The sequence below is a fragment of the Ursus arctos genome, unplaced genomic scaffold, assembly GCF_023065955.2.
Source record: "Ursus arctos isolate Adak ecotype North America unplaced genomic scaffold, UrsArc2.0 scaffold_26, whole genome shotgun sequence".
Lineage (NCBI taxonomy): Eukaryota > Metazoa > Chordata > Mammalia > Carnivora > Ursidae > Ursus > Ursus arctos.
Window position 1 is genome coordinate 37,117,649 of NW_026622941.1, and position 144,179 is coordinate 37,261,827.

General features: G+C 41.4%; 1 protein-coding gene across 8 annotated transcripts; it reads right to left on the minus strand.

Moving 5' to 3' along the window:
• Positions 1-46,792: 46,792 nt before the first annotated feature.
• Positions 46,793-113,508, minus strand: SLC38A1 (solute carrier family 38 member 1). Of its 8 annotated transcripts, none has more exons than XM_048216924.2 (18): positions 112,686-113,508; positions 98,915-99,159; positions 98,666-98,798; positions 95,080-95,214; positions 85,525-85,600; positions 85,131-85,246; positions 65,915-65,988; positions 64,192-64,284; positions 63,799-63,880; positions 62,721-62,803; positions 61,228-61,286; positions 60,989-61,105; positions 59,531-59,610; positions 57,833-57,933; positions 55,328-55,446; positions 54,664-54,805; positions 54,467-54,564; positions 46,793-52,722 (listed from the first exon to the last, which is right to left on the minus strand). In XM_048216924.2, the coding sequence occupies exons 4-18, from the start codon at positions 95,199-95,201 to the stop codon at positions 52,621-52,623; spliced, it is 1,464 nt and encodes a 487-aa protein (XP_048072881.1). In that variant the 5' UTR covers positions 95,202-95,214; positions 98,666-98,798; positions 98,915-99,159; positions 112,686-113,508; the 3' UTR covers positions 46,793-52,620. The 8 variants fall into 8 exon arrangements, 7 of the variants coding, with proteins under 7 accessions (XP_048072881.1, XP_048072878.1, XP_048072880.1 ...); XM_048216921.2 differs by having other exon boundaries at positions 95,080-95,293; positions 112,686-113,506; XR_008961589.1 differs by lacking the exon at positions 98,915-99,159 and adding an exon at positions 53,812-53,958 and having other exon boundaries at positions 52,633-52,722; positions 95,080-95,293; positions 113,021-113,507.
• Between the last annotated feature and the right edge of the window lie 30,671 nt (positions 113,509-144,179).

The window sequence follows — 144,179 nt, forward strand, 5'->3', positions numbered from 1 at the left end:
TCATTTGGTGGGTCACTTCTCTTCCTTTGGGCGGGGATAATGAGAGGAATGGAAGAGAGGGAGGAAGCTCCTACCGTATGATCCAAGGTAGGAACTTGAGTTGTGGAAGAGAATGGTTTGTCCTACAATATATTTTATTTAAATCCCCTTTCTTATCACTTAGTAAAATCAGGCATTGATCATACAGCAGACATTTTGCTCTGTAATGCTGTTGAATTGAATAACGGAAGTGAAAGGGTGGGGAAGTTTTCAAATCTTTTTGTGGAAAGTGGTGGTTATGGTAGTGCATTTTACCTACAGAGGCACCTAAAAATATATGCTAGGCAGTTTTGATTTCTCTTTATCCTTTTTAAAAAATTGTGAGCAAAAGAAAGCCTGGCTAGCTTGGTTGGTGGAGTATGCAACTCCTGATCTCCAGGTTGTGAGTTCGAGGCCCACGTTGGGTGTAGAAATTACTTAAAAATAAAATCTTTTAGGGGCGCCTGGGTGGCTCAGTCGTTAAGCGTCTGCCTTCGGCTCAGGGCGTGATCCCAGCGTTCTGGGATCGAGCCCCCGCATCAGGCTCCTCAGCTGGGAGCCTGCTTCTTCCTCTCCCACTCCCCCTGCTTGTGTTCCCTCTCTCACTGGCTGTCTCTCTCTCTGTGTCAAATAAATAAATAAAATCTTTAAAAAAATTTAAAAAAATAAAACAAAATAAAATCTTTTAAAAAAAGTTTTTAACAAAGATTCTCACTTATGTCTACCGAAGCTAGAATATCAGACCCCTTTGAGCATTTTCATCAAGCAACCAGTTAATTCATTGAAAAAGAGATAATCAGATGAAGCATTTATTTAAATGACTTATTGTTTAGCTGAATTGCCTAGCTGCTTAAAAGAATTGACATCAGTTATTTCGGGATTGTTAATCCAGTGGCCCTGTGTATACAGACAGCCTCTTTTTCTCCTTCAAATCACAACATAATAAAGTTTTGTCTACATTTCCAGTTTTGTGTGGAAATGTTTAAAAGAACGTACAATCCAATTTTTTTAAAATTTTAAGTATGATACATTATCCTTTGTGCTGAGCATTGTATTTTCTTTTGGGAACCAAAGATAATTTCAGGCTTTTGTGTGTCTCCTGGCTTTTTCTTATGGTCCAATGAGGTCAAATTACCAAACGGATGGTCTTTATATTAGACTTGTCTAACAAACATGTCCTTCAAAGGACAGTTGTTTAATATAAGAAGAATGTACTATTTGAAATGCTGATTTGGGGGATCTCTAGATTATGTTAAAATCCAACGTAGGTTGGTGATGACTTGACTGTGGACATCTGCAGACTATTTTCTCATCCACGGAAATGAGGTGGTCCTGTCTCAGCGCCGCAGGGCCTCAGAGCTGGTACCAAGTGGCACCATTGTTGGCAGGCCCAGAGGAGGCCAGGGACAGGGTAGTCATCACTGGGCTCCATCTCTGCGCCCGGGTGAGGAAACACTGGTACACCATTGTAAGGAGGCTTGTTATCCTGTGCATGTGGCCCCCAAGTGAACAGTACCAGGGCACCTCAGCTCTGGCGTGAACTGCCTGCCCTGTTCACAAACTCAAGCCCACACATCAATTAGGAGAATCAATGCATTTTGTCTTTCATTTGTTTGATAGACTTCATTTTCGGGAATGTCTCATTTCCCAAGTCCCACTGTAAAAGTACCATATCGATTAGAATTTTGGCAGAGATTATTATTAATAAAGTTATTTTGCTGTAATAATCCTATTATAGAAAGTACGTTTTTAGGATGTTTATTGGAAATAAGAGACTCTGATTTGAATGTAACTTGCATTAAATTTATATGTCATGCCTATAGTCAAAAATTATAGATGCCTCTTTACATCCTAATGCTCCTTCCCATCCAGAGACCTTGAGCACCGTTTCTCTTAAACTTAATCCTACTCAGGCTCTCTGTCTTCTTTACTTCAAAGGAAAGGACACCTGCCATGTGCCCAGGATCACACTAAGTATCAGGAATATAAAAAGGTATTTATGGCCCAACAGACTTGGCTTTATCTTCTCCCTTATGGTAGCTCACAGTCTAGATGTGAAGATAAGTAAAGGAGTTCCAATACCAAATTGTAAGGGTAATAACAGGAGCAGAATAGCCATCCTAGCTGGGTTGAAATTGAGGCTTGGCTACATTTAAAGTATGAAACAAACCAAAATTTCTTTCCTTAAGAATCTACTAGAGCCACACAAAAGAGTGGAGAAGAACTTGGAAATGTGTTTAAAATTGAATGTAGGTATATTCCAATATATTTGGTATAGGGGTGTGTGTGTTTGTGTGTGTGTGTGTTTGCGTGCACTACATTTGAAGTGTGTTAGGCGACATGATAAAAATCACATTGCAGGAAGGTTGGCTCTGGTATGATGATCCAAATTTAGCAAAAGGACTGACTAAGGGATGGAGGGAAGTTTCTATTTCATATATGGTGTGGCAATGGGCTTTGCACTCATTCAACCTTTTCCAGCATCCCTGGATCTCTGTGTGTGAATTAAAATTCCTCCTGTTTTGAAGTTCAAGCAACTCTCCACAGTGGGACCCTCCAGATAATCCACAACAGAGAGTAAAGTGCATCTCCTTCACTTTGTGAGAAACAGCAGAGATGTTGGAGCATGGTGAAGATGTCTAGTGTCATAGTCAAGGCAATAAACAGGATTCTGAATCTCAGTAGGGACTGTGCAGAGCATGGAGGGACTGAGGCCAGTGGCACTGAATGGCTTGGATTGCCAGAGTTAGCAGAGACAGCCATATACCATAACATACCTTCTCCATGGTATCTCTCTATCTGGTTTCACACCTTTAGACATTGTCTAAGATCCCTCACAATTATTGCATGAAATGTATCATAGAGATCAATGCAAATGGTGGCCCAAACTAATTCTTAAGCATATTGCAAGACCCTCCTTGGGAACTCTCATAGTCTCCCAGAGGACCTCCCCACAGAGTTCCCTTATGAACTGGTGGAGGCTTAGCACAGTCAAGCTTCAGTATGAGTATTAATGAATCCTCTATTCACAAACTGGGAAGAACTCTTAATTTAAACCTAAGTCAAATTCCTGTTTTTGTTACCTTTCCTTCCCAGTCCCATTCCAATTCTGCCAAGATGCCCATTATACTGGATCCACTAGTTGCCTAATTTTCTCAATTCCCTTTCAAACTGGAATCCTATACAGATAAAGCCAGGACTCCTTGTCTTGATACACACATATCATTGCCGGTAAAAAGCAGGGGAGGGATAATGTCAGCGGCATTCTTAAAGAGGGCCATCCTCAGCCCCACCTCTGATACAAAGACACAATTCCTCTTTGGTGGGTAAAATAAGTACCTCTCTCTGGTAGGTCGCTTAACTCGTACAACATCTGACATTGTCAATCATGAAAGCAATTCCCCAGTCCAGAAACAGTACTTTGGAATTCGTTCCAGTGGTAAACAGAAAAAATAAATCACTTAACAGAGAATAGGTACAAAAGAGGAAAGGACTAAGATTTCATATTTAAAAATATTTTCTTCACAATTTTATGATACATATCTTCATTTTCAGGGTGATAAAAGGGCACCAAGAAGAAAGAAAATACCAATACGCACACAGAAAAACACAGCTTGTGTTTGCCAAATATAAAGAAAATTTGAGCTGTGCAATATTAATTCAGTTGTGTTATTACATAATCACTCCTTAGTTGAAAAATAGGGCAAATTATTTTTAAATTGTCAGGGGTACTTAAAGGAACATGCTACTGTATATTTAGATGTATATGCATCTTTTAAAATGAAAAAGAGATCCAAGGTCAAGTTTTCCTTTAACACTTTTTACCAGCAATTGGCATATGAAGTAATAGGTACTGGGAGAGATTAAAAATCCTCTGCCTCATTAGTGTAACTGCCCTTTTCCCTACAATCAAACATTTATAGAGGCCCCTTTGTTTAGGAGCCATAATACATAGAATGAGCAAGGTTTTACACTTTGGTATATGTGCCTCTACCCTCCCATGGATTCCATCCCTTTGGTAGTTTTAAAAACAGGGCCTCAAATTCTTTGATCCAACCTTCCATTAAGAGATGGCATCTATGTTCTGTTCCCCGAATCTGAGGAGATTTGTGACTCCTCAATCATTAGATGTCAGTGTGTAAAAATGGTGCTGTGACTTCTGAGGCTAAGTCACAGGAGACCGTGCAGCCTTGCCCCTGGGAGACATATGGCACCATGTAAGAAGTCTTGCTACCTGTGCCCACCACACTGGAGAGGTAACATGTAGGTGCTCTGGTGGGTGGTCCCAGCTGAGCCCAGCCTTCCAGACATCCCTGCCAAGGCACCAGACATGCAAATGAGCCATCTTGGTTCCTCCAAACGTTCTCTCTGCCCGCTGACTACTGCGTGGCCTCCTTCAACACCATGAGAAACAGACAAATCACCAAAATCACTCAAAAATATTGCCTTTGCATCACAGTTTTTATGGCTCATATCATTTAAAAATCCCATTTCGATTAAAAGTTTTCAAGTAGGAACTATATAAGTGGAGAAATTTCTCCTTCAAATCTGTTCAAACCCACAAAATCATGATATAACTAGTTATTGTTTTGAGCCACCATGTTTTAAGGTGGTTTGTGCGCCAGTGATAGATAAGTGGAACAATCTCCCTAGGAGCTGCATTTAGGGAAGCCTGTTCTGCCCCGAAATTATGTGTTCTTATTTTTGAAATTGCACTTTGTACCATATTGAACGTATGGCGTTAACTGATGTCACAACAACCTTGTCAGTATTCTGTCTCAGTTACTTATGGCTTAAATTGGTTTTTATTGGCTGGTTTGGGGACCTTATCACCAATTAGGAATCACATGTGGCTTCTGAGTACCCAATACCTAACTAATGAATGAATTTCTGGAGTTTTAACTGTTTGCAGATTGGGAACTGTTTCCACTGAAAGCAGCTAATGCTCTGGGAAGAAAGGCAGCTGCACAGGTCGATGGTGTCTGCAAACCAAGTGAGCATAGCTGCAGAAGGGCATCAGGGCAAGCTCCAGCGACACTCTCCTCCTTGCTCTGCTCCACGGTGCCTGGCAGGCTCACCTGACAACCATTGTGTGCTCAGTAACATTTTGTTGGTATCTCTTCCATGGCGCATGCCACACCCTGCCTTGAATTTCACTTATACCTACATGTTTGTTTTCCTCTCCTCTACTGAGTTGTAAGCTCCTGAGAATGGGTGTGATGATGCTTTAATTTTCTATCCTTAGATATTTCCATGCTGCCTTATAAGACAGATAAACCTTTGTTGACTGAATGGGTGTTTCTCTCCTAAAGTGACTGCAGTGGCCAATGAATAATGTTCTAGCTTTAAACGGCCAGCGTGTGGAACTTTTCCTTTCCTTTTTCTTCATGATTTAGCATCACAGAATATCAGAGCTGGCTGGGAATTTAGAGAACAGAGACAGCTGGAGGAACTGAGAACAGGGCCTGCTGAGTGAGTGTGAGAGCTGGGACTCAGCCCAGGTCTCCTGATGCAGTGCCAGAGCTGCTTCCATCAGACTAAGCAGCCTCTTCATCTCGTTGATTTACCTGCTCTCTCCAGCCCAGCAGTGGTGACAATATACCATCAATTAGCTGCTCAACATTCTCTAGCCAGTTCTGCATCTCTGACCATTGTCCGAAGTCCCTCGACTTTGCTTTTCCATCTCATCTCAGTTATTGTGGTTACATTTTAACAGCTCATTTTGAAGTAGGAACTTGATGGGGGAGGGTCTCCTTCAAATGAGTTGTTTTCCTAATGCTCTCAGACCCATATCATATGCATTCATTGATTCAGTGGATATTCATCACATATTTATCATTAGTATTGCAACAGATGGCTCTATGAGGTTTCTTCTATTTATCATGTTATTCATTTTTAAAATTTACTCAACAGTATCATTTGCTTTCATTTCTTTCTCAAAATATTTACTGTTGTGTCAGATGTGCTTTTCATTAATTCATTCATTTATTCATTCATTCAGCAAATACTTGAGGGGGCCTCTGTGCACACCATCCTAGGACCTGGGGACAGAGTGCTGAATGGGACAGGTGTGGTCCTTGTCTTCACAGAGATTACAGTGTAGATTTGTCCTGGCTATCTTGGTTCTGCCCTTCTCTTCACCCTGAAATTCCCTGAGGGAAGGAGAAAGAAAGCACATTTTCCATCCCATCACATTCTTTCTTCCATTCCAGGACTCAGCCCTGAGTTCTGCTCAAAGTCAGTCTTTTCTCTTCTCCACCCATTCCCAGCCCCTAGGGCTGTGCTGTTCATATGCAGTGCTTATTCATATCTCTGTGTCTCCATGCAAGGCTCTTCCCAAACTCTGAAATGTCCTTACCACCCTCCTCTGTCAGAAAGACACCATTTCATCCTTCAAGGTCTAGACCACATGTTCCTTCCTCACAAAGCTTTCTAGGCCTCAGCCACAGCAACCTCTTTTCAAGTGTGCACCCAGATTCTTATTTAAGGGCACAAAACCATCTAGAACATATATGAATGCAACTCATATTAAAATACCAAGATTAGAATACTAATATAAAAAAACTCAGAAGAGATTTTTATTTTTTAAAGTAATATATGCACATGTTAAAAATTCAGTCATGTGAAGTCCCAACTTACTCCCTTCCATAGAGGAAACTATGGTTATAAGCCTGTTGTAATGTTTTTCAAATGCATAGTCTATGCATGTATGAATAGGAATCCTGAAAATTTTGTGGGGGAACTGGACAGAATGATTTTAAATTCAGTTGGAAAAATAAAAACCAATGAAGACGCAGGAAAACTATGTGTAAGAATAGTGAAAGATGGGGGGCGCCTGGGTGGCACAGCGGTTAAGCGCCTGCCTTCGGCTCAGGGCGTGATCCCGGCGTTATGGGATCGAGCCCCACATCAGGCTCCTCCGCTATGAGCCTGCTTCTTCCTCTCCCACCCCCCTGCTTGTGTTCCCTCTCTCGCTGGCTGTCTCTATCTCTGTCGAATAAATAAATAAAAAATCTTTAAAAAAAAAAAGAAAAGAATAGTGAAAGATGATGCAGGGGAAGAAAAAATTTTCCTCAACCCTCTTAGGGTCCTTGGCTGAGCCTGGAGATTAAACTGGCAAAGACAGATTTACAGGAGAAAAGCATGCAAATTTATTTAATGTCAGTTTCGTGTGACACAAGAGCCTTCGTAAGTAAATGAAGACTGGAAGAAACAGACCTGAGTATTTTTATGCTAGTAGGTTTGCTAGATTGGACAGGTGTGAAGAAATATGATAGGTCAAAGAGTATGAGATAAGTGTGGTAAACTGGGGGAAACAGCAATGCCTGTTTGTCAGGATTCTTCTCAGGATCCCTTTGTCTTCAGAGATAAGGATGCTCCTTTCCTTTGAATGTAGGGAGGGCACCTCTCACTTAAGAGTTTTATGACCTGTTTCAGGGGAAAAGGGCACAGGAAACTTCAGAGTGATCTTGCTTCTGCTGTTTTCTCAAACTCCTTCAGCTCAAAATATTTAATATGCCAAGGTGCCAGTTTTGGGGGTGGCATGTCCTGGGCCCCATCAATGATATGCCTTACCAGTTATAATAATCATAGCTAAATCTTACCACTTACACTGCACCAGGCACTGTTCTGAACACTTGACATACATTGGTCATTTAATCCTCACAACAACTCCATGAGTTAGATACTATTAATATCCCCCTTTTATGGAGGAAGATATTGAAGTAACTTGCCCAAGATCACAAAGTTGGTGGAGTCTGATCTCAGTCTATGCCTTTGGTTTCAGGAGTCCACATCCTTAACCACAATGCCACCCTGTTCAAGATTATTAAGCTAGTCATAAAAAGTACGACAATAAAAAGTATATTGACATAGGAATAGATAAATAGATCACTGGATTAGAACAGAGAGTCCAGAAAGAGATTCGTGGTAAAGATGATGTTCCAATTTAGTGGGAAGGGGTGGAATATTTAATAAATGATGCCAGCATAGTGTGCTATGCTTTTAGATATACCTTTAAATCTATTAAGATTTAAAGTCCACAGAATCTTTGACTTGGCAAATACATATTCAGAAATCCATCCCTTACAAATAAATACACATAAAAGTTAGGACACACAAAAGGGTGGTGTTCATAAGAGCATTGTTTGTATTGGGAGGGGAAAAAAAGAGACTGAAATGAAGCTGAATGTCGAACAAACAAGGAAATGACTGAATAAATTCCACATTATGCAATAGTATGCAGGCATTATAAAAACATGTCAGATTTATATTCATTGACCAGGAGAGATATCCTTGGATAGATTGTTAGATAATTTTTTTTTAAGTTGAACAATATGGGGCACCTGGCTGGCTCAGTTGGTAGAGCGTGTGACTCTTGATGTCGGGGTTGTGAGTTCAAGCCCCACATTGGGCATGAAGCCTACTTAAAAAAAATAAAGTTGAACAATAATGTTGTAGCCTGATTCCGTATTTACCAAAGTAAAGCAAACCAAAAGCAAGCATGTGGCTTGTGTTTAGTGGAGAAAGTGTGGAAGGAATCACTCAAGTTGTTAACTCTATTACCTCAGGAAGTGAGAATGGAGAAATGGGGATAGGAAGGTAATGAATGCTTTGGACTTTTTATTTAAATGCTTTTGATTGTTTAATTTGTTATAAGGACATACCACTTTTGTAAGCTAAAACAACCTGTTGTTTAAGCACTCCAATCCTGGTGTATTTTTCACCTTTCTTTCATTATACCTTGGAGTGCTACTAATATTCTGTCAATATTTCCTCTTCCCCACTGAAGACAAATATTTTCATCTCTACAGCCCCAGCTCAAGAATTACCCCATTTTGAAGCTTTTATCACTTGTTCCCAAGAAGACTTTCTTTGCACCCCTATGTTTGTTACTGTTACTTTAGCAACTGGCAGAGTTAACTATTTGTTTCCTTGTCTGTTTGGCCTTTGCTAGAAAGTAAACCTTTTAAGAGTAGAGACTGTGTTTTATTTACTTAGTATCTGTGCCTGGCACACAGTCAGGGCTTTATAAATGTTTGTTTAGTGAAGAGGCTAAGTCTTTGAAGGAAAGACCTTGTCTGGTGTAGTTCATGAGCCTATTTATGGTGCTGTTTAAAAATATCATTGTTCCAGTCAGCAACCTTTTAAAAACTTGATGATTAAGGAAATTATAAACCCTCTTCTGCTGAACTTTAGTGAAAAAAAAAAATCCCTAGGATGGTTATATTTAAGTTAGCCTTCAGAGGTTAAGCCCTCATATCAAATATTTACGTTTGTAATAAAAATAGATTTTCCCCCTAGTTCTGCATTCACTCTTCTGCCTACCGAATGCGTGCAAACATCATGGAGAGACCTAAAATGCAGCGATAGGGAAGGTGGTATGTTATACTCACCTTTCAAGGTTTACTTCTGTTTTTATTTTCCCCAATGAAAAATATTGTTTTAAAAATCGCTATGAATGAGGGGCGCCTGGGTGGCACAGCGGTTAAGCCGTCTGCCTTTGGCTCAGGGCGTGGTCCCAGCATTATGGGATTGAGCCCCACATCAGGCTCCTCTGCTAGGAGCCTGCTTCTTCCTCTCCCACTCCCCCTGCTTGTGTTCCCTCTCTCGCTGGCTGTCTCTATCTCTGTCAAATAAATAAATAAAATTTTTAAAAAATAAAATAAAAATTGCTATGAATGTAATACCTCACCATTGTTAAAAAGAATATATACAAAAGAATATATATAAAAAGAATATGTACATTGTTAAAAAGAGCCTGAGTGGATCAGTTGGTTAAGCATCGGCTCTTGATCTCAGTTCAGGTCTTGATGTCGGGGTCGTGAGTTCAGGCTCCACATTGGACTCTGCATTGGGCTCCATGTTGGGCTCCATGCTGGGTGTGGAACCTACTTTAAAAAAAATGAATACATACAATACAGACTTTTATTGTTTTTATTAATTTTTATTATGTTATGTTAGTAACCATACAGTACATCCTTAGTTTTTGATGTAGTGTTCCATGATTCATTACTTGCGTAAAACACCCAGTGCTCCATGCAATGTGTGCCCTCCTTAATACCCATCACCGGCCTATCCCAATCCCCCAGCCCCCTCCCCTCTGAAGCCCTCAGTTTGTTTCCAAGAGTCCATAGTCTCTCGTGGTTCATTCCCCTTCTGTTTACCCCCCCTTCGTTCTTCCCTTCCTTCTCCTACTGATCTCCCTGCTATTTCTTATGTTCCATAAATGAGTGAAACCATATGATAATTGTCTTTCTCTGCTTGACTTATTTCACTTAGCATAATCTCCTCCACTCCCGTCCATGTTGCTGCAAATATTGGGTAATCGTTCTTTCTGATGGCTGAATGATATTCCATTGTATATATGGACCACATTTTCTTAATCCATTCATCTATTGAAGGGCATCTCAGCTCCTTCCACAATTTAGCTATTGTGAACAATGCTGCTATGAACACTGGGGTGCATATGGCCCTTCTCTTCACTATGTCTATATCTTTACAGACACATGAAAAAATGTTCAAAATCATTAGCCATCAGGGAAATTCAAATCAAAACCACATTGAGATATCACCTTATGCCAGTTAGAACGGCAAACATGGACAAGGCAGGAAACAACAAATGTTGGAAAGGTTGTGGAGAAAGGGGATCCCTCTTACACTGTTGGTGGGAATGCAAGTTGGTACAGCCACTTTGGAAAACAGCGTGGAGGTCCCTCAAAAAGTTAAAAATAGAGCTGCTCTATGATCCAGCAATTGCACTACTGGGTATTTACCCCAATACAGGCATTTATAAAGAAGAGAGTGAAACAACTGGAATTTTACTATGTAGCAATTAATATAGTAAGCATTTTTGAAAAGATTTTATTTATTTATCTGAGAGAGAGAGTGCGTCAGCAGGGGGGAGGGGGAGGAGGAGGGGCAGAGGGAGAAGCAGACTCCCAGCTGAGCAGGGAGCCCCATCCCAGGACCCTGGGATCATGACCTGAACTAAAGGCAGACAGTTAACTGATGAGCCACCCAGGCACCCAATGTGGTAAGGATTTTTAACAATATGTATTATTTCAGGCTGTGTGTGTATGTGTGCGCGTGTGCACCCATACCTACAAATATTTTCACAATACACAATTGTATTTCTTTAAAGATTTTTTTATTTTTATTTTTCTAAGTAATCTCTATGCCCAATGTGGGGGTCTGAACTCACAACCCCAAGATTAAGAGTTATATGCTCTACCGACTGAGCCAGCCAGGCACCCCAAAAAAGGATTTTATTAATCATATGAGTTTGCAACCTGATTTTTTTCACTTAAAATAAATCTGGTCATTTTCCAAATTAATAAATATAGATCTGAGTCATCTCTTTTAGTATGATTTCTTATCTGGGTGTGTCATAAATTATTGAACTGATTTCCTTATTAATGGACATTTTAAGTTGTTTCTGCTTCTTCACTGATATAGAAACATGTCTTGAGATTGCTATCTTGAATTCTTCACTTGTCTGAATATTTTCCTAGGATAAATTCCTAATCATGGAATTGCTAGGCCAAAAGGCACATACATTTTAAAGTTTTGGAAACAATGACAAATTTTTCTCCAGAAAATTTTAGTTTCTACTATGGTCAACACTGTAGACAAGTGCCAATTTTGCTACATTTACCTGCAGCATTGAGTTTTGTCATTCTTGTTAATTTGCATTTCTTTGATACTAGAGAGGTCAAATATTTTCTCATTGTTTTTCTTTGAACTTCCATTATGGCAGTGTGTGTGTGTGTGTGTGTGTGTGTGTGTGTGTGTGTGTGTTAAAGAAGCTTTTTGTTTTTATGTGTTCAATCTATCATCTTTTTGAAGGTATTGGCTTTTGAGATCATATTTAGAAAGGTGTCTTTCACGACTATAATGAATTAATGCACCTATGTTTTCTTTTTTTTAAGATTTATTTATTTGTCAGACACAGAGAGAGAGAGAACAAGTGAGGGGCTGGCAGGCAGAGGGAGAGGGAGAAGCAGGCTCCCTGCTGAGCTAGGAGCCCGATGCTGGACTCAATCCCAGGACCCTGGGATCATGACCTGAGCCAGAAGGCAGATGTTTAACAGACTGAGCCACCCAGGCATCACCTATGTTTTCTATTACACTTTAATCATTTGGCTTTTTAATATTTAAATCTTTGATCCACCTGCCAATTTTTTTGGTGCAAGGTATAAAATAGAGTTCTAACTTAATTTCATTTTGTTTGGTTATCATACTCCCTTTAAACCCTTTCCCTGTTCAATTAAACTATTAAAGCAAATACTTAAACTGTGATTTGTGTGCCACACACTGTTCTGCGTGCTTTATGTATATGAACTCATTTAAACCTTGCCACCACATGATGAAATAGGTACTGTCAAAAGCTAGGGATGTACTGTATGGTGACTAACATAACATAATAAAAAAATTATTATAAAAAAAGAAAAAAGAAATAGGTACTATTATTATCCTCAATTTATTAACAAGTAAACTGAGGATAGAGAAGCTAAGTAACTTGCCTAAGATCACATGGCAAATCATTGCTGAAGTCAGAATTGGAATCCAGGGAGCTCAGGTCCAGAATACATTCACCCAAGCCCTGTGCTGCCTCAGTGAAACCCTTCAAGATCCAGTTCTAACACTGCTTCCCCCTATACCTTCTCTGCTCACCCTAGTGAGATATGCTTTCCCTCCTTTTACTTGAAATCTTCCTACTCACAGCACTTAAATCCCTGCTTGGCAGTAAGACCGCATATGCACATGGCTCCTCTTCCATAACAAATGGCGATTTCCTTGGTGGCAGGGACAAGAATTAACTATATTTGCTCCAAATGCAGTGCTTTGCTCATAGAAGCATAAATTATTCCTTTCCGTATCATTAGTCTCTATTCCTATGACCTCCCTCCAAAGGCATTTACTAGACTTTTTTCTATTTAAATATAGGTATATGTGTATGTTCTTTTGTTTTACGTAAACGGGAATATTCTAAGTATCTCTTCTACACCTTTTCTTCAATTCATATATCTTGAACCTAGTTCCATATGAATGCACAAAGCTCTGGCTCATTCTTTTTAATGACGTTATGTTATCCCATTACACGGATGGGTCATAATTTATTTAACCAGTTCCTGATGGGTGGGCATTTAGATTTCTTCTAACCTTTTGCTTTTACAATAATAAAATGAACATTCTTGGGGCACCTGGGTGGCTCAGCCATTAAGTGTCTGCCTTTGGCTCAGGTCATGATCCCAGGATCCTGGGATCGAGCCCCGAATTGGGCTCCCTGCTCAGAGGGAAGCCTGCTTCTCCCTCTCACACTCCCCTTGCTTGTGTTCCCTCTCTCACTGTCTCTCTCTGTCAAATAAATACATAAAATCTTCTAAAAAAAATGAAAATTCTTGTACATTTGTCTTTAAGGACATATGGGAGATTATACATATATGTTTAAATTACAGCAGAATTGCTACTTCAAAGTAGATGTGCATCATAAATTTTGATAGATAATGCCAAACTGAACCATAGATTTTTTAAAGTTAGATAATATTTTAGAAATTACATAGTTGGCTTTCAATAGTTATGGGATACTGAAAGACTTTTGAAGAAAGAGCAATTTAAACATGTGGACAAAAGCAAATACTATGTATGGAAAAAAAGGCTTACAAATTGATTTGATATTTACTGCAAAATAATATAAGCTTGGATTAAAATTGATAAAATGTAAAATGGTTGCCAAAATCAAGACCACTGATGACCCTGCCGTCATACACTGGTTGAGAAGCAGCATAAGCGCGGTTTAAATTAGGGCATCAGACTTGAGACTTCCTGTGTTGAAATCCATGGTGTGCCTCTTCTCAGTTGTGTGACCTTGGGCAAATTTGCTTAACTTCTCTGGGCCGCAGCTTCTTCATCTTCAAATGCGGGGGAAATAAGAGTGCCCACTTCATAAGATTGTAATGAGAATGGAGGAATACATATGAAACACTTAGAGCAGGGTTGAAGCACTGTAAGTGTTCCGTAGCTCTCAGCCACTACGTTAAGCATCCTTCGAATGTTAGCGGTAAAGGAGAAAAGATGATCAAATGAGCTAATTGGCAACATATTCATATATTCACTAGAGAACTGAGATGCAAGAGTGAGGTTAGGAATAGATAGAGAAGCATGTTTATCCATAGTGTTCATCTGACATAGCTGGAGAATCTTCGCCTTTGTTTTTCAGGAAACAGTTGTTTCAGTTGTTCTTGGCTCCACTTTAGAGGATGCACATGGCTCCGTGCAGGATGAGACTGATTTTGGCAACTGAATGGAACACTGGAGTGTTCAGTTTTAAGGCTGATTTATGAAAAACAATGTCAGTAAAGCCATTGATTAAAACATCCTAATCTGACAATACAAGAAAATGATTGTTTAGAATGTTGGATGTGATTTTTGACTCTTGAATGAATTGCTTTGTTCCATTCACGAGAATAGTAGGGATTTTAACAAATATTATATAGTGTTTTCCATTTTTGAAGAACTTAAAGTTTGCATAGTTTTAGATACTGTTTAGTAAAACTATTATAGAGAGCTATATTTGATCCATATATATATACTTACATATGCCACACCATTAATGGTCCCTTTATATAATAATGATAGCAATCATTCTGTATACTTATATAGTGCTTAAAATTCTTTTACAATTTTTTTAATGTTTGAGAACTAGTTCAATTGTTTGTCGTCATGTGCACAGATTAATCTCTACTCTTGAAAAAAATAGAACATCAGATTTATTTAACATGAGGTTAAGGAAAAAATGTATTTTTCTAACATGAAGAAAATGCAGTCGGATGGGCAGGGAGGGGGGGGGAAATGCAGTCAGGAGGACATATAAAATTAATCCCTGTTGAAATGTTAATTTTATAATAACATTAGCTATGAAAGAAATCATGTGAGAGTCTGATACCATTCAAATCAGTTGATTTCTGTAGGACACAAACTACATGAATCCCTTGTGGTGTGGGGGGAGGGGAGAACACAGTTATTTCTTACTTGATAACAAAATGCCATTTCTGCATCATTTTTATCTGTAAAATCTCTCAGGAAGAGACAAATTACTTTTCCACCAGCTAAAACAACAAAAAACCTTGTAATTTAATTCTTTCATTGCACAAACTGTAAGATTCCAGATGGTGGTGCTGTTTTCATGAAGGAATGTATTCTATAAATTTTTTTAAAGAGGTAAATTATTATAATTGCTCTTTTATTTGCAAATTAAACTGTTAAAACAACAATACAATATAGATACAATTTCTATTAACCTTTTAAAAATTACTGTTTTCAATATGGGTTTATTTTAATCTATAGTGATTAATCAGCAATGTACTTAGCAAATACAGTGGTATATTTATTTATAGTGAGTAGTAATGTAAAACTGTGCATCACCATCCTTTGTATTTGAAAAGCAAAATGTCCAAAAAATGCCCTTATCTTTGCAAAACACAGTGCTGCATTTATGAAGATATAAAAACCTGTAGAAAAGGTGCAAAATTCAAGACAAAAGCATTACTAAGGTGGTTAAAATGGCAGCCCTATTCAAATTCAAACAAGGAAGCAGACTGTTAAAGCCAAGCAATATAGAACTGCCAATAGTGCTGCTTTCACCTTAGATAACGTTTTATTGTTATTGTTTGTTTGTTTGTTTTCTGTTTGGCCTCCTCGGTGTGAAAGTCATAAAGAGAGAAAAGCAAATGCTTGCATGTCTTTGTTTTCAAAAGTCACTTCCCAAGAGGTGAAAATTTCTTTCTATAAAATTTCCTATATGAAATAATGCCCGAATATCTGGATGTGGCTCTGTCAATACATGTGGATGCTTAAGAGAAAAATATCACCAAATATTTACTTAAATTAGATAAAAGCCAAATGTTTCTTGGGAAAGATCTCTGTGAATCTGGGCAGGGGCTGGTCTCTGCGGTGGAAATCGATACCCAGGCAGAAGCCCATATAAAAATGATGGACCAAAGCTCTCACTGTAGGAAAATCAGCCACTCCCTATCAGGCCATTAGATACCCCATGCCCCGTCCCTCAGTCAAAATGTCCTGAAAGTTTTGGAACTATTTTCTGTTTTTAGGGGAGTAGATAGCACAGTGGATTCAGAAAGGAATTCAAAGACTTGGATTCCAGAATCTCATCGATACTAACTTTTGGCCTTGGGCAAGGTGCCTCACTTGTCTAAGCTGTTCTTATAAATAAATAAAAGGATTGGACTAGAATATAGATGACCTCCGTGGCCACTTCCAAATCTACATCTATACTTCTAGGTCAAAAACATTAATAGAGATGTAAATATATATTATATTAATTATATGTTAATTAATATGAATTTATGTACTTACACGTATTAAACATATATACTTAAACAATAACCAAAATCTATTATCTCACATAACAGGTAAGGGGATAGGGTGATTACAGGGTTGCTTAATTTAGCAATCAGTGACATTATCAAGAACATAGATTTTAACTATGTTAATTCTTCCGATCCATGAGCATGGAATATCTTTCCATCTTTTTATGTCTTCCTCAATGTCTTTTAAGAGTGATTTATAGTTTCTAGAATAAAGGTCCTTTACGTCTCTGGTTAAGTTAATTCCAAGGTAACGTATGGTTTTTGGTGCTATTGTAAATGGGATGGATTCCCTAATTTCTCTTTCTTCGTTCTCGTTATTCGTGTACAGAAATGCAACTGATTTCTGAGCATTGATTTTGTATCCCGCCACGTTACTGAATTGCTCTATAACTTCTAATAGTTTGGGAGTGGCTTCTTTTGGGTTTTCCAAATAGAGTATCATGTCATCTGCGGAGAGAGACATTTTGACTTCTTCTTTGCCGATTTGAATACCTTTGATCCCTTTTTTGTTGTCTGATTGCTGTTGCAAGGACTTCTAGTACTATGTTGAATAATAGTGGCGAGAGTGGGCATCCTTGTCGTGTTCCTGATCTTAAGGGAAAGGCTTCCAGCTTTTCCCCATTGAGAATAATATTTGCAGTAGGCTTTTCATAGATGGCTTTTATGAGATTGAGAAATGTACCTTCTATTCCTACACTCTGAAGCGTTTTAATCAGGAAAGGATGCTGTATTTTGTCAAATGCTTTTTCGGCATCGATTGAGAGGATCATATGGTTCCTGAGCCTTTTCTTGTTGATATGATGTATCACGCTGATTGATTTGCGAATATTGAACCACGCTTGCATCCCAGGTATGAATCCCACTTGATCGTGGTGGATAATCCTTTTAATGAACTGTTGGATTCTATTAGCAAGTATCTTGTTGAGGATTTTGGCGTCCATATTCATTAGGGAAATCGGTCTGTAATTCTCCTTTTTGAGGGGGTCTTTGCCTGGTTTGGGGATCAAGGTAATATTGGCCTCATAGAATGAGTTTGGTAGCTTTCCTTCTGTTTCTATTTTTTGAAATAGCTTTAGGAGAATAGGTATTATTTCTTCTTTGAATGTTTGGTAGAATTCCCCAGGAAAACCATCCGGGCCTGGAGTTTTGTTATTTGGAAGGTTGTTTATCACTGACTCAATTTCTTCATAATTAATTGGCCTGTTTAAGAAATCAATTTCTTCCTGTTTCAATCTTGGTAGTTTATAGGTTTCCAGGAAGGATTCCATCTCTTCCAGATTGCTTAGTTTATTGGCATATAGCTGTTGATAAAAATTTCTAATAATCCTTCCAATTTCAATGCTACCCAGAGCAATCTACACTTTCAATGCTATCCCAATCAAAATACTGAGAACGTTTTTCAAAGAACTGGAACAAATAGTCCTTAAATTTGTATGGAACCAGAAAAGACCCCAAATCTCCAAGGAACTGTTGAAAAGGAAAAACAAAGCTGGGGGCATCACAATGCCAGATTTCGAGCTGTACTACAAAGCTGTGATCACAAAGACAGCATGGTACTGGCACAAAAACAGACACATAGACCAATGGAACAGAATAGAGAGCCCAGAAATGGACCCTCAGCTCTTTGGGCAACTAATATTTGATAAAGCAGGAAAAAACATCCGGTGGGAAAAAGACAGTCTCTTCAATAAATGGTGCTGGGAAAATTGGACAGCTACATGCAAAAGAATGAAACTTGACCACTATCTCACACCATACACAAAAATAAACTCCAAATGGATGAAAGACCTCGATGTGAGACAGGAATCCATCAAAATTCTAGAGGAGAACATAGGCAGCAACCTCTACGACATCGGCCAAAGCAACCTTTTTCATGACACATCCCCAAAGGCAAGAGAAACAAAAGATAAAATGAATTTATGGGACTTCATCAAGATTAAAAGTTTCTGCACAGCCAAGGAAACAGTCAGAAAAACTAAGAGGCAGCCCACGGAATGGGAGAATATATTTGCAAATGACACTACAGATAAAGGACTGGTATCCAAGATCTACAAAGAACTTCTCAAACTCAATACACGAGAAACAAATAAATCAAAAAATGGGCAGAAGATATGAACAGACACTTTTCCAATGAAGACATACAAATGGCTAACAGACACATGAAAAAATGTTCAAAATCATTAGCCATCAAGGAAATTCAAATCAAAACCACACTGAGATACCACCTTACGCCAGTTAGAATGGCAAAAATAGACAAGGCAAGAAACAACAATTGCTGGAGAGGATGTGGAGAAAGGGGATCCCTCCTACATTGTTGGTGGGAATGCAAGTTGGTACAGCCACTCTGGAAAACAGTGTGGAGGTCCCTTAAAAAGTTAAAAATTGAGCTACCCTATGATCCAGCCATTGCACTACTGGGTGTTTACCCCAAAGATACAGACGTAGTGAAGAGAAGGGCCATATGCACACCAATATTCATAGCAGCAATGTCCACAATAGCTAAATCATGGAAGGAGCCTAGATGCCCTTCAACAGATGACTGGATTAAGAAGTTGTGGTCCATATATACAATGGAATATTACTCAGCAATCAGAAAGAACGAGTTCTCAACATTTGCTACAACATGGACAGCACTGGAGGAGATAATGCTAAGTGAAATAAGTCAAGCAGAGAAAGACAACTATCATATGATTTCTCTCATCTATGGAACATAAGAACTACAATGATCAGTAGGGGAAGAAAGGGATAAAGAAAGGGGGGGTAATCAGAAGGGGGGATGAAACATGAGAGACTATGGACTATGAGAAACAAACTGAGGGCTACAGAGGGGAGGGGGGTGGAGGAATGGGATAGGCCAGTGATGGGTAGTAAGGAGGGCACATATTGCATGGTGCACTGGGTGTTATACACAACTAATGAATCATCGAGCCTTACATCGAAAACCGGGGATGTACTGTATGGTGACTAACATAATATAATAAAAAATCATTATAAAAAAAAAAAAAAGAACTGGAAAAAAAAAAGAACATAGATTTTTTCTCTATCTTTCTGCTCTGTCATCTTCACTATCTTGTCTTTCCTCCTTAGGCTTGTTCTTCACGTGGTTGCAAAATGACTGTTATAGTTCTAGGTGTTACATGTAGGCACGACCCCATCAAACGGAAGAGGAGCCATTTCATTCTGTGACCTCTTGCTATTAAGAAGGAAAGTCTTTCCTTAAAGCATCCCTGCTATCACCCCGGCAGAACTGCTTTCATGTATCTTTAACCAAAATTGTGTATCACATGCCCATGCCTAAACCATGACTATCTTAGACGAATAAAAATTCACTTTCTGAGGGAAGAAAGGACTAGATGCCCATATCTCAATGAAATTAGGCTTCTATTAACAAGAAAGAATTGAAGGAAGGAATGACAGGTAGACAACCAACAGGGCCAGCCACACTGCTAATTAGGGATTGTTTGATGTCACCATGCCCATAGGCTAGATCAGAAATATATTGCATGGTTAGAAACACTCTGTACCATTAATAGATTTCATTGATCAATAATAGTACAACTGTTTAATGAGTCACATATTCAACATCAGATGTTAATTGGAGGAGGGGAGCAAGAATAATAACTCCTGCCCACCATTTGGCCTTAAATTGCCAAAATGATGCCCCATTACTCATATATAATTTAGAGTATAATTCCTACAAGCATGGATATTCTCCTGTGTAATTATAATACATCCATCAAAATCAGGAAATTAACACTGATACATTACTATTACCTAATTCTCAGAAATTGTTAAGTCAAATAGCATTGAAATTTAGACTAGAGCATGATGAAAAACAGTTGGTGAGCATCAAACCAAAAGAAACAGGAATAGAAAAATTGCTGCGGCAGAGACCAAGAAATTACTGGCCAGATGGAAGGAATAGATAATGTTTTCCTACTGCAGATTACAAAACCAAAACTAAAGCATGATATTACAGATATGAGGAAGAGAATAGGATACACTTTTTCAGCTTCTCTTGCTAACCGGCTTTGTTTCTTGGGAGGCTCCAAAGACCGTCCTGGCCTGAATTCTGACCAGCAGAAAGGGGCGTAAGGCCTAAGGGAATGCGACAGGAACCTTGTAAGAAAGAAGGTGCATCATCTCAAAGTTCTGATTATCAACTAAGGGGCTGTTCCACATGGTTGGGATGCACATGAGGCTTGGAATGCACATGAGGAAAACAGATTTCAAAAGTTTTGAGGAAAAAATTTCACTGTCTGAGACATGTCAAAAATAAGGTAGAACTCTGACAAAGTGAAATGTGCTCTAGGAGTGTTCAATCTTGTGTTTTATAGAAGAGTGTCAAACTGGTCTTATTTAGGAACGTCGAGTCCAAGTGACTGGGTGAGTTATGAGAGAGAGAGCATAAGTGAAATTATGGAATCTAGTAGAAGAGCCTACAAAGGGGCAGGTTCCTGGTTAGCAACACAGTTCTCTAGGGAAAGACGAGGATACATATCATACTCACCTATCAGAGTTCAAGTAAAGTTCTGCTTCGAAATACAGAATGATTTACTCATAGAATGAGATGTATATACAGAAGGAAAATTAATTTTTGTTGAAGAGCAATACATTACAGAAGAAATTTTAATCAGAAAACCAACTGGTCATGAGCAAAGAATCAGTAAAACGTGGGTTATGGAGTTATAATGGAGCTTGTTCCCCAGATCCTAAGGTGCTCTGACTTTTGTAGTGAGACCCAGTATTAAAGAATCATGACAACATGGTTTATTCCATGGGTTACTATGGAACTTTCTTTCATAGCTTTCTAACCTTTTCAACCAGAGCTAGAAGAAAGCAAAGGGACCACAGCTGAACGGCGTGGTATTAACCCCACCCAAACCCAACAGGTCCCTTTCCCAACTCCTAGGCTGTTGGGTGACAACACTTAGAATACAAACTCTAGTGAGCCAGAAATCTAAATATAAAAGCTAAAGCTATAAAACCCTTAGGGGAAAACAAGAGTGAATCTTCATGTCTTTGGGTTAGGCGATGACTTCTCAGATACAACACCAAAAGCATGAGTCTTAGAAGATTGGTAAATTGGACTTCATAAAAATTAAAAATGTTCATGCTTCAAAGAACACTATCAAAAGTGAAGGACAACCACAATGGGAGAAAATATTTGAAAGTCATATATCTAATGAGACCCTTGTATCTAGAATATATAAAGAATCCTTACAACTCAAAAAAATAAATAAACAACCCAATTTAAAGATGGGCAAAGGACTCGAATAGACATTTCTCCAAAGAATATATACGAATGGCTAATAAGCATATGAAAAGATCTTATCATTAGTCACAAGGAGAATACAATTTATCCAGCCCTACATCAGGCTCCCTGCTCCGCTGGGAGCCTGCTTCTTCCTCTCCCGCTCCCCCTGCTTGTGTTCCCTCTCTCGCTGGCTGTCTCTGTCTGTCAAATAAATAAATAAAAATCTTTAAAAAAAAAAAAAAAGAAATGTCCACTATAATTGGGAGTTTTTGACAGCTCTTTGCATGCCCACCAGTCTTTCCCTTATTTACTAATGCTGTAATGTTAGAGACAGAATGGATTTATGATTGGTCTACCCTCTTAGTGAATTGTTCTTTCTATAAATATGAAATATTCCTTGTTCTTCCTGGTACATTGCGTCTTAAATTCTATTTTGCTTGATATGAGTGTTGCTATACTTGCTTTCTATTTCTTAGCATTTCCCCGGAAAATGCCTTTATTTTCCCTTTTTGTTTCAGCTGTGTCTCTTACAAAAAACATATAGTTGAGGTCTCTTTCTTTATTTTATTTTGCTTTGTTTTAGACCAGTCTGAGAATCTCTGCTTTTTAATAAAGGAATTCAATCCATTCATATTGTCATGAATATTGGTTATTGTACTTGTTTCTGCCATATTATTTTATTACTTCCTTTTTATAATAGTCTCATACATACAGAATACTTGTAAGAATAGTCCAAAGGACGCCAATATACTTTTCACCCAGATTCACCATCTGTTAATATTTTGCCACATTCTTGATCATTCGCTCTCCTGAAAATATACACATACCTGTGTCATATGTATGTATTATATATTACATAGTTATATATACATAGTTATTTTTCATTTCTGAACCATTTGAGAGTATATTGGAAAGATCATATCCCTTTATATATCCCTGTATAGTTCAGTATGAGTATTCTAAGAAAAAAAATTATCCTACAGACCACAGTACCATCATTAAAATAAGAATATGTAACATTGTTATGTTATCCAATCTAGAATCCATCTTCAGATTTTTCCCAGTAATATGTCTTATGGCAATTCTTTCTCCACCCCTCCTTCCAATCCAGGATTGTGCATTGCATTTAGTTGTCATGTTTCTTTAGTATCCTTTAATCTGGAACATTTCTGTAGTCTTTCTTTTATTTTCATGATTTTGACATTTTAAGGAATATAGGTCAGTTCTTTCCTAGAATGTGCCTCCATATGGGTTTCCTGTCATCTTGTTTTGTGGGTTTTGTATTTTTCATTGCTTATTTTCTCTTCCTGGTCTTTTATTCAATTGTTGAAATTTTTTGTTCATCTGTTTTGGTTTGGTTTGGTTTTAGTTGCATTTAGTTTCCTTAGTTGCTTGGAAGTTACACAATTTATTTCTACTTTATTTTTTTTTAAGATTTTTTATTTATTTATTTGACAGAGAGAGACAGCCAGCGAGAGAGGGAACACAAGCAGGGGGAGTGAGAGAGGAAGAAGCAGGCTCATAGTGGAGGAGCCTGACGTGGGGCTCGATCCCATAATGCCAGGATCACGCCCTGAGCCGAAGGCAGACGCCTAACCACTGTGCCACCCAGGCGCCCCTATCCAATGTCTTTTACTTGGGTTTATTTTTCATTATTTGCAAGTATATTCTTTACAATGATTTATGATTGATAAATATTTTGAGACTTTACGTTTACAAAAATGTCTTTGTTTTCATACTTGGGCTGGGTCAAAATTTTGGGGTCAGTTTTTTTTCCTCAGAATTTTAAAGATGTTCTAATTTCTTCTTGATTTCAGTATTATTGATGAGGTCTGATATTAATATTATCTTTGTTCTTATGTAGGTTATCTGTTTTTACTCTCTGAAGCCTTTATTTATTTTACTTATTTTATTTTTTTTAAGTAAGCTCTATGCCCAGCGTGGGGCTTAAACTCATGATCCTGAGATCAAGAGTTGCATGCTCTACTGGCTAAGCCAGCTCAGCACCCCAACTCTCTAGAGCCTTTAGAATTCCTTCTTTATTCTTTTGTTCTGAAATTTCACAAGAATGGATCTAGATGTAAGTTCTTTTTTTTTCCCATTTATTCTGCTTAGAACCTATTAGACACGAATATGAATATTTTTTTTCTCAGAGAAACTTTATTTTACTAATTCCTCAATTATTTCCTCTCTCATATTTTCTCTGTTCTCTCCTTCTGGAACCCCTATTAAATGGCTATGGGAATATGTGAGTCAATCCTTATGTCTGTTAACTTTTCTTTCATATTCTCTTTCTCTTTTCTCAATTGTTTTGAGACAATTCCTCAACTTAGAATTTCAAAATGTTGCTTCTATGTGTCCATTCTACTATTAACTCCCAAATTGATCTTTTTATTTTAATGATCAAATTTTTGATTTCTACAAGATTCAGGTAATGTTTTAGCTACAGTATCCTACACCTTTCCAGAGATATATCTACACTTACTCTGAAGCCTTGTGGGCTCTTTTAAATCTTATTCTTCAAAATTCTTTATTTGTTGAATTTTGGCTTTTCTTCCAAGGTGTTACTTTTCCTCAAATGTTTGCATAGTCTTGGTTGTTTGTTCATCTTTTGAGAATCAGTAAATTTTTCTGTTCTGTTCTAACACTGTCTATGCTGGACAAGCAAGATGTGCTAGGGATTCAGGTTGGTGCTGGTAGTCTGTCTTCTCCTGGTGTCACTTCTCCGACCCTTAGAGGGCACCCTTGGTTTCTTGCCCTGTTCTCCAGCTCCAGACACAGCTTTCTGATTTAGCCTGTGGGTTAATACTACTCCTGCTTTTGTCCTGCCTTTGTATATTTCCCTGTATCTTTCAGGGCCTTACTTGGCTTGCCCACTGCCCCTTTCCTGCCATTGGCTGAAATTTCCTGAGAGAAGAGGAGAATTCGATGATGAGGTCTTGGCTACTCTTGGATTTATTATTGTTGTTGCTTTACCATGTCTTAGGAACTCAGAGAGTTACAAATTTATACAGATTTGAAGAAAAAAAGGAAGTATGTTTGACCAACAAAGTTGGGATCCCTACTCAGACCAGATAGTGCTGACTTCTTTAGCCTTACATGCTACTTAAAACTTGGGATATGAAATTAGGAAAACTGATAGGAGTTCCACTTCTGCCACTTTTTCTAGGAGTTGTGACCCATCTCTGAACCTCAATTTCTTCATCAAGATGCTGAGGATAGTACGATTATCTGCTGCGTGTCTTCTGTGATGATGAAATATGGCAGAAAAGTGAACATACTTGGTGAGTGTCAAAGAGCTACTCAAAAACCATTATTCATTACACTATATAATGCCTCCTCAGACCTTGCAGTGGGGAGGAGTAGGAAGTACTACATGAAGGAAGGAGAAGAACATGAGAGAGTAGGAGAACATGAGAAAAGATTGAAATGACCAAGATGGGGGAAGAGGAGATTGCCATAAGCTCTTGCCCCAGACTTCTGTTGTATAATCAATGCTCTCAATTCCTTAGACTCTTTGAAACCAAGATTTTCTGTGTGTCAGACCCAGAAACCCTGCCTTCCTTATGGTATAAAATCTAGCCAAAAGAATCACTGTGAAGATTCGTATTTAACCAGAGCAGATAATTGGTTATGGGGGAGAGGGAGGAAGGGATGGCTACTGAAACTCAGTAGATAGGATTATAAAATCATATTAACTTTTCCCTAGGACTTTTTCGAAGTAACAATTTTATATGTATCTGTTCTCTGTGTTAGAGAACTTGGAGTTATCTAAAATCTGAATCTGAAAATATCTTCTATCAAGTGAGGACTTTATAGTGGGCTTTTCCCCCTCAATGATGAAAAACTGGATAGAACCATAAACACTGCGAACAATCTGAAATCCACGTGGGCTGGACTCATAACCAGAGTCCCCACTAGGATCCCGTTCCTCAGAGGATTCTCATGTTCTTCCTTTCTTTAGGCAATGCAATTTCTCAGCCAATTCAGCCCAAGAGGTGCTGCAGTTACATTACTCACTTCACAGCTTAATGTTGAGAGGGCCAATGAGCATCAGTAATACTACAATGCAATGGATAGAGAGATTTCCTTCCCATGTGCTTTCATGTGGGTTATAACAGATGGCCTTAGCTAAGATTGGAATTTTGTGTTTTACTTCTTGGTTAAAATAATTCTTTGCCAAAATGTTTTCTTCACGAGTGTGAAAATGTCTGAATCAAAATGGTGCTGCCTGAATACAGATTTCTTATGTTGGGTGATCATCATTTTTTTTTTAGGGAGGAAAGAATATTTGAATATTTGTTTCCCTCCATTTTCATTCAGGGATTATTTTGTTATATAGGATCCAGCATGGTTTATCCAGCACTCACTCACTCTTCTTGGAATCAAATGGAGGAAGAGTTTGGTCCAAGGTTTCCTATATTTTAAAATGAAGGCACCTAGTGATGGTCAGGGCTCCAGGAGGAAGTGGATTTAAGAGACCAGGAGAAGAGCAAGAGACTGGACACCATCTGGGGATATTTTCAGCTAGATCAGCCAGATTGTTATTGACCTAAAGCTGGCAGCTTTTCTGTGGCCGACACAATATGAATATAGTGAGCTCAGCCAATTTGCAACTGACAGGCTCTCATATTTCTAGACATTCCAGCAGTGGTTCCCAGAATGTAGCTTTCATGGATAAGTACAATTAAAAATAAAAGAAGTATGGAGATAAATAGAAGACCAAAAATCTTGGGAAAAAGTACTTTAAATAGAGTAATTTCAAATACATAAAAAAGTTTCACTGTAATGTCCTTCATTTTCTCATTTGTTTTCTTGACCAATGAAAAACAGATCTTGGGTCAGCCCTGGGACACACAAATAGATGTTTGAAAACCACTGTCCCTAGTCCATGGAGTAGCTTGTGACTGTTCTTTTCTTTTTAAAGATTTTATTTATTTATTTGAGAGAGAGAGAGAGTGAGAGAGAAAGAACGCACATCAGAGTGGGGAGGGTCAGAGAGGGGAGGGTCAGAGGGAGAAGCAGACTCCGCACTGAGCAGGGAGCCTGATGCGGGGCTTGATCCTAGGACTCCGGGATCATGACCTGAGCGGAAGGCAGTGGCTTAACTGACTGAGCCACCCAGGCGCCCAGCTTGTGACTTTTCAATCTGCAAATCTACTTCAGAAACTTAGATAGCACCTACTATGTGGGAATATAAAAGTGAACGAAAGCTTTCCATTGTAAATACACTTGTGCAACCAGTTAATCAGAACATTTCACCAATAATGTCTTGAGTTCACTATTCTTTCAAAAATATTTATGCAATTATAATCACTCAAATAGCTGGTTTTGGCTATTATTTCAATCACAAATCTGAATGACCCTGAGGTGAGTAAAAGGCTAATGTTCAAAAATTAAGAGTGTTTTTGTATTTGAGCTTATGATTTTAAATCCCTACTTGCTGAAAAAGCAAGGAAGGGGAAGTATGAAGAAGTATGAAGTTGAGTATGTACATCCCAGCGAGCTCATTTCTTTGGGAGTGTGTGTGTATACCTAAGAAGCTAGAATTCAGATAAATAAATTGAAATTTTAATGGCATGCTCCTAGAAAACCAAAACTGCATTTCTCTTTTGTCAGGAATGGAAATGTGCATTGCTGTCCAATTAAGGAAAGGTTGACCGAAGGTGAGGGAGGTTTCACTGGTCTGCCCTTATTGCTCAACAAGCTTGTTTAACAGGCTAAATGGGAGGGAAGGGTACTGCTTCACTCCAAGTATCATTGGGCAGTTGCCAAAGACGGTTTAAAAAATAAACTAAAATAAAACTGCTCAAGCATCTAACGCCGTGGAGTACAAGATTGACGTGTTGGGGCTCGCAGTTTTCGTTACAGCAAACTAATGACCACACACGTAATTTCTCGTTATGGATAAGGGGCCCTTTGCGCAGCATCTAGTACTTTTCCTATTATCTCACCCTGGAATCTTGCAAATTAATAGAGGTGTTATATTATTATGGGGAAAGATTGAATCTGACAATGATCTCAGGCACTGAAGGAACGGGCTGTCCCGCAGCACATGTGAATTCCTCACGCTTCTTGGAGACTGGTGTTCTTAAACTTCCACTGGCATTAATTTTTACTAGTAAGCTTTTGCCCTTCTGGCCCTGTTTATACGGCTCAGCAGACCACAAATCTGATGTCACAGTGTAATGCTCTCGGTCCTTTGCCAGGAGTCTCTGCTGTGTGCACAGGTTCCTGATGAGAATCTACCCAGCTTTGACTGTTAACTGCATCAGTCTCTGCCAATTACCCTTGTGAAAAGAACGCCTTTAAAGCATGGGTGTGTTCGGCTTTTATACAATGGTCTAGTCACAAACTCTGTGACAGCTCTACCTTGAGTAGCCCATTTGGGAATTCAGAAGAGCTAGGGTTGCATTAGGCTCTCTTTAACCACAACATTCTTTTGGCTTTTACACTGGCTTCAAACGTGGTATAAACAGTGATTTTGTTCTTGCCGAGTAGAGTTTTCTCACCGGTTTCTGCCAAAACGTGCGGAACATGGCTCCACAGATAAGAGCATCACAATGATAATAGGTAACCTGTACTGCAGGCTTACTTACGTGATAGGTACTGTGCTGAGCAATTGACAATGTGCTGTCCCTTTTATTTCTCACAACCACTCTGTGGAGTGGCTGTGATTATTCCCATTTTATGATTGAGGAAGTCGAGCCTGAGAAAGACAAGGGAAACCTGCCTAAAGTCACGTAGGTTGTATGTGGTAGAGGCCGGATTCCAGCTAAGGTCAGTCTGAGTTCAATGCCATGCTCCTACCTCCTTACATTTTCTCCTAACCAAGCCATTTGTCCTTGGGCTGGGTGGGGAATCCTGGAAGAGAAGATCAGGCATTACACACACACAGGCACACACACACACACGCACACACAGGAGTCTAGTTTTACTCCCAATCAAACATGGAATTAGTACTTGTAGAGCTGACTGAGGGAGAGTCTCTACTTGGCTTAGGACACCCTCCAAAAAACAGTCCTTTCTTGAAGCGTCTGCTGGTGGTGGGTGGCCCTGATTTACCATTTTGTTCAGGCCAGTTCTCTACCCCAAGAATGAAACTTTTCCCCTTCCCCACTACCTAAGGATCACTTTCCAAATGGGAGGCCCAAGCCAGTTCCCTAAAAAGCAGGGTATGATGGATGCCTCTTTGACAAGATGGAAGACATGTTTCCTGTGTTATTCTCATTTTATGTGGAGGTTTGATCTACGGCTTCACTTGGAGGCAGTGCTCTAGTACTGGTGGATAGGTGACCCTGCCTTATGAGGACAACCTCCTTTGTCAGTTAACACTTCCTTTAACCAACTGGCCATGTAAGGTGTACCCTGCTTACCAAATTCCTCTCTGTCGTAAATACTGTTATGCAATTCTAGCCTGGATTTAATACATTTACAAAGTACTTGACCACCTCCTCCAAAGATAGGAAAATTGGAAAAGTAACCATTTTTATAGTTCTCAAAACTAAAAAAATAATACAGAATAGGGATGCCTGCCTGGCTCAGTCAGTAAAGCATGTGACTCTTAATCTTGGGGTTGTGAGTTTGAGCCCCACATTGGGTGTAGAGTCTACTTTAAGAAATAAAAAAATAATAATACTGACTAAATAGGAATTCCAAAATGACAAACATTTCCAGCATACCCCTCTAAAATGGTGATAAATATAACTCTCTTCTTTCTCAAGGCAACAAGGTTCTGAAGGAACAAGTTATATTGAAAATTTCCTATTCCCTGAAAGGGTTTTGGAATTCTGCTTGATTGCCAGAAGTAGTTGGGGGTAATATTTAGAGAGTGAGATAACATCAAAATGAGTCTGTTTGGAATTATCCCAGTGTCTGCTAAATTCCCTTAAGCCTCAAGGATAAGAGATGAACTGGGCAATGAAAGCTTCCTTTGAAGCCCCCTTTGATGAAAGCTGACTTATTTTATTTTAGTGACAAGCTGGAATGATAGGAATTTTATTACCTAAATTTCTTCTATTGAACTTCTCTTTAAGAAATATTCTGGACGATTTTAAGATTATCCAATTATTTGCTAAAATAAAATTGAATGATAACTTTTGGAGGAACTTTCTTAGATATGACCTTATATCTGTGTGCTGCTCAATGGGTTGGCCTGGAAGGGAAACATAGCCAAGGACTGCAGCTTGTGAATACATTGTTCTAAATAATGGATGATGTACAGATGGTAGTTTACCTAGCACAATTTTGTCTTGAGTTAACTGATACTTGGAGTCATATTTTAGCTTTTTTCTTCTGTGTTCTTATGTTTGGTATGAAACTGTCCATTTTTTCCAAGAGGCAGTCCTTAAATTTGAAGGAATTATTAGTCTGGACTTGGGGGCAAGGCAATTTAAAAGTTCACCACAGGTCCAACCATAAGAAAAGAACAATTCGTATGCCTGGTTAGTATATGGACTGGTGCTTCTTGTCCTTTACCTAATAGTAAGTGGAGCAGAATAAAATGGGTCACAGGAATTATTGAATCAAGCCAATTTCATCTGTAACTTCTTAACTAATCCCCAAAATGGGTTATTTTCAGAATAAAGGCTTCTTTTTATGTCTTTAAAAGTGAAGCAAAAAGGATGAGACACAGAATTTTAAAAAACAGTATAGACACATTAATCTAGGGTAATACAATCCCCTCCATTTATAGCAGTGGGTCTCAAACTTTAGTATGAATCAAAATTGTCTACGGAGTTTATTGAGAATGCATGTTCCTGGCCCTACCACATGATTTAATAGGTTTGGGAAGGACTCAGGAATTTACATTTTTAAGAAACATCCAACTATTCTGATTCAGGTAACCCACAGATCATATTTTGAAGGATGTCGAAACCATCCGAGAAGAGATTAATGTCTGTAGATGCTAATACAGCATTTCCTCAGGGAGTGAAACTTCAGGTAGAGAAGCTTGAACAGAGAATCTTGGGAACCCATCTTTGATCTGGGGCTTGCATATAGTTTCATTTCCTTTGGATTAGATAAATGACATCCAGGAAAATGTGGGAGCAACAACACCAACACACCTGTGTGCATGCACACACACACATCTATAATTTCTCGACTCGTTAATATTTTTTACAAATATATTCTGAGATGCTTATTTAATCATTAGCAAAGACTTTCTTTACATTGAATAAACCTTTGACCTCTCTTATTTCTTCATCTCTGGACCATGTAGAACTCTCCAAACTCCAACCAGCACTGACAAGGGACCTCTCAGCTAAAACTTACACTGCTCCAAGGTTGAGGGGAGCCTCTGGACTTTATTTTTTCTTTCCCTGCAGCTACCTCTGCATTGACTAGACTCTCCTGTCCAGATCCACCAAGATAGACTTCATGTATAAGCTCTGACCTGGCCCAGTTCCTGATCCTATTTCGCCTGAGATAAGCAGGATGCTAACAGATTTAGATTCCTATGCTAAACCAGCAGGATTTAATATTTAAATTATCTCCCATTCATTCAACAACATGTGAGTGCCTACTCAATATTTGAGTGCCTGCTATGTGCCAGGCATTGTTCTAAACATTTGGGATACATTACTGAACCCGACAAAAAGATCCCTGACCTTATAGAGCTTATATTCCAGTACAGGAGAGAGACAGCAAACAACATAATTAAGGCAATAAATGCTATGAGAAAATGAAAAAGTAGATCGGGGTGTGCACATGCGTGTGTGTGTGTATGTGTGTGTGTGTGTTTATGTGTTGTGGTATTACATGGAGCAGTCAGGGTAAGCCTTATTAAGAAAATGAGAATTGTGCAAAGATTAAAAGATGGGAGGAAGTTAGAGGATATTTGTGCGGAAAGCATTCTGGCCAGAGGGGTAAGCTAGGGCAAGACCCTATAGCAGGGATGTGACTTGCATGATCAAAGAATAGTCAGGAAGCCAGTGTAGCTGAAACAGATTGAACAAGAAGCTAATAGAAGGAGATGAAGTAAGAGATAATACTAGGAAAAGTCAAGAAAAACTTCAACTTTTTTCTGCAAGCTGCTGAAAGATTGGAGTTGACATCAGCTGAGGAAGGGAGGGCTGTGGATGGGGCTGACATGGAATGAGTTTAGGGAATAGGGAGAAATCAAGACATTTGACTTGAAAATGTCAGACAACCAAGTGAAGATGTTGAGTAGGCAGTCAGGTTCTTGAGCTTGGAGTTCAAGAGTGAGGTAAATATTGGAATCATCAGCATATAGATTTTATTTAAAGACAGGGAACTGATTTAAGTTATCAAGATATAGATAAAGAAGAGGTTCAGATTCTGAGCTCTGGGGAAGTTGAACATTAAGAGGATGAACTAAGAGAAGCAAACAGCATGGGGCGCCTGGGTGGCACAGCGGTTAGGTGTTTGCCTTTGGCTCAGGGCGTGGTCCCGGCGTTGTGGGATCGAGCCCCACATCAGGCTCCTCTGCTATGAGCCTGCTTCTTCCTCTCCCACTCCCCCTACTTGTGTTCCCTCTCTCGCTGGCTGTCTCTATCTCTGTCGAATAAATAAATAAAATCTTTAAAAAAAAAAAAAAGAGAGAAGCAAACAGCAACAGAAACTGAGAGGAAGCAACCAGAAATGTAGGATGAGAAAGAAGAGAATGTGGTATGTTGGGAGAATATTAAAGAAGAGGGAGAACATCATAAGCAGCTGACAGGTGAAGATCTGAGGTTTGACCATTGTAATTAACCACATGAAGGTCATTGGTGACCCTGCTGAAAGCAATTTCAGTGGAGTCATGTGGGTAAACCTGATAAGAGAGAGTTCAAGAAGAATGAAAGGAAAGTAAGTGGAGACAGTAAATATACATAATTCTTTCTAGGAATCCTGCTACAAATGGAAAGGAAAAGAAATGGGGCAAGAGCTAATAAGGGTTTAAGGGAGGTGTTATTATCACTGTTGTTTTTAAATGGAAGAAATATAAATATGCCTTTATGACTAATAAGGGTGATCCAATAGAGAGAAAAAGATCAGAAGTGTAGGAGAGACGAAGTAAAATTGCTAGAGCAATGTCCTTGATTGAAAGGCGTCAGAGTCCACATGTGCAGGACTGGCTTTGTAGAGAGTTCAGGTAGTTCATCCATGGTCACAGGCAGGAAAGCTGAGCATGTGGGAGACGATGCCATTTGGTGAGTACATGAGATGGTGTGAGTCTGGGGAAGTTCTCTTCTGATACTTCCATTTTCACAGTGAAGTAGGAAATAAAAATCATCTATTAGAAATGAAGATGGGAATAAGGTTTTGGGGGTTTAAAGAAAGAGGAGGTGTGAAAAGGTTATCTGAGAGAGTGGGAGAATGAGCGATCTTGATATGTATGATATGATGCCCATAGGCATTAGGGGCCCAGTTGTGGTTTCTGTTTATAAATTTAAAATGCAACTTGTCTGGAGTTTGTGGTTTTTCTCCAGTCATATTTAGCTACACAGGTGCAGACGCAGAATAGGCTGAGAATTGGATTTAACCGAGGGAGAAAAGGGAAGGCATTCTCAAGAGGAATTAATTGAAGAAAATTTAAAGGAGGGACAATTTTCAAAGGTACAGGCAACATCAAGGGAACCAGCAAGCACCCTTGCAGCACTTCAGGGTTGGCACCAGGAGGGAGCTGTTATCATGTCCAGGCTGCAAGGGCAGGAGACGAGTAGTTACCAGAACTCTGTGAGAGGTGCAGCTGCAGGAGATGGGCCTGTCAGTCCAAGGCTGTGGCCTTAGAGAAACTCAGCCACTGCTGAACTGCAGCTTGACATGGAGAGAGCAGGGGATTAATACCCTGACTCCTTTCTCTCCTCCCCTTTCCTGCCTGCACCTCTCATTGGTTGGACCTAACTGGTAGCTAAAGGGTAAGGGAGTCTCATGGAACCATCTGTAAAGGGCAGCTCCTAGCAGACAGAGCAGAGTAGAGAAGGATGGAGGATGGATCTGGAGGAGCAAACACAGAATATCCAGCTGGACCAGCATTGTGCTTTTTTTAAAAAGATTTTATTTACTTATTTGACAGAGAGAGAGAGAGAACACAAGGGCATGAGGAACAGTGAGAATACAGAGGAATTGCCATCTGCTAAGGGTGAAGGATAGTTGGCCTTCAGATAGCAGAAGGAGTGAGAATAGGAGGTAAAGGTAGGAGGTGGTTGAAAAGGTCAAAATTGAGATTATGGAGGAGTTTCAGGTATTGACAATAACAAGGTCTAGATATTATGATGGGAGTGAGTGGCTGGGATAGGGTGAAAGACAAGGTCACTGAGAGTGGGGAGGTCAAGGAACTAAGAGGTCAGACCTGGGATCTGGTGCTATACTGAGTGGTGGCCACTGGGTTCAAGAGTTATTCCCAGACCAGTGCTTAGTATTATCAGATATGATAGCTGGGTCCTTCTGTTGCTCTGCCTGCTTGCCGCCTCAACTGGTGGCACTGGTTTTTGCCTAAGTCCTGGTTCCTAAGTTCCAACCAGTACTTTCTTTAGTACTATGGTCCCTTCTAGAAGTGGAGACTTGCCGTGAAGTCCAGGATGGTTGACTGTGGCTCTATGGCCTTTGGTGAAGTTTTCTGGCCAATGCCTATGGTTATGCTGAGCTGGGAATCACTTCTGATTTCCTGTTGTAGAGTTTCACCACTAGGAGGAACCTGGCCACTTTCTCCTTGGACTCTGTAGCTTTGTCAGATGACTGATCATGACTGAAACTGTGTGACGGTCCCTTTGGGCCTCCTTCACCTCCTCAAACCTTCAGAGTTAGTTTGGCATCTGGGTGGATTCCCTTAAGAGCCTATCCTCATGCAGAATCTCTTAACATCCCTACCTGTTCATATTGCTGTGAGGCCATTTCACCGTGAGTCAGAGGACTAAGTTATTAAATACTACTGAGGGGAGGACCTATAAATGGACATAGAAGTGGCAGGTACTAGACACATAACAATCTTTTCCAGTGGAATCCTAGGTCCAACTTCAAATCCTCCATGTTTAGAGTTCCTTCTCATAAATATTTGGTTCACATAGCATACCTTTGGGCTCATAGCTAAAAACCAAGCACAATGTTAAACCTTTCTGATAAAGGAAAATCATATGAGTTACATATAAAGCACATGATATAAAGCAGGAATAGCTTTCCAAATGCACTATAAATTTTTAGAGCTAGAACAATGATAAATATTAAAAGAAAAAAAATGTCAGCGATAATTTGACAATGCTAGGAATGAGATGCTTCATCCACCTGACATAATAAAGCAGAGAATCAAAAGTCTGCTAAAAATCAGAAGTAAAGATGGAGGGGCGCCTGGGTGGCTCAGTCGTTAAGCGTCTGCCTTTGGCTCAGGGCGTGATCCCAGCGTTCTGGGATCGAGCCCCACGTCAGGCTCCTCTAATGGGAGCCTGCTTCTTCCACTCCCACTCCCCCTGCTTGTGTTCCCTCTCTTGCTGGCTGTCTCTCTCTGTCAAATAAATAAATAAAATCTTTAAAAAAAAAAGAAAAAAAATAAAAAAGAAGTAAAGATGGAGAGGGTCTCCTGGGTGGCTCAGCCGGTTAAGTGTCTGCCCTCGGCTCAGGTCATGATTCCAGGGTCCTGGGATCGAGCCCGGGTCAGCCTTCCTGTTCAGCGTCAAGCCTGCTTCTCCTTCTCCCTCGGCCTTTCCTCCTCCACCACTTGTGCTCTTCTTTTGCTCTGATCTCTCTCTCTCAAATAAATAAATAAAATCTTTAAATAAAGATGGAGGAAAAGATTCAGTTTATAATAGTGACAAGAGCTGTAAAATTCTTAAGAATAAATTTTAAAAGGAAGGTATATGATCTATATGAAGCAGACCAGAAAATCTTTCTGAACGATGTAAGATAAGATTCACGTAACTTGAGAGACACTTTTGTTTTGGCTGGGAGGAAGACTCACTGTAAGGAAAATGTCTGTTCTTTCCAAATAAATGAGATGCATGTATTGGAATTCCAACTTGAATCCCAATAAGCTTTAAAAAACCTGGGCAAATATTTTAGCGTGAAGATAGAAGGGTAAATATCTAAACTGACCAATAATTTTTTAGAAGGACTGAGGGGGCATGCCTCACCAATTATTAAGACATTATAGGAAACAACTATGACTGTGGTTAACACCATCTTGTGTAATTAAAATGCGCTGAGAGAGTAGAAATTAAATGTTCTCACACACACAAAAGATCCATACGTGAGGTGATAGATGTGTTAATTAACTAGATGGCGGGACTCCTTTCACAGTGTACACATGTATCAAATCATCATGTTGTACACTTTAGTCTTACAATCTTGGGGCACCTAGGTGGCTCAGTTGGTCGAGTGCCCGACTCTTGGTTTCAGCTCAGGTCATGATCTCCAGGTCGTGGGACTGAGCCCCACGTGGAGCCCCGCTTCAGACTCTCTCTCTCCCTCTGCCCCTCCCCTGCCATGTGCTCTCTCTCTCTCTCTCTAAAATAAATTAATAAATCTTTAAAAAAATAAATATCTTACAATCTTGTCAGTTATAGCACAATAAAGGTAAAAAACAAGAAAAAAAAGAACATTAAATAAATTGAAAACATTTTGAAAACCAAAAAATAAAAATGAAGAAAGACTCTAATTCAGACAGTGTTAGCACAGGACTGCAAATATTGATAGGAGGACGACTAGAAAGTCCAGAAACAGATCAAAATATAGGAACACTTAGTAAAACAAGGACATTTATATAATAAATGGTGCTGACCTAGTTACCTATCCATCTATGAGAAAAGTTCTAGTCCCTTCGCCCATACACAAATATCCTACAGATGGATTGAAAATCTTGAATGTTTTAAATAAAATAATAAACATGTTAAATGAAATTAGGATATTTTATTACCTGGCACTAAGAACTAATTTCTTTATAAAGACCGTAAATACAGGAAAGCCAAAGCCCATAAAGTAAAGTCAGCTTTATATGACTATATGAAAGCAGAATATAAAAGGATGCATCACCAAGTCTAAAAACAAACATAATGACTGGGGAAAAATTAATATTTGACAACATATATAGTAAACAAAGCATTCCTTTGTCCCTTTTACACAAAATAATAAGCAAAAGATAAACAATCTTATTGAACAATGGATAAAGAATGTGAATAGGCATTTCATAAGAAAGAAAATGAAAATGGCAATAAATATATGAAAAAAATGATCAATTTCATTAATAGTTTAGACCTTAAAATAAAAACAAGATCCCATTTTTTCGTCATCACTTGACAAAAACTTTAAAAGTGTCACAACTTCCATTTCTGGTGAGGATGCAGAGAAAGGGGCAGATATGTATTATTTGTGGGTGTGTGGATTATTACTAGTAGTTTAGAAAGTAATTTGGTAATTTCTATTAAAATTAAGTAAGACAGATCTTTGGCCCAGCCTCACTTTGGTGGTTTTTCTCCTAGAGAAATAATATACTGATTTATAAGGTCCTGCAGTCATGGATATTTATTGTAACCTATATGCCATAAAAAGCTGTATGTCTATCATGGAAAAAGATTGAAAAAATATATATCCCTGGCTTATCCCTACCAGGGAATGCTAATGCATCCAGTCGTAGGATGAGTTTAATCTGTAGGTACTGTGTTGGAAGGAAATCCAAGATCATTTGTTAAGTGGGGGAAAAATTAGGTAATTTGCGTAGTGTTTACAGTATGATATACACTACTCTGAGTTTTTGTTCATGTTTTAATGAAGTCATTTAACCCTCACAGCAATTCTATAGAAAGGTTCTGTTACTACTTCCATTTTACAAAAGCAAAATCAGGCATCAAGATATTGAAGTAACATATCCGAGCTTGCAGATCCAATAAATTTGAATCCAGACAGTCTGATTTTAGAAATCATGTGTGTAACCACCATGCTGAAAGTTACATTTTGGATGTTCCAAAAACAGGGATTATTAACCATTTCTTAATACATCTCTGTAATGTTTGACTTGTTGCAAGGAGAGGCTTATAATTTTTAAAACACCTATTAAGCAAACCATTTTAAAATTAAATTTAAAAATTAAAAAGGGTTTTAATTACTATATTGTACACTTGAAACTAATAACACTATACGTTAACTAACTGGAATTAAAATAAAAACTTAAAAGGAAAATTAAAAGGGGGAAGAAAAACAAATCTGGGAGCATGATGCTGAATCCTGCACCTCATTATCCCACTTACAGAGGGAAAGTGACTCAATGTAAACTCTTTAATTTATTCATTCACTCATTCAACAAATATTTATTGAACACCTATCCTGTTCTTGGTGCTGGGATATGGCAGTGAAGAGAATAGATATAGACCCTGCTCTCACAGAGTTACATTCTAGCTAGAAAGAGACAAACACGCTAACTAAAGCACTTCGGATGGAAATAAGGGTTCTAGCAACAAGAATAAAACAAGATAAGGGATATAGGGAGTGAGGTGTGAGTGTTATGGGTAGGTGAGATGCTATTTTTTGTGGAACGGTCAGAGAAGATCTTAGGGATAAGGTGACATTTGGGAAGAGAACTGAAGGCAATGGGGTAACGCCACGTGGATAACTGTGGGAAGAGTGTGACAGCAGAAGGAAGAGCAAGTGCAAAGGCTCTGAGATCAGAATGCTTGGTGTGTTCAGAGAACTAGAAGGTCAGCCTGGGGTAGGGTGGTCAGGAGGAAGAGATCAGGGGAAGACCATGTAAATGAAGGATCTAGCCTTTTCTACGAGTGCTATGGGAAACCACTGGAGGATGTTGAACAGACAATGACATGATATGACTTACTAACCAATGGTGAGTATTAGTGGGTCGTTTCAAATTTGAAGGTACTGCAGTATTTGCCATTCACTCCACACATAGACACTGCAGTGAGTGTTTCCTGAGAGACTTATTGGAAAAGAGAATTTTCAAATGGCCTGGGAATGTTTTCAGGAAAGTCTGAGAAGGCAACTGAGCGTGATTCCAGAGAGTGATTGGAAATCCCATCCTCGTTTGAATGGATCCTGCTGACAGAATGTGCTGCCCTTGTGGTTTGCGTTGTGGCTATCCCATTCAGAGAAAGAACCTTGGAAAACTGATAAGGACACTTTGTTCCAGAAGGAGTATTGTTTGTTTGATTTTCAGCAAAGGGACTTACCTGAGGCCTGACCTCCTTCCGCCCAAAAACAAACAAAACAAAACAAATATAACCTCCAGGACTTTGATTTGTCAAGAAAGCTCAGAACATCATGGAGGAAATGATCATTTCAAATATATTTTACATACTGTGAGCCCAGGCAAACTTAGTGTCTTAGGTTGGGTTCCCCAGAAGCAAACCTTAAGATTGATTTGTATAAAAGTAATTTATTAGAGAGTGTTCCTACGAAGAACCTACAGGTCAGGCTGGGAAAGGAAGGAACCAAGCAAGGAAGGATGTAGTGTCAAGAAAGTCTGAAGGGAAACTGGCTCCATGGCACAGGGGAGTTCTGCAGACAGCAGGCACACCTCTGTGTTGGCCCCATTGCTGCGCTATTTACCACAGCTTAGCAACAGTGACGCCTTACATCAGTTATTGGTCAAGTGCTGTGTGAGGGAAGAAATGCTAAATCCTCAGACATACAAATCACAGAGTGGACTCCACTGAAAATCTCTAAGAGAAAAGATCCAAGATAAGGACATCATTTGACTACCAAAGGGGTCTCTGAAAACGATTAATGCAAAGTATATCTCACTCTTTCCTTCATGCTCTTCCAAACCATCATGCTTCCACAGGAAAAAAAATCTTTAGCTCAAATATCAACTTGAATGTTTGAAAAATGAGAGCAAGATGCTTTCCCAGGCAGAAAAGATGGCTTCTTAACTACATAGAAGAGCTATCATTTCAAAAGGTATAGACAGGGGGTGCCTGGGTGGCTCAGATGGTTAGGTGGCTTTGGCTCAGGTCACGATGTCCAGGTCCTGGGATCTAGCCCCACGTCAGGCTCCCTGCTCAGTGGGGAATCTGCTTCTCCTTCTCCCTCTGCCCTCTCCCCAGCTTGTGCTCTCTCTGTCTCTGTCTCTCTCTCTCTCTCAAATGAATAAATAAAAATTCTTAAAAAAAAACAAGGTATAGACAGTGCATAATACTTTCTCTGATGCCCAACTCCCAAGTGCTGAGCAGTTCATGCAGACTTAGTTGCCAGTTGCCTAATTGAGGAAAAAAGCCCTCAGTAGTGGTCAGGAACCTATCCTGCTCTCAGACATGCTTCGTTTGGCTACTTATGTTTAAAAGTTGATTTTGCAATATTTGCATAAAAGATATATTTTGCCCACAAAGAATGTATCAAAAATGTATTCTGTCTTCAGAGTATTCACATTATGAATAAAAGGCTGAGAATCAAAAATATAAAATAATCTATGCTAGGGGAACAGTGAGTATGGCAGCATAAAATATCACAGCAGAGATAAGAATTTCACATCCTTTGGATAGTTTCCTTAATAAAAATAATAAGCCAAAGATAACACACAACCAATCTGAAGTAAAATGGTCAAACAAATTTAAAGGGCATTTTGAGCAGCTCCTGGGTGGCTCAGTCAGTTAAGCGTCTGACGCTTGATCTCGGCTCAGATCTTGATTCCAGGGTTTGAGTTCAAGCCCCATATTGAGCTCCATGCTGCGTGTGGACCCTACTTAAAAAATGAATAAATAGTGCCACCTGGGTGGCTCAGTCAGTTAAGCATCTGCCTTTAGCTCAGGTCATGATCCTGGGACCCTGGGATCAAGCCCCACACTGGGCTCCTTGCTCAGCGGGGAGTCTGCTTCTCCCTCTCTCTACCCCTCCCCTCCCTCCTCCCTCTTCTCCCCTCCCCGCCCCAGGTTCTCGCTCCGCTCTCTCAAATAAATAAATAAAATCTTTAACAAAAATAAATAAAAATAAAGGGCATTTTGAGGAACTGATTATTTATAGGCATTTTAAAAGGAATGATAGAATAAGATTGCTAAATTTTTGGATTGCTAAATTTAAACAAATTTTTGGACGTTATATTCACCTAGACAGAAATCATTTGCATCTCTATCAGACAAAAATTGAGATGTTAACATTTAACACGGAAAGTTACATATTATAATGTAATATTTACATATAAATATTGTATATATAATTATGTTATTATATATTACAAATCACATATGTAAATATGTAATTACATGTTACATTTAAATATTATAATATATAATTTTACGACATATATAGGTGTCTTGCAAAATCTGGGCCTTTAGTCAATAGTAAACAGTACATCAAGCAAAAGTACATTCCTCTAAAAAAGAAAAAGTACATTCCTCTAGATGATTAAATAATATATGGGTGAGATTGGTAAGTAACATCCTAGTCCAATATTATGTCCTCTCTTTGTCTTATTTCTAAATTTTGGATAATTTTTTAAATATCTCTGGCTGTACCACTAGAGATTATAATTTAATTGGTCTGAAGAAGGACCCTGGCATAATTATGTTTTAAAGCTGTCCTAAATTCATAAAATACATAAAACCTACCCACCACCATTTTGAAACTAGCTATGAAGAGCCAAACTGTGGTTGAACAGGGATCTATCAATGGAAATTTTCTGATGCATAAGACCAAGAAATGTCTCTAGTTTCTGTCTGTGATACGGAGGTAGGCCACCTGGGAGCCTGAAGATAGAAAATAAAGACTGGTGGCTGGGTTTAGTTGGGGGGAGTGTTAACATATAGACTATTCAAGAGCTTATTGAGAAAAGAGAAGAGATGAACAAACAGCATAAAGGACAACAGAAACAGTAGAAGAAGAGAGACCTGAGTATGAATTGAGTTAAGGAGATAGGAAGAGGGGCACCTGGGTGGTTCAGTCGTTAAGCGTCTCCCTTCAGCTTAGGGCGTGATCCCGGAGTTCTGGGATCGAGCCCCGCACTGGGCTCCAGCTCCACACTGGGCTCCCTGCTCCGCTGGGAGCCTGCTTCTTCCTCTCCCACTCCCCCTGCTTGTGTTCCCTCTCTTGCTGGCTGTCTCTCTCTCTGTCAAATAAATAAATAAAATCTTAAAAAAAAAAAGAGATAGGAAGAGAATCTGACAGCATATTTTTCTTGTGAGTTACAAAAACTCACAGACATAGAATTGATGGGGCAAAGTTAAAAGCATTTAAAATATTAATAGACATTGCCAAATTTCTCTCCAAAAAAAGTCATACAGTTTACACTACCATCAGCCACATATGAAAATGGATGTTTCTTACATCCTTACCGAACTATAATAGCAACTGTTTTGATTTTTGCCAATATGAAAGGAATAATTTCTTTTTTCTTTTTTAAATTTATTTTTATTTATTTATTTTTATTTATTTATTTATATTTTTTATAATAATAAAGGAATAATTTCAAAAGGTATACACAGGTGTTCTAATTTTCATTTATTTACCTGTGACTTAGATTGTTAGACTGAACACCTTTTCAAGGTTTATTTCTTTTTCTGTTCATGTTTTATATTTGTGGAGCCCATTTTTCTATTGGGCTTTTTATATTTTTTTCTTGGTGATTTTTAAAACTTGATTTATTAAGGAGATTAGCTCTATGTCAAAGGCTATGTAGGCAGAACTTTAAGAAGTTTCTAGGTGCTGTCTTTTAAGACAGTTTAGTCACTGTTGAACAGGGAAAAGTCAATTGAATGGCCCCTCTTAAGTTCTAAATGGGAGTCAAACTGTCAGGCATCACCCCTAGGGAAAAATGTAACTGGAACATTTTTGTGGTTTATCTATGACTGTCCAAAGCCAAACATCCCTTGGAATGTTGAAACAGTAACTATTGTAAAGGTCAGGCAAATTTGCAGAGGCACCAGATAGGATTATGTCTTCTACCCAATTCCTTCCCTTTTGAGTTTTGTTTTCAAACCTCTTATAGTTTGAGATGATCTCAGAAGGGACAGGAAACAGTCCTAAGAGTCCAAAAGTGAAGCTCACCATGAGAGACATCTACAGTCAAGAGCTGAGATCAATACGAGGTTTAAATGCTCATGGATGGGGAAAGGGACAGGGTTGGTTCTGATAGTGTGCAGCTATAATAGGAGAACCTTCTGAGCCACACATCCTGGTGGGCATGAGCTGGGAATAAACTTCTGGTGAACTGAGGCACTATTCATTGCTTGGGCTCTCAAGGTGACAACCACGATAGCACTGCATGGATTAAGGTCATCCTTCCTCCATCACTTCAGCCCTCATAGAGCTGTGGAACTGTGAGGGCATTATTGCCGCAGTAGATGCAGGTAAGAAATTGTGCAGAGCTGGTGTTCAACAGTGACCCCGTGTGGCAGCAACAGAAGCTGCACAGCAGTGGGAGAGAGGCCTCATGTGAGCAGATTAAATTTACCAGTTAGTTCTCTTTTGCCCGGAATTTGGAAGCAGGCACCTCTGGAATCAAATGCCTCGAGGGTTCTTGGACATTTGAATGTGGGAATATCAAGAAAGCGATGTTGGACATCCTGGCAATTTGACCAAGGGAATATTTTGAATAATTTTGACCTCAAACTTGAGAGTCAGATTATACCAGTTGCAACATATGTGTGGCAAATGTGTTTCATCTCTCATTTGGATTTTTGGAATTTTTTTTTTCATTTTGGCACTTTTATAAGTCATAGAGTTTTAAAGATTTATTTATTTATTTTGAGAGAGAGCACGCGCGCACACGAGAAGAGGCAGATGGAGAGGGAGAATCCGAAGCAGACTCCGCACTGAGTGCAAGTCTGCTTTGGGACTCGATCTCAAGAGCCTGACATCACGACCTGAGCTGAAACCAAGAGTCGGATGCTTAGCTGATTGGGCCACCCAGGCACCCCATACACAGAGAGTTGTAAAATACTTATTAGTCAGTTACTTCCTTTGTGACTCCTGTGTTTTGTAGCAAGAAAGGCCCTCCCTTCTCCCAAGATATTATATATATATGAGATATAGATAGGTAGTGCCAGAAAAATTGTGAAAAACTTTGGATTGGGCAAAAAAGATGACTGGACGATCTCTCAGTGGTACACTACACGGCTTTTCAAGGTCATATAGAAGGACACTGATGATAGGATGGATATCCATTAATTTCTACAGTATGTTAGCCACAGTCTTCCAGTCTCATTGTCAAATAGGTTTCTGCTTCCTGAAACTTGCCCGAGTCTCTGCAACAAACTGCAGGCCAAAATCTGGTTCTTAAGCAAAGACAAACTGCCCAGAATCTCATGGAGCTGGATCGTGCCGAGTACATCCAACTATTGACACTTCAAAGAATAGACCTTAGGTCCAAGCTTGAGCTGACACAGCTTCGACAACGTTCAGGCTGTACCTGGGCGGTGAGGGTGGATGTCCAGGACTCTGTTCCAGAAGCAGACAACTTTATCAAAGCAGAATGCTGACCCAAGGTCCCACAGAATAGAATTTCACAGGATGAAACGAGCCGATGAGGGAAATTTAACTGTGGTAGTGTTGAGGCTGTCGTAATGCTCTATTTTCTGGATATATAAGGAGGCCATTCTTCTTCTTAAGTGGCCTGTAATCTACAACGATCTGGTAGACTCCGCTTTTGTAAAGTGAAATTAAACTTTTTTTTTTTCTGCCTCTCACGGAACTTCCTACCTCCCCAAATTAAAAAGCTCTGAGTTCCTTACTTTTTCAAAGCAATATACTTATTTGCATAGGTTCAACAAGAATCTTTTCCTTTCTACCAGTATATAATCGGAAAAAATTGATCTTGTAACCATAGCCTTTCCTGGAAGGTCATATTTGAGAATGATGCTCATTTAATCAGTTATATCAAACAACTCTAAGGAACAAAGGTTGATTTTACTTATGGAGCCAATGCCCACAAAACCATCCCAGGAAAACTGGCCTTAGTACCATTTCTAAAGGTGGTAAGAATGGGGTGGGGGGTAGGACACGGGACTCAAGTAGGGAGGAAGTCACCCACATTTATAGATAGTGCAAGCAAAATATGGTAGTTTCTTGGTGCTCCTTCCCCAGCCTTGAGCTAGCAAATAATAGAGACATTTAAAAGTACAATTCTGTGGCTCCAGTTGCTGTTCAGTACCGCATGGCTCTCAATTTTCAAAGCAAACCCAAGGAACCCTACATGATGGATTGACACTTGTGGCACCTATGCAAAGAATCAGGCCAAATCTAATGAGTCCAGCTCTTTTTTTATGATCGAGAATAATCTTTGGGATTTCTATGGTCACAAAAAGGGAAGTTGTTAGGGAAATTGGAAAGACTTTGAAAGGGGCAAAAAAGGCTACTTGGAATACTTTGATGGAATACCAGATATCTCTTCTGGGTTATCTGATTCTATACACATTTTGCTGGAGGGGGGGGGCTCAAGTTATATTATAGCCCTGTAAATTATGGAGAACCGATGTAGAAATGATTACTGCCCAGAGAAGTAAAAGAGTTCTGCTGGTGGAGATGCAACTGATTTCCCCGTGGATAAGGCCGGTTTTGTGTCTATTAGCAAATTCATTTCAGCTCTCCTGATTTTAATGTATGGGTCTGTTTTTTGAATTATCCTTTGAACCATTTGTTTAAGCATCTTACTTGTTCATTTATTAATAAGGAGCGAAAGAAAATTTTTGACGTATGACAGCTTTATAAAAGTCATGGACTTTCATTTGTGAAAAAACGTATTTGTCCACATGTTGTGCATTTGAGCTCTCTTTGGATATAAGGGGTGAACCAGGGACCCAGCTTTATTTACTCCAAAAAACTAATCATTTTTTCATAATTTATTGAATAGCCCTTACTTTTCCTATTAATTTAAAGGTCCCCATTCTGGTATTATTTGGGCCATTTATGTGTTCTCTATTATGATCTATTTATTTATTTCCACATCGGTAAAAATCTATTGTAGGTGCTACTACTTTATAATACATTTTGATAATCTGACAGGTTATTTTGTGTTGCACTGAGCCCACAGAGGAAGAAAAGATTGTCCTGCCAATTTGGATTAGTCTAAAATTTAAACTAATTAAAGATAAAACATTGGTATACAAAAAATTGGCACAGTTATTTGGGCCTCATCAACCCCTTCCAGACTATCCTAACCAGAGAGAATACAATTATGAGTCTAGAAGGTAAGCAAACAGGTCTTCTGAGTTCTAACTTACTTACTTCTGCAAAGTTAGTAAGCCCATAGTTTATTCCATAGGGGAGATAGAGAATAACCCTTACCCAATTATGTACAAAATAGGGCAGAATAGAATAGTCCTGGCAGACATTCATGGCATGATAGTGGAAGAAGTCAGAACTATCAAAAGCACTGGAGGAGTGAACCTTTTGATTTAGAACAAAACCTGCTCATATGCTCGATGGCCTTTTGGATTTTTGTATTTTAACAACTGCTTGACTTTGAAAGTAGTAATTACTTACACTCTTTGCCTCTGGGATTTTGATCAACAAAGGATTAGACAAAGAGACGCATATGGATAACAGTTATCAGCTTTATTGCCAATGAAGCTAAATTGGAACACACAGTTTGGACTCCTGTGCTTGAGATTTCCAAATTTCCACCTTGAGGTCCACACGTGCGCCGGTGCTCTACAGAATGGGCTATCATCCAGGCAGCTCAGGGAGCATCAAGAAGGGCCTCATACCCAGTCATACCATGAAGGCCCAGGTTGTTTTTGCACTAACCCCGTCTACAAAAGGAATCTGGATATCAGAGTCTGGCCATCTTGCTGTTCTGATAAAACTTGCCTAAGATCATGGGGAGGAGCCAGGGATGGACAGAGAAAAGATCAAGCTGCAGAAGCTTTCCCCTTAAAGTTCTAGGGAAATGGAAGTGTTGATAGAATTTTCTGTTATGCGTGGCTACAATATGAGTAGAGGAAGATTCAAGTCCTTATTACAACATAGTACAGAAATTGAGATCCATAAAAATGAACCTGAGCTTAAGAAGAAAATACTATGCTCAACCTACTCTGATTACAAAGAATGGAGAAACATGTAATGTTTCAGATCAGATAGATTTCTATCAGAAGTATTTTTTTTTTAAGTTTGGGTATGTAAATAATAAGCTTTCATGAACAGGTCATGTTCTAGAACCCTGAAAAATGTGTGCAAATCTGTCTCCAACAATCAAATGCCCCCCCACCCATTTTAGTATTGCATCCCAAAAGAACGAAGGCAAAACTCAAAAATACTTTTAGTTCACATTTTTAATGTTTAAAAACTATGTTAACAGAGCAATTATAGAACAGAATTTCTTATATTTCTTTATTTACACCACATCCTGGGGGGAAAATAAACTATTTGATTAACCATGAATAGCAAAGTTTTGTGACGTGTGACTCACTTCTATCACCCATCTGAAAGTCATTTACAAGTTTTTACATTAATAAAACAGTGGTGTGCTACACATACTGGACTTACATGAAGTCTAAAATACAACTGGACTCTGGAGAGTGGATTACGTACCAATGGTCAAGATTCAAGTGTTTTGGGAAAAAAATGACTTGAGACAGTCTATGTTGGCGTCAACACTGAAAATGAAAGGCAAACATGCAAGACTTTCAAAAGCTTGATAAAATAACGGTCCTTTTTTTGTCCTTCAAATTTGTGCTCATAGTTAATGTTCAGGTTTTTCCCCCCTTTCAAATATCCCAAAGTTTGGGAAATGCAGCAATTCAATTTAACTTTGAAAAGAAAAACTCTCCCCAACTTCTGTTTACATAAATACTTGTAGTGGTATCAGTGTTAATAGCGAAAGAGCATTATGAAGAAACAGTTTGTCATTTTGGGTATATCTATTTCTATCTGACAATAATTTGGGTCTAAATATTCCTTATTTGTAGCTCAGAGGATTATCTCTTAAATAATTGTCTTAATACCAGTATAAGAAATCAATGCAACTATTTCTCTGACATTTCGCTTTCTGAACAGTTAAGTAAGATGTTTAGATTCCAAGTTTACACTGAGAGAACGATGTTACCTGGGTGAGAATAAATTTTTCTAATTCCCAAACAAAACCACTAATATCTATGACAACATTTATTCTTGATATGCAAATACTAGATTCTTGATATGCAGACTTCTATCTCAGTGTGGATCAACAACTGCAAAAATATACAGCCTCCTATTTATTTACAACATATTTACATACAAATGAAGTATTTCCTACAATAAACCTCAGCTGCATAGATTCTTCCTTTTAAAAACACAAATTCAAGCCTGTAGACAGTTCACAGCCCTTCCTCTGAGAAAACCCTAAAGGAAAATGACTGAGCCTTGTTTATTTTACAATTTTCAAGAAATTTCCCTTTTAGATTTAGTGATATTTTTCAGTTGTTGGCCACCCCATTCCCAATTTGTACCTGAAAGCCCTATGTCATCCTACATAATTCACTGTGTAGATTTTAGAGGAAGTATGTTCTGTTGCTAAAGGATTCTCAGATCTGCCGTCTCAGGAAAACTGTTTATTAGCACTGCTAAATGATAGTCTGTATCTTCTTTTTTTTTGAGAGTGGCTACAAGTTGACAGTGAAGTGGAATGGAGGAATTGCTCTTTCTAAGCCTCAAGCCATTGACATTGATTAACTGAGGGAAACTAGAGGCTTTTGCTCTGAGCCATAAGATCAAATATCTGATCATGTCCTCAACCTCTTCCCCACCCCATAAACGTGCTGCCCAGCATTGCGATCTACTGAAATGGAGCCAAGCCCTACATCCTTTTCTGAGCAGTTTGTAGATGCTTATGCAGTACAGACCTTTCTAGAGAATTCACTTTAAAAGGAGGACAGGCTCGGTCGTTACACAACGCCGACGAACACTGTGGAGAGCTGACTCCTGACACGAATTCAGTATTTCATCTAAAGCTGCATTTACAAAGGGTGTTTTCCTTCTCTGCAAAAACAAAACCACTTCACTTTCATTTCTTCACAGCTTCAAAAAATGTCATCTTAGTGCACCTCAGCCCGGGCAGACCCGACTGCAGGCAGCCTTCCTTGACCACTGTGCACCGACACCGGCATTTCCTAGGAACCATATTCTGAGGTAGGACTGATGGGGGAGAAAAAAATGAGATACGAATTGACCTGGAGTGGTTCTCACGCTTAATGTGCATCAAGATCAGGCAGGGGGCTTGTTCAAACCCAGCTGCTGAGGGCTTCCGCCCTGAGTTTCTGATTTCATTAGTTCTGGGGTGGGGCCCCAAACCCTGCATTCCAACAAGTGCTCAGGTGCTGCTGCTGCTGCTGCCCACCTGGGGACCACACTGTGAGAACCACTGGCTTAGAGGCTGGAGTCCAACTCCAGAAGGAAGTCAGCTATGGGGCAATTGCTGGGGTGTCCTCTCAAACACAGGAATCTTACCACAGTCCCTTGTCTACCCCCAGCCCCATGACCGTCACCCCTGGGTGCCTTTCTCAACAGGGTCTGCAAATACAAAGAAGGAAAGTCAGTAGAGACCTTTTTTACACCGATCTGATTACTAGGCAGTTAAACCATGGTTCACTAGCATGAAACCCATTAAAAGTGCTGTGTGCTGGCTTCAATGACGGGCACACGGGAAAGCTACACAGCAACAACTGTTCTGTAACCGGCAGGGGAAGAGACAAACTATAGGAGCAAACAGAAAAGTCAGGCCAAGCCTGAGACCTCCAGGCAAAAGAAAGGATACCAGCCGAGGAATGTCCCTGGCAGGCTCACAAGAGGCCCCCTCATCCTCCTTCCCCTCCCCCTACCACCAGGTTCTCCGGTGGCCCTGGACTTCTTCCCCTCCTTTGCTGGAGACTTGCTTCAGGCCCCGCTGGTCTCCACTAACTGGTGGTGACCATACCCCCACCGTCCGGCAGCTGGCCATGTGGCTGACATGGGCGGTCCAGATTCCATTAACAGGAGTGACACACTCTTGGCAACTCTGAACAAATACTCCTTAGAAACAATGTTATTTTTGGTTAAGGCTTTTTAGCCATCGTGTTGTATTATCCTATTCTGCTAAATGATGGGTCTGACCATCTTTCCTAGCTGCTTTGGGGGCCTAAACGCCATGTATAACCTGGTTTTTAGAGGAAAATACATTCCAGGTTGCAAACAACCACCTAACAGGGTTTTGCAACATGATCTGCTTATAAATTGGGGACAGCCTGTGTTTAACAAGACTAGATTTCTTTCCTGTACACACTTTCCTACTCCACTCCCAATAAGTAACATTAGGTAAATTAGGGATTTACAGTATATTGTGTTATAATAACTAGAGAACAGTTCTAAATCCAAAGCATGAAACTGGCACTGTTCACTAGTGTTAAGCTTCTATCTACCAAAGGAAAACGTGCTGCTCCCAATGGCTAAGGTATAATATTCTTTAGTCTACTAATTTAGCAGAAAAACTTCTATAGCACTTGACTGCTGTTTAAATTCTACCTAACATCTGTGATACATGTATTTTTGGCTATCGGTTCACTATTCTGAACAAGAAGAATTACTGCAGTACACTTTACAGCTAATCCCACACAAATGATGTAATTAATCTGTGGTATTTGACAAATTACACTAGGGTCTATTATATCCATCCGGTCAAAAATAAACTTAGATAAACATACAAAGAAGATTTTTTAAAACCTGCAGTATCACAGACATCAACAACGTGCCTCCTCTAAATAAATATTTTAAATAATAATAAAAATTCCCTGTACTGACACATAAAATCCAGAGATCCAAAAATATCACTACCCATCCCAAGAGTTAATGATAATTTTCTGAGTTGACTTTGTGAGTGTAAAATGAACTGTTATAAATTAATAAGGAAAATAGAAAGTAGCATAGTATTGCTTGCAAACTCAACTAGGTATCTTTTTTTAATGGAGGGTCAGTCCACTACCTGGCTATTTCATTACTCGGTGCCCTAGACAAGCCTCCGAGGGCCAACTGACTTGTTTTGCTCAGTTTCTCTCCCTGTTCATCCAATATGGAAGACATTGCTGAGAAGGACAGAGGTGGCTATGGATTCTACTAGGTTAGGTATTCAAGTATGGGTAGGTATTCATATCTAATTACCTGACCTCTGACCCAATGTGGATGTAATTCTGGAGCAGTACATTAAAAGCTACGATGATCCTACCAAGAAACGCAGGAAATAACCTTTCCTTCTCCCCCAAGAGGATCACAACAAGGTGCTTCAATGCCTGCCTTTTCTATGGAACATTAGTCTGTAAAGGGGGAGGGGGCAGTTCCTTGTTACTCCCCGTGAATGGTGAGCAAAGGCCTTTGGGGATTTGAGTGAGGGAGGAACAGAACCCAGAGCTAAGTGCTTGGAAATCCTGCCAAGAGTCTGCGGTTAGATTCTACTTATCTCTGGATAAGAAATCCGTGCTCGGTGAACTTATGTGTTTAAGAAATTCAACCAGAATATAAATAAAACACAGGTCCTATTTCAAGAGACCAGCTCACAGAGCACAAACATTTCTTACTGTGTGATAGAGACAGTCCAATCACAGGTGATGGCCCACCTTCAGGAGGGTGCGATTCTGCGTTTCCTTACTGTCCCCCAACTTCCCAAGCTATGCCTTGTCCCCAGCTCTCTTCTTTTTCAGTCTCTGTGTAATTTCCTTTCACCTCCTTTAGGAGATAGTGGGGCTGGAGTAGGGTGTGAGGCAACTCTGTCCTCCTGTGTGGATCATGTCGGGCAGGCGGTAATGGCCCATCCCTTGGTTGGGGACGAGAAGAGGAGACAGCACAGGCACCAAAGTCCCCATCTGAGGGAAGGAAGGTACACTGATTCTGTCACAAGTTCTTCTCAAAGGCTATCTCTGAGGGTTCTTTTTCTTTCTTTTTTTTTTTTCAAGACTCGGAGTGGATTGTTGATGGACAAGAAATAGGAATGAGGCTTATTTAAGGTACAAAAATCTTGTATTTGTAATAACCTAAATTTATTGATATAAAACAAGTCTTTTAAAGACCCCCTAAAGTACCCAATATAAAACAGGAATTACTTATCCTAGATCACCCTTGGTTAGATACACATTATTCCCTGTGCAAAAAGCTGGTGGACATGAGTAAAAGCCGCTGGGTTTATAATTTAAGAAAGTGTTTTTCCCCCCTCAACAATACAGGTGTAGGGTTGAAGGCTATCTGCATCAGAGGAATATTTTCTTAGGCATTTTGGATGCTCTTTTTGCAATACTCTTGCTTCTCAATTTATTACAAAGGTGTCATGGGTCTCCCTCAGTGGAAGGTGACTCAGATTAGAGTAACTTTGACACAACTGGCCAAGAGGGAAACAAAACTTCATTTGCTAGATAACCCAAATGTGTAGCTTAATATGTTTACCAAGGTAAGAAATCATTCTCACTCCCTTCCCAGTGGAGAATGTCCCTGCATGCAGCAGAATGTAGTGCCAGTGAGGCCACTGGACCGCCAGCGCCTGGCTGCCGGGTGATCAGGGCCACCTCAAATATCGGGCAGACCCTGACCCAGCAACGGCACACACCCCGTCGCTCTCTTATGATTACCCCTGTGTGCTATGTTAACCAAAGTAGGCAAAATATTTACGAAACCATTGTTTTCTGTAAAGCAAAATAACTATATACAATTCAGGATTCTTTTCTCTTCTAAAAAGGTACAGATGGCATGAGCGGAACATCGGCAGGAAAATTATTTCGGAACCTGGATGCATAATAAATAAACATGATAGATGATTATGATTTCAAAGTTCTAAGGGATCACGAAGTCATAAAAAATAGAGTTAGGAGAGTGAAAAACAACTGATTGTGACGAGTATTGAGAAATACGACTGCATGAAACTTAAAAAAAAAAAAAAAAATCCACAATCCTTAATTGATCCCAACTCTTAGAGGGACAGGAACCATTATAGAAACAGGTTTCAGTTTTGCTACCGAAGTGTTATTCCATTTTAAGTATCTTGTGAATTTCTGGTTTGCTTCTGTAAACTTGCGAAAGAAGTGATGAGAGATTGCTGATGTGTGGTGACATGACCGAGCCGTGGGCCGGAACGCTTCCTGTCCTCAGCTGGTCTCAGTGGCCTTCGTCACTACTTGATGAGCAGGCCCAGTCGTAGATGACCAAGGGAATGCTGACCAGGGAGAACAACACCCCCAGGACCAAGAAAAGGGTGGCCTGGAGCAACATAAAGGCATGGGTTATTTTCAGAGAAGCCAACATCTCCCACATACACCTGGGGAAAAAATAGAAATGCTTTTCCCTCTCTTTTTGTGTCCCCTTGTATTTGGAGTTTGTTACAACCATTGCCAAACTGTGAGAATCATTCCAAGATTGTATCAAGGAGGGCGAACCCAGAACTAGCTACGCAGGGCCATCCTCCACATTCTGTTCTTGGACTTCGTGGTCACCTCAGAATGAATCTGTTCTGTAACTCACTAGGTATCCTTACAGTTTCTAAGATTACAACAACAACAACAACAACAACAACAAAGAAAGGCCTTTGAAAATGTACGGGTCATTTTGTTACTTTTCACCAACCGAGGTTATCACTGGCAGGCAAACATTTCTTTTTGAAAAAGTGGGGAAAAAAGATATATAAAAGCAAAGTCGATTTGATCAAGTGAAATGGGAAATGGATGTCCAGAACTAAGTTACTCTAAGGGTTGAGGAAGGCCAGAAGGGGGACAGGTCACTAAAACCAGGATCTGGAGAACATGAGATTAGAAATTGCTTGGCCTTGGAAGTATCCAGTGAGAACTTTGCAGGGAGAAGGCTGAAGTAACATGAGAGCCAAGGGGGCTGGACTGGAACCTGGAGGATAGAACTAAGGGAAGGAGAAGAGACAAATGGTGGGGTTGTACACAGGCTTACTCTCGTAGGTCTGGTCTAACTCCCAGTAGGGCCCCACAAGGACAGGAGCCCTTGTCTAATGCCATCTGCTAGCTCCTACTACCAGTTTTAACACGGGAGCAGGGTTGGGGAGGCCCAGAGAACTCATGGGCAACAGGCCCCTACCACTTTCAGATGTAATCTAAGTGTGTTTTACTGCTATGCCAGAGTGACTGCTCCTTCTCTTGTGAAGCCCCTACTGGTACGGTTTAGAAGGACTTGGAACTTATGGTTTCAGGGATAATCCTGCTGGGGAGGTAGATGCTGTACCAGCATCAGTGCTGCTTCTCCTAAATGCACCAGGATGATCCCTCCTGCTTCCATCTCTCACCCGGGCCTGTTGACTCGGGTCATGTGTGCAGCTGGAGCGCTTACACTATCTGGGAGGGCAGCTGGGAAGCCTTCTTCGAGGCCAAACACAATGGTGCTCCAGAAGGTGCTCAGGCAGCAGCCACTTCACCCCTGCTTCCCTCACTGTCTCCAAGTGCACCACCTTCAAGATGCCTTTGAACTTCACCAGACCTGGAAACAAGAATCCCAATATAGAAAGGTAGTTTCTGAATCCAGGTCTGTTGTTCCAAAGTATTTCTGTCAAATCATAAAAAGCCTCTTTAAGTGACCTCAGCCGTTTTAATGAAGGCATCCCATGTTCCCTGGGATGTCCCAAAGATTTCCGGGACCAGGAATTGTACAAAAACAGTGGATTGCATTAAATCTTCGAGTCCCTCTCCCTTTCCTAGCTTCTAAAGACAAGGCATCACCTTACAGAGACACAGGATGACAAACGTCCAGTTTCCCAGCTGGCCCTATCCTAGCTCAGAGCAAAAGTTAGGCACAGTAAGAGCAACACATTTTGAGAGAACAGATCAGATTCTGATAGGATATTTTAAATCTCCCAAAGGGGAAAACTATAGGACTGCTGCTCCCCTCCTGAGGCCGCTAAAAGTAGGATTAGGTGCGGGAGATGGGCTACTTGGTAAATAAATGAAAAACTAATCAGAAAAATTAGAGTGGCTGGCATGAGACATACCCAAATTCTTTGAGTTCCTTTATCTCCATCCTGGCTTGTGATTTTTAAATAAAGAGATGAAGGAAGAATGAAAATAAGCATATTAGCAGATGTGACTCCTGTAAAATAAGAAAAAAAAATTGAAGTTGTTATGGTGAAATTTTAGCTTTCTAAACAGCTGTTGTAGAATGATAAGTGTAAAGTTCATAAAGCCTTACCTACGACCCCAAAAATATCCTTCATGGAGGGTATGAAGATCACCAGCAAGTTGATAATAACCAAGAGTACGAAGGTAACCAAGATATGACGACACAAATTAAACTTTGTTTTCTTAGCCAGTTCAAATAAAGACGAACGAACCTACAGGAAAAGAAAACAGAGGCTCTGTGAGGGCCCCAGCACACCAGCCTTCACGTCCTCAGCAGAAACTCATGTCCTGGTGCACAGGAGTCTGGGAAATGTTTTGTAAGACCTTGTGCTGTATTACAGGCAGGGGGCTTGACTTAGGGAAAGTATGTTTATTTACAAACAGGTAGTTTGCTCTGGTGGGGGATAATTTTATCTATGACTAAGTGTGCTCTTCCGGTCCCTTTCTGTTCTCTCATCACGCACGAGCAAGATTCAAACACTCTGTCTACATTTCTTTGTGAAGAAGGAACAGATTAATGAGAATTAAGATTCATCTCGTCAGAGCCCACCCTATCTCACTGACCCTACTTTCTTTCCGAAGAGCCTTAACCGAGTCTTGGGGTGCCTCCCTGGTACGGTTCCCATGACACTGGGCAGTTCCCTGAAACAGGCTTTCTCTGGAGCAGGCTCCGAACACGGAAGGGAAGGCGAGACCTCAGCTTTTCTTATAGGGCCCCGAGGCCTGGTACTCACCGTGAAGAATAGCACGGGCACTGTGAGGATGACAGCGACAATCACAGCCAGCCGCACTGTCAGGATGAGAATGTCATCTTTACTCTGGTACTTGTGAAGGAGGTCCGAGTGCACGTTTTCTAAAGCAAGGAAAAGAAGGCATTAAGAAAGAAACAAGGCACGTTGCTCAATGACAGTTTATCTGAACAACAAAGAACTTGTCACCTAAACGGCAAGGAAAGCAATGTTCTGGGTGTTGAAGTAACTATTAAAGCAATTTGTGAAGCTGAGAAGAAAAATGCCCTGTGTGAGACAGGCTCCACCTGTCTGTACGTAACTTTAAAAGGAATCTACAGTCATCGCTAGAAGCAGCTACACAGCGTGGGGATGCTCGATTTACACCAAGTTCAATCTAGGTGTAAACGGGGGTTAAAAAGAACATACAGTTGAAGCACAAAACACCTCTTTTTTTTTCTTAGAGATTTTCAATTTATTTGAGAGAGAGAGAGAGCACGAGTGGGGTGAGGGCCAGAAGGAGAAGCAGGACCCCCACTGAGCAGGGAGCCCGATGCAGGACTCGATTCCAGGACGCCGGGATCACGACCCGAGCCAAAGGCAGATGCTTAACGACTGAGCCACCCAGGCGCCCCGCACAAAACCCTTCTTAATCTAGACTTTCCCCCACTTGGTGCCACTCATCAGACGACGCTACACTGTCTCAGCCTTGCCGGTGGATGGCAGGCCACTCAAAGCCTCTTTCAGACCCTCCTCTTGTCACTCAACTTCCAGGGGCCAAGCAACACAGGTGCGAACTTCACCACCACAGGAAAGAATTCTCTTCCATGTATGTTTTTCTTATTTAAAAAAAAAGTATCTAACTCATGTACCACTTTGAACTTTTTCTTAACTCTGAGCTTCAGAACATGATTTCAAAGACAACCCAAGCTAGAATGGCAGTCCCTGCGAACGCTCACTGTTTTGACAAGAGCTCCTTCCCCTCTTGCTGTGTCTCCTGTAAGGTCTCCTCACTGTACCAGTCTCAAGGTTCTGGGGGTGGAATTCCAATTCTATTCTGTGCCATCGATTGGTCTCAGTTTTGGAAAAGGGAGCCTAGGTTATAATAAAAAACCTCATTAGTTCTAATTTTCTTGAATCAAAATTTATAAACATCTAAAAATAGCTGAGCCGTTTTCTTTATCCGAAGAGTACAAAAGGGTTTGGTATTTTATTTTATGTGGGGAAAAAATATGGATTTGCAAAGAAAACTCATGGCTTGAACAAGGTAACAGAAAGACTGTTTGACTAACATGAAGCTCTCCCTCCCTCTCTTTACCTACTCCCAGCCCTGTAACTCTGCAGGAAACCTAGAAACACTATTTTTATGCAAAAATGCAACATGGCATTTATGGATTCATCAGACAATGCTGTTTGCCATTGCTTGTGAAAATGGTAATAATGCAACTGTATAATCAGGGTAGCCATTCTCTCCAGGCTGAATTAATCATCTCCAAACGTGTTTAAATTTTGAGACATTTGTGTTTATGGGGGGGGAAAAGTACCCCAAAGAAATATTATTTAATAGAGAACAATGTGAAATATATGTATTTAAATTTAAATCAGGTCCCAAATTACAATGGTAATGAAAGATGTCAAATACAACTTGAGGATCATTTGAATAGGAGAGGAAGAAGACCTAATAATATTAAAGAAGGAAAACAGGGCCAATAAGTTACAAATGAAAACCAGTTGTTCTCTTTTTCAGATTTCATTCCATTGAACCTTCTCTGCCATTCCTTCAAATCTTCGCAGGGCTCCAACTTCCAGTGAACAATCAGGCGTTTTATTTTTAATTAACACGAGTGTCATGAGTATAGCACTCTGCTCTTTCTCACTTTCAACATCTGTCTCTGTCTCTCTTCTCTATTAATGGAATCTGACCCAATTCGCAACAGCAATTAGGAAAGCCTTCTCTGGTATAGTTTTAAACTTTCCTCAGTAAGGGTGGCATGCTTATAAAGTGCAGTTTCTTTTAAGGACAGTACGAGGAGAAAAAATTTACAGTATCTTGTTTCAGTAATTATTCTATTGTGCAGTCTGCACAAATATGTAAAGGAATCATCACCATTCACTTTGAGTAGAAGAAAAGACCAGCAAAATCAATGGGTAGATCTGTTGCATTTTTGGGCTATCGTGTTAAAAGTTATCTGGATACTGGGGTGCCTGCGTGGTTCAGTCAGTTAAGCAGCTGACTCTTGATTTCAGCTCAGGTCATGATCTTAGGGTCCTGGGATTGAGCCACGTGCATTGGGCTCTGGGCTGAGCAGGGGGTCTGCTTCAGGATTCTCTCTCCCTCTCTGCCCTTCCCCCGCCCCCCCCACCCCCCGCCGGCACTCTCTCTCTCTTTCTCTCTCTCTTTAAAATAAATACACAAATCTCTTAAAAAAAACATTAAAAGTTATTTGGATACTGATTTTTACTAATTTATTTAAAAATACCTATGTTTATGTGCTAACAGAAGTCACTTACCATAGAACGTCAAGTAGCCAAAAATGGCAGTCAAGAAGTACATAACAAACATGGCGAAAAAGGAGATATTGGAAACCATCTGCATCTTTTTCTGTGATCGACTAAGAACAAAGATAAGGGAGTTTTAAAAATTAAAAGCCATGTTACTGAATTTAAGTACCAGTGTTAACACTGAAGAATACTAACAACTTTCTATCAGGCTAGGGAAGATCTGACCAGCTAAGATTAACCCCCTTCCACCTCCCCTGCCCCCAGCAATTATACCAGTTTAAAATAAATTCTTTTATACCAAACAAGTATTGTGAGGGAGAGATTCATGGAACTACCGATCCCTCAAATGTCCTTCCCCATTCTTTTCAAAGAATATCAGGTTCTCATCTGAAGGGCAGAGAATATTTTTTAATATTTATTTTTGATATTATCTCCATACTCAGCATGTAAGGGGGAAAGGGCAGAATAAATTCAAATGCTGTTCTCCCAGCCCAGAGATCAGGGGCAAAGCTGGAACTTGACCTCAGGTCTTCCATTGCTAAAGCTATTATTTAGGTTCCTTTTTTCCCACTGAGTAGCCTCAGTGATGCACCTGGAAGTCTATGTTTCCAGAGCAATAAGTACCCAAGTGATCACAGCTGTGATGATGAAGGGCTCTATCTCCTAGGTCAAGTTTACTCTGGGAGTTTGGGTGAACCTTTAAGTTTCTTTAATGGCCCAAATAATTCATCTGTAAGACTTGTACTCAGTAACAGACCACTATAGTGGTAACATTTGTTTGTGTCATAACAGGAAAAATTGAGAAGTACACACATCAGAAAATTACAAACTAAAAGCTGGACTATTAAATTTAAAAGATGTCAAAGACATGTTTAAATGTCCTAAGCATACGATCATAAAGTAGGGCTGATGTACACATAGTTAGATGTAGATATTTCAAAACTTACCCATATATCAATTAAATATGAAAGAGGAAGAGTCATGAGTTAATCAATGCTAAAGAACATTTTATTTTTCAAAATGGAAATAGACAGCTATATTGTATATCTTTTCTGAGCTTAAGACGATGCCATGAAGATTATTTTTATCTGTAAAGTCTGCTAACAGTATGCTAAAAGAGAACCCAGGAGGAAATTTATAAGCAGGACTTTAGTTTTCTCTAAAACAGCAATCGAAAACAAATCCATAGAATCATCTTAATAGTTTAAGATGAACAATATTCTCTTGTCCAGTTTGTGGCCTTAACATTAATTTCTTTGCCTGTTTCGCAGCCGTTTCCATCTAAACCAAAAGAGGCAAATCAGACACAACGCATTTTGCAGTTGATACATGAATCTGGTTATTATCATGCACTTGCAAAATAAGCATAAGTGACCTAAAGCAACACAAATCCTTGAACTCTCCTAAGTAACACAGTATGCGAAAAACCACTTTAACAAAAAAAGTCCACATAATTGGCCACTTTATATATTTATGGCCAAAACATACTGCAGTTTTCTGATTCTTGCTGTTCTTTTTTTTCCTTTAATATAGTACTTGCTCAAGAATGGCAGAAAGTAAATGTTGAAGCAGGGTAATGAGTCCATGGGGGTTCATTATACAAATCTAGTCATTTTAATGCAGTACTTGCCTATTAACGAGGGGATGTAAAAAATGCTTAAGGTAAAAAAGATAAAATGATTAAGGTAAAAAAAGCAAATCTCTTACTCTTTAAGCTCACTGTAAATTGGCAGGACTGACGGGTGGCAGACAAAAGCAAACGCAATGGTTGGTAAAGCATACACGGTCTATTTGAAAGAGAAAAATAAATGTTAAGAAGAAGCATTTTTACTCTAAAAATTATCCCGCTCCAATATTTCTGGGCTGTCGTTTTCTCCGACAGCTCTCCAGAATCCCTGGATTATTCGGTTATTAGGAGGGCTTTGATAGCGAAAATAGAAGCAGCTTTTCTAAGAGAGCTTATCTAGTGTGAGACGTGAGGCACTTGGCACATAGGGGTTCCAGGTGCGCCTCACCTGCGGCGTTAAAATTTTACGTGCTTCAGGCAAAGCATCAGCCCATATTTACATGGCACTGGCCGGTCACCTGACCCTTTCCCTGCATTATTTCACGGAGTCTCTACAACAACCCTGAGCAGTAGAAAGACCACTGATGCTCTCCTGACTCCCTCCAACAGGTTAGGTGACACGCCCGGGACTTCTTCCATCTCCATTCCACTGCTCTTTGCTCTATAGGACGCATCAAATCAGACTTAAAGGATGGCATCTAGGGACGCCTGGGTGGCTCAGTCAGTTAAGCATCTGCCTTCAGCTCAGGTCATGATCCCAGGATCCTGGGATCGAGTCCCACATCAGGCTCCTTGCTCAGCGGGGAGCCTGTTTCTCCCTCTGCCTGCGGCTCCCCCTGCTTGTCTGTGCTCGATTGCTCTCTCTGACAAATAAATAAATAAAATCTTAAAAAAAAAAAAATGGCATCTAAAAAGACAACTACTTCCACAGTCACCACCTCGGCTGTGTCCTTAGAGTTTCCAGAGAGAGCGAGATATCTCTAAAAGGAAGAAAAGTAATATTTCTCGTGCTCTCATTCTGTGCAAGCACTGGACCAGGCCCATTCTAAAAAAAACCCTGTGAGATACGGAACAGAATCCTTGTTTTTCACATGGGGTTTGGTAACTTGCCGAAGGATTTAAATCCAAGCATGATCGGTTCCCTAGTCCACTGTTCCCCATGCTATTAACAACGCCCCAACTATATGAATGTTTTCTAAGTGTCAATTTGTGTATCTGTATTTGGTATCTGTATTTCAACTGTGCGAGCTGGGGAAACTTGAGGGACGCCTGTCACCACCAGGGAAGAGCAGTGGGCTAAGGATGGTACTAATCTGTTTTTAAAGATCTACAAGGAAGACAGGAGCTGAGACAATAATCCAGAAAGAGATTTTTACAGAGATGCTTAAGGTTGTCCTTTATGTAAACTGGATAAGAGGAAGCATGAAATATATGTGTCTATTTCTCAAAGGTCTCTAAATTATGGAATTTGGTAAGCAGCAGTATGGTGTTCTATTGAGAATAAGTACTTTCAAAGCAGTTTAATTGAAACAAATATGAGAACTACAATGCCCTTAATAAAATGCTCTTTTTTATATTTAAAAGATAAGGAAACTTACCTTTGAATTGAAGGTAACGTATTTTGGCGTACACATGTCAGGGTTTGTTAAATTAGCACTTATTGTTGAATTTAGCTCTGGAACAACGCAGAGAATTTGAAATTTCTTATAGATAACCTGGTATTAAGAAATACAGGAGAAAAAATATAGACTTTATCAAATAAAACCAAACAATGAATAATTACTGCATGGCACTGTATTATGGCAAAACCAAATCAACCGTTTTCATCAGCACTTACCACTATTAGGAAAAAAACCATACAGCTCAAAGAAAATCCACTAGTATAGCCAAGATACCCTAAAAGAAAAGTTGAAAAAATTTACTGTTATTATTTCACATATCACCTTGTTTCTTTCAATGCATTATTTCCAGCATAGTTCCAATAGTATACAAATACGCCTATGTGAATATAAGATTCATTATTTGAGAGTGCTCCTTTATTTGGCAAAGTAATGGTGACTTTAAATTAAAATATTATATTATTGCTTTGATTCCAGTTTTCCCTAATACACTAGACAATGCAGATCCCAGATAGGGAAAAAGAGCCTCCCAAATTTGGCCCAAGCTCTCTGCGGCTATACTCTATTGAAGTCTTCAGGCCAAATCTATTTACTCCTTATCTACTTGATAGTTCTTTATTATGCACCTATTGTGTACATACTGAATATCAGCTACAATACTTCTCTTCCCAGATGAGGGGCATACACAGAGGAGATGAAGTGATTTCTAGGAATAAATTGAGCATCTGGGGATCTTCACCTTGCTCCGCCTGGACTCCCCAGCCACTATAACTTCCACAAAGGCAGAGTTAAGCGGTCTCTGGGAGGCTGCACTATTCTCATCCCTGCAGAAGAAGAGCCCTTCCCTCCTTAAATTTAAAAGAGCTACATGTATATATACAGAGAAGCCAAAACACAGAGCTAGAAACCAGAAAATTAAGTCGTTTTTAAGATCTACTTCTAGATCTTACATAACAGCCACAGAGGCTTGATATTTTCCATACAAAACAAAACACTATGGTTAGCAATCATTTGGAGGAAGAACTTTAAATGTCTTCCTTGAATTCGCCCAGAATTAAAGGAAATGCGTTTTGGACTGCATAGCAGTCTGGCCACATTATTCAATGTATACAATCCCCGTAACATCAGGCATACTGGTCTCCAAATATAAACATACACACAAAAAATGTCAAAACTAAGTGGATAGGACTTAGTGATTATCTGCAACCTCTGACCTTTCACTTCTCTCTTTCCCTTCAATGAAGCAAATAATTGAAATTGGTTAGACTCTGATAATTTAAGAATGATTCATAATACTTTAGGGGATAAATATAAGTAACTTTCTGTCTTGATATTAGATTTGAAAATCTACTTATCTGAATAATCAGGATATTTAAGACCTTGTATAAGGAGAATTCCATTTTCTGCGTTTTTCTCAGAGTAGCCTGTTTTAAGTTGTGCTATTGGATATAGCACTGTGTCTGTCGCTGGCTCCAGAACGTCACTGCCCCCTAACCCCACAGCTCAGTAGAAGGATTGCTTAGGAGGTCACATACTGACCAGTGTTTTTATCCTATATTAAAGTCAAGCCTGATTAATACTTGTAATTTATCATTCACTTAATCTTTACCCTACAAGTGAAAGTAGAGGAGACAAAGTTGTTCATTTTTATTAGGTTTCTGACTCATCTGGGCACTGCAGAGACTATGATAAAAGCAAGCTCTTTCCTTACCTAAGTTCTTCAAGAGACACAGAGGGAGGATTATGCCAAAAGTAACTACCACCACCAGAACGCGGCCATCCACATACCAGGCTCTGAAAAAGGCATTTAAGTGGCTGGGTCATATTTTTGTAGAAAGTCAAATTTTTTCTTAAATATAAAATTTCACAATATGTTTTAATGAATTTTTACTATTATTAATTTTTACCATTAATTTCTATCATTATTCAGGTTTATCCAAACACTTTAACCCAACCACTCCTCATCTACTATCATCTCTCTCCCAAGTGATGGAAGAAGGGATTTTTTTTCCCTCCCCCATCAGCTAAATGTGGCATTCCTCTGAATAATTTACATGGTTTCAAAGCTGAATGCACACACTGCATTCTGTCAGATTACAACATGTCTTATCAATTATTTAAGGAGAAGTTCCTTTTTGTTTTGCTTGGCTAATACCATTGAAAAACAAGTCAGCACAGGTAGGCATTGCTTTCTCCCTAACCTCTTGTATTTGACCTTGAGTGCTGATGACAGAACATGAGGAACTCTGGCTCCTATGATTCTCCCTTGAAAGAAAACAGAGAAACTAAGACTGACAAGAACTGTTAAACAGGAGGGAGTCAAAACAACGGATGTGCCAGGTGTAGCTCCAACATTTTCCAAGCTTAGCTCTATCTTTAATGAAGTTGGCTCGTGGAAATCTTGCTCCCTTAAGAAAGAGACTAGGGTCTTAATGTTTTTGCATGTTCCACTTCTGTGTTAAATATACATCTGTGTTAAAAATACTCTGTATCTGTTCTGTTTTGTAGAAACTAGATATAGATTTCGGGCTCTCTGGGAGACGCTGGATATACTGTTTGCAGCCTGACAGATAAATCCACCTTTTAAATGTTCATAGTCAAATGGCCTTCCCTGCTTCTTTCATTTATATAATAACCCCAGAAAAATTTGTTGGTAAAACAAAGAAAGAGAAAAAACAACCCAGGGAAAACTCAGGTTCCTGCAGTTTTATAAAACAAAAACTTTGGTTAGCCCAAATTTAAATTAGAAAGATTTTCGTTATCTTACAAAAAAATGATCTATAACTTACGAAAATGCCTCTTCCTTTCCCATGAGAAACTTTATGGCGGAGGGTAGTTCATTTTTTACTATGAAGAGGTAGCTCAGCATTGCTAGAGGAAAATGAGAACATTTTTAGAAAGAAGATACTAAGGCTCATGTTGCAAGCTATATAAAAGGCTACCAGCCTGTTCTTAGACTGACCTTCAATAAGACACAAAGACAGTTTTAGCTACTCAGTATACTTGGTTTTAAATAAGTGACTGCTCTCTCTGCTTTACTTTCCATGTGCCATTTTAGCTATGAGAACGATACAGCTTCCATTTTGTTAAAATTCATGTGGCCACCCAACCACCAGAATTAGAAAATATAATAATATTCACATACTTTTAAAGTTATGTATAGAAAAGCATGTTCTTTTTACCTCCAGTGTTCTGTAGAGAGGTGGCTCCAAAGATTACGAGCTTCCCTGTGGTGCCAAAGACCTGTTCTCCCAGCTTTTCATAAACCATGCAGCCTATTTAAAAATCATAGTTGAGAACACAAGAAATGACAGGGATCTAAAAGTTAAAAAAAGCCAAGATTTCTTCATTCTATGGACTCTTCCCCAAGTTATTCTTTCTCAAAATCACACAAATAGCCATTTGGGCTTTGCAAGGGTTAAAGTGTTGCAACCTCCTGACATTTTAAAATGTCAGACATGGCCACCATTTCTCCTTTTTCAGGTTGGCTACAAAAGCATTACAATTCAATTATTAGGTCATAAGGCTTATTTTTTTTTAAGATTTTATTCATTTATTTGACAGATAGAGAGACAGCCAGTGAGAGAGGGAACACAAGCAGGGGGAGTGGGAGAGGAAGAAGCAGGCTCACAGCGGAAGAGCCTGATGTGGGGCTCGATCCCAGAATGCCAGGATCACGCCCTGAGCCGAAGGCAGATGCTTAATGACTGAGCCACCCAGGCACCCCCATAAGGCTTATTTTTAACTATCTCGAAGAGTCTTCCTACTTTACTGGGGCGGGGGGAGATTCCTACTCTGATCTCCTTTTCAGGTCTGGTGCATATCATTAAAGTAAAGATTTGGTTTAAAAATTAAAAGTCCCAACTTTTGGGACAAAAGTTTCCTTTTCAATTAATTACATGAACTGATGAGGCTAACAAGGAATTATCTTAATAACATTCCACGAATGCCTCATGTGTCCTAAACACAAAAACAAACATGTAATAGTCAACACCAGAATGTTGATCATTTGTAAAATTTAGTTCAAAGATATGCAACTCAGAAAAGAGACCAATAGATGAATCTGTCAAAAGAATAATTTGGCTACAGCAAAATCCTAACATGTTCAACTGTCTCATCTCAATAAATACTAAGCTGCTAAACCATTCATTTAAAAAAACACGTTTATATTTCTTTATGACAGTTCGGCTCACGTTTTCAAAACGTTCACAGAAAGCAATATGGGTCAGACTATAATTAAAGTTTTGTTTAATCTCTCATAAGACTGTTGTTTAAACAAGACAATGGTAGATCCTCCATCTATTACAAAATGTCCCAGTTAAATGGAGTCACCCCTGCACAGTAATAGTTGGCCAATGTGGTTTTAGCTAAAGTAAAACTCAAAGTATTACAAACAGACCCCATTTGTCCCAGGAACAGAAAATAAACACTTCAGGTATTACACTGCGCAGAACTTGGAGCCTTTCCACAGCATCCTTGCTCCCACATTGCCTCGGGCATAACATTTTCTCCTTGGAATATACACAAAAAAGAATGAAAGCTCTGTTTACTTTTAAAATCCTGGAGGCTATGATATCAAAACATGGGATCCTTGTTCTGAATTTATAAAGACCTAAGGAAAAACTGAAGCCTTTCACATGAAGTCATCTTAAACTAGAAAAACAGGTATAATTGGGGGTTTGCTTTAAATGGCAATGGTATTCTCTCAGTGTTTAAGACAATTTAATTTCCATGGTGCTGTGTCTGTTTCTCTGGGTAAATACCACCATAGGTTTTCAAGGGACTGTAGGTCAAAGTACTCTTCAATAAGTAGTTGCTGAATCGGGAGGGCATCACTTGTTCACAATATCACCATGCAAATCATTCACCCCGGCTTTACCAAGATTAGACATATTATCAGCTTACCTGTTTCCTTTGAACAGATCAAAAGAAGGTTTATTGAATATATAGATAGCAGTGTCACAGAAGTCAAAAGTATCCTAAAGCAAAGAAAATAAGTCTTGTAATAACTGTAAAAGAACATACTCGGACCTTACATTTTAGAAGGGCAAAGGCTTATTTATGTGATTAACACTGTTTTTGTTGGTAGCATCCAAATTATGGAAACTATTAGTCACACCCTCTTTAAAATCCTCAATAAAAATGTTCTAACAAATAAAGAGCTGCTCATTAGAATCTGAGTAACCCTAACAGTGCAAATCCTCTACGTTAATTCAAAGCCTAAATAGCTCTCTGAGGTCATTTCAGTTGAGATGACTTCCAGACAGTATTATGAAAGAAAGCTTTTATGGTCTATGATGCATTTTCTGTTACATCCGAGTGAGAAAGTGTGAAAGAGGTGTGGAGCGGGGGAGGGGGCCGAGGGAAAGGCTTGTAGTGACTCTTAGGTCGATGACTATGTGATTTAGGCACCTTGCTCAATTCCTCCTATCCCTGGATTCCTCACCTATAACACAGACACAAGCTAAATGATGTCTAAGGTTCTTTTCTTCTAATTACTCTGTGGCTATTTTTGAATCTATATACTAGACCACTGAGGTAATTCACTTTTTTTGCACCTGGTTCCTCTTAAAGACTAAGCACTTCTTTAACTGATGGGAAATTTTTTTTTTTTAAAGATTTTATTTATTTATTCGACAGAGATAGAGACAGCCAGAGAGAGAGAGGGAACACAAGCAGGGGCAGTGGGAGAGGAAGAGCAGGCTCATAGTGGAGGAGCCTGATGGGCTCGATCCCATAACAGCAGGATCACGCCCTGAGCCGAAGGCAGACGCCCAACCGCTGTGCCACCCAGGCACCCCATGATGGGAAATTTTTGACAAGCAAAATGAAAAGCCTTTTATGAATGACGAACTCATGTTTTTGTTTTAGTACATCTGGCTCATTATCAAACCCTCCTCAAGAAAAAGAACAGTTAAAATGATATGGGAGATAGATTATTTCTGAATCATTTGGTTAAAACAGATTTGGTAATTGAAAATAAAGCCTATCTGCTGAAAAGAAAAAAAAATTCCAGTCCCCCAAATGAAACCACTCACTCTCTGATGTAGGGAAATATATCCCTAGAACAATATATTAGTGCAGTTGATTCCACATTTGAGTAATTAAGGCAATGATTTTTTCTACCAAGTGCCATTGAGAGGTACTTGGCACATCATGCAATTCTCTCTGTGTGGGCTCTCTCTTCCCAACCCCACACCCCCACCCCGCACAGCCAGTGGACACTGTCCTTGGGCCCAGCTCAGATGCCACCTCCTGAGGTGCCTTCCCTTGCCCCAGGCAGGAAGAGCTCCGTGGCTCTCTCATGTCTTATGGTGTTTTGCTTCTCCGATGTGCAGTGCAGCCATAAGGAGATCAATGGGGGAGTACAGAATGGTCAACTGTAGAGCAGACCAAATGCCAGATATTGGTCACAAAACATAAGCAATGGACAGAGCTCAGCCGAGGTAAAAACAAACACAGGGAGAAAGAACAGAAAACTTCTCTGGGTGAAGACCAAACTAACCAGCTAATATAAAGGGGAATTTAGGTGACGATATGATGGTAAGGAAATATATTCAGACATATATTGACTTGGCTAAGATGCTTGAGTGGGAGGGTGATTAAGAAGGTAAGTCCCTTATTATCTATTCCGGCTGAGGGACAGGAGAAACTGAGAGTAGGCAATTATTCACCCAACCAATAGTTCTGAGATATGTAATGGAACACCATTTGATAGGCTCTGCCAGAGAGGAAGATACAGGACCCAACTGTAGTATGATTTTTCTTTCATCTTCTAAGAGATAAACAATATTTATTCTGAAGAAGCAAGCTTCGAATTTTGCTCAGAGTTCACTTATTTTTTAGGGACACTGAACACGAATGGGCAACTCCTACGTGTGCATGCGACAAGCCATAGAGGACTTGGGCGTGACATGGACTAGCATGGGCTTCCTGTTGGGGGTAGGACGGACTCAAGTTTCTGCTGTTCTAGAGTGACCACGTGCCCTGTTGAGTCTATTCTCCTGGGACTGACCTGGAGAGGAGAGGGGATCCTGCCACCGGGCCCCAGGCTAATGAGTAGAGAGTATGACCTTGCAGGCACCATGTGACTAGCAGGAGGGACAATTACTAACGTCTACATGATAATTAACAAAAGGCCCTAAGCCTAGCTAGGAGAACTGGGTACTTATTAGCAAAGGAAACATCTGTTCCCTCAGCTAGCGGCCCCTGGGACCACATGGCTCTTGCACATGGTTGTCTCCCGACACATTCTAGTGGGGTGAATCTCTTTGTAGGTGATGCTCAGCTGGCTTGTGGCCCTTGGCAAGAAGGGAAGGATTTCTTCATAAACTCCTATCACCTTTTTTTCTCTTCCCAGGAGAAAAGTGTTGGTCAGGGAAGGTATTAGCAGATATCATCTATCTTCTCCCCCACACTTACCAACAGCAGAGTGAGGTCCTCCCACCGTGATGAAAATGACCCTCCTGCTCCCATGTGTAAGAGACGTAACGCTGCACCCCAGACAGAAGGCCCTGGAGGGACAGTCTGACAGCCTCTGCCTTAACCACCCCATCTCTGAAGATGGTCTTCCCCATCCTTCCCAAAACACAGAGCTTCTCTTCGAAAACCGAAAACTAATATAAAACAAAACCCTTTTTCTATCAGATCATAAAAGGCAAAACCTGTATGTAAAATTTTAAAACCGCTTTAGGCTATAAAAAAAAATCTGGTAGTATTAATGGAATTAAAATTTAGAGAAGTACACCTCTTTGTTTAGATTCTTAGAAAGAAACTCTAAGTTGTCTAATTGGCTGTAATGATGCCAGAATAGTTTAAGGGGATCCAGAGATGTCAAAGACACAAAACATAACATCAAAAAGAAAGAGCAGGAGGAATGACTTGCGAGAATGTAATGACTTATTTGAATATTTCTCCTGTCTCGAGTGTGATTGTACCTCTGTTTGTCCAATTAGATCTTTGTACATATAACTGTGGTTTGCTGGAAGAGAAATACACGCTGGTATTCCTATGCTAAGAGGAACGTGAGTGATTTGTTTTTCATCTCATCCGGACATCATGTTCGCTTTCCCACTTCTAATCACTGACAAGTTCTAATGTGGTTATGGCAAAAGCCGCTTGCTGAAAAAGGCGTTTCGGTGGCAACTGAACCTCAGCAACAGGGACAGAGCTGTCAAGGTGTTGATATTTCAGACTTATGTTCAGCCTTGAAGAGAAGAGGATCCAGAGCATGAAGCCAGACATGGGCACTGCGGGAGCAGCGGCAGGAGAGTTATCTAGGGAAGAACATGGTCAGGAACTTCTGAGAACCCTCGCGTGTCAGCAACACTTTGAAAGAGGCGGTGCGGAGACATCCCTGGAGAGTTTGTGTCCCCTAAGGGGAAGAAGCCTGTTAGGAAACAATTCTAGACTCCAGGATCAGGGAGGGACCTTTAGACACCACCTCGTCCAGCTTTCCACCCAGCACAGGAAACCTCTCTGCTCTGTCCAACACACAGGCATCCAGGTCTGCAAAGTGTGTCACAGGGGACACATAGCCACCTATCCCATCCTGTTTCTGGAAAGTGCTGCATACAGGAACTGAGGCTGAGCTGAAACTACCGCTGCCGTATCACCCTTTGGACCTACTGGAATCTACTTGAAATCGAAACCCTCTTCCACCAAACAGTCCCTCTGATGGTGCTCATTTTCAGACTCTGCCCTTTGACCTACACCTCTCCAATTCTTCCAGCTCTCATCCTGTGATGGGGCGTTCAGGCTCTTTACATCTCAGTGCCTCATCCACCCTTTTTCATGTCTGTGTGCCAAGAAAAGCACGGTGCCGTCACATCAGTTTGGTCCAAACAGCACAAAGCACATTAAGATTACTAACTTGAGCTTGACATCATGCTTTCTTGAAGGCAACCTATTTTAGTGTTCATTTTTACAGCAGCCAAGCCACACTTTTGATTCTTACTGAGCTTCTACTGGAAACTATTAGGCTACTCTTCCTGGTTCTATCCTGTGTATACTTTTTTTTTTGAAAGGATTCTGCACTTTTCCATTACATTTTATCTTTCCAGTTTTGTGATATCTTCTAAAATTGTTGATCCTTTTTATTTATGTATCAACTGCCTCATCGAGCTTCAAATCTTGAATTTGCCTTCATCCAAGTCACTGGTACTAACTTTGAATAGATCAAGACCCAGAAAATGGCCCAGTGTCCCGACAACTGCTCCAGCCAGAAACCTAGAAGTCACCCTTGATCTTTTATCTACTCTCACATCCCTCACATCTACTCATTGGCAAGTGTCCTATCACTTCTCTCTCCAAAATAGTTCCTAAATCCATATGCCTTTTTTTTTTTTTTCCATCTCCGCTGCTACTGCTCTGATCCAAGCCACCATCAACTCTAATTTCTGGGCAACTGTAGTAATCTCTATCTGTCTCTTGTTTCTTGCCCTTTCTGACCCATCTTCCACCCAGCACCCAAAGTAATCTTTTTATTTCATTGCTTTATCATGTTCCTCCATTACTAGACTATAGGACAGGCCATGACAGTTTAATTCAGAGTCATGGCCCATCCTATTTGCCTATTTGCACACAATACAAAACAAATCACATAGCAGACTCTTAGGTAAGAATAAGTGAATTTACAGAATATTAGTATCTCTTTTGTAAGTCATAGGAGATTATGCCAAATGTCTTGCTAAAATCAAGATACATTCTACCTAAGACAATTCTGTGACCTACTAGTTCACTATTATCTCAAAAGATGAAGTTAGTTTAGCACAACTATTTAGGAAAACCCTATTGGCCTCTATGGAGCAATATTTTCTACAGTATTTGCACATAAAAGCTATTTAATAATTTGCCCTTGAATATTGCTTGAGATCTACCTTTTACCACTTCTGAAAGCTGGGATGAAATCTGTCCATTTCTAGTCCTCTGGCGATACTCCTGCTCTCCATGATTTCTTAAATATTTCTGACAGGGGTCCTCGATATATTTAGTGTATTTGGTGCAAGAAAATTTTGGCTCTTACCTTAAACAATAACATCTAAACATCTATTTTAAGAACATTTATTTGTTATTGTTTTGAATCACATTGATAAGACTGTAATTCTTTATTCTCCCATAACTTACCCAAAGATTACATGGATAACATTATAATAAATTTCATTTCTTAAAGTACTATATGCTAATCAAATGGAAAACTGTGACAATAGAACCGAATATTTAAGGCAATTGAAAATTTTTTTTTTTTAAGTAGACTCCGTGCCCAGCGTGGTGCCCTACACGGAGTTTGAACTCACAACCCTGAGATCAAGACCTGAGCTGAGCTCAAGGATCAGATACTTAATCGAGTGAGCCACCCAGGTGCCCCAGCAATTGAAATGTTCTATGCCATGACTGTGGTGGTGATTTCACAACTAGATTTGGGTAAACTTATCAAATCCCATCCTTTAAATTAGAGAATTTTATTGTGTATAAATTATACCTTTAAAAAAAAAAAAAAAGACTAACCCCACATCACTTGAAGGGTGATGAGATTATCTTTTAAAAGCCTAGCTGAACAACAAGGAATCATATGACATACTCTCCACCCAGCATCCGAGCCCTTGAAAGAGGTGGAGATGAAGCAGCAGTCAGCACCCCGGATCCAGAAATAGCTTCCATGGGGGTGTTCATATGGGGGTGTTCAGGGCTGCCATACAGGTGAGTGCTTTCAACTCCTCTAGGACCCATTCCTCTTAAAAAATAAGAGAACCCTTCCCAACCTTCCCTGCATGACTGTCCCTGTCCTCTCCCTTGCCAAAGTTTAAAGCAGCTGTCCTCAAACTTTAACGGTATATACGAATCTCCTTAGGATCTTGTTAAATCGAAGATTCTAATTTAGTAGATCTGGGGTGGGACCTGAGATTCTGCATTTCTCACAAGTTCCCAGGTATTTCAGATGCTGCTGGGCCATGGACTAGACTTGGAGTAGCAAGGATCTAAAGCTGCCAGCTCCAGCCCTGTGGCATAGAGATCTCGGTGTTTCTGTTTCTCACAACTGTGGAACTAGTGCCACATGGCCTGCCGCACTGTCTGCAGGTGGCTACACACTGTCTGCAGGTGCACAGAATCACCTATGACACAGACCCCACAGTTGTCCAAGTGAGACTGCAGTGAAAGGAACCATTTACAGCTGAATCATTATCATTCCTATGGGATGACAGCTCTCAGCGTGAATGCGAGGTCTGGTCTACTTCCTTTGGTCAACTTCCTCAGGATATTAGGGCATTATTTACTTCACCAACATGTATATTTTAAAATTGGGGGCACCTGGCTGGCTTAACCTAGTCGGTTAAGTGTCTGCCTTTGGCTCAGGTCATGATCCCAGGGTCCTAGGATTAAGCCCTGCATCAAGCTCCCCTGCTCAGCAGGGAGCCTGCTTCTCCCTCTCCGGCTGCCCCCCCCAACTCATGCTCACACACACTCTCTCTCTCAAATAAATAAATAAAATTATTTTCAATGTCATACCCCTCCCCCACTCCAGCCACGTCTCTTTCCTTCCAAAAGGGATCTGAGGCTCATCACACTATAGAATTCTGCCTCTTCTAAACCCAGTTAAAAGTATAAAACTTTTACCATCCTCAGAATAGTCCATATAAAAACTCCCTGCACTGGAGGAAAAGTAGTCTTTACTAGTCTTGCTTTTATTTACTGTCATCTCCCACCAATCCACAGCCCCTCCCTCCAAAACTCAGAGGTACGCAATCTAGTTGAGGCAGAACATTTACAAGAAAATTTAAAATTCCAGTACAAGGGAATTGGACAAACTGTAGGAAACATACTGTTTTCTGGCCAACCATCTTTCTCCAGTCCTTCCCCTCTGCTACTGGCCTCTCTCTCACTTTCTTCTACCCCTTCCCTTTCTCCTACCTTTTCAAGCTGTCTCCACCTTCCTGTCTTCCACCCTCCACTTTTTTACTCATCTCTTATCTCCACTAACTCTCTCTGTCCTTCCATCCCCTCCCTGCCAACTCCTCCAAAGGGAAATATCTATATGAAGTGAGTAAAAATCTAAAAACACTGCTGTAGAGAGCAGAGCACTAGCTGGGGATGAAGGAAGGGCTGGGCAGTATGGAGAACCCAAGCGAGGATGCTGAATGAGTTACCCATCTGCGTGGTTAAGGAGCTCAGATTCGGGGGGTTTCCAGCTGGTGTGACAGAGAGCCAGTGGAGAAGGGAGTTTTAGGGTGTGGGAAAGCGAGGGGTTTTCAAGTGAAAGGCCATGACACTTGCGCTGGACAGGGAAGGAAGTGTGCTTCTCCCTGAGGTTCTCAGAGACAGGTTCTCCGTGACATTGGAGGACGGGCACACTGGGAGTACGTGAGGGAGGAGCCTGGAAGCGGAGGGGGCTGTGGTCATAAGTAGAACATCTGGAGGGTAACTGCCAAGGCAGGGTGGTGCGGCATGGTTGCTGGCCCAGGGAAGCCATGCCAGTGGGAGGCTTAAGTGGAGAAGAAAGGTGACACGGAGGAAGAATCGTCTATTTAATGAGAGCCCACATGGAAGGAGACGTGCCTGAAAGTGAGGAGAGAGGGACCAGGTATTCTGAGTCCCTAATCTATGTGAAAATTTTAAATATTTTGGAAAATTCAAAATTACCTTTTACATACAAATCCATTTCCTAGAACTTTAACAGGGGTTCAATATAATTAATAAAACACTTAATTGATTATTACTACCAATAAGTTTAGGGTATTTTCATTATGTCAGGTCCACACTAAGCACTTTTTAAAATATTTCTCTTATGGGGCGCCCGGGTGGCTCAGTCGTTGGGCGTCTGCCTTCAGCTCAGGGCGTGATCCTGGCGTTCTGGGATCAAGCCCCACATTGGGCTCCTCTGCTGGGAGCCTGCTTCTTCCTCTCCCACTCCCTCTGCCTGTGTTCCCTCTCTCGCTGGCTGTCTCTCTCTCAAATAAATAAATAAAATCTTCTAAAAAATATTTCACTTATGAGCAGTACTATTACTATTTTACAAATAGGGAAACTGAAGTTCAGAGAATACTTAATTTTGTCTAAGGTCACACAGCTAGCATTAAGAGCCCTCAAACCCTCACAGCCTGACTCCAAAGTCCTTACCCACCCGTGGTATATTGTCTGCCAAAGTCAAACGTCCACAGAGGAATGACATTGTATGAAGTAAAACCTAAGCAGAAGACAAACAACTTAGAATGAAATACATCACAATGTTAACAGAGCCTGCTGTTAACAGTGTGATTTCGGGTGATTTCTTTACACTTAATTTATTTTATGCATTTTCAAAAAGGTCTTTAATGATTATCCTACTTTTACAATAATAGTATTAAAATGAAAAATGTAAAGAACCTTTCAAATCATAGTAGTATTATTCCAAATCTTCCTTTTAGGGACGAGGGGGAAGAGTTGCATTTGTTCAAAACCCAAGGTCATTAATATTGTCCCTATTTCATTTAAGGAGCTCACAAAACACGTAAAGAAAGGAGCAGAAACATATAATTATTCAGTCCCAAAGTGCACTTCCTAGTCACTAGATCATGATTAAATTTCAACATTCTGAAGGTCAGAGGACCAGCACACCAGGATCTGGTAGCATGCAATTATTTGTATTATTGACACATTAGAGAGTGAAAGGGATGGTTTTAAAATGCTGAGCTGGGAACAGGCAGGGTTCAATTATTTGTACAATTCCTTCCATTTCTTTCCTTGTAGGTAAATCTACATATTTTGGTGCAAAGCTGCTCTTAAACTCTCCTCACTGCTGGTTAGGTATTTCATGTTGTCTATTGAAAAGAATTATGCCTCACTGATGACCAAAGCAAGTAAGATCTGGTATAAGCCTAAAAAGAAAGGAGTACTTAAAAGAGGTAAGCAGACAGAACTAGAATTTTATCAATTTACTTGATGCTTTGTGAGGTTAACAAGTTAGGAGGAAGTCTGACTTTAAAAGAGGAAGTTGTACTGGTAAGAAAGCAAGCCATGGGCCACCACCACTTCCTGTTTTTGCCTATAGTCGTTGGTAGAGGGCTGTGGGTTTTGTGGGCATTCCATTTATAACTCTTGACATGTCCTCCTTCCTTTTCTTCCATTCCACCAGAATAACTGGCTTCCTTTTCCCTCAAACCTAGACCCTTACCTTTGAAAATGATGCCCCTTTATCATACTCTTAAGATGTAACTCCTGAGTGACAGCAAAATTCCACGTAACCGTTAAACAAGGGAGTGTGCTGTTCTCTCCTTTGGGTATTTTGGACTTCCTTCTACTCCAGCAGGAATGATGGAGCTGGGGCTTCATTCATACTTTCCTACTCTGTTTCTGTGGTAACAATGCACATTGAAGGAGAGATGGAAGAGCTAAGAGGACGACATCATGGGCTTGTTGCCCTCCCTCTCCTCACCCCACCACCAATCATAGTGTAATCCTGGCAAGTGCCTTAGCCTCTATGAATCTTAGTTTCTTTACCTATAAAACAGTGATGATAAATCGGGTTGTTATAGAGCCCAGGGAACATGTATACTTTATAACATCTTTTTTTTCTAACTCTTTAAAAAAGTAAAAGCTACTCTCAGCTAGCAAGCCACACAAAAAGAGGCTACAAGTGGTTTGGGTCAGTATGCTGTAGTTTGCGAACCCTTGAGGTAGCTGTGGATCACTGATACCGTGGACATGACGTAAAGTGAAGCTTGTGGCCACTGAACAAAACAAAACTAACTGGCCTACACAGGGGCAGTTTTCCACTCTACTAAACGAACTACCACTCTGTGAGTAATAAAAGTTCAAGCTAACCTTGAAAATCCACATTTCTGGACTATACTGACCTACTGTGCTGGTAAACACCTGACTTTAAGTGAACGAAAAGGCATTCATGCATCATGGAGGTATTAATACTGGTAAAACCTAGAGTTAAGTTGCCTCTTGCAGGCTAAGAAAAACACAGTGCTCCAAAATGGAGGCCATGCTGTCGTCCTTGGGTAGCACCATAGCACCCAGGCACCGGATGCAACTCAGTCTAGATTGGACTGAGCCAACTCCCGGCACACACGCTCGCGCATGCGCGCAGTGCACACACCCGCCCACCTCTCCGGGGCCACCAGAATTGCCTTCTTGGAACCCCTTATCAGACACATCTTAGGTGACTCACCAACTAAGCATAACTGCTCAACTTTTGAAAACAATGGGTGGGACTCATCTCCTATGCTTGCCAACCCTCTTCGTTTACAAAATAAGCACTCATTTTTCGGACAACACTAACCACTTTCCTATTTCCCTATTTCTGAAAAGCTTCTTAATCCAGTGAATTTCAATAGAGTTCAATGGCACTGCCACTGCCCTTTTTTACATGTATCTAAAATGCTGGCAAGCCTGAATGTGCCATTTCTCCTCTTCCAGTATTATTATTCCCAAACAAGAGACTCTGAAGCCAATGATTTTTGCTGCCAGCTTTAGGACAACAATTTTCTCTTCAGATCATTTCTAAGGAACAGTGACTATAACTCAAAGAATTTTAAAAACAAGTAACTGATTGACAAGAGGGAAGATGAATGTGACTATACTCATGGACCTCCTCCTAGGATCACCGGAAGAGCAGGGTTTCCCTATTGACTTCCTCTTTAATTGCTGGGTGTTGAGATCACAAGATCCAGTTTGAACTGCCTCAGGAGGCAAAGAACTGTCTGCTTAGGAATGCACAGAGAAAGACAACATTTACGAGGAATAACTTGATAAATATCACACAGACCATCTCTGTTACTGCTAAGAGCAAAATTATCCTCTTGGTGGGTGTGATTCAAACTTTCTGGAATGTATATGAAGTAATGAAGCCGGGACAGTTCAAGAACATGCAGAGTACATATCTGCGAAGGTACACTGCAGTCTCACTCCAATTTAGTAGAATTTGCTGAAAAAGATGTCAGACTTCAGAGCTATGCCGATGCAGCTATTTAAGAATACAAACCTCCTGATACGGTGAGAAGCCCATTTTTTGTGACGGGCTAATAATGATCAAATACCTACAAGACATGAACAGGACTTAGGGCAATGTGTTGATGGACCTACGGTTCTAATTCCATTCCTGTCTCCCCCTTATGTAGGCTCAACTGTAAAACACTGAATTTAAAGACAGAAGGCCCCTGCTAGTCTGATCTTGATTTAAAGAGATCTTTATATTCTAGATTGACCCTTACTGGCATGGCTATTTACTGGTTTGTTTGTAAACACTGTAATTATAGGTAATACAATGTTGTATCTTTTTAGTGGTCCACAGAGGTAAATATTGAGAAAAAGAGAGACAGAATTCACCTACAATTGAAGCAAACAATTTACCACAAAGTGAAGGTAATTGCTGTAAACTGAAAATGACAATTACTTCCCTTTTTGCAAATTGCAATTTAACAACAAATGCCCTTTTAGCAATGTAATACTAAGCTCTTACAGGATTTAACAGGCTCTGAACTATTTAGAATGTTCAAATGAAGGAGGCATTTTCAGGAAAGTAACCAAGTAACCACTTGGGGGTGAGTCCTGTGCTAACCTTGTTATTATCATTACATCTCCACAACCCACTGAAAATCTGAGGGTGAGCTAAACCTCTCAGTTGGTATTTGCCCTCTGATAATTTTGCAACAATGACGAGAGCCGTTGTTTTGCCCTAAGCCTTGTTTTGGTTTTGCAAAACTGAGTTCTTGGGTAGTCATGCATTCATGTCAATGAAACTATTGAGAATCACCATATAGGTTATTCAACTGTTGTAGATCTTGTTGGGGCCGGGGCAGATGACTTGAACAAGGAAGAATTAGTCATTAATCCTGCCCTTGTAGGGCTCAGAGTTCAATCGGGAAGGTAAAGGGGGATCAGGGAAACAGTTCTGGAGGTGGCATCTGACTGGGCCTCACAGGCCTGCCAGGATTCCGAAGCACAGAGGTGCGTGGGACTAAGGAGGGGAATAAGGACAGGGAAAGGCCAGGGTGATAGGGATGGTGCAGGTGGCCTTTCCAGAAAAGAAGGAGGTTGGTGTGGCTGAAGTGGAGGCTCTTCGAAGGCAAGTGGAGGCTCTCTGAAAGCATTGAAAATATAGTTTGGAACAGGTGGCAGGCACAGCATCAACCGCTTATTCTTGCTCTTAGGGTCTTAAATATCAATACGGAAAATCTGCTATTCCTCAAGTCTTCTGTAGGTAAAAGGGGAAAAAAAGTCCTACTGCATTGGTTTTAAATTCCCTAAAAAACAGCGTTTTTTCCATTATTTTCTTCTCCTAAAGACACTTGGTAGAAAGATAATACAGAAAATGTAAACTCTGCACTCCCACTCCACCCCAGTCCCCGTGTAACTCTCCAGAAGTAAACACTGTCAACAGCTTACTCGAACACCCTTATGAACAGTCTGTGGGGTGTATGCATAGACATATGCTCACTTCCACCTAACAATCAGGTTTTTTCACATAGGAATATGCTTAGGACATTTTTCCATACCAGTACACATAATCCGGTTTACTCTTTTATATAGTCATCTAATATTCTGTTTGATGGAACTACTATGACTATTGAACCAATTCTCTAATAACGGACTTGGTACTATCTGACTTCACCAGTACTCGGTTTTTAATTCTTAACAACAACATTTAGTTAAATCTTTGGAAGGAATTAAATTCAAGGGCTCACCAAGATAGTGGGGACTCTTAAATATTAAATAGCACATGAGCCAAGCCGGGTGTAGATATGACACATACGAAGCAGTTCAGAAAGTATGTTAGTTTTATGGTATACTTTAGGCATATATTTTATTGGCTATTACCAGGAACCTGACCACCCCTGATCTACAATTTGGTGCACTCGATATTGTAAAAATATTTCCATTACAATAAGGACAATGGTTCCTGGTGAAACAGTAGTAAAATAGTCCAGGAATACTGATGATTACACAAGATGATTTTTAAAGCTAAAATATTAACTTACAAGTATCTATTGATAAGAATAAAATTTCTCTGATGATGTACATTAATAATGCAAATTTGGTTTCTGAAGAAGCATCGCTAAAAGGCAGGATAGTGTTTTAGATCACACTGGTTCTAGAGACGAAAAGCCTAGACAAACTCTGGCTCCCCAACTTGCTAAGTTGTTATTAAGCCTCAGTTACTTCATCTGTAAAATGGAGCTAATACTTACTTCAGAATGTTGATGGAGATTAAATGAGATAATACGCATATATAATTACTGTTCAATAAATGTTAACCATTATTTAGTGACTACTTAATACTTCAGCAAACATGTACTATATAGTGCTACTATATACCAGGCATTACTGGTACTCCCTTCATCCCTCTCTCTCTCTCTCTCTCTCACTCACACACACACACACACGCACACACATACACACACACTCACTCTCATGCACACACTCTCTCTCACACATACTCTCTCTCTCACACACATAGTCTCTTCTCTCTCTGCCACGCACGCACACACTCACAGCAGACTATGGGGTTGGCACTAATTAATAAATGTCTTCTTGTGTGCCACTTTTCAAAGTGTGTCTTTAGCTGTATTATCCTTTTATCCTCACAACCAAGTGACATAGAAAATGACAAATGAGACTCAAAATTAAAAAACTCAAAAAAGATGACTCTGGAATTGTAACCAACCGAAATAAAATTAAAACTATCGTCTATATAGATTGTCATGTTGTTTCACAATTATTATTTCCAACAGATGGTTTATAAACTCAGTGTTTATGATAAATGATCATACCTTGTGAGATCTCAGAAGTATCATCTATTTCATTCTCCTTTTTCATGGTTTTACACTTAGGGGCTACATTATTAAAATAATAATAAACAATACTACCTGCCAAGTAGTTATGGAAAAATATAAAGCATTTATTGCTTTATCAGATTCTGTATAGTTTAATAAACCTCTCATTTACCTACTACTATGAGGAAATGATACATTCCAAAGACATTCATTTTCTATAAAACATATGCCTTTAATCGATAACTTTAGAAATGTAACTTTCCTCTTTTGGGCTGGCATGGGGGAGATGGTAAGGTGAAATAAAAAACAAAACAAACCCCACCATTCTTTAATGCCAATATTTACTTTTTTCCCTTTTCGTTTCTTTTCTTGGAGGGGGGAGGGGAAGAGGGAGAAGGGAAAGAGAATCTTAAGCAGGCTCCATGCCCGGTGCAGAGCCCTACTAGGGGTTCAGTCTCATGACCCTGAGGATCATGACCTGAGCCAAAATCAGAAGTTAGACACTTAACCCACTGAGCCACCCAGGCGCCCTGCCAACATTCACTTTCGATGTCACTTTGGCCATGACAGAGTTACAGGGAAGCTATGTAAAAAAAAAAATTAAAAAAAAAAAAAATCAGGGACAGAAGTGGGAATTACAGTGGAAGAGTTTTCAGCACCCACTGCCTTTTCCTTGGCTCCCCAATCTTAGGAAAACACAGTTCAATGGGTGCATTTTACCCTGAGATATGCTGTGCCTCAGCACAGCCCCAACTGCTGCCTCAGGGTACAGCCCCATTTTGTTTCCAACAGAGAACACATACTGTCAGACAACTGTAAGCTGAGATTCCCCATTCCCATGCTTCCTGTTCCTCAGATGGAATTATAGGGCTTCAGAATTAGGGAAACACAAAACCTAACTGCATTCTTCCAATGGGGCAGAGTTCACTGAATCCAACTGAATCAGATGTGTGTTAAAGAGGGATGACAGCCATTATGGTCAGGTCAAAAAAAATGAGCTCCAAATGCATCCAAGAAAAAGAAATCACTCCCGCAAGTTTTCAGATGACCCCAGGGAAGAGCTCCGCACCCAGCCTCAGGGAGACTCAGAGGAGCCTTCCCAGCTGCTTTTCTAAAGAAGCTTGGACAGGCTTGGACTCTTTCTCCGTGTTGGCTAATATGAGTCTGGAACAGGGCCCTGTACCAGATGAAATACCTTGATCCTGCCAACTGCTTCTTGGCTTTGAGCAGCTGTAGAAGCAGCTGGTTTTACAACACACAGAGTGAGTCCTTGTTCTAAGGTTCTACATTTTGTGAAAAGCTCGTAAGTTTGGGTCCTTATACAGCTACCTTCATGAGCTTTCACCTGATGATTTGGTGTGTGGTGCTTGCTATTCACACATCTTGCAAAGAACCAAATGATTTATAAGAGTTTTATGCAGGGAAGTCTTCCTGCAACTGTTAAGAGTCAAGTTTATCCAATTCTTTGCTTCAGTCAGAAACTGAAGAGTCATGAGACAGGAGATCAATTATCCCTGAATCACTGTAATTAAAAATCAACTGAATTCTAGGAATGGTATATTGAATATAAGAACTTACTCCTGCTCCCTCCTAAGAACACAAGAGGAGACAATAAGCACAAAATTTCAGAACTGGAAAGTAGACAAAGCTGAACCTTACACTGGCAGTGGAGAAAGCCAAGACCAATCCAATTTTCACCAAAGAATTCCCAAAAGGCCCCAGTGGCATTACTGGAAGTAGGAAACAATGGAAGGGATGAGCTAAAATAAAGGGTATCTTCAAGAAATAGCTAGATTCCCCAGACCAGGCACCTATTCCGTAAAGCTGAGTGACTGTTCCTCCCCCATCTGGCAAAAGACATATATCTGAAGATACATTCTCTGTAAAGTATAAAATACAGGTCTCTGGGTGAGGGACCCAGCACAACTTGTGGGGGAGTGGGTACTGTCAGGAAAACTGGGATTGGGTGAATACATGCAACTGAGATATCCACCCCAAACCTTGCCCCCAATTTGGTTCCCAGAAAGACGGCAGCAATGCTCAGACCCTCCAGGCAGGTGACTGGAAGATCCTGGGTGATCCCAACAGCCAAAGAGTAACTGATACTCCTGGTTCCGTAAGTAAAAGGCTGGTGACAACACCTTATGAGAAGCCATTGCCAACAAGCCCCGCTCACGTGTAGCGGGCTTCACTTAGTCTTGTTTTTCCCATCCCTTACTTGTGAATATAACAGACAAAGAAGGACCACCTGACATCTGAGGAAAGAATCTAAAATGAAAGAGTGCAAAGCAAACAAACAAAAAATCAACTTGCGCCAGAGGGATACAGTCAGGGGAATTCAGACTGTCGGAAACTCTATAGGACAAATGGCCCAGTTTCTTCAACAAATATATTGCATAGGAAAAAAGAAGAGAGAGAAATGTGGGAACCTACAGATTAAAGGAGATTAACACAACTCAGCCAATTGTACTATACGGACCTTATTTCAGTACTGATTTGAAAACCCCAGTAGTTGTTTTTTTAAAGGAGATAAATACGCAATTCAAATATTGTTTGGATATTTGGTGATATTAAGGAATTGCTGATGACTTTTTAGGTGTGACATATTATGGTTCTGTTTTAATAATCCTTATATTTTAATGAGAAATTCACTGGAATATTTATGGATGAAATGATATGAAAGCTGGGATTGGCTTCGAGACAATCCAGGTGAGGGGGAGGATTAAACACGTAAGGCCACGGATGAAGGGAACATGGGAATCTTTTATACTCTTCTTCCCATTTTATGCTTGAAATTTCCCATAACAGAAAAAAACTGTCACTAGAATCCTTAGGAAAAAACACTGAAATCATAAAACAAAATAATATCATAAAAGAAAGGAACATTCCAGGAATTTTTAAAACTCCTGTAAATAAAAAAAATGATAACAGAAATAAAGCATTCAGTAAAGAGCTGGGGGAAATTGAGAACATATCCCAGAAACTACAGTAAAAAATTATAGAAATGAAAATAAAGAGTAAAACGGGGAGGACGAGTCCAGAAGGTCCAGAATTTGGGAAGCAGTTCCAGAAACAGAGAAAAGGGAAAGAGGAGGAAGGAATTCATTAACACAATAATGTGTAAGGAAATGTCCCCAAACTGAAGACTATGAACTTCTAAAAGAAAAGGAGGTACCGACTGCCTGACACAGTGGATGATAACGGCCCACATCAAGACACATCACTGTAAAACTGAAGAACATGGGGAACAAAGAGATTCAAGAAATTTCCAGAAACAAACCAGAGCAAAACAAAAACCCTGGCTATATAGCAAAGATCAAGAATCAGGAGGATATGGGACTTCCCAACAGAAGAAACTAGAAAGCAATGAAGGAATACATTCAAAATTCTGAAGGAAAATTATGGCCAATAGAGTTCTATATCCAGCCAAACTGCCAACCCAAGGTGAAGGTAGGATAAAAACATTTTGCAGACATGAAGGCCTTGAAAAACTTATTTCTATTCATCTTTTCTCAGCGACAAAAGCAAGGAAGTAAATCCAGAAAAAGGAAGAAATGGAATACAGGAAATAGGGGCTCTAGGAGAGAAGAGAGGTGAAGGGGATTCCCGGAGAAGGGGATTCCCAAAATGGTGACAAAGAGAGATTCAAAAATAAAAGTCTGTTCCCTCTGCCTCAGTTCCCTTATCCATGAAGGAGGGAACTAACCCTAGTACCTATCTCATAGACTTGCAAGGATTCAGCATAAAGCACTTAGAGTAGTACCTGGTACAAAGTTACAGCTGCAAGAGGTACTGTTGTTACCATCATCAAAGAACTGACTCTTCAACTACTTAACATAGAACTAACTAATACTCCAGTAACTGAAAAAAAATAAATCAGTGTAAAACACATTTCTGAACGGAACATTTTTCCAGCTTTGGAATAACTGAAAATAGTCACAGAATCGTAGGGTTTCAGAGGTTGGCAGGGTTCTGAGATTTTTCTAGTGCAATTTCCTTGTTTTACAGAGTAGGCAACTGCAGCTCAGAGTGGCTAAGTAACTTGCTTAAGACTACAGACGCATTCCGAAGAGGAGTTGGGACTAGCAGTCAGGCGTCTCCCGTCACTGCTCTGAAAATCACAAGTGCAGCGACCCCACGGCATCCTCAGAGTTCCATGCATACCAAAAAAGTCACCACAGAGTTTTGTCCAACTCCCTCCTTTTACTCTAAAATCTGGCACTCGGCTTAAGATATAAAGGCCACACAGAATTATCCACCCAGCACAATAAAGAGAAGAGGCTACAGCTGGGTTTACGGAGTTGGGTGGACAATAAGGAAGAAAATATATTGAATTCACTGTTCTATACAGAGCTTTAATTCTAGGAAGGACGTGTCTAATGCACTTACACGTAAGAGGAAGAACATTAATCCCTAGTGCTACTGACCAACACGGCCCAGCATGGATGGACATCACTGATCCCCGGGTAATGGAATGGGCAGCAATGTACTTTCATCACAGTCTTCTAAGTCTTTCTAAAGGAAGATACACAATTTACAGGAGTACTAGCCATTTTGGTCACTGCTTCCAAGGAAATGATGCTCCCATCTCAACAATCCAGCAATAGACTACTGAGCGAGGCCATGAGGAACGTGAGTGCAGTCATGGGGGAAGAGGCTGGCGAAGAGAATTTCCTTGTTGCCTCTTCAGGCAAAACACCACTGGTACTCCATAAAGGTTTGAGAGGGGAATCGGGCTGGGTGAGAATTTGCCTGGTGTAAATTCTATAATGGTTTCATCTTGTTCCAACTGAAAAGAAGCCCTCTGTACATCTGCAGAAAGTCCCATTCAACAGTGCAAGAAAAAGTTATTTAAAAACAAAATTGCCTATTTTCTTTTAACTAACTCTCAGAGGAAAAGTACATGCTAATTTCTCATCTGTGCTTCTTGGTTATTTATTACAAACAAATTTGCAATTACCTTTGGAGAGAGTACATGTTCCATTGCAATCCAAATACCAAAGTGGTGAGTGGCTGGATTAGACACCTCTAAATATTTTGACCTTTTAGCTGAGATTTAAAGTGACAGGCAAAGAATCCAAAAATACCAAAAATCTAATTTTGAAAATTCATAATCCTTTTTATAAAGACTTATTTTGGTGTTTTTGGTGAATAAAAATATTTTCTCTTTCCCCATTCTTATAAACATTAGGTGCAACTTGGAAAATCATTCCAACAAACAATATAAAAGTATGTACTCATAACTTACCCAAGTTAGTAAAAACATCAAAACTATTTAGACGTATTTCCAATTTCTTCTGTATATGAACAGAAACATACAGAAAATACAGTTTTAACATGGAAAGTACTGCAGTGTCAACACTCACAGAAAAAGTAGGATTCCAGTGTTTGCCAGGGCAAAGGCGAGTCCCAAAATCCCACTGCCCATAATGGCGTTGCTTAGGTTAAACACAGACATGCCCAAGGAGGTTGTTCCTGGAATCTGAACAAAGACACAAACATAAGCAAAACAGTCCCCAAGAAAGTTCTTCATGCCAAAGTCTTTAAAGAACCATTAGGAACCAGTGAGGAAATAAAATTCAAGACATACTTCCTTTGTGGTCTAGTTATTTTTTAAAATGGGTTTCAGGAGAAAATACATAGGATATCCAGGTGAATATAAACAGCTATACTTTTGGTACTTTGCTCCATGAATTAAAACATCTGTCCCAATTTATGTGATTAAAACAAATAAGCATACTTTATTATAATGACACTTACATATTCATCACATTTCTTTTTTTCCAAATGGCTGTTGGTGAGACTTCTTCTACTCTCGCGATCAGAAATAAACTTGCTGTAAAGACACGTATAATAATTTAACTTCACGATAATGACTGAAGCTTAACATTATTACTTATCAAAACATCACACATGAAAAGTTAAGTTGGTTACTTAGGAGTTAACAGCCCTATTCAACCACCTTTCTGTTTTGTTTTGCTTTGTTTTTTGCCTGTATTAGTTGTCTCTGCTCTTGTTTTACCAAATAAACTCCAAGTGCTCCAAGGGCAGATACTTTGCTTCATTTGTTTTTCTACTCCTCACTCTACTTAGTAGAAAACACTGCTAGGGGCGCCTGGGTAGCGCAGTCGTTAAGCGTCTGCCTTCGGCTCAGGGCGTGATCCTGGCGTTCCGGGATCAAGCCTCACATCAGGCTCCTCTGCTGGGAGCCTGCTTCTTCCTCTCCCACTCCCCCTGCTTGTGTTCCCTCTCGCTGGCTATCTGTCTCTGTCAAAATAAATAAATAAAAATATTAAAAAAAAAAAAAAAAGAAAACACTGCTAATAGTAGGTGCTCATCTTGAGATGAAATGAAAGACAACCATAAATCAAAAAAGAATGATAATCTCAAATCACTTCAATACTAATAGATTAAAACACTATATGCAATGGAAGTTAACTTTTACATAGATTTTTCTCTAACTGAAAATGAGATAATGTCAAGGATACTATAAAGCTGGCATTTAAAAGAATCCTGGAAAACAGGCCTCCTTCTGAGCTCGCATTCCCAGCATACAAACTTAGTAAATAAGCATTCCCTCTCTGCTGCAAAAAAGAAACTAACTCTTTCCCCATCAAACATTCCTTCAGCAACTGCTGTATGCACGTCAGCAGGCCAGGTGATGAGGGAGACACGGGGACACGTAGTAAGTGAAGCAGACACTAGGTGACTGGAGTTCAGGCTGGGAGATGATGGTGGGGAAGGCAGGGGCATATAGCCCATGGTTAGGGGCAGAGCAGGGCTTTAAGAAAGCATGGCACTAGAACTTGAGCTCGAATCCTCACTAGCTCTGAGGGACAAGACATGCGACCTGTTTTCTCATCTGTGAAATGGGAGTAACATTATTATATTATCTCGTAGCATTACTGGGAAAATTAAATAAGAGAGCATGTGTAAAACATCGGTACAGCTCCAGGCACGGATAACAGCAATAGATGTTAATCACTCCTCCCCATGGGGGATGGTGGGACTTAAGCTGGGATGGAAAGGAGTCAGACAGGCTGCGTAAACTATATACAAACATATAGAAGCTCTATAGAACCATCAAATATATTCATGAGTAATATGAGAACTTTATGGCCTTAATTCCTAATTAAAAAAAAAAAATTCCCAGGGCACCTGGATGACTCAGTCAGTTGAGCAACCAACTCTTGATCTCAGCTCAGGTGCTGATCTCAGGGTCCTGAGCTCAAGCCCCATGTTGGGCTCCACGCTGGGTGTGGAGCTAGTTAAAAAAAAAAAATCCCCATTACCAAAACAAGTGTTATTGTCAAAGAAAAGTCCCTTCATAGATACACTGCTGCATGGATTAGTAAGACAAGTCAGGGATGCTTTTTGGCTCTTCTGAAAATCGAATTGTCCAGTTTTAGCAAGAACTAGTCACAGTGAATTTTTCACTAATAAATGTAAAGCCACTTGAACTGGACTATTTTAAAGAAGCAGCTATCTTTAAACTGTACATTACATTTTCATATGGAATTTTGAATGATGCGTATTTCACAATAAAACATTTTTAAATGAAAGATACATATCACCAAGTTGGTTTAATTTAGCTACCTTTTTCATCTTTCATCCAAGGGGTCTGGCTTCTCCCTGGCATTCCTTCTTCAAGTTTGCCTCATTTTGCCAGGATAAACTAAAGACAGGCGACTGACTGCCCCTGGGGCCATCACTTCATATAAGCAGCACAATCTGCAGTTTATCCCTCCAGCATCTGCCTATGCCTGCGACCTCTCCAGTTACAGCGAGAGGGCGAAAGGAAGTAGAAGGCAACCTCGTTCCCCTGAAACACAGGAGACTGTGCCGGCTAAAGCCAGAGCAGGGAGGTCTGGCTGTGCGAAAGGGAGATGAGAGAAGGAATCCAGAGAAGGCAAAGCTTCTTCTATCGGTGGGATTAGCCAGAGGGAACTTAAAGGCTGAGGCCTGAACTGCAGGTTCTTAGCAGGAGAAGGACATAAGCAAACCAGTCTCTTTGGAGACCAACCTGGCAGTTAAATAGCGTTGCCATTGCTATTAATGATTGGTGTGGCCCTTCTTTTGCCCTTAACATTTTTAAAGATTTTATTGATTTATTTGAGAGAAAGGGAGAGAGAGAGAGAGAGCATGAGTAGGTGGAGGGGCAGAAGGAGAGGGAGACAAGCAGACTCGCCACTGAGCACAGAGCCCGACGTGGGGCTTGATCCCATGACCCTGAAGTTGGGCACTTCACCAACTCAGCCACCCAGCTGCCCTGACCTTAACATTTTAAATCTTTACGCAGAACTGAGGTTTACAGATCTGGCTGAAGAGAGACAAGGGAAAGCTGTCTCTGTTTTCACACAGACGGCCTCCCCAAAAAATGTGGGTGCCAGACTTGCCAAAATGAAAGGGACTCCTGTTTAGTGTTGCTATTAAATGAAAGACTGTATTTAATCAGACTAACTTTAACAACCAACTCAAGTGTAACCAAATCTTTATCCAAAATGTTCCCTATTTGCCTTTCTCGTGGAGGGACTTGTTTTCGAAGAAGCATTTCTATTATTTTTGAATCAAGAGAAAAGCCCCACCATATTCAAAGAAACCAAACAAAACACCAATAAACTGCCTGTTATGGGGGCGCCTGGGAGGCTCAGATGGTTAAGCATCTGCCTTCGGCCCAGGTCATGATACCGGGGTCCCGGGATCAAGCCACACGTGGGGCTCCTTGCTCGGCTGAGGGCCTGCTTTTCTTCTCCCTCTGCCTGCCGCTCCCCCTGCTTGTGCTCTCTCTCTCTCTGTGTTAAATAAAATAAATAAAATCTTAAAAAAACAAAACAAAACTGCCTGTTATGGCAGAACTACGTTCCCAGCCCGGCAGCGTGCCTCAGAATCCGTGGTGGAGGACTGGTGGGCAGAGAAGAATGGGACGCAGGCACCGTGACACCGGGGGCATTTAGTGGGGTCAAACGTTGTGCAACAGAAAGGGATAAAGAATAAAATCCCTGCGTGATTGCCAGGTCTTTCCCGCACAACTTCTGCAGGATGAGACTCGTGAACCTGACTTGCAGAGCTGTGGTAATAAGTAACCATTAAAAAGCACATGAAAAAACATCGTGGGTCAGCTGCCTCCCTGACTCCGCGTCTTCCAGGGTGCTTTCTGCAGCGCGGCTTAATAGGCTTTCCCCCAAATCTTCACTGGCTCCCCCACAGAAAAAGTTCCAAGGACAGATTCCTTACCCTGTAATTTCAGGTACTGCTTAATTTAATGTTGTCTCCATGTCGCAATATTAGCTCCCCTGCTCCTCAAAATGATCTTCACTACATTCTGTAGTTCACCCCAGACCTTAACTACTGCTAGCCTACTGCTGGCCAGAGCCGTCCCGATAACGCCAACAGTCGATGAACACATATTGTGTATGTTATATGTCTTACAAATGGTTTTCTTACAATAAAGCAAGCCAGAGAAAACAAAACATTATTAAGAAAATCATGAGAAAGAGAAAATACATTTACAGTACTGTACTGTATTTACTAAAAAAAACTGGACCTGTGCAGTTCAAGCCTGTGTTGTTCAAGGGTCCACTATAGTAGGAATCCACTCCCCTCTCAGGAGACCCTCCATCCCCCTCTCAGCCACTGTCCTCCCACCAGCTCAAAGCCCTCAGCTTCCATGAGTCTTCTTAACCTCTGGTCTAAATGCAGTTTTCTGACTCTGACCTATTTCCTATTTTTCTGCGGCAAAGATGGAGCCATGAGGTCATTTTGCATCCTGAGCGTTACGTGGTGCCCGCACTCCCTCTCCTTCTTACATGTCCCTGCACTAGCAACTCAGAAGACCTTCCACAACCTGAAAATGCATCTTCTTTTTAGGAAGTATGGAGTAGCTGAGGCTGAAGGGAAATCTAGCTCAGTAAGAATGAAGTACTTAAAGAAAGCCTCTTTATTCTCTTCGTGTGCTTCCAAATTTTTCTTCTCTTTAGCCTTTATATCTTTGCTTTGTATTTTTGTAAACTTTTTTTTAAAACAAATTAAACGAACCTTTTTTTTGTAATGGAAAAGCCCATTCAAAATAACTAGGCTGTGCAGCTTATTACAAGTTCCCATTATCTCACCATTTAAAAAAATGCAATTGCATGTTAAAAAGCATTGACCTCTGGCAAAGAAATTGAAGTAAATTCCTCTTTATTGACTAAAAAATGGGCTGTGGGTAAGGGTGCCTTTGACATGTGGTCTCAAATGATAAAAGTGTTATTAAAAAAGAGTTTCCACAGGGTCGGTCTGTACCTACAAAGCAGAATTCAACCAACTCATAGGTAGGCAATTGTTCTATGCACAAAACAAAACCTACAGTGGCTGTCGTGGTGACCTTCAACAGACAAAGCCTTAAGAAGAATGTAGGCGTTATACTGAGGTCATGTGAAAGGAGGCGAGAAATATAGAACGGTTATTTAAAACCAAAAATAAATCAACGACAACAACAATCCAATTAAGGATGGGTTGTCTGATAGGAAGATAATCTTCCTATTGAAATCTCTACCAATCAGGTTCTTACTAGATTATAGTGTTTCATCTGAGGATTCATAACACAAAAGGGATGAGTGCTTGAACTTGAATGACCTTTGCTAGTTCTTTCCCTGAAGTCCTAACACTCTACTGAAAAGGAAAAGAGAATAAGAGGAAAGAAGCAAGTAACAAAGAGATTGGAAAACATGAAAGAATGAAAGAAACGGAAGGCACTTAAAGAGAAGACAGATCCAGATGGCCAACAGACATGTGAAAAGATGCTCAGCTTCACTCATCATCAGGGAAACGCAAATCAAAACCACAATCAGATATCACCTCGCACCTGTCAGAGTGGCTAAAATCAACAACACAAGAAACAGTTAAGTGTTGGTAAAGATGTGGAGATAAAGGAACCCTTGTGCGCTATTGGTGGCAATGCAAACTGGTGCAGCCACTCTGGGAAACAGTCTGGAGGTTCCACAAAAAATTAAAAATAGAACTACCATATGATCCAGTAATCCCATGACTGGGTATTTACCCAAAGAATACAAAAACACTAATGTAAAAAGATAAATGAACCCCAATGTTTATTGCAGCATTATTTATAATAGCCAAATTATGCAAGGAACCCAAGCTTCCATGCATAGATGATTGGATACAGAAGATGAGGTACATACATACGATGCAATATCACTCAGCCACAGAAAAGAATGAAATCTTGCCATTTGCAACAACATGGAGGGACCTAGAGGGTATTATGCTAAGTACAAGAGAAAGACAAATACTGTACGAATTTACTCACATGTAAAATTTAAGGAACAAAATAAAGAAAGAAAAAAAAAGAGACAAAAAAACAGATTCTTAACTACAGAGAACAAGCTGATGGTTACCAGAGTGGAGGGGGCTGGAGGGATGGGGGAAACAGGTGAAGGGGATTAAGGGTACACTCATCTTGATGAGCACTGAGTAATGTACAGAGTTGCTGAATCACTATATCGCACACCCGAAACTAATATAACGTTGCATGCTAACTATACTTGAATTTAAAAAAAAAAATCTTTTTTTAAATAAAGAGAAGACTGAGAGGTAAACAAAGCCTTACTTGACGGGTAAACTCTACTGAAAAGAAAACAGACTTTAATTGGAACAGGAGCCATTAAAGCAAGGAAAGCATTTTCTGACATGAAAACTGAAGATAGCAAGAAGTTGTGGAAATTTCTTCCCTAATGAGTAGAAAAGACATTACATTTTCAAGGGTCCTTCCAAGGGATACAAATTTAGTACATAAATTCTGAAAGATATGGAGGGACCAAAACAAGCAAACAAAAGCTGGTGAGGGTAGTGACAAGAGCTGCCCCAGATCCTTTCAAGAAAAATCTTAATTGAAAGACCGTCAAATTTTGTTAGTGCTCCTGGGGTCATAACAACACTAAGTCTACACAGAGATGAGAACAACAGTAGATAACATACATGAATATTTGCATGGATACAGCTAGGATAATCTAATGTTTCGACAACTCTAATATTTCAGCAGCTTTAAGGTAACAATAACCAGCAACCATCCAAACGCTAAATCGATGTTATTCCTTGGGGTGGAGAACACAGAAGTGCTTCCCAAAGAAAGAGAGTTGCCCTATTATTGATACAGACTTTTCATGTACTAAAAGGCTAACGATTGCCAGACACTCTGCCAAGTACTTTACCTGGATTTTCTCATCTCTTTTCACAATAATTACATGTGGTCAGTACTATTATTGGCTCCATTTTAGAGAAATTAAATAACTTGACCAAAGTTACATTGCTAAACACTAACTGCTGAGCCAGGATTTGAACCCGAGCTGGCTGGATGCAGAGCCTGAATTCTTAACCTTCAAAGAGCAGAACGGTATTGCATCTAATATTCCCCAACGATCCCATGAGGGAAGCCATGATCCCCGTCTCAAGGGGATGGAACTAAGGCTCAAAGCACGAGATCACACAAGATCTACTGACTGAGCCAGGGTTCCATTCAAATCTAAACCTAAACCATGCACTAACTGGTGTGTGTGTGTGTGTGTGTGTGTCTTTCTCATTTAACAACTACTTTGTAACATCCACCCTGTACAGGCACTATTATCATATCATTACAAGGTACAGGAGACATAAAGACGATTAAGATGGCTCTTTCTGTCAAGAAGCTCACATCTAGAAAGAGAATCCAGGGTCTGCTATGTTAGTGCGGTCGCTAGATCAACAATATGGGCATCACCTAGGAGCGGGCTCGAAATTAGAGTCTCGGGCCCCATCCCAGACCTCCTGAACCCAAATCTGCATTTCAAAAATTTGTATGCACATTAAAATGTCAGCGGTGCTGGTCTAGTGGACATTTTGAAAGGTTCTGTTGTTTCAGCTATAGATTTCCATGACTACAACCCCAAAATTAGGGCATGAAGTAAAACAATTGAACTGGAATACGGGCAGGAGTCCTAATACCCAAATGGCTCTAACTCTATTTTTAACGAAACTTCAAAGATGATTCTTCTAGTATCCTAGTGGGGACTTTCCAGGCAAAGCTATCGGTTACATGCCAGGTAAGCAAAGATCAATATTTGCTTTCAACATTGTCTCCAGCTTCCTAAGAAGAGGCGCTGTGACCTACAAGCTTACTGCTCTGGCAGAGGGCTCTCTTAGATTCCTATAATTGAGCCTGCGTTCTTCGCACCCACGTGAAAAAGCCACGAGAAGAGGGAGAGGTATTTAGGTGTCGCTTTTGCAGGAATCATGATGGGGGTCTTGTTTCTTTCATTTGCCTTTTTTTTGGCTTCATGTTGTCCTATGCTGTTTTTAATCTGACTTGTCCTAGAGCCAGAAAGGAAGCAAGATTCATGAACTGTGTCAGTGAGAGAGATGCATCACACTGTATTTGCAGTAGCAGAACCAGATGCCACAAAGCAAGTGGTCAACACCCGCCAGCTCTCCCGCTGTCCCCGCTTACTGTGCCTTAGTCACAGTCTGGGAGGAAGTGAGCTCACCCAGGCAAGACGCCCAAGCCACAGGCAAGACTGGGTGCTTCCAGCTACTGCAAGCTGTAATCGCCTCAAAACCCGAACATTCCTCGTTTAGTAAGTACAACTTTTAAAGATCAAGTCCAGATTCTAAACGGAATAGTGTAATGACTCACTTTAAGGTCCTCAAAGGTTTGCTCTGCTTCGGGAATGAAGCTCCATTATACAACTAGAATGTCCTACTTGTGCAATGATTAGACTCCCATCCACTGTTAAGTGCAGGTCAGCAGTGACTGCAGAACACTCCGGGTGTACAGAGCTTAAAATAGCATTGGCATTTTAATAAAATTAAGAAAGACTCTCTTTTTCACCAATGTCCCAGAGTTATAGTTGCAGGCAGCAGGACAGAGCAGAAAGATAGGTATTTCTGACAGACCTGTGTGTGCCCTTGGGCAAGTTATTTTATTTCTCTGAGCCTCAGCTTCCTTATTTGTAAAACGCACCTTAAACTTTTCCTTATTTGCAAAAGAAAGCTTTGCATGTCATAAGGAAAAATGGCAATCTATGTAAAAACACCTGATATTCAGGAAATGGTAGTTATTATCGATAATTACTCAGAAAAGGTGCAAGAAGCAAATCTGAGTCCAACAATAAGATATACCACAACGCAGTGTGAATGGTACTTGGATGATAATGAGGAAGTGTCTGGGTGGCACACTTCACCTCTAAGAACATTTAAGGAAGGGAAAAGGGAGAAGAGGAGGCAGGGCTGGAACTTCTGAGTTCATAAATGACAGCAGCTGAGTCCTCTGCTCGACTTCCAATAGGATACCATATCAGAACACAGAGCGGATTTCCAGAAACAATTTCCACAAAGATGTCTGGTTAGCTGACATATGTTTTCACCTTCCTCCATCCCAATTGCCTTCTGACCATACCCCAAATGTGTACATGGTTGGTGTTCTAATAAGCGGTCCTGTCTACTCCCCTCTCTTCCCCTGGCCTTTTAGGAGGCTACGTGCTTTACACAAACCACGTCACCGAGTCCCAAGCTGGAGAGCTTCCTGTGAAATTACCCGCATACGCTGGCTACAAAATCGGCATGTCAGAGAATGCGCCAGATCACTTAAAAAAAAAAAAAAAAAAAAAGACATTGGTCCTACTCTTCCAACTTAAGAAACACAGGACCCAAGAGTTGCAAGGACCTGCTGAGGTCACGGCTGGGGTCGAGAGCTTCGCAGGCAGACTCTTCCCACCTGCCACCCACCTACCTCCTCCCACTCATGCTATCTTTTCTTTCTGTTTCATGTACTAATTCTCTACTACAGTTTCTCAAGAGAGCCACTGGGGCCCAGCTCTTGTTATTACTCTTTAAAATCTGTGTTACGAATGATGCTTGTAATGCTGTATCTGTAGTTTTAAAATGGGGTCATTGGCGAGGGGGATGTTGACCGTTGGTGGGTGACAATGTGGGTGAGGGCGGATGGCTGGAGCACGTGCTGAGATATGGCATGCAGTGGACTCCAGCAGTCTGTCTGGTTCACAAGCACAGAGCTCTTGAAAAGTTAGGGCTGGTCGGGGTCCAGTGTATTTATATATTTTTATTAGACTCAATTGAAAGATTTGAAAGGAGGAATAAATTACTTTCCTATTTGCTTCATCTGCTATTGCAGACTGTGCCCAACAGATGTCACATAAGAAATTCAAATTACGTCTTCAAATGGAGCATAACTTTAGTAATGAATAATTCAGGAGAATAACTGAAAACCAGAATAATATTTTAGAGACATTTCTTTCATGGGATTGAGAGTGTTAGCGGAAAAATACTCACCTATTTATTTGACCATTTTCTACTTCAGTGAAATCATTGGAATCGTTGCTAATGTTATCATCCTCGGGCACTGTCATGTTCTGCAACTCCGTTAATTCGAGTCCACTTTTGAAATGCATCATGTTGACAAAGTATCTGTAGTCAAAAAATGAGTCCAAATTCTGCTCTGAGTGTATTACAAATGGATAGCAGCAAAAATATAAGCTTGACACCCCTAGAACACAACACAATGAAAAATAATTAAACATATGAATATCACCACTGATGAAAGATAAACTATTACAAGTAAACAACTAGTTAACTTAATGATGACTTATACATTTTGCCATTCAGTGCGTTAAGGCCATCTTTGTACATCAAGTTACAGAGGCTTATCTCTAAATTTTATGCCTGTCATAAATCTCCTTCCATTTTAACTACAAAATGAGTCCTGTCCCATTATCTTCGTGTGCACGTTAACAGGAACACCACGTCAACCGCGGGCCACGTCGATGCCTTTTATGAAACAGTGTGTTTAATATGAAAGTGATGCAGTTATTTTACTGCATCTGATCACAGGGCACACACACAGCGTGTTCAGACTACACAGACACAAAAGCACCTCGGATTTAGCAATCCCAGTGTAATAAAAACGTGAATCCTCCCTAAATGGCATCATGAGGGATCAACTACCCAACCCGGAGGTCAAGCAGCAAAGGACAAATCTGTGTGTTGAAATGTAGCAAACACTTTATCCATCAACTGCGAGAGATTAAATCAATGTCTTCAATGAAATCACTCTATGTCAGGGAATTAGGGAATTAAAAACTCATACTCCAGGGATTTAGGTTAATCCACCTAAAACTATATTTCCTCTCCAGAAACAAAAGACTTGCAGAGTTCATAGTCTCCCCCACATGGATGACTGGGACTTACGTTTCAATGGTATGTAAGGGGGGAAAGAGTTTCGGACACACAGCATCCCAAATTAAGAATCAGGTGGCAACGAAAAAGAGCTAGACACAACCTGAAAAGCAAGGCCGTGTAGGTACAGGAGCCCCATCGGGTCATCTCGGTGAGGTGGGGGGGATCAAGGGAAGAAGCAGAACGCCAGTAAGTTTGTCTTTTTACCTCCAACGGCGAACCCCTTTGGATGGTATTTTGTGCCCAGTAAGCATCCTAGCAAAGCCCAAGAAGCATTGTGCTAATTGATAAAATTTTCAGGACCCGTAGACAGTACCTTAGAATGATAATTTTTTAGAACCTTTCTTTTTCTCTTTCCCACAACCAGGCCACACAGTATTCCTCTTTGTTCAGACGGACTCTTATCTAGCATGAAACTCCCCTGGTTCCAGGATCCTTTACAATTTCCAACAGGGAGACACCCCCCCCCCAGTGCCGGGGACCTCTGTTCCTGTCCTCCCCCTGTGCCTGTCCTCTTGAGTCTGGACCCCCAAATGAGGGGATGGGGAAAACCCCAGAAACCAGGCATGGATGGGAAATGCTGGAGACAAAGCCAATTACAGTACATTTTAAACCTGTGGCCCTGGGTGTGCTAGAGCCTGCCCCGCCGTCTGGGGCCAGGGTAAATGGACCTTGAAGTGGGGGCCTGGAGCTTCCTACACGCCCCCAGAGAGAGGGGGTATCTCTGTCCCCTGCTTGTGAAGACACTCTCACTGCCCACTGGGAAAGATAGGGTTTAAAAAAAAAAGGAAGGAAGGAAGGAAGGAAGGAAGGAAGGAAGGAAGGAAGGAAAGAAGAGAGGGAGGGAAGAAAGAAAGGGAAGGGAGAAAGAAAGGGAAGGAAGAAAGAAAGGGAAGGAAGGGAAGAAAGAAAGAAAGAAAGAAAGAAAGAAAGAAAGAAAGAAAGAAAGGAAGGAAGGAAGGAAGGAAGAAAGAAAGAGAAAAGGAAGAAAGGGAAGGGAGGGAGGAAGGGAGGGAAGGAAGGAAGGAAGGAAGGAAAGGAGGGCAGGAGGTAGGGAAGGAGGGAAGGAAGGAAGGAAGGAAGGAAAGGAGGGCAGGAAGGAGGGAAGGAAGGAAAAGAGGGAAGGAGGGGGGGAGGGAGGGACGGAGGAAGGAAGGAAGGAAGGAAGGAAGGAAGGAAGGAAGGAAAGGAGGGCAGGCAGGAAGGAAATGCTTCCTAACACCTCAGGTTCTGGGAGCCTCCCCTTTCTGCCGGGCAGGGAGAGTGGAGCCGGTGTCTCGGGGTGAAGGCACACCGGGCGGCTCAGGGCCGACGCTTCTGGCCAGGGGGTCGTGCTAGCCACAGGCCCGTCTAACTGCTCCTCAAGCGCTCCCACCGCCCCGGCGTGGACAACCTGTCTTTCCCGCACGGAGGCTGCAGGGCGCCCGCACTCGATGAACGCGCGCCGGCCCGGCCACGGCGGCTCCCCCCGGGCGGCCCCTGGAGTCGCAAGTAACACTGAAGTGAGGTGCCGGGCTGGTGGGCCGCTGATTCAGGGGACGTGTCTGCCGTCCGCGCTGAGCCCTTTCCTCTCCAGAGACTGCCTGGAAACGTTTTCTGAGGACAGGAAAGGCCGACTAATAATAGATGTGGAATCTACTGTTTGATTTTCAACTTTCGTATCAATATATATGTGTGTGTACAAATAACATTTAAATAAATCTGTCCATTTAAATAAATGGACAAAAAGGCAAAAGCGTAAAAAGAACAGAGGAGGTCCTGGCCACTAAGCTCATGTCCGTATCAGGCAAATACCAGCATTCAGTTAATCACCTAGAATGAATGCTTTTTCCTTTGGCTTAAACAGGAAAACTTTCTTCACAGTTCAGGAGGCTACAAGTCCAAAAGCAAGGAGTCAGCGAGTTTTGTTTCTTCGGAGGCCTCTGTCCGCAGCTTGCGGAGAGCTCTGCGGTCTCTGTGTCCTCACGTGGCCTTGCTGCTGTCTGTGTGTTGTCTGCGACCTAATCTCCTTTTTTTTTTATCACAATGAATTTTTACTGTTACGGAATCATCTCTCTGAAACCTAACTCATTCTTGAAAGTGAAAACTGCAAAAAGGGGTAAGTTAGGAAAGTTAGTGACACCTCTCACCGAGCCTGGGCCACACTTCGAAATTCCTTCCTATTCAGTTCATCATCCATCTATTGAGGCTCGATAAGGAGGGATTTCAAAGTTTGAAAAAAGTCACATTCAGGAATCTGAGGCAGCTTCACTGGAAAGTCACATCTGGGCTGGTCTTGAGCAAGAAATTTTTTTTTCTTATGCTATAACAAATACATACTGACAGTAGAATCATTAGAACAGGCCTTGTAAAAAAAGATCCCGCCACTTAAAACTGGGCCACTGTTAAACTCTGATGTATTTCCTCTCCTCTTTTCTTCATTATCCTTTTTATCCTTTCCTTCTTTTTCTTTCCTCCTCTCTAGCTGCCTCTCCTCCTCTTTCTTTTTTTTAACATTGGGATTTTAGACTGTTTTTAACCTACTTTTCTTCATGTAGTATTATATTATAAGCATTCTGGAGAACAGAAATGTTTTTTAAAAACATATTAGTTCCTTATTAATAAATAATAGAAGCTTTGTAGAAAAATTAGAAAATACATGTTTGCAAATGAAGGGAGACACAAGTAAACAGAAAAAAGTCACCTGTGATGTCAGCACAGAGAGATGGTCACTGTATATGTGGAGAGAGATATATATACACTGGAGTATGACCTTCCAGGGCCTTTCTGTGCACATAGATATAGTGCCTGGCACACAGCAGGCACTCGATAAATATCTGTGAAATGAAAAAAGTACAAATAAAAAAACAGGTATACATTTATAAAAATGGAAATCATACCACAGAGTTTTTAACTCATATTTTTTTTCACTTAACAAGATACGATCTCCTACCCCGAGTTATGTCCAGGTAGTAAATGCGGGTCTACACCATCACAGCAAACGCCTGCTTATCTGCCGGACTGTGCCATAAATCAACACCCGACCCTTTACTCCTGGACAGTCACCCTGCTTGGCAGACAAGAGACTGACGGGTAGAGATGGGGCCCGAGCTGAGACTTCTCAGTGAAGGAGAGCATGGTCAACAGCACAGGTAGGAAGCCCAGGCTGAGTCCAAGAAGCAAAGAATGACAGCTTCTCTGAAATACAGAGGCGATTATCAGGCAATGCAATTAATGAAAAGGCCTAACAGGGTCACTGGGTGAAGACCTTAATGTTAGCCCAACCATAATTACAATCTCTCAACATTTATAATGGGGTTACAAATTGAAGTTTAGTCGGCACAGAACATCTTTGGTCCTTCACCACGATCTTGTGAGGTACTCTTAAGCAAGCACTATCTTGGTACGCTGATTGGTACATTTTACCAAGAGTACTATCGTAAAATCTGTAAGTCTCTACTCTTCATAGTGTTATGTCTCAAAGGAGAAGATACACAGAGAAACTTGTCTAGCCTTACATTGCTTATACCCTATTTAAGCAAGCAAGACCATCCCACATAAAGTGACAGTACACCATAAAATATCTGCATGATAGAGACCCAACTCTATGGCAGAACAAAGAATAAACCCAGAAATATTTTGGAGATACATACATACATACAGATGTACAGGCAAGCAGGCAGGCAGGTAGGAAGGCAGGCAGGAAGGGGGAAAAAATGGGGCCTGGAGAAATCAGCTAAGGTGGACTTGAACTATGTCTAAAAACAGGTGGCTTTAGACTGGGGGATAGGGAAGGCATCACTTGTACTGGGAATAGCACAAGCCAAATGTGCACAGAACAGCCTTGCATGACCATTCAGATGAACCAGCTAGAGCAGAGAGAGCAAGCTGCATGTTCTCCAGTAGTGGAAGTTTTATAGCTTTGGTAAAAGCTGATTGAAGGACTGTAGAGGGGCACGCCTGGGTGGTTCAGTCAGTTAAGCATCCTTGATCTTGATCTCAGCTCAGTTCGTGACCTCAGAGTCATGAGTTCAAGCCCCACATCGGACTCCACACTAGGCGTGGAGCCTACTTAAAAATACATAAATAAATAAATAGATAGATAAATAAATAAATAAATAAATAAAATACCGTAGAGGGAAAGCCAAACCCTCTTGTTCTAACTTAAACAATGTCAAAAATCACTTTTTGGAATAAATACCATTTCAATTGCTAATATGCTTTATAGGGGACTGGCCTGCTCAGTATTTGTTCCTACTTCCGTTAGTCCCGTTCTGTAGATGATGGAAAGTTGAGAGCTGCATTTCCCACAATCTTTTGCAGCTAGGGTTCTAGGTATGATTTAGATCCCACACCAGAGAGCAAGGTGGTGGGGGCAAGGGAGCCATCTTGCTGGTACAATTCCAGCAGGTGCAACAGAAGGCTCTGGAACCAACATCTGTGGCTATGGATTCCCGATCATCAGATCTGGCTCCAATGATGTGCTCCTGGAGCATGCAGCTGAGACAGTGCGGAACCGGCTTCCTGGTTCCCTGGCTGCCGGCTGGAGGCACAAGTGGTAATTCCTTTAGCAGACTAGTTTTAAGTGGTAGTTTTCCAGTAATTATTCCTAGAGGCCTGCCCTGCCATCTCTTCTGACAATTTTACAGACACTTAATTGCCTGTATTTAATCCCTTTCACTTAACATACATAGAAAAATCTCTGTTACGTGCAACTAGACCCTAACTGATATTCGTAATTTTATTTTCCCCCCTTTTAAATTTTTTATTATGGGAACTTTTAAACATATACACAAGTAGACAGAATCGAATAATGAACCCCCATGAACCAACTTCAACAATTATCAATTCAGGCCAGTCTTGAAATTTAACCCCCATCGTCACAGAGAATTATTTTAAAGCAGATCCCAGATATCCTATCATCTGTAAATATTTCAGCACTTATCTCTGAAAAAATTACTTTTATAAACCAATACCACCAGATCACTATCAAACCTAAAAAAACAACAATAATGCCTTTATATCAACAACACCCAGTCACACACACTCAATTTTAAAATTATTGAGTAACTATTGGTTTTTTATTCTGTAAAACTAATAAGATTAAACCTTTCCTAGCTCAATTGCTGAGAATCAATTATGGTAGCTACATCAGTAGTTTTGAGAAAGTGTTAGGCCTTAGGCCAATGATGGTCCTATTCCTTCTGCCATCACTTCTCATAACTGAGTCGGTTTACCCATTGAGATCCTTGGATCAACTGGCTCTTAGATGAATCTGGAGCGCCTGGGTGGCTCAGTCTGTTAAGCGGCTGCCTTCAGCTCAAATCACGATCCCAGGGCCCTGGGATCGAGCCCCACATCAGGGTCCCTGCTCAGCGGGGAGCCTGCTTCTCCCTCTCCCGCTCCCCCTGCTTGTGCTCTGTTTCTCTCTGTCTCTGTCTCTCTCTGTCAAATAAATAAATAAAATCTTAAAAACAAACAAAAAAAAGAAAACCCAAAATCCTTTAAAAAATAATAATAATAATATGAGTCTATGAGCTGCTCTTCTGTATCTCAAAAGGCCTCAAACAGGCCAAACAGGTTGACTAAAATGTCAGGTATCCTTGCTTTGGCCTAGATTGTATTAACCTGCATGATCCTAAATTCTGACTGGCAATTTTATATTTCTTTGAGTAATAAAAACAGGAAATAAATTAATATATTAAAGTTGTAGTCAACATTCATTAAACAGTATACGTACAATCTGGATATTACATCACATATAAATAACACTTCAACTACAACAAAAGCTTAGTGTATAGAAATGCAACTGTCTTCTATCCATTGGTTTTATATCCTGCAACTTTGCTGAATTCCTGTGTCAGTTCTAGCAATTTTTTGGTGGAGTCTTCTGGGTTTTCTATATAGAGTATCATGTTATCTGCAAAGAGTGAAAGTTTGACTTCTTCTTTCCGATTTGGATGGCTTTTATTTCTTTTTGTTGTCTGATTGCTGAGGCTAGGACTTCTAGCACTATGCTTAACAACAGTGGCGAGAGTGGACATCCCTGCCGAGTTCCTGACCTTAGGGAAAGGCTCTCAGTTTCTCCCCATTGAGGATGATATTTGCTGTGGGCTTTTCACATATAGCTTTTATGATATTGAGGTATGTTCCCTCTATCACTACACTGCAGAGAGTTTTTATCAAGAAAGGATGCTGTGCTTTGTCAAATGTTTTTTCTGCATCTATTGAGAGGATCATATGGTTCTTGTCCTTTCTTTTATTAATATGGTGTATCACACTGATTGATTTGCAGATGCTGAACCACCCCCCGTGGCCCAGGGATAAATCCCACTTGGTTGTGGTGAATAATCCTTTTAATGTACTGTTGGATCCTGTTGGCTAGTATCTTGGTGAGAATTTTGGCATCCATGTTCATCAGGGATACTGGTCTGTAGTTCTTTTTGGTGGGGTCTTTGTCTGGTTTTGGGATCAAGGTAATGCTTCCATTTCTATTTTTTGAAACAGCTTCAGAAGAAGTATTCATTCTTCTTTAAATGTTTGGTAAAATTCCACTGGGAGGCCATCTGGCCTTGGACTCTTGTTAGTTGGGAGATTTTTGATTCCTGCTTCAATTTCTTTGCTGGTTATGGATCTGTTCAGGTTTTCCATTTCATCCTGTTTCAGTTTTGGTAGTTTATATGTTTCTAGGAATGCATCCATTTCCTCCAGATTGCCTGATTTGTTGGCGTATAATTGCTCATAATATTCTCTTATAAATTGCTTGTATTTCTGCAGTGTTCGTTGTGAGCACTCCCCTTTCATTCATGATTTTATTTATTTGGGTCTTTTTTCTTTTTGACAAGTCTGGCGAGGGGGTCATTGATCTTACTAATTCTCTCAAACAACCAGCTCCTAGTTTTGTTGACCTGTTCTACTATTTTTTTTTAATTTCTATATCATTGATTTCCGTTCTAATCTATATTATCTCTCTTCTCCTGCTGGATGTCGGCTTTATTTGCTGCTCTTGTTCCAGCTCCTTTAGGTGTAAGGTTAGGTTGTGTATTTAAGACTTTTCTTGTTTCTTGAGAAAGTCCTGTATTGCTATATACTACCCTACGACCCAAAAATTACCCTACTGAGTATTTAACCCAAAGATACAAATGTAGTGAACAGAAGGGGCACCTGCACCCCAATGTTTATAGCAGCAATGTCCACAATAGCCAAACTATGGAAAGAGCCCAGATGTCCATCAATAGATGAATGGATAAAGAAGATGTGGTATATATATACACAACGTAACACTACTCAGCCATCAAAAAGAATGAAATCTTGCCACTTGCAACCACATGGATGGAACTAGAGGGTATTATGCTAAGTGAAATAAGTCAGTCAGAGAAAGACAAATACCATATGATTTCACTCATATGTGGAATTTAAGAAATGAAACAGATAAACAGAGAGTAAGGGAAGGAAAAATAAAGTAAGATGAAAACAGAGAGGGAGGCAAACCATAAGAGACTCTTCACTATGGGAAACAAAACGAGGGCTCCTGGAGGGGAGGGGGGAGGGGGATGGGGTAACTGGGTGATGGGCATTTAGGAGGGGAGCACTTGGTGTTACACACAACTGATGAATCACTAAGTTCTACCTCTGAAACTAGTAATACATATTATGTTAATTACATTGAATTTAAAGAAAAAATTTTAAAAACCCCAAAGCTTAAAATTTATACTCAAAATCTTCAAAAAAGATCTTTGGGAGGTGGGGAATAATAAAAGTGGCCTTTGGTAGTGAGAAGCCTAGGAGCCAGTAAGCAATCTCAAATTAAAGGTGTTTTCTCTCTTTTTCTTCAAGACTCATGGCTTAACCAAATGCAAGTGGTCGCAGCTCTGCTAGCACGCTGTATCACCACTTCCTCTCCACGCACTTCCCTGACTTCCCTGACTTCTGCCAAACACTCTCAGCTCTGTATCTGGAAAGTGACTTTGTCTATAACCTTGAAATACGCCCCCCTCCTCGGCCCTTTACTGCCAACAACCTGAACAACCCCCTCCCGTCCTCATCGCCCCCCTGAAACCACGCTCGACTGGCAAATTCTGGCTCTACCATTTGGGAGCTGTTGACCCCAGGCAAGTAGGTTAACTTCTCTTTGCCTCAGTTTCTGACTCTGTAAACTGGAGATGAAGAATACCCACCTCACACAGTCATTGTCAAGATTCCACGCTCAGGTCCGCGGCCAGCACCTGCAACAGTGCCCGGCTCCTTGCAACTACTGCTGCCATTTCGTCATCAAGGCAAGCGGCCCTTTCTCAGTTCTCATTGTCTCCAACTGCTTCCACAGCAGGCAGGGAATACTGCTTCCTGACCTCCCCCGGCTTGCAAAAAGCCGGGCCTCTAGGCCCTCTCTGCCAGCGCCCTTCCTTCTCCCGCCTGCAGTGTAGGGGTCGCTCCTTCCAGCACACACTCCAGATTCTTTTCTTTTTAAAGTTGCAAGCCTGGAGTGTCAGGTTTCATCCCACAAAGGCATCTTTCAGATTTTTTCCCCAGTCTTTTTCATTTTATAAAACGAGCATTCCCCTGCATTATGAAATAGGATCTCCCTCATAAATACTACTCGATAGTCATCGAGTCACTTAACATGTCACGTGTTTCTTCATCTGTAAGATGAGAAGGCTGGAGGGAGAGAGGATCTCTCAGGTTCCTTCCTGCTCAGAAAAATTTCCAAATTCTCTTTAGACGCCAGCTGCCCGCGGGACTTCTCCACGCGGATGTTCGCCATCGCCTCAAACTCACAGGCCTAGCTGGACACACCACTGACCTCACACATCAGCTTTGCCACTCCTGTTAAAGATAATGTCCGTTCTCCTCATCACTCAAGATTCCGAGCCTGGGTATCGCTTTAAAGCTGCTGAGTATCTAATCAGTCACCAGGCCCCATCAACATTCTTTCGTATGTCCCCTCCCTGCCCACAATCCTAACTCACTTTCCTCCATGCTACCTGCCAACCCTACCCTCTTCCCCTACAGAGGCAGGTTGCTCCTGAAAGTACATGTCTGGCACATTCCTCTTCTCTTCTTGCCAGTCATAATCTCCCAACGTCTACAGGATGAAGTCCAATCTCTGGAACCTGCCGACACAATCCCAGGATGCTCCTAACTCTCTTTCTCTCCGATGACATTCCTCCTGAACCTTCTACACCCTCAATGGATCTAGTCTTGCACAGCTCTCTGCTTTGTTCATACCATTCCTTTGGCCCTGAACATGCCCCCTCCCCTTCCCGTGAAGCCCATTCCTCCGTAAGCACATTTCTCTCAAAGCCCAGCTTGTTTGTGTTCATGCTTCTTTTTTTTTAATTTCAAACCAACCTTCTCTGTAATATTTTTCTCCAGTGACCAACCCATGATTGATTATTTACCTGTCATGAATTCTTTCAGCATTTTTGTATCGATTACCCATTAGCTTATTGGCTTACACAAAGGTTCTTATATATGTTAACAGTCTTCTTGTGTATTTATCGGCCTCCATAACTATAATTTCAACTCCTGGAAGACAGGGGTCATAGACCTCATAGCTCCCTAGCATATGGTAGAAGCAAATATGTTAACAATAGTAACGATGACTAGATTTAAAAAGCAAGCTGTGAGCATCTGTCTGCAGACAGTGTATTAGTGATCCTCACACTTTCTCAGGAAAACAAAATAGAAACGGGACGATAAAGGAGGCAACATGAATAGCCTCACCTCCCAGTTTTCATGAAGTCTGCCACTTAATTCCTTTTACATTTAATCTGGGCACGTGAGAATTATGTGGAAATACATTTAAAACCGTAAAGTACCATATAAATGGAAGGTATTTATCATGAACATCGCAATCACTATGCTTGGAAGGTTTAGGAATTCTTGGCATGATTTCTAAAGGTCCAGAGAAAGTGGACTTAATTAAAACAGTGGTTCTCTACTGTGGACAATTCTGGCAATGTCTGGAGACGTCTCGGTCACAAATGAGGAGATGCTGCAGACTTCTAGTGGAGAGAGGTGGGGGCATGCTGTGATATGTTATACAATATACAGGATGGCAGTCCACAACCGGTCACAAGAGTCCGCAACAGTTATCTGCCTGCAAGTGTCAGCAGTGCCAAGGGTGAGAAGCCCTGCGTTAAAGGAAGCTCACCAGGGGACAAGTACCAAATATTTCTACATGGGGCAGGGAGATGAGCCGTACCCCGACACCTGCACCCACTGCTCCAGAATTCCTCTTCTCTTCCAGCTCCTATATGACCTTTCAAACGTCTGTTATCAATATGTCCAGCCTATGATGTCTAGAAATTAACCTATCCGTATTCAGATGTTTTAAAATGACTCTGATTTCTCCAAGACAGAAAATACTGATAAACTCCAGAAGTTAACAAAGTCAATCTCTAACTTTGGGTATGGGATAAACTGCATATCACATTTTAAAAAAATCCCCTCGATGGTTAATGAAATGAGAACAGTGAGTGTATTTGAGCAGGGTGGCCACCACAGAACTAAAAATCTTCCTCATCAACTGGAAAGTCATAGATTTAAATAACTACTGAAAACAACCTGAAACAGTTAGGCCTTTGAGAAAATTCTTTCCTTGCACATGTATGTTTTTGCTCTAATGATGTTTTTGATCAGGAACTGCTGTTGAACTAAAAACACGGGATGGGATTTTCTTTGTTTTTAAGGCTTAGCTAAGCTATGACAGCTAGCTCCCGGCAAAATACTCAGGAAAGAACAGAAATAATGAGAATTTTAAAGCGTCACAAAGTGGTGCATGTAAAGAGGATCATTTATTTTTAAAAAATTACAAATATACCTTTGCATGAAAATAGAAAAAACATCACAGAACACACTCTACCCCAATATCAAATGATGTAATAATCCTCAGACAAGTTTTTCTTCCCTCTAGGCCTGTTTTCTCAGAATTTCTCAAATTCTGATTAACCCATGCCCTCTCAAAAATCTCCTCCAGTTTTAAAACCCTCTGAATTTATGATTCCATCGAGTGTTTCTTAATGGATCGCTTTCAAAGATAAGAAATGGGCTTGTGGACAAATCTTCTGAATAGGTGACCGAGGCTAGAAGTCCTCCGTTCTAGACATAGACAGAGGAATCACCTCGGGACTTAAAAAAAAAAAAAAATAATAACGAACACACAGCAGTTTCTGATTTAAATGGTCTAGGATGGGATCAAGCATGGATAGCTTAAATGCTCTGCAGGATTCAAATGTGCAGCAAGCAGTAAAGTCTACAGATAGGTGCAGACTAAGGGTTGCAAATGCAACCCCAGCCCAGGTGCGTGCGACAAACGAGCAAGGCAGACTGGGCATCAGGAACTGGAGAACACATATCCCACCAGGTTCAGTAGGAATAAGCCCAATCTTTCTATTTTTTAAAAAAAATGCCAGAAATTCAGATTTCAAGTGAGAATCTGATGTTTAAATATTGTCAACTGGGGTGCCTGGGTGGCACAGCGGTTAAGCATCTGCCTTCGGCTCAGGGCGTGATCCCCGCATTGTGGGATCGAGCCCCACATTAGGCTCTTCCGCTATGAGCCTGCTTCTTCCTCTCCCACTCCCCCTGCTTGTGTTCCCTCCCTCGCTGACTGTCTCTATCGCTGTTGAATAAAGAAATAAAATCTTTAAAAAAAAAAAAAAAAAATATATATATATATATATATATATATATATATATTGTCAACTAACTCCAAACAATTGTAAGAGAAAGTGTAGGTCACACAAAACGTACCCGCAGGCTTCATTTGGCTTTCTAGCACCAGTGTGCAGCCTCAAGTAAACGAGTTCCAGGAACCAGGACGCCTTTTTCCTCTGTGCTCTGTCCTGTCTCTCCTACTCAGAGCCTGTTCCTCCTGTACCTGGGTCAGGGCCTATCCCTCTCCCTTTCCTTTTCCTTTCCACTGTCTCTTTCTTTTCCAATCTTCTTCATCACTCCTGGAAACTGAGATCCACACATTAAATCTTCATGTAGCCCTGGCTGTATCACTGGACAGGACTGGATGCCTGGGAAAATTGAAGTTGTAAATTGTAACCTAAGGCTGTTGGCTCCATGATGTCAACGACGGGCTGGGTTAGTCAAATCAGGGGAAAAGTCAGTCAAGCGCACAATTCTGCATAACTTAGACTTCATCAAACAACATATGGAGGTCTTCATTTAAATTCTGACTTTGTTTTGTTTGCTTTAAAATCTAAGCCACTGGGATTAGAATCATCCTGGGTGTTTTTAAAAATATTCTCAAATCTGGGCTCCACCCCATGCCAACCAAATCTGAGGTCTGGAAATGGAGTCCGGGCACTGGTAGCTTTTAAAAGACCCCAAGTGGGGGGCGCCTGGGTGGCTCAGTCGATTGAGTGTCCGGCTCATGTTTTCGGCTCAGGTCGTGATCTCAAGGCTCATGGGATCTGGGCTTAGTGGGGAGCCTGCTTGGAATCTCTCCCTCTGTCCCCTGCCCCACCACCCCACTTGCTCCTTCGTGCTCTCATTCTCTCTCTCTCTAATAAATAAATAAATCTTTAAAAAAATAAATAAAAAATAAAAATAAAAGACGCCAAGTGGGCCTAATGTAAAGACAGAGCTGAGAATCACTAATCTAAACTCGTCCCCTAAACCTGCAGAGTAGCAGCACATTTAACTCAGATAATTATCATCTTAAGTACTTCTTTTAACCCTTTCAAGGGTTTCCTCAGCTCTGTTCGCATTGTATCTTCACAACTCTGTGAGTTAGGCAGCGTGGACACTATTTATTAGCATTAGACAGATGAGAAAACGAGGCATAAAAATGTTAAAAGATTTGCACAAGTGCACCCAGCTAATTATTGGCAAAGACACATTATAACTGTACCTGAGGCGGAGTTCCTTGATTGTAAGCCTCGTTCTTGAAAAGTTTCCCCAAAACACAGGGCCTTCCTGATCGCTGAATCCCTTTACTGTTATTAAGGAACCCTAACACCTAGGTGGGCACTAGAAAACCAATGACTACAATGTGATCAAATTTCAGAAGTTAAGTGTAACTGTTTTCAAAAGACGTGGTTTAGGGTCAGTGGTCCAAGGTGTCTTTTTCTGAAGTCTGTGATGCGATTCTGAAAGCGCTGACTTCTACACACAGCCTTCCCCCACCCCCACACCACCTTTCATAGTTTCCATTAAGATATTATTTTCAGAAAAGTATTTTAAATGATTAAATATGCACAGAATATCAGAGGTAAGGGGAACTTTACTGATCAACTTTCCCACCACCTCTGATAGATGAGAAACCTGAAGTCCCTTTTAATTCAATATACAAGGAGTGTTACCATGGTACCAAGCGCTTCACACCCAGCATCTTAACTGAATCTTCAGGATAACTCAGTAAGACAGGTACCACCACCACCACCATCACCATTATCTTCATTCCCATTCAAGATATGAAAAAACAAAGACGGGTTCTGGGTGGCTCCACTGGTCGAGCAGCCGACTCTTGATTTTGGCTCACGCATGATTTCAGGGTCGTGAGATCAACCCCATGTCCGGTTCCACACTCAGCAGGAAGTCTGCTTGAGGATTCTCTCTCCCTCCCCCTCTGCCCTTCCCCCTCCATCCTTCCCCTCTGCCCCTCTCTCCCAGCTCACCCTCTCAAATAAATAAATAAAATCTGTTAAAAACAAAACAAAAACATTAAGGTTTAGAGAGGCTACACAATTTGCCCAGTGTCCCTGGGCTGGTAAGTCGGAACCCAGTATTTACTTTTGACTCAAAATCTGTGGCCTCCTCACCCTGCCTTCTATCACCAGAAGTAACAAAAGCACAAAAAGTAAAAAACAAATCCTCATGAAAATGCTAAGAGATGATCAGTGAACACTGATTTGAAAGGGGAGAAAAAGAGGCATTTGGGCTAGGCCTTCACAAATACACAGGATTACAGTAGGCATTCCAGTCCAGAATCAACACCCATACGGAAGCAGAAAAGCCACAGGGAGAGCACAGGGTGAACTGTGAGAAAGACGGAGAGAGACAAGGCATCAGACCATGGAGAGTCCTGAGTGCCCAGCTAAAAAATGGAGACTTGAATTTTAGGTCACGGGAACCCCCTGAAGGTTTTCAGAAGCAACGCCACTAAAAAATGAAAACTGAAGTTTAGAAATACAGATCCCATGCAAGTGTGGAGACTGAATTAGGGGAGCGGGGCTTGGTACCCGAGGAAAGGAACTAGAAAGCTGTTCCACCTCATGAATTCCTGCTTCCCCTTCACCATGTGTTGTGCTTGCGTGAAGCACTGGCTTCTTTAGGGCACCTCCACGTCTGTATCCCAACACATGACTTGCACTGCCATGTCTAGGACAGGTGACAGGGACCTGAACTTGGGCAGTGGGAACGGAGATGAGAAGACAGGTTTGAGAGGCATTTGCCAGGGCCTGGTAACTGCTCAGAAGTGGGGAGAGGGTAAGAAGGAAAGAGAAGCAGAGTAAAGAAACCTCTCACATCTTCACTTGGGAGAAAGGGCAACGAATAATGAGATACAGAAAGGAAGGGGTGGTCAACAGCAGAATGAAGAAGTGAATGAGATGGCTAAGGTCTCAATCTGAGAGGCATTTATTAAGCCGCAACTCTGTGCTGGCTATTAGTGGAACTATAATGAGTAAGATGGGTTTTTTAACTCAAGTTATCACCCAGAGGGAGAAAAATACAACACTAGAACAGCCAGATGCCTGACCTCCTCCTCTCTGGACAAACGTCACCCTCCCACACAGGCCCTGCTAGAGGGTCATCTATTTCAAGTGCCCTCCCCCATCACATGATCCTGTTTTATTTCTCCCTTATGCAAATACCTGAAATTCATTATATGTGCATTTATTGTCTGTTTCCCCCAGGAGAGGGGAAACTCCACAGAAGCACGAACTTTATCTAGTTACATATAGTAAGTCCTCAGTAGGAAATATTTATTGAATATTTGGGGGGAGGGGAAGGGGAGTGAATAAACTTCACCAACGTTTTAAGACCTCAAACCAAACTAGGCAAGTTTCCTAAATATTCCTAAAAGGTGACATGCTGAGAACTGAAGCGACTCAGAAGAGTAAAGCCATTTTGAGGTTGGGGCGGAAGCACAATCCAGGATCCGTGCCTCATCCCGCCTGTTCCGCATAGATTTCAGGAGTGCCCGCCCGGTGTGAGATGTTTCAACAATGAGGCCAGCCAGCCACCTAGCTCAGGTTTTATTTCCGTTGTCCTTCTGACGTCAGAAAAAGCACGAGTTGCAGCACAGTTTCTTCTATCAAGGTGACAAATTACAGCCTTGCTGTTCCCTGCAGTCTGCAAACCATAGCCTTATTCTCTCCTCCCCGATATTAAAAAAATTAGCTCCACTGCAGAGATGTCAAACCCCCTTCACATACAAATAAATGCCGTTTCTTAGCGCTGGGGTCTTTTTCACTCTTAACTACGTACATCACCATGGAACGTTCGTCTGAGAAAGTACGTGATCCTGGCGGCAGTAAGGCTTCCACGGGAGAAACAGTGCTATAAAAAACTGGGTCCGCGCCGCAGAGCGAGACACAAAGGACTCTCAATTGTAGCACCACCTTCCCAAGCCGGAGACAGCCTGTGAAAGGCATCCCGAAACGCGGTGAGGCTGTGACCGCGAAATTCCTTTTGCCGCCATATGCTCTCGTACATCCTCCGATTACAGTTCACCCTAAACCCAGGGGCGGGCGACTCCGCAGGGAAGCGGCGCCCAGCAGCCCCGTAACCGGTGGGGTCCCAGTGGGTGCTGAGGAGCCAGACGCTCAGGGAGGTGGATTATGGGGAGTGGGGGGCGCCCCAGGGCGCGCACTGGGGCGAAGGAGCGCTTTCCTCCCGGCACCCGCGGCGAGTTCAAAGGCCTTTTGTGGCCACGTTTAGGGACGCGAGCGAGGCGCCGGGGACCGGAGGAGGGAAGGGGAGAGGAGGCAAGGCCAGTCCGCGCCCGGGCCCCGGGCGAGCGGTGGCCTTTTGTTCGCCAGCTCCCGCGGAATCCAGCTCTCAGAACAGCACTTCTCTTTCTCCCCTTCTTCATGTTGGAAAGCACCTCTTCAGGGCGGGAAAGGACAGTGAATCACCGCCAGCTTCCCTAAGTAATCGTCCCCCCGCATCCTCCTACTCTAGGCTACTGAGAGAGGGGGCAGAGCTCGAGGAAGGGGCTGCAAACGTGCTCCTGTTTACTAGCGCTCGGCGGCTCGGCTCCCTCGCGGCGCCCAGTCCCCCCCAGCCCCAGCCGGCCGCACGCACACCCCCGGGGGCATCACATACTCTCCTCTGGGCCCTGCGGACTCAGGAAATCCCCCCCAAATGTCCAGGATTGGAACACTCCTCGGATATGCAGTAGCGCCCTCCCGTCCGCTCCACTCTCCTTCCAGACCCGCGTGGTCCCTGACCCTAGTATCGTTTAACCAGATCGCGTGCCACACTCTTCCGCTATGAAAACAGACCCAAAAAGTAAGCCACAGCCCACGCGAAGGTGAAATTGGGGCCCCTGCACCCCCTTACGCTGCCGCGTGTGATCGGAAGAACAGAGGATCTGGACTTTTCCTACAAGCAAAATCCGAACGCAGCCGGCAGAACCGCGCACTCCTTCCTTCCACGCCCGCATGGGTGACTTGTACGTTACCGCCTCCTCCCGCATCCAAAACATCCCTTTCCTCCCTGCCGCCGCTCCCCCGGCTCCCCCTGAAAAAGCAAAATTGCCTTACCCTGGGCAATAAAGGGAAAAGCGGCAAAAGGAGACCAGGTGTCCGCCCTTCCGGGATTCCCCCGGCCCTGTGATGTCCTTTGTGTCAAGGTCTGGCTGCCTCGGCGGGGAAAAGGTGGCCTCCGTCAGCGAGGGCTGGGCGGGGAGGACTGGAGCTCAGTGGCGGATTTCCGAGTTAGGTGAAGGGCGGAGGTTCCCAGCGACCTTCAGGCAGAGCGGCGTGGCCGCCCCAGCCCGCGCTCTCTGGCTCTCCTCCTCCTTTCGCGGCCGATTGCATCAGAATCTCCCCCCACCGCCAACCCCCACCCACACTCTGCTCGCCAGTCTTGCACTTACATCCACACACTCTGGCACGGAGGGTCTCGAATCGCAGTCATTCTCCTACTGGGGGGCGCGTCGCCTTTGCGCATCCATGGCTCGTGATGGTTTAAAGGGGAAAGTCAGGCCATTCCTCCGCGTCCCGCGTCCCGCGCGCCGTCGCCTCCCTCCCGCGCGCCCGCTCTTTAACCAAAGCTGCTTGTCACTGAGCGGTGCCCGTCACATGGTGTCTCTGCTGGCGGCCGCGCCTCGCGACTTCCCTCTTGCCGCTCTCAGAGGATGCAGCGACCGCGGCTGGCGGAGATTGAGCATCGGGGAAGGGGCGAGGGAGGGGTTGCGGGGCGTGCGTGTGCTGGGCGCACTGACGGTGGCACTGGGAGCGGAGGCGGCGCGCAGCCTGGACACCTGCCCCACGCCCTCTTGGGGACCCGGCAGCGGGCCCAGAACCCCGCTGTGGTGGCGGCTGGAGACCCTGAGCGCTTAGGGGTGGAAGTGGGAGCGACTAAGAGGGCGCCGGCGGAAGAGAGGGGGGCTGTGCGCTGGCGCCGCATTTCGGGGTACGCCAGAGCGCGGATGGGCCGAGGGAGCCAGGGGAGTTGCATTGTGGGAAGGGCGCGGCGTGAGGATGGCCGCGGGAGTGGCTGGTCCGCGCAGCCCAGCGGACAGCTGGCAGTGTCTGGAGCTGCGGGCGGCGATGGAGCGCTGTGTTGGCTCCGGGGACCGCTCCGAGAAGGCCCGGGTTGGTGGGGGAAGGGAGGGGGCGTGTTGCGCAGTGGCTGCGGGAGCGGGGCGCACGGGCACCTTTGGAAACCCTTTGTCCCTACCCCGCAGTGGGAGGCGCCTCGCCTCTTCCGGATCCAGCACACCCGCAGACCTCGCCAGCCTTCCCCGACCTGTGCGGCGGCGCTCTGTTTGGGGCACTGCGTGTGATGCGACCCGATAGATGTGCGGAGCTCGGAGTGCGCACCTGTCTGGGCGCGAAGGGGCGCTCCAGATCCGGGGGCCGCGGGGAGCCAGGGAACAGGATGCAGGGGACTGGGCAACCGGGCCCGTTTCCCTTTCTTTTGCTTCCTCTTTGTTTCAGGCATAGACCCTTTTAACTGGGCACTTCCTTGCAGGGGAGTTGTGTTTCCTTAAAATGGCGTCAGGAAATCCCACCTGCGCCGCCGCCAATTAGACTGTCATTATAGAGCGAATTTGCGGGGTGGAAACTCGAGCTCTTTAGTGACAGGAACCGTTCAGTCTCCGTGTTCCATCAAAACAGGAAAGGGAAGGTGAATCATAACTCAAAAATTAATCTACCTGAAGCGTTTCAAGCGGGCAGACTGAATGGAGTAGCCATCGCTTTTTTTTTTTTTTTTTTTTTTTTTTTAAACCACCGCTGGAAAAGTGAGAGGCCAACCAGATTTCAAACCCCGGACAACTAAAATCCTTTTTGCTTTCAAATGGCAGTAAATGGTTTTCATTAGTTTAGCAATGGCTTCCTGAGAACCCTACTTAGAAAGCACCTGCTTGAATAAACTTGAGAAATTGAAAATTCAGTACAAACAGGAGGGGGCGAAATGATGGTGGCTCACCTCGGACAGACCTGCGTTCAAATTCTGCCTCTGACACTGTTGCCCTACCTGCTTCACTTCTGTCCCAGTTCTGTGTTCCCAACTCGCAAAACAGAGGGTTAATTGTACCCACATCATAGTAATATTCTACAGGTCTCCAAAAAGTTGGTTCTTTCCCCCCTTCCTTCCTACAGGAAGCTAATATAGTATGGAGTTAATTAATTTTAAGTAATTTTAAGTAGTGTGCACCTTGCCTGACACAATAATTCTGATAAATAAGGAAAGCAATCTAAGAGACACCTGGGTGGCTCAGTTGGGTACCGGTCTACCTTCAGCTCAGGTCATGATCCCAGGGTCCTGGGACCAAGCCCAACATGGGGCTCCTTGCGCAGCAGGGAGTCTGCTGCTCCCTCTGCCTCTCCCTTCCTGCTTGTGCGCGCTCTCTCTCTAACAAATAAATAAATAAAATCTTAAAAAAAAAAAAAAAAAAGGAAAGAAACCCGAACACGCAAGGTAGGTAAACTGAGCGCAGTTCCAAAGGCTGCTAAAATCTTTACCTCATTAGGCAGAATGTATATTCACCAATAGTTGTTTGGAGAGCATCTGATCTCAAGCTCATCCTTTGATTAACTTATTTGCTAGTTTCTATGCACCCCAAAGACTGCAGTTACCTAGCAATTTTTGGATTGGACTCAAGAGTGATGAATTGAACTTCTATTCCTTGCCAGCTGCTGTGCTATGCACTTTACACGTAAATATTATCTCATTTAATGCCTTCAACCACTCAATTAAGTATTATCCTCTCCATATAAACAAGAAAGCAGGTTCAAAGTGGCTGAATTGGCCCTGTTCATTGAAGACAGAACACAGTGAAGGGGGAAGCCTGAAAGTGATTCCTGTCCAGGTCTCAACTGAAAGTCTATGCTCAAGTCTTAACCATGACGCTACAACCTTTTGCAACTAGACACCCTTGGTCCTCGAGTTGAGAAAGATCTTCAGCCCTCATCTGGATTTTAGGTAACAAACTGGGACTAGGGTGTAAGCATCAACATGGAGGCTGAAAGGGCGGGCTGCTGCTGTGTGGAGAAGGGCGGGGGAAGGAGGGAAGAGGTAGTGTTCAGGATGAGTGCCTGCTCACTGCACTGTGTGGTTTTCTTGTACGTGAAACTTCCTTTCAGTAGCTCGGCACTTAAACCCAATTGTTCTGGTCTCAAATGGAGGCAAAGGGCGTCGTGATGACAACTCCCCCATTCACTGTCTGCTTGCTGAGACCTCAGCAGCAGGACAAGCACTTTACAGATGGTTTCTTAGTTAATCCTCATGACATTCTTAAGAGGTGCAGCCCAGCCTAATCCCCAATTCAGACGTTAAGGAAATTATCCCAAGTTCACACAGGTCTAACTGGCCCACCTAGCTCTAGAATCCTGAAGTGACTCCAAAGCTGATTCTCTGTGTCTGGCTCTAAAATGTTCTCTGACGTGGGAGCAACCCTCTTTGGAGGGTCAGGAGGTGGCACAGGTCCCAGGCCACTCGGCCTTCGGGTGGGAACCACTACCTTGTTTCCAGAGAGTCCAGGGAGTCCGTTTGCTCTATAATGGTTTTATGAGCTCCAAGGGCGTTGTCGATAGTATCTAATGTTCCTTGAATGGAAGGTAGTCAGGACACATTCACGGGTTGTACTGTGGGCTGCCCTATGAAACTGAGAAAATAAAATTTCTGCGTCTGTGCTAAATGTGATACTGGAGAAGGAAACTGTACTGTGAAAGAACTGAGTCACCTGGGGTCACCTGGGAGTTTTCTGGTAGCCCCAAAGGTCCTTTCCATATGGTTCCAGGAAGGAGGGAGGGCTTTGTGAGAAAGAGCCCCAAAGAGGATTTAGCCTGAACTGAAGTCACATCTGCTCTCAAACCAGCTTCGTCCTGTCCTCCCCTTGGTCGCGCTCATTCCCCATGTGGGCTGCCCAGGAGGATGGCTGGAAGGGTCCCCACTAGCTGTGCACTTACAGAGACACCATGCTTTCCTCCGTGGGTTTTCAAAACTTTCCAAATACATCTGGCCTCGCTACTAGCAGACTTCTTGTGGATGAATTGTGAGTCATAGGATAAATACTCTCTTCTGAATATGTAGTTTTTCCTTTTTATTTGTAAAGGACTGTTTTCGGACAGTCTGAATTTTAACAACGATGAAAAATAGAAAAGTCGACTGGTGAGGTTAATTCAGAATAAGTGTCCTGTACATTTCCTACTGGTAACAGAAGCAGGACAGCCATCTGTGAACAAAACCTACCTTGTTAGAAAATAAGTTATTTATTCTGAAATCAGGTTTTTATTCCTATTTCTAGGATCTACTCTGAAAAGAACAGATGGTCTTTAAAATTAATGGTTTTTCTTTTGACTGATGCGATCACATTTCTTTGCCTGATGAACGCTTTTTACCATTCTTGTTCTTTGAATGATCTTATCCAGAGGTGACAATATTTTGGCGCTGGGAGTTAAACAGCCAGGGCAAAAAGTAATTCCCCACTCAAGGAGTTCCCGGTCGTCTTGGCCCTCTTTCTGCAGAGACACAACACTGTGTGGACTAACCCTTCCAGTACTGTGCCGGACAGAGCCTACTGTCGCTTCTTCCAGCACTGAGATGACCATTCTACCTCACTGGATTTGTTTTTCTTTTTCTTTTTTCAATGATTTTATTTATTTGACAGAGAGACAAAGAGAGACCACAGCAGGGAGAGTGGGGGAGAGAGAAGCAGACTCCCCACCAAGCAGGGAGCCTGACATGGGGCTCGATCCCAGGATCCTGGGATCATGACCTGAGCCAAAGGCAGACTGACTGAGCCGCCCAGGTGCCGCAACCTCACGGGATTTGTAATTGATGGGTTCTGGCAGGAGGTCAACAATCCCCACTGACCCTAAACTGAATTTAAATTAAATCCCAGAGTGGGGCTCTTTAAGAGTGTCTATTTTCTCTGATTTTGGCCCAGGTCAGCTTTGTAGGGTCATTTATTTGTTTTATCTTTTAGGGGAGCAGGGAGTAGGGTTCATGAAGTATTGTGACTGTAGGACAAGATGAAGACCCAGGGCTAATGATCAGTCCTGAAGGTTTGATATCTAATTTACCTGACATTTATGCATCATTGTACATGTCAACTGTGAGTGTATTTCCCTAGCTTGTTGCCACATGGGGTAATGATACCCATCTGATGGTCAAATGAGTAGGTGTCTACACAGTACTTACCACAGTGCTTGGTGGATAAATGCTCAATAGATAATATCTGTTATTATTTTCATACTTTGCAGAAAAAAAGCATGGGGCAATGACTTTTCAAAGCCTGGGTTTAGGGGCACAAAATACGTCCCTGTCCTCACCCTCACTGAATGTCAAGCCCACACCTCTGCTCGCATTTCTGCCACTGTGGGAATGGGGAGACAGATGGTATTAGAGAACAGTTAGCCCTCCATTTCAGTTCTCAGCCTTATCTCTGAAGGAGAGAAAAGGAAGTTTAGGATCTCCCTAATAATGTATTAATTAAAAAGTAGAAGTGTTCCGAAGCAGCATAGCATCCGTGCTTACTAATGGGGCCAGTGTGAATCAGTGCAACTTCTTGTGAGGTTGCAAATTAGGTGATTGAGTGTGGTCTCTGGGCCAGATTGCCTGACTTCTAATTCTGATGCCACAGCTTACCAGCTCTGTGACCTTGGGCAAGTTACTCAATGTCTCTGTGCCTCAGTGTCCTCATCTTTAAAACAAAAATGAACAATAATACCTCTCTCGTAAGGTTATGTGAAATGTGTCTGTTAATAAATGTAAACACTTAAAATAGTTCACAGCGTATCTTAACTATTCAACAAATAATGGAAATTATTACTGGAAAGCAGTTTGGCAATAAGTGGAAGGAACTTGGATTTCACTGATGGCACTTCTGAGAATCAGTACCCTAAAATACACAAAGATGTCACTACTCGCAGAGAGGGCATGGATGTGGGCTTTGGAATTAGGCAAGGAAAGGTCAAAAGCATGTTGCCAAGTATTCATTTTTTCCCCAAGTATTCCTTTAAAGCAAGGATGACATAAATTCATAAATGACAGCTTGAAATAAAATGCTCCAGTGGCCAGGCAGAGCTATAAACCCTCCATAAACCCTTAGAGATACTTAGGAAACAGGATACTAACTGTTAACTGTTAGTTAACTGGCTAACTGTTCCTTTCTCCTGATCCAACGTGATCCTTCCTTCTTTCTTATCAGTTTGGGTGTCCAAAGGCAATAGAGCTGGAGAGAGGATCTGCATCTAAGAGTATGAGACAGGAACGTGATAAGGAAGTGGTTGAAAGGCCTCAGGGAAAGACAAGAAAGACAAGAAAGGGAGAAAATGAATGACAAGATCGGGAGGCAGGAAGATCTGAAACCAGTCAGAAATGCGTGGCATGAGCTATCCGGGTGGGACGAGAGCTGGGTCATCTCAGGGTGCTGGAGGCTCTCCTCGTGCTTTTTGATGCTACAATCTTACCGGGAGGAAATGCAGCTTTTGCCTTTTCTGATGAAAAGATAGCTTTGAAAAGGAGGGGCTGTTTGCTGTTTTTATTTTATGTTATTTTAGTTTCTACTGCTGGCAGTACTTAGGGGGAAGAATCCTGTTCATGACTTGAGTAGAGTAACACGCTTTATTAAAATAAGTTTCTATTCTAAATGATTGTTCTTAAAATAGGAAATACCCAGAAATATCCCTTTTGAAGGACCCTTTATTTGGTTTTATTTTAGGCATACGAAGCTTCTTCATAATCACAAAGGGGGTAATTTTAGCGAGAGATGTAAAACTCATGGTCTTCTGTTGTATGTATTTATAGTTATTTATACACACACAAATAAAATGCTCAACGTTTTTGATTCAAATGTAACACGTCCAAGATTGAACTTGTTTCTTTCCCCAATCCAAAGGGTCCTCTTCTCCTATAGACTTCATCTTGGGAAACAGCACCACCAGGGGCACAACCACTTGAGCTAGGGAAAGGGGAGTATCTTGGCTGACTCCTTCACTCTTCACATTGAATTAATTAATTCTTTGAATTAACATTTACTAAGTGCCAGGCATTTTGCTGGCCTTTCGTGGAGCTTGGAGATAGAGTGGGAGGCCAATATTCCTCAGGTGATCTTGGCAGTAGATGTGAAAATTACAGATGGAGAGGAGTGCTCGGAGGAAAAGAACTCGGAGCGTGACTGTGAGAGGAACAGAGGAACATGCACTGGCCTGGGAGGCAGGAAGGCTCCCCTGAGGACGGGAGCCTTGTTTGGACTCTGTCCTCTTTATACTAAGGGTTTTGATAGGGAGGCGGTAATGGACATGATCCAGCATGCGTTTTCAAAGAAATCATGACTGTCCCATTGCTCTGCTGCCTAAATACTTCTAGCATCTGTTCCTTTTTCTCCAGCCTCATGGCTATCACTAGCGTGAGCCTCCATCAGCTCACTCCTGGCCAAGTTCAATCCAAAGGATGTTGATTACATAATCATTAAAAACATCTGATTATACTTACTCAACATAACACGTACGGGTAAGTATTTGTCAATAACATATATGTATTACTGTCCCATTTATTACATACATTAAAAGCATTTCCCCAAATTTTTAACAATTAAATAGGATTTTACATTTCATATTTATCTGTTACCAGTATTTTATTCTACTACTAAAATATATTGCTAATTGTTATTAAAATGTTAACATTTTAATGAGGTAAATTTGATTCAGTATACTTTATTTTTTAAATTGTGCTTAATGTTCTGTGATACAGCAATTCACAAGTCTGGTTCCAGATTTGATTTATTTTGACACTGAATTTAATGGCTGTCAGAGCTGGCAAAGAAACCTCAAAGACATATGTGGGCCCAATGGAGGAGGGACTGTTAGCTTCACTTACCAAATCAAGCCATTCATTTCTTAATCCCATCCACTAATTTACAAAGATTTATTTTGTTCATTGTTCACCTACAAATGTACGCTTAGATGAGGGGTGTCATTAATGACTATGACGAAGAGAGCCCATAGCCTTACTTGATAATTCCGAATTTGTTTTAATGGACTTGCTGTCACTTTGACTAGATGGGCATTGCTTTGCCTTGCAATGTAGCCCTGACTAGGAGTGAAAGTGTCAGCTCTACTTTTTCTTATTTCCTTATGCTTGTATTATTATTATTTTTTAATCTGAAAGTTCTTTGGATGAATCTTTTAAATCTACTTGTCCATTTCTGGAGGACAAGTTAAAATATAACTTGTAAATGTAATCAACCAAGCACTCAGAAAAGAAATACATCACAATATGCCAAAAGGGGACGAATTAACAAGGGCACCATTGTCACCTCCCTGGGCCCCTTCCTCAAGATACCCTGAGTGCTGTAAGTGACAGAGGGCCATCTAACGTGTGAGCTGAGGGAAGGTCACCAATGATTTATATATTAATCTAAACAGGAGTTCCAGTATTTTCTTCCTGAGGTGCACTTTGTTATTCCACGTCAGCCTTTCCTGAGAGCCTCGTAACAACTCACTTAGCTGCTCTTGACCACCTCATCTCTCCACTGCAGTTTTTTTTTTTTTTTTAAAGATTTTATTTATTTATGTGACAGAGACAGCCAGCGAGAGAGGGAACACAGCAGGGGAGTGAGAGAGGAAGAAGCAGGCTCCCAGCTGAGGAGCCCGATGTGGGACTCGATCCTGGAACGCCAGGATCACGCCCTGAGCCGAAGGCAGACACCCAATGACTGCGCTACCCAGGCGCCCCTCCACTGCAGTTCAGAAGTCATTGCCACTTCTGAAATCCAAACTAGCTTATATGCTTCCCTACACTGAAATTATTTATTCAAAGACCACCTTCACACTTGTCTACAAGCTTCATAAAGGCAGATGACATGTTTTCACCTGTTTCCAAGTACCTCAGACATAATAGAAGCTCAATAAATATTTGTTCAGTTAATGAATGTATGGACGAGTAAATAGAATATAGTTAAGTAGCTCTAAGGCTTTCTTATTTAATTTAAATGTCAGGTCCTTAAAAGGACAAGGAATATAACAAAAATATAAAATATTTATCAAATGTACATTTAGCCAGGTTTTGAAAGTTTAGGAGCCTGTATACATGATCAAATGAATAGTGAATGAATAGCAATTTGGGGCTCTCGTGAATAAAGTACAATTTTAAAACACCAAGGGTAAGTGTCTATTGAATGTCATTCTTAAAAGGAAAAAAAGAACCCCAGCCTATGTTTGAAAGTAATATATTTAGCTTAACAGTTTTCTAGCTTATGGGAATTATCTGGAAAATTCAGAGCCCCAACCACTTCCTTAACAGTAAGTACAGTTTTTACTTCCAGAATGATCTGGATAAGTGCCAGCATTCTCCATGGGGCTTTCCCTGTATGAAATTAACATTTGTAAATGGAGTCTGATTAAATTTTGTGCTTAAAAAAAAGTTACAATTTGTTCTATTGTTCCTCTTTGCTCTTCATATAAAAATGAGAATTTAGACATAATTTTATAGTTAAGATAGGAACCATTTAGCAATGTCAATTTAACGATGAATATGATAGTTCTTTGTCTATATTCAAATTGTTATTGTTAATTCACTGATTTCAGCTTTGAAAAGGAACAGAAGTATAGGAAAACTGTCATGCTGCTGGCGTTCGTATAATCATTCATTCATTCATTCATGTGTTCAACGAATGTGTTTGAAGTTAATTCCTTTTATTTATTTTATTTTTTTATTTTTAAAGATTTTATTTATTTATTCGACAGAGATAGAGACAGCCAGCGAGAGAGGGAACACAAGCAGGGGGAGTGGGAGAGGAAGAAGCAGGCTCATAGCAGAGGAGCCTGATGTGGGGCTCGATCCCATAACGCCGGGATCACGCCCTGAGCCAAAGGCAGATGCTCAACCGCTGTGCCACCCAGGCGCCCCTGAAGTTAATTCCTTCTAAAGGCAGCATTCTTTATCCGTTTCTCTCATCTCCTTTGAAAATTTGCTCCTCCATTTATTTCTTTACTACTGTATTTTCATTCCCCCCTCTACTGAAAATAAAGTATTCAAACTGCTCATCATTAAAATAGAAAGGAAGGAAGGAAAAGGGAGGAAACAGGAGAGGAAAGGAAGACCAGGAAAAGGGGAGGAAATTTCCCCTGATTTTACATCTCTCTCCAGATGCAGCTCTTCTCTTTCTTCTATTTAAGAACAAGCTTCCCCAAGAAGAGTTAACAATATTTTCCAGTTTTTTACCTCCCGTTCATTCTTTAAATACACAAACATCCACACACACAAAATTGCAGAATTAATTTATTTCCACTGTAGAAAAGTTGGAAAATGCAGTAAAAATCTGAGGAAAACCAAACTCATCCATAAGTTTAGAGACCATTAGATAAGCACTACTGACATTAGTTCATTTTGTATATGTGCCCATCTTTTTTTACATTCAGAATCATGTCCAGTTTTGCATTTTCATGCAACATTAAATTATGATCATTTTATTATATCATTAACGGTTCTTCAAAAACATAGATTTTAATGACTACAAAATATCCCATTATATGGTTTTGCATTCTCATTAACCTCAGATTTTCGTTTTATTATATATGTGTACAATACTTTCCCCATCTCTGATTATTTCCATAAGTTAAACTTGTAGAAGTAGAATCAAAGGGTTTAATGTAGCAATATTTTAAAATACTTGATAGAAAATTTAAGGTCACTTTCTAGAAAGAGAATATGCATTAAAACATTAATAGTATGTGCAGGTGCTGCTGACATTGCATCTTCAGCAGTCTTGACTATTATAATTTTGCTCATTTTTATTAATCTATTAAGTGAAAAAGAATTTCTGGATTTAATTTGCATTTCCTTTCTTACTGATTTTATTGAACTTTTAAAATGTGTGCTTATTAAACCTTTTATTTGTTCTATGAATTATATGTCATATGCTTTACTCATTCTAATATTTTAGTGTTTTTAAATCCATTTGTGCAAATGTTTTGTATTTTAAAAGTCAAAATTGTAGCTAACTATACATTTTTCAACTTTTTGTTTGCTTTTTATTTTTACGTTCGGAAGTTTACAATTTTTGGGGCGCCTGGGTGGATCAGTCGTTAAGTGTCTGCCTTTGGCTCAGGGCGTGATCCCAGAGTCCTGGGATCGAGCCCCACATCAGGCTCCTCCGATGGGAGCCTGCTTCTTCCTCTCCCACTCCCCCTGCCTGTGTTCCCTCTCGCTGGCTGTCTCTCTCTGTCAAATAAATAAATAAAATCTTTTAAAAAAAAGTTTACAATTTTCATGTAAATGAACTGTTGAATTTTTTTCTTACATCTACAAATTTTTTTCTTGTACAGATACAATATTCATTGGAATTTGGCCTTACTTCTTATGACTTGGGTTTTTTCCATTTAATTCTTTCATCCACCTAGGAGTAAGAGTTAAGAATCTAAATTGATTTGTTCCAAATCACTAACCAATTATTCCAGTACCAGTTGTGAAAATTCCTTCTCTTAACCCCTCAGCTGTGGTGCCTCCTTTATCAGATGTTACTACATTTTAAAAGGTTTTACTCCTGATCTAACTATTCTGCCTGCTGATTTGCTCATTCTTCTAGCATCTATACTTATTTAGTAGACCTTTGTTATGTGCTTTAATATCAACTAGGGCACAAGCCTTTTCATATTTTTCTTAGCTATTTTTAGCTGTTCATTATTCCGTGTGAATTCTAGGATCATTACTAAGCCAATAAGACAAAAATCCTAGATTTGGGCTTTTATTTTGCCTATCAGTCAATGTATATGTGGTGCCGAAGCGAGCACTGCCTATCAGTCAATGTAAACATACACATAAAACATTTACAATAAAAACACATAAAAATCTAAGAGTTCCCTTTAAAAGAAATGTGTAGGCTCTCTTTCTACAATTTTGAACCTATAGGGGTGCCTAGCTGGCTCAGTTGGTAGAGCATGCGGTTCTTGATCTTGGGGTCATAAATTCGAACCCCCACATTGCGTGTAGAGATTACTGAAAAAAACAAAAGAAACACGCTTTAAAAAGTATAGAATTTTACTGAAGTACTGAATGCATTGGGAAATATACCATACAGTCGGGAGGTAATAATTTTTCCTAAATTAATTTATAGAAAATTAATTTTGCACATATCCTTATTTTTATTATTTTTAAAGATTTTATTAAATAATCTCTACACCAGCATGGGGCTTGAACTCACAATCTTGATATCAAGAGTGACATGCTCTACCAACTAAGCCAGACAGGCGCCTCCATAAATCCTTTTTTATATTTATTTATTTATTTATTTATTTAGAGAGAGAGAGCACGCGCTAGCAAGATATAGGGCGCAAGAGAGCGCCAGCAGGGAGGGGGAAGGGCAGAGAGAAGGTGGGGGGGGGCGCGGAGAAAGAGAGTCTTAAGCAGGCTCCATGCCCAGCTGGGCCCCATCTCACCACCCATGAGATCTTGACCTGAGCCAAAAATCAAGAGTCCGGAGCTTAGCCGAATGAGTCGCCCAGGCACCCCGACCCATGAATTATTTTTTTAAAAAGTAAAATCAGGGGTACGGGGGGCTCAGTCACTTAAGCATCAGACCCTTGGTTTCTCCTCGGGTCATGACCTCAGGTGTCCTGAGATGGAGCACCCCCCACTCCCCCCCAGCTCAGTGGCGAGTCTGCTTGAAGATTCCCTCCCTCTGCCCTCCCCCCCCATAAACAAATAAATAAATCTTTAAAAAAAGATAAGGCACTCATTTTTAGGTAAATTACATTTCTGTATTAGGAAAGTATAAATAATATGCGCTTCAGTGTTTTGGGATTTTGGGTTTGGTTTTTGGTTTTGTTTTTGCTGCAAATAGCTTTATTGTTTCCCCTCGGTGCACGGTTGGGAGGGGGCTCCTGCAAAGCTGCCCGGCGGCCCACCGGAGAGGCTCGGGCACGAGCCCGCGGGCGCTGAGGCTGCCGGGCTCCCAGGTGTGCTTGCGGCTGAGCCCCCGGAAGAGACCCGCGCCCGGCCCGCGCGCTGGGACCCGCCTGCGGAGGTGAGTCTGGCGTCGGGCCCCGGGCCGCGCCTCGGCGACGAGCGAGGAGCCGGGTGTCTGCGCCGGCGGCCCCCGGGCCTGTGGGGAGCGGCAGCGGGGCCTCTGCCCGGGTCGGGCCCCTCGCCCTCGGCTCGGGAGGCGGCCGCACGGCCTCCGGGCCTGCATCTTCAGGGCGCCCTCGGGCTTCTCCTGGGCCCGGCGGCCGGAGCCCGGGCCTCGCGCTGGAGAGGGAGGCGGGGAGGCCGGCGGCGTGCGAGGCCGCGGTGCGCGCGTGAGGCGGCGGGTGGACGGGTGTCCGCCGCGGGGAACGGGCCTGGCGAGGCCGGGAGCCCGGCCCCAAACAGGGTGCTGGCGGGTCCGCGGGGCGGAGGGTGGCTGAGGAGAGGGTGGTGACGTCTGTGACCGGAAGAGAGGTGGGAGGGTGGTCGAGGCTGGAAGAAGGGGCGTCCGTGGGTGTGTGGCGTCCCCACACTGCTGGCGCGCGAGACAGATCCGGGGGCGCCGGGGGCACCGCCTTTAAATGCGCTTACGTTTTAACCATCCACAGTATATTTCTTGACATTCTATAGGTTAAAATGAAAGACACCAGTCGTGTTTGCTATATCGAGCTAAAGAGTATCTTGGTCCGAGTTACCAAACATGTTTAATAATCAACCAATTAGGTATCTGTCGAGGTTTTGGATTCTCTGGGGAAGAGTCTGAGACTGAAATTAAAGTGCGGAAAGTGTATCACCTTTTGGGATCACACTTGAGGAAGGGAAGGAAGCAGCACTAGGGAACAGAGACGTTGGACTATGGTACGCTCTCAGCGAAAGCCTCAGACAGTGCCTCAGGGCGCTCCGAGGCGGACTCTCGGGTCAGGATTGTCTTGAGTTAGGGTGAGGGGCGGGATAGTTTTACCCTCATGTTGACCGTTGGATGCCGGCTTCCGCGGGAGCTGAGTGCGACCCTGGGCGAATCAGCTTTCTGTAGCTGAGATACTTCTGTAGGAGAGCAAATGAATGAGGGCTTCTACGGGCTTCTAAAGGGGGACATGGACGGAGTCCCACAGTGTCCTCTGTAGTACACACTTAAAGTAGGCCTTACAATTTCCACAACATGTACCAGTGTGTACTCAATAACTTTTAAATGCGAAAGTAGAAAATTCTTAAGAGAATTGTTTTAAAAGACACATAGTCTAGTGTACTTCATGTCATGAACAGGAAGAAATACAAAGGAAGGATTCTAGGGTTCTCACTGTTCTGACTTATCTGGCCCTTGGGCATGAAAAACTAGGATGCAAGAATTCGAATCTCTTTTCCTTTGCTTTCCATTCCCTTCTTCAGTGAAGCAGCAAAATAGAATGAAGCCGGGAAGAATAGCAAGGGATCAAAATTCACCCTACATTCCTGAACAGGCAGGGAGGGGGTGGAGCTTGGTCAAGATTTCATAGACAGCAATTAAGCTGAATTCAAACTCAGATCTGTCTGCTCTTAATGCCTGTGTTTCTTTCTCTATATGCTGTAAATATGAGGGATAGAACCGGACAAAACAATCAAATTATTCCTCCATTCTAGCATAACTCAGTTTTTAAAAGATTTTATTTATTTATTTATTTGGGAGAAAGAGAGAGCACGTGCACAGTTGCACACGCCCAGGAGCAGGGGAGGGGGCAGAGCAAGAGGGAGAGGAAGAGAATCTGAAGGAGGCTCCACGCCCAGTGTGTCAGAGCCTGTCGCTACGGTGGGGCTCAGTTTCACAACCCGGTTATCATGAGCTGAGCTGGAATCGAGAGTCACATGCTTCACTGACTGAGCCACCCAGGCGCCCATAGCATAACTCCGTCTTATTCACTGGTTTAGTAAATATTTATGGGGTGCTTATCAGGCACTTTACTATTTGTTGGGATACAAAAGAGATGGATGAGATACAGTTGTCGTCCTGAAGATCTACCGAGCTTAGCAGTCCTGTTAATTATTAGGGTGTTTGCTTCGCTATCTTGCTCCTATGCCAGTGGCAAAGTAACTGAAATAGTTATCCAACCGATTCCTTTGATAGCTTGCCTGAGTTACCTAAGTGCATGTTGAGTGGGCACCAGAAAGACGTTAAAAGCATAAGGTACACCCTGAAGTAGAGTTTTGGAGATGAAGGTGGATATGCTGGCATGGGGAGGGGAGAGAGCTGCAGCCTATTTTTGAAGCAGAGGCAAGTAAAAGAATACCCTATCATGGGAGAAGGCGAGTTCAGAGGGGCATTCCTGAACTGTTTGTTGATTCTGATGAAGAACCTAAAATAGTAAGTTAGATGCCATTCATCCTTTCTTTTGGTACAAGGTCCTGCTCGTAGGCATGGGCTTTGCTACTAAATATACCCAAATTCTAGACTTGTCCACACGCAAGATGCACATGGAGGCAAGCGACTTAACCACCTCAGTCGTGAGTATCTTCACGTGTAGGATAGGGATGATGGCGGCGCCGAGCTCATGGGATTGTTGTGTGGAGTACAAGTACAAGCTTACATAGGGCCTGGTGCTTACTGCTTACTACTTATTAGCCCTTGTTAAGAATTGGTACTCTTGGGACGCCTGTGTGGCTCAGTCCGTTAAGCATCTGCCTTCAGCTTAGGTCATGATCCCGGGGTCCTGGGATCGAGTCCCACATCCGGCTCGTTGCTCTGTGGGGAGCCTGCTTCTCCTGCCTGCCACTCTTCTCCCTCTGCTGCCACTCCCCTGCTTGTGCGCACGCACTCTTTCTGTCAAATAAAATCTTAAAAAAAAAAAAAAAAAAAGAATTGGTACTCTTTACTTGAACACTTATTTAACTCTGTTTATTGCCAGTATGGGAGACAGTAGAGCCTGATGGTTAAGAAAATGGTCTCCAGAACCAGACAGCCAGAGTTCAAACCAAGGTTCTTCCTTGGACTGGCTGCATGACTTTGGGCAAGTTCCTCAATTTCTTGTCTGCAGAGTGGGGTTTATACAGTTCCTACTTACAGTGGTGTTGTGAAGATCGAGTGAGGGTCTGTAAAGCCTCTAGGATAGCACCAGGTAGAAAGAGCCATGCAGGGGCGCCTGGGTGGCTCAGTCGATTAAGCTTCTGCCTTCGGCTGGTCATGATCTCGGGGTCCTGGGATCCAGCCCCACATTGGGCTCCCTGCTCAGCGGGGAGTCTGCATCTCCCTCTCCTGCAGCCCCCCCTCCCCCTGCTCTCCCTCCCTCTCTCAAATAAATAGTAAAATCTTAAAAAAGAAAGAGCCATGGGGCGCCTGGGTGGCACAGCGGTTAAGCGTCTGCCTTCAGCTCAGGGCGTGATCCCGGCGTTATGGGATCGAGCCCCACATCAGGCTCCTCCGCTATGAGCCTGCTTCTTCCTCTCCCACTCCCCTGCTGTGTTCCCTCTCTCACTGGCTGTCTCTGTCTCTGTCAAATAAATAAATAAAATCTTAAAAAAAAAAAAAAAGAAAGAAAGAGCCATGTAAATATTAGCTATCATTGTCATCACCATCATCCTCATCAGTGCTTGGCTCGTTAAAAACACGCGCTTCTCCACATCAGTCGGTGTTGCAAAACACGCAGCCCTCAGACATACAGCAACACAGCGGAATGCACACACACACACACACACACCCCAGCTACGAATAGTCCAGGCTGCTACACACCATTCTCTGGGGAGACTAGCGGTGCCCTTACTCCTCTGCCGAATTTCCCTGGGAAGGGGAGCTGACTTCTGGAACAGAATGTGAGGGCAAGATAAGACAGGAGGAATGAGCAGCCTGGGGCACTGCCAGCCCCGGGGCAAAGGGCGACCCTGGTGCCCTCATCACCTCCCTTAGCAGCCTCCTTTCCTTCCTTCTGCCATCCCACTCTCTCCTGCCCCCCAGGGCCTCTCCTATGTCTGGTCCCCGGTTTCAGTGACTTTAGCAATGAGCCCTTGCCAAAGTATGAACTCTAATTAAGGTATTTGCCGAGAATGTCAGGTATGCAGCCTCCCGGCTTTTCATTTTTTCACAGGAGGAAGGGCCGATCGCTGCATTGTTGCTTCCCCTGCTCGAGCGCCCGTCCTTCCTATCCTGTGTCGGGCCGTGGGGAGAGCCCGCAGCAGGTGGGGCAGTGGGGCCTCTGGCTCTGGCTCTACCTGCTGTTCCTCTGCAAGTGCGGGGTTTGCCGGCTGTGACCCACGTCAGTCTTCCGCTCCCGTACCCTGTGCCAGAGCGGGGGTTCCTGCACCGGGTGCAGAGAGGTATATCGGGTATCTAGTCGCTCTCTGTGACTTTTCGTTCACAAAAAACAGTCACACTTCTAGCTGGAGAAAAGAAAGGAGCCATTAAAAAGAGGAAGGAGGGGGCGCCTGGGTGGCACAGCGGTTAAGCGTCTGCCTTTGGCTCAGGGCGTGATCCCGGCGTTCTGGGATCGAGCCCCACATCAGGCTCCTCCGGGATCGAGCCCCACATCAGGCTCCTCCGCTGGGAGCCTGCTTCTTCCTCTCCCACTCCCCCTGCTTGTGTTCCCTCTCTCGCTAGCTGTCTCTCTGTCACATAGATAAATAAATAAAATATTAAAAAAAAAAAAAAAAGAGGAAGGAGAAAGTAGTTTGAGTGAGGGCTTCGACAGGTTTCCTGAAGCAGCCAGACCTGCGCGAGTATGCCAGCGACCACCCCGGTGGCAGCTAGATGAGTGACCGGACAGATCTTGGAAGCATCATGGAAACACAGCATTCCGAGCCGGGGCTCCGGCATTTCCTTTATAACATCCCCAATAAGTGAATAAGTCCAGCTGCTTGGGGTTATTTGTTTTGTTTTCAGGTTACTCGGTTTCTCCTGGCTCTGCCCTTGGCCACCCCACCCTCCTCTTCCCTCTGCCACATGACAGACCCTAGATACTCCAGAGCAACCTCTCCTGTATTCTCTCTGTAGCCACCATTTAGCGCAGGCCAGTCCTACCCCAATCTGTCTTGTCTTGTCTTCCTCAACATGAGTCCTTCGGTTCCTTTGATCACTCCCTATATGTGTGTTGACAATACGGTCTGCAATCAAAATGTTCAAATCTATGATCTCCGCTCACTTGGCTAGTCCAGTGTCAGACCACACGTTCTAAACATTGTTTGGGGAAGGTGTTGCTCTGGGCCACCAGGCTATTCCTCCAAATTCTCTGATTCTGACTCCTGATCTTGCTCTCTTCCTCTCCCTTCAACCCATTACAACTTCCTAAATACTTGGCATGGGTCCCTGTGAAAGTTGCCGATCCCTGAAGGACCCTAAGCATGATTCTAAGGTGCTGGTGGATGTGGAATTCAGGAGTGACCAGGATGTACGAGGAGGTGTACAAGTAACAAATCTCAGATGGTGGAGGGGAGCACAGAGTTAGGGTCTGAAGTTCATAGAACAGAAGAAAACACACATCCAGTCAAATTTACACTTGAAATCCCTTTAAACTTTGGGTCTTTCTGCTCCTTGATAATTATTTGTCTTCTGTAGATTATTTTTGTTTCTTTGTGTCTTTATTAGTTCTTCAATTAATTCTTCAATTTCTTCCTTGAGAATAGCTACCCAGCCCTTGCTATACAAGCATCAATGGTGCTGGCGTCACGTGAGAGTTTGTTAGAAGTGCGGGACTTCACATTGCACCTCAGACCTACAGAATCAGTCAGCATTTTAGCCAGACCCCTAAGTGATTACCTTGCACACTGAAGTCTGAGAAGTGCTATACTGAACCATCATAGCCGCTTGCCAGTACACTATGCTTCTTTGTCAGTAGCTGGAAAATCTTAAAATAATGATGCTCTGTCCCAAACTTGCACCAACATACACCAATCATTTTACCCTTGACTACACGCATTGATTTTTTTTAAAGGCATGTACAGTTAAATTCAGGGACGTTCAAAATATGGGTTATGTATTCCAAGAAGTACAAGGATAGAGGACTACACTCTAATTCTAGGAAAAGATGGAAATTTAAATCATTGTCTTTTGGTAAAAATGGTGATGAGGAAAGAAAGGGGCACGAGTAGAATCAAAAGCAACCTAGGACTGGAGCTGTTTTCAGGAATAGACTTGGGATGGCCATATTTGCTTGCAATGAGAATGAGTCAACAGGCATGACCCAATGCCCATGATGGGGTAAAAAGCTGAAGCAAGACTATGGACTATGAGAAACAAACTGAGGGCTTCAGAGGGGAGGGGGGTGGGGGAATGGGATAGACCGGTGATGGGTAGTAAGGAGGGCACGTATTGCATGGTGCACTGGGTGTTATATGCAACTAATGAATCATCGAGCTTTACATCGGAAACCGGGGAGGTACTGTATGGTGACTAACATAATATAATAAAAAATCATTAAAAAAAAAAAAAGCTGAAGCAATGTGGGGGCAGTTGGCAGACTATCTTGTGGACATTTGAGCAAAGAAATAATGTAACTAAAAAGGATTTGGGAATTTTTCAAGAGACTCTAAAGGACGGACTGGAACTTTTCTAAGCCTCAGTTTTCCCATCTGTAAAATGGAATGTAATTTCTAGCGTGCAGATTGTTGTAAGGAATAAAAATAGATTATGTAAAGAGCTTAGACAGGGTTGGCACATGGGAAGCACTCCACTGGCACAGAGGTTGTTATAATTATGCAAAAGGGGGGTGTGGGAATGAGACACTGAAAGTGGAGAAAATATGTAGGAAGCTCTTCCAGTAGTAGTAATAATCGAGGCAGTGATGAGGTACTCACGGTGTGCTGGGCACCATTCTGAAAGGGCTTTACAGAAAGTGGCACATTTACTGCTCCCCCTGGTCCTATGGGTGGATACTGTTATCCCATTTGTCAGATTAGAAACTGAGGGACCGGGAGGATACGTGACTCACTTACGTTGCCACGGACAGAATGCACGGCGTGACTTCACACCTGACACCCTTGAGCACCGTGCTGTTCCATTGCCGGTGTCTCCGCGAAGACAAGGAGGAGGGGTGTGATGGGAGAAATAGAAAGGGAGGAGCAAACAAACACGCATCCGTGAGGAGAGATGGCAGTGGGTGAGCAAACAGCCCTGGATGAGTAGACAAAGTCCAAAATAACTCTAGTTGGGAAGCGGAGTTGGGAGGGAAACAGCACCGGGGCCAGAGATGGAGGCTTGCTTTGTTTTTGGCTTACTGTCCTTGAAGTGTTTAAGGTTTGATTAAAATCTCTTGGATCATTTTGGAGCTATAATATGTTATTTAAAAAAAAAAAAAGAGCATTGCTCTTGCTTTTTGAACAAAGAACACTCAGCCCCGGTCGTTCACCTGAAGCCTGTGTGTTCAGTGATTAGTTTTGTACACAGGTGAGAATTTCCCTCAAGTAGCACGTATTTAAAGAGCATAAGTGGCTTTTTTTCACACCCCATTTAATTTACACTGGTTTTACCTTCCTGCACAGATGGCCTGCTTTTCCTCTTCCTGTGCTTAATTCTCACTGAAGCCAGAGAATGCTAAATGCCCATGAGGATTCAGTGGAGTTAAGGAATACAGGAAGAGGAGTCAGATGGTGCTAATATTACAACAAAACTGCAGGGTATGATTTTAGGCAGAAGACATTAAAAGCATCTTTTGCAGCATAGGAAAATGGGAAGACACAAGTAATGTCAAATAAAAGAGAAAACTAAATAGTATATGCAGTAGGATTCTTAAATGGGGACATTAAACAGTGTTTATAAATGTAAACATGTCACATACTTTTTAAAGGCCAGGAATTTATTTTCAAAAATAAATAATTATGGAGGGGTAATTTTGGTTGAAAAGACGGAGGGTGATTTTATTTTCTTCTTTAAGTTCATTTTCATTTTTCCACGCTGAGTATGCATTCATTTTATAATCAGAAGGATCCCACACTTTTAAAAAAGAAAAGTGACCTTTAGAATCTCTGTTTTCTCTGGTAGGTGTTTAAATCTGAATGAAAGCTGCAGTTTCGGCTGAGTTTTTTGCCCGGTGGGGGCAGTATTCGTCCCCGAGATTTCTGCAGTTGCCGTATTGTTGGTATGTTTGGGAGAGCCTGAAGTGCAGGAAAGAAGGGAGGCTCCTCTCTTTCACCAGCTGTTAAGTGATTAGCAACACTAAGTGGAATTGTTCTTCCTATTAAGTGGAAGAGTCAGCCTAGGGGAACAGAAAGAGGGGGTGGTGGTGAAGGAAGAACCTTCAGGAGAGCTTCCTCTTCAGCATTTTTCAGGGATGATTACTCCAGGGCCCCAGCCAGCTGCAGCCTGCAGCTGTGTTTCCAGCTGTGCCGAGTGGGGCTGGATGATGTGTTTGCCAAGTGCCCCAGTGGCCCTTTTCTGGGGCATGTAGACCAGCCAGCCAGTAGATATGGTGGAGCTGGGGCTGCACTGAAACTCTAGTGAGTGGGCTTTCTGGCAACTTTCAGAAAGTTGAAGTTGTACCTTTCAGGGGTCAGAAAGATCAAGGGAGCCAATACCCATAAAATTGAAACCTACAAAGCACTATCTTGATGGGTTTGTATGAGATTACAATTATTTCTCTCTTTAAACTCTGAAACTTGAAAGCTTAACCACTGTTTCTTTCATAAATGGAATAGACATTTTTTTATTACTTAGCCTATTTTAAAATTCTGAGAACAATATTATAATGACCATAAAGAATGCTTTAGAACATGAAAAGGACTGATCATGTAAGAATCCAATTATTAAAAAAAATAATCGAATTATTTTCATTTTGGGGGCCTTAGAGTGTTTATGCTTATAAGAATAATGAAACTATATTACAGAAAATTTGGGGAAAAATATCACCCCCCCTTATCACTACCCTGAGACAACTGTCATCAATTCTTTATATTCTCTTCCAAGTTCTTTTCTAGAGGCAACATCTTTATTTTTTTTTTTTTTAAGATTTTATTTATTTATTTGACAGAGAGACAGCCAGCTAGAGAGGGAACACAGGCAGGGGGAGTGGGAGAGGAAGAAGCAGGCTCCCAGCGGAGGAGCCCAATGTGGGGCTCGATCCCAGAACGCTGGGATCACGCCCTGAGCCGAAGGCAGACACTTAATGACTGAGCCACCCAAGCGCCCCTAGAAGCAACATCTTTAAACTTGAGATTGTAGTGGATATAATACTTCAGTAATCTGATATTTGAATTCTTTTTGCTTTTCTGTTTAACACCATACTGAATAGGAGACAGTTTAGGGTAATGCTTAAAAATCCATACTCTGCAGTCATGTAGGAGCTCCTTTAAGGAATTTTCTTTCCGTCAAGTAGAAAGGGAAGTCAGCATGGAGAGATAATTGAAAGAAAGCAGTGGGGGATAAAAGAAGAACTTGAAAAGAGCCTTAACCCGGGGTAATACCTACTTTACAGAATTATTGTGAGACTGAAATGAAGTCATATCCACAATATAGCTACTTCATGGCCTGGGACACAGTAAGCATTCAGTGAATGGTAGCTATTGTACCATGCATATATTGTTATATAGACTTTATAATTACTTTAACGCCAATATCAATATTTTAATTTCACTATAGAATTTCAGTAGATACATATATTATATCTTTATTGGTGACCATTAATTTTCTTACAACTTTTCAGCATAATAATGCAGGACATGGCTTTTCTCACATTTTAGATTATCTTCTGAGACTATATATAATTTAATAGAATTACTGTGTCAATGAACATTTTTATGGTTCTTGATATATTTTCCTACATTGATTTTCAAACATGTTCCAATTTATAATGCCATCATCAATATTTAAAAGCAATAGTTTTACTGTACCATTGCCAGGATTGAATATTAAAGTTAATTTGTGTGTGTGTGTGTGTGTGTGTGTGTGTGTGCATGCTCACATGCTTGCATGCATATGCACACATTGTGTGTTTGTGTATGCTTACTAACGTGGTGAAAAGCGAATGATGATGTAAGAGTATTTTTGCTAAGCCAGAACAAAGCCTCTGATAGGCTGGCATGTGGAAGTAGGAAGCACTGCTCTCTAGAGGTACTTTGCAGAATCTGTGTGAACTAACTTCCTAACGGAATTAGAAAGTTCCAGAAATATGACTCCCACAGGATGTGCAGGACAGATGCCTAACTGTATCTCCCAATTTGCACTGGTTCAGGAACTCAGGAGGAATGAATTAGAATTCAGCTTACAAGAAATGGGGCTCAGATGTAAAAGGTTTTAATGGTAAAAGAGAGAATCTCCAAAAAAGAAAGAAAGATATATTAAACTTTAGGAAAATGCTGTTGAGGCTTTGAGGAAAAAGTCTCTTTGAGTAAAGATTTATTCTGACAGAGTGGCTTAGGCTCAACAGCAGGATCTGACTGCTAAAAGGAGCTGGCATGCTTCTGAACTCTTAGAAAGAGAAGATGGTAATAAAGGAAAAGAAAAAATATCACCTAGGATACAACATCTTTGTTGTGGCAACTTTCTCTGAAATGCTGGTCAGGAAAAGCAGGTGTCTCCAACTAGCTGGTGAGAAAAGCCCTTGAGTGGGTGGGAGAGGTGGTGGCGGCGGGGGGTGGGGGGGCATGTGCAGCAGGGCAATAACCATCAGTGGAGCAGGGATGGCTGAAACACCAAGCACTGAGGTAAGGGTAGCAATGCTTTGGCACCACTGATGATATGTAAGACTGAGGGCCTGCCTGTAGCTGCTTGCTGTCCTCTTTCTGAACTGTTGCTTCTGATCTACTTTGGGCTTGGAAACCAGATACCCAATCTTGTCAGAGTTGTGGGTAAAATAACAATAAAAAGTTTCTGGGATAATGGTGGAATAGGAAGTGCCAGAAATCTGTTTCCCTACCTAGACAAAAATTGTACTGGCAGAATCTGTCTGATGTAACTATTTTGGAACTGTGGAATCTGTTGAAGGCTTGCAACTTCCAGAGGAAGGTTTGGATGGTAAACTGCAGTTAATTTTGGTCAATTCCAGCTCTTAGCACAGTATCAGCTACCCAGCCCTCACCCCCTAGATCCACGACAGGCAGCCATGCATGCATTCCAGAAGAATTTTGTATTGCTGCTTGTAGCAGCCCTGTTCCCCAAACATTGGGGATCTGCACTCCAATTACTGATTACTGCTCTGATCACAGAGATGCAGATGAAGAAGGGGGTGGCCCTTGTTGTTGCACCTCTCCCCATTGTTGCAAACCCCTCCTGCTATGGCTGACATGACTTCCAGAGAACTTAAAGGGCCAATGACCTTTTTTCCCTTCATTTTTCTTTTTCCCCTTGTGAGCCAGACACTAAAAACCAAGATATTCAAAAACAAAACAAAACAAAAATGACCCCAAGACTTTCAGAGCAACTGCAGGGGTGCCTGGCTGGCTCAGTCAGCACAGTACATGACTCTTGATCTCACGGTTGTGAGTTCAAGCCTCATATTGGGCATAGAGTTTATTCAGGAAAAAAAAAAAAAGGCAACTGCATATATGGGGACATTGGAAAATCACTGCACATGCCAGGGAAGAGCATATGCACAGAAAAAACCTGAGAAGACCTTAATTTTACTCCTCAGGTTGATCTCTGGCACAGATATAGCTCCCAACAATCAAGACAGAAACAAAAACAATAAATAAAAACAAAACAAAAACCAGAAGACCCTGGGAAAGGGGAGAACCTGATTTTCAGAGTTACTACATTATTAGATTCAACTGTTAAGTTTTCAATAACAACAACAACAACAACAACAACAACAAAATCACAAGGCTACAAAGGAACAGGAAAGTAAGGTCCATTCAAGGGAAAACATTAAGCCAAAGAAAAAATTGTCCTTGAAAAAGACCCAATGGCAGATCTTCCAAAGTCTTTAAAACAACTGTCTTAAATATGCTCAAAGAACTAAGTGAAGATGTGGAAAAAGTCATGAAAACAAAATGTGAATAAAATGAAAATATCAATAAAGAGAGAGAAAACAAAACAAACAAACAAAAAAAACCGCAAAAAGAAATTCTGACGCTGAAACTTACAATAGTAGAAATGAAAAATTCACTAGAGGGATTCAAAGGCAAACTTGAGTAAGCAGAAGAAAGAATCAGTGAACTTGAAGATAACACAATGGAAATTATCAAGTCTGAGGAACAGAAAGAAAAAAGATTGAAGAAAAGTGAACACGAAGAGTCTAAGGGACCTGTGGAACACCATCAAACAGATCAAATACATATTGTGGGACTCCCAGAAGGAGAGGAGAGAAAGAGGCAGAGAGAATATTTGAAGAAATGCTAGCTAATAAAACTCCCCAAATTTGATGAAGACATGAGTATAACCATCTAAAAAGCTCAATGACTTTGAGGTAGGATGAACCCAAAAGTAGGATGAACCCAAGTAGGATGAACCCAGAGACACTCACACTAAGATACACTGTAATCAAAGTATCAACACACAAAGACAGAGCAAGAATCTTGAAAGTGGTAAGAAAGAAGCGACTCATCACATACAAGGGATCCTCAATAGGATTATAAGCAGATTTCTCATCAGAAACTTTGGAGGCCAGAAGGCAGTGGGCTGATATATTCAAAGTGCTAAAAGAACAAAACTGCTAACCAAGAATCCTGTCTATATCCAGCAAAACTATTTGTCACAATTAAGGGGAGAAATTAAGTCATTGCCAGATAAACAAAATCTGAGGAAGTTTGTTACCATTAGACCTGCCTTACTAGAAATGCCAAGTGAGTCCTGTAGGTTGAAATGAAAAGACAGTAGACGGTAACTCAAAGCTGTATGAAGAAATAAAAAGCCCAATAAAGATAAATACAAGGACAATTATAAAATCTAATATTTTTGTAACAGTGGTTTGTATCTTCATTTTTAATTTTCTGCATGATTTAAGAGACTGATAGGTTTAAAAAAAAAACAATTATTTGTCTAAATGCTAGTATTATTGCAACTTTGGTTTATAACTTCACATTTTTTTTTTACATAATTTAAGAGACTAATGCATTTTTAAAAATTATCAGTTTATGTTTTTGGACATGAAATATATAAAGATGTCATTTTATGACCTCAATAACTGAAAGGGGTCGGGGCAGAAATGCAGAGGAGCAGTTTTTGTATGTTATTGACAATAAGCTATGATAAATCCACATTAGCATGTTATAACTTTAGGATGTTAAATATAATCCCCATGGTAACCACAAGTAAAATAAAACCCAATTCAAAAATGGACAAAGGACCTGAATAAACACTTCTCCAAAGAAGATATACACATGGCCCACGAGCACTTCACAAGATGCTCAGCATCACTAATCGTTAGGGAAATGCAAATTGAAACTACAATGAGATACCACCTCCACCCATGAAGATGGTTACAAAACAAACAAACAAACCAGAAATTAACAAGTGTTAGCTAGGGTGTAGACAAATTGGAACCCTTGTGCACTGTTGGTAGGAATATAAGATGGAGCAGCTGCTGTGGAAAATCATATGGCAATTCCTCAAAAAATTAAAAATAGAATTTCAGTTTGATCCATGAAACCCTGTTTATGGGTATATACCCCAACATTTGAAGGCAGGGTCTTGGAGAGATATTTGTTCACCCATGTTCATATCAGTATTATTCACAGTAGCTAAAATGTGGAAGCAAACTGAGTATCCATTGGCAGATGAATGGATAAGCAGAATGGGGGATATACATACACTGGAATATTATTCAGCCTTAAATAGGGAGGAAATTCTGACATGTGCTACCACATGGATGAACCTTGAGGACTGTTACGCTAAGTGAAGTAAGCCAGTCCCAGAAAGACAAATACTGTGTGATTCCACCTATACGAGGCACTTAGAGTAGTCAGATAATAGAAACAGAAAGTAAAATGGCGGTTTCCAGGGGCTGAGGGGAGGACAGAATAGGGAGTTACTGTCTAATGGGTGTAGAGTATCAGTTTTGCAAGACGAAAAGAGTTCTGGAAATGGGTGGTGCTGATGATAGCACAGCAATATGAACGTACTTAGGGCCACTAAGCTGTCCCCTTAAAAATGGTTAAGATGGTACCTTTTACACTATGTATATTTTAGCACAGTAAGAAGTCTCTGAGAGAGAACCCGAGGAATTATCCTATAAGCAATGTGTGTGTATTTTAGTATATGAGATTTATAAACTCCGTTTTGACTACTTATTCTTTTTGTTTCTTTCCTGATTCTGTGCTCTGTTTTCACAAAGGACTTTGTCTAAGATCCGAGTTCTAAATAGGTGAAGTCTTTTGGCAAATTTTGTACAGGTTTCTTTGCCCTCATCCAGCTTCTTAATATATAAAGGCACTATAATGGAGTGGATTTAAATTTACGCTCTGGAGTCAGAAAAAGTTGAAAGACATGGGTTTGAAGCTGAGTTCGACAAGTAACTACCTATGTGATCTTGGGAAAAAGTTATGCAACCTCTCCAAGTCTAAGCTCATTCATTCATGAAATGGAGATAATAAGTTACCTGTAGGGTCCCTTGTGAGGATTAAGGAGAAAATGCATATGTAATGATACAATGCATGATGCCTGACACCAGTGAGAGGCAGGGTGTGTTAACATGATACTGAGAAGAAGCTCCAGCAGGAGGGCGGGATTCTCTCTTGCTCATTCTGCTTGGTGATGAGTGACCCTTCAGCATAATAAAGCCAGCTCACTTTACAATGTGGAGGCAGCATTAACACCGAGAGCATTGCTTTATTATTAGATTATATCAACAACATGTGGATTTGTAGTGGATTTTCTAAAAGAAAGAATGAGTTTTCAATTAAATTTAGAAAATAGACAAGCAGAAAAAAACTTATTTCGCTTGAGTTTACCTTATAATCACAAGTGGGGCCTGAGTGAGCATATGCCTTCTTAGAACACGGGTAAAATAAAGTTTTTCGAGACCTAGCAGTATGCATTGGTTTTCCCTAAAAGACCTAGAGATCAGATATTCAAAAGAGATACCTTTTAAGTACCATTAATATTTAAATTTGAAAGTCTTTTTTCTTACTTTTTATTTGCCTTTTGGCTGAAGTCTTTACATGTGTGCACGCACACACTTGTATTCATAGGTGTGTGTGTGTGTGTGTGTGTGTGTGTGTGTGTGTGTATTCTTAGTTTGCCTACTTATATTTTTTCCACAGGAAAAAAAGAAGCATGCAATTGCCAGATAACCTTGGTGAATATACCCCTTCATTTTCAGTCAGGAAATGGGTGTTTGGAGGTTCCAGGTCACCTTCCCTTTTACCTTCCTTACCTCAACTCTCTTCTTTACTCAGGCTTAAAGAGAACGTGAGGGCATAACTGATGAGAAAGTGTCTTTCTCACAGAAGGCGTGCAGAAGGAAAAAGCACATGTCAATAAGCTATGCAAATGTACACTGGGATTGAAAACATACGTCCAAGACTTGTATGTGAATGTTCACAGCAGCATCATTCATAATAGCCGAAAAGTTGACACAACCCAAATGTCAATCCCTTGATGAATAGACAGAGTGTGGTGTATCCATACAATCGAATATGTCTGTATATATATAAATAGATGCATATTTGTATTTAGTTTATTCAACTCTTTTGTGTTCACTGAGCTGTGTACTTTAAAAGGGTAAATTTTATAGTATGTGGATTAAATCTCAATAAAGCTCTGTATTTTTTTATTTTATTTTTTTAATGCTATACATTTCTATCTTATTTTCTTTATTTATTGTTTTAAGTAGGCTCCACACCCAGCATGGAGCTTGAACTTACAACCCTAAGATCAAGACCTGAGCTGAAGTCAAGAGTTGGAGCTTAACCAACTGAGCCACCCAGGCTCACCCTTTTTAAAGCTGTCCAAAAAAAAGGAAAACAAAGGCATGACTAGGTTCTCACAGACCTGTTGTTTTTATCACATCTATATATAACTTCACCATAGCAGAGTTATAGCATTTCATAAATAACCTGAAGGTTATTTACATGAAGCCAATTTAGTCTGAAAAAAAAAATTCAGAATTTTCCAGGAAAAGCAGGCAACATGAATGGTAAATTTGCTCCAATCCACTTGGAGGATTATGGAAATATTCATACTCTCTATTCACATTCATCAGTTGAAGCTTCTGAGGCAACGTTTGTTTTCTGAATGTTTCCTGCTTCCTGGAGAGGTGGAAGAATTCTTCTTATTAAGAGTAATGCCAAAACAGCATTACACATTTGACATGAAGAATTAAAGAGGATGATTAATGATGTTCTAGGCGAAGCTTTTGCAGTCTACCTCTGTTCTCTACTAGTATGTGTGAGTCTTGTTTTCCTATGCCCCGTTTATTTAAGCAATGAATTTCTTCCAGAAATGGAAAACCCAGTAGGCAATGAATGATATTGCCTAAAGTAAGGAATTAACATTGAAATAATAGTACAGACTTTAAATTACGCTATGTTTTTAGTCTTACAGGTGTGACAACTGATATTTTGGGCCTAGGAATCGTTCCTTAATTATCAATAGAAAAGTTCCTACACAGAAAAAAAAGTATATCATATAATTAGATTCAGAGCTTATTTGGATCATACATTTAATTATGCTTTTTGAAAAAAATAAATTCTGATCTATTAAACAGATTAGAAATAACAGCACACATCCTCTTAGCCTGCCAACCAGTTTTATTGTCAGTATCAGAAATTATCTATAATAGTCAGTGAGCCAATCCACTGCTGGCTCCTTTAAGAACATAGTCTCTAAAATAAAGCAAAAATAAATTAAATGAGAAATAGAGACAGAATGAATCATTTGCAACCTCCTTAAAGTCAAATGAGATGATTCTTCCCAGAGCCCAAACAGCTTTCTTTTCAGCTGATGTTACTCAGGAATTCCACATCCAGCAATGCCTGAGGGCTATCGTGGAAGTGCAAGGATACCCAGATTTCCAGGGACAGCTTCCTGGACTAGAGATATCTGAACCCAGAACTGCCCCCCAACGAGTCTTTGTGACATGTTTTTATTTTTTTATTATTTTTTTTTATTAAAGATTTTATTTATTTATTTGACAGAGATATAGACAGCCAGCGAGAGAGGGAACACAAGCAGGGGGAGTGGGAGAGGAAGAAGCAGGTTCATAGCGGAGGAGCCTGATGTGGGGCTCGATCCCATAACACCGGGATCACACCCTGAGCCGAAGGCAGGCGCTTAACTGCTGTGCCACCCAGGCGCCCCTGTGACATGTTTTTAAACTTCTGAAGTCACTTCTGGTGGCCCTACTCTTGACATGACCCATCCAGTGACGAGGCACCCATGACAACTGGTCAGGAACCAGGGACCACTACACTCGCTTCTGATACCTTGGGACTCAGGACATTAGACTTAATTTTTCACCAGTGCCGCTCCTATCTCACACATTTGCCCAAGTTTATCTCCACCTTGTTTCCTCAATCCATTTATGCTTGTTAGTGTCCATTTGCCCCACCCCAGCCTCAGCCCATTATCTGTTCTTTTCCACTCTGTGCTGCTAAAGGTTGACCTTCACTGAAGCAGCTCCTGGGTTTTTGGCTTTTTGGAGTCCAGTTGGGTTTGGCCAATGGGAGGCACCAGAAGTCAGATTGGAGGGTGCAGGTAGAGAGGTTGGGATATTTATTCTTTTTTTTTTTTTTTAGATTTTATTTATTCATTTGAGGGAGAGAGACAGAGAGAGCACAAGCAGGGGGAGAGGCAGAGGGAGAGGGAGAAGCAGACTCCCTGCTGAACTGGGAGCCCAATGTGGGACTCGATCCCAGGACCTGGAGATCATGACCTGAGCCAAAGACAGACACTCAACGACTGAGCCACCCAGGTGCCCCGGGATATTTATTCTTATGGTCTTTCTCCCCAACTCCCATGACTTGTCTCCTTGTGATCCTGGCAGTAGCTTCATCCCTCTTCAGCCATAGACCCCTCTTCCACATCTCCAGCTCTCAGTAGACTCTACATTTCCCTCCCTCTGCCTTCTTAGACCAAGTGGCGATAATGGTTTCCTGCTAGTGCTTGTCCCAGTGCTTCATCTTCCCTTATTAAGTCCTTTAATCCTGCCCCCTTCTGTTTCTTTTTGGGACACTGGGTGATACCTGTCCCTTTCCCTGAGTATCTCCCTGATTTCTAACTCTGAGGCTTCTTGATGAAACTCCTGCTAACCACTTCTTTTTTTTTTTTTTTTTTAAGATTTTATTTATTCATTCGACAGGATAGAGACAGCCAGGGAGAGAGGGAACACAAGCAGGGGAGTGGGAGAGGAAGAAGCAGGCTCATAGCGGAGGAGCCTGATGTGGGGCTCGATCCCAAAACGCCGGGATCACGCCCTGAGCCGAAGGCAGAAGCTTAACCGCTGTGCCACCCAGGCGCCCCACCTGCTAACCACTTCTGAACACCTTCCTTCTTCTCTAGGAATAACCACATTGATGATGGGGAGTGGAGAAAGGATCGCATACTTACAATTCCTTTTCTTCTGTCTTATTCTCCAAATATTATTGAGAGATGGCAGCTACCTGTGACATAGTACAGGGCTTTCCTCTGCCTAGAGTATTAGTCTTAGAGGGACAGAGACAGAAAGGGCTCAGTGGGCAGTCTGTGCACCAGTGGCATTTTTGGAGATAGCCTGGGATCCAGGTCGCCCTGAACCATTTAGGACTTAAGCTATTGTTATTTCTAAACCCCATAGCTTTTGAGTGAGGGTTTGTGTTAT

What these genes read in the sequence shown, in the direction of transcription:
- SLC38A1 (XM_048216923.2), bottom strand. Translation starts at nt 95,201, where the DNA reads ATGATGCATTTCAAAAGTGGACTCGAATTAACGGAGTTGCAGAACATG. An exon ending in TGCCCGTGCTATTCTTCACG is followed by an intron (nt 54,806 to 55,327) that starts GTGAGTACCAGG and finishes CTTTTCCTGTAG; the next exon opens with GTTCGTTCGTCTTTATTTGA. An exon ending in GGATATTTTTGGGGTCGTAG is followed by an intron (nt 54,565 to 54,663) that starts GTAAGGCTTTAT and finishes CTTATTTTACAG; the next exon opens with GAGTCACATCTGCTAATATG.